The sequence below is a fragment of the Haemaphysalis longicornis genome, unplaced genomic scaffold, assembly GCF_048455015.1.
Source record: "Haemaphysalis longicornis isolate Haplotype H1 unplaced genomic scaffold, Haemaphysalis longicornis Haplotype H1 scaffold_7, whole genome shotgun sequence".
Classification (NCBI taxonomy): domain Eukaryota; kingdom Metazoa; phylum Arthropoda; class Arachnida; order Ixodida; family Ixodidae; genus Haemaphysalis; species Haemaphysalis longicornis.
In genome coordinates, this window is record NW_027526422.1 from 31,589,383 (window position 1) to 31,711,278 (window position 121,896).

Sequence of the window (121,896 nt, forward strand, 5' to 3'; positions counted from 1 at the left end):
GGGATGGCCAATTATTCCATTCTATCGTGGTTTGAGGTAGAATGATTGAGCAAATGCGAAGGAACTACACGTGATGCGGTTGACTTTGTGTGGATGATCACAACGCGGGAAGATGGCTGAAGGTTCATACATGAAATCATTATGAAGAGATGCATGATAGTAAAGTTTGTAAAATAGTGTTAAATGAGATACGCAGTGACGATGAGATACGGCTTCAAACACGGTGCAATTTTTTAATTCTTTTACACTGGTGTGGCGTGAATAATTCGAATAGATGAAGCATGCAGCGCGGTTTTGTAGGGCTTCCAAATCAGTTATTAGGTATGCTTGATGAGGATCCCATCTGGATGAAGCGCACTCTATTTTAGGACGTATTAGTGTTGTGTATGCCAATTTGCGTAAGTGTGCAGAAGCATGTTTGAGGTTGTTTCAGAAAGCCAAGAGAACGGTTTGCAGATGCGAGAATATGGTTAATGGGATCATTCCGTCAAGTTAGTGGTTAGGTGAACGCCAAGTTATTTGTAGGAAGAAACCTGTTCCACACATTTGTCAAGATGTAAGATGCTGATGGGCGGGGTGCCTGATTAGTAAAAGACTTTAATTTTGTTTTAGCAAGGTTTAGAGGCATTAGCCGGGTGAAACACCACGCATTTACAGTGTTTAGGTTAGATTGAAGAATGTCATGATCACAGTTAGCATGAATATTACGATATATTACACATTTGTCTGCAAATAGTCTGATATTAGATTAGTTAACTGATGTAAATTGCATCCTGTTAGAAATTATTTCTTTTATCCATTCGACAACAGTCGGGCAAATGTTCAGTTTAGTAAGCTTGTGAATGAGCCAATGATGAGGGACACGGTCAAATGCTTTTGAAAAATCTAAGAAGATGGCATCAACTTGGACTCCGGCGTCAATAGATGAATGTATGTCATGAATGAAGCCAGCGAGTTGTGTGCCACAAGAATAGTTTCTGTGAAAACCATGCTGACGCTTAAATATGAGGTTATGTTCTTCGAGGTACTTAATGACTTGTGAATGTATAACATGCTTGAACAATTTACAAATGGTACTTGTTAATGAAATGGGTTGATAGTTATTAAGGGGTGAGGAACGATCACCTGACTACTTGAAGAATGGTACCCCCTTGGCCACTTTCCAATATCGGGGTCTTACGAGTGTTGATAGTGACTGCGAAAACAAGGCCGACAATAGCTGGAAAATGCTTGGTGACAAACTTTTTAGAATTGTTTTATTTAGGCCAGTTTTGTCCGCTGAGGATGAAATCTTGAGATTAGTAAGGAGAGAATAAATTCCAGAATCAGTAATTATTATTTCCGACATAGAAGAGACAATGCGAGTGGTGATGGTGGCCAATGGTTCTAAACATTCACGCGTGAATACCGACGAAAATGTTTCGTTGAGTAGTTTGGAACAATCTGCTTCAGTTATTGCTGTGCCATTTTGATCAGTAAGAATGATGTCAGGAATATGTTTGGGATTAATGACACGCCAAAAGCGCCGTCAGTTTGTTGTTAACATCGATGATAGGTCATGTTCATAGAATTGTCTGCGGGTGGCTTTGATTAACCTTTGGTATTCGTTGTCGCAAGCTTTGTAGCGTTGCCAGGATTCAGATTATTTATTTTTGTTAGCTTGCCTGAACAATCCTTTTTTCTTGTTATTTGGGTGATGGAAGTTTCTGTGAGTACCAGGGAGCAGTGCTATCGGATTTTATGGAGATGACCGGGCGTATTTATCTATGAGGTTAATAAGTGCGCGTTTAAGTAACAACCAGTTTTCATCTACTGTGCGCAATAAGTTTCCACTCAGAAATTCTACTCCGAAAAGCGATAGTTCATTGCTAAAGCGATCGAAGTTAGCCCTTTTGTAGCAGCTAATCTATTTGTTGATAATTTGCCTTTTTATAGGTGACGGAATGAAGTGACCAGTTAGAACGTCATGATCTGAGAAACCATCGGTATGACTTATTTTGGAGCATATATCTGGATTGTTAGTTTGGATAAAATCAAGAATATTTGAACAATGAGTAGACGTTCCGGTTGGGCATGACACTAATTGGGTTTGGCTGAAATCATGACAACAATGGAGAAACACGTGTGACTCAGATTGCACACTGCGGGTTGATAGTGTTGCCCATGTTATGTCTGGAAAATTCCCAAAATTCCCCCACTAAGATGAGGAAAGTTATGCGCAAGTTCCGAAAAAATGCGGTGGAATTCTGCAGTCAAGTCAGGTGGGCAATAAAAGACACCAACAATGACGCTACGCGAGTGTAACTGGATACAAGTTACTACGCATTCAAGAAAGGTGTTGATAACCACTGGTACTACAAGATACTGTTTATTGTTTGAAAGGAGAACACCGCCACCCTGACGGTTTTGCCTATCACAACGAAGAATGTTGAAACCTGTTTCACAAAAAAAATGTTTTCATAAGGAATAGTTTTGATTAACCAAGTTTCAGTTGGTGCTGTCATTGTTGCAGGTGTTGAGTCGATTATAGTAACACTTCTAATATTGGTGTATAAAAAGTGACAACCTTTCTTAGTACCAAATCGACCAGTTGTTAATGCGTGTGGTGTGTAGGACAAGATGAAATGCGGGTGTCATGTCAGACTGGAGAAACAGAGGGAACAGGTTTGGCACAGTTTGCGTGAGTGTCCCATACGTACACTTCCTTATTAATTCTTAGCTTGTTAAAGGCAAGGCTTGCACAGTCTTTACCTCTTCTTATGGCTTTCGAAAACTGCCAAAGTTTATGCCTTTTATCGCGAACAGCTTCAGAGTAATTGCAAGAAATGCCAAAATCCGTACCTTTTAACTTGTGTCCATTACTGAGCCCTATTATGACTTCTTTTTTGTTCAAGAACTTCACAATAATTGGTCGAGAGCGTTCATTTGAAAATCGTTCGAGGCGATGTGCATGTGCGATTTAAGGCTGTTGATACTCCTAGTTTGTCTTGGCAAAACTTTGTCACTATTTGCTCGGACGTTTCCAAGTCTTCCGATACACCCGTATCCTCAATACCATAAAACAGAAGGTTAGATCGCCTTGAGCGGTTTTCTAAATAGTCAATCTTATTGTGCATCACCGACATGTCATGCTCGTTGCTACTGCTTCTAGTGTGAGGCGAAGCGAAAATAACCAGCTTTAGTGCATTTAGCTGCTGTTGTGTGCAACTTGTGGGAAATGTTTGAAAAATTCATACTAGGGGCACGAGCCTCCCGGGTGCTCGCTTGATGGAAGACACACTTGCTTCAGCCTTCCGCACTTTTGGGCACTTCACCTTCCAGCAAGGCTCACCGCTGTGTGTCACTGCCTGTCTATTTTCAGCATTCTCATTGTAGTGCAAGGCAGCCAGCACAGTCCTGTAGTCCATAAAGATGGCACAGTTATGTACATTACATATTCATGGGTTAGCACAAATGCGCACAGTAAGGCAACTGACGTCGTTATAATGGCCACAAATCCAGAGTGCAGATTCTGTTTGGTGTGCTTAACGGGAGACACTAGTCTTGCAATAACTTATTTTAACCTTCAAGTAAACTCTGTGAAACTTAACGTTCTTGCTGCTTTTCCCCCACCGATTTCAAATACAGTCGAGTCCACTTATAACGATACCGTTTATAACAATATATCGGATATAACGATGAACAGCTATGGCACCGTCAACTTTTGTATTCTTTCTATGGTAAAATAAACCGCTTATTACAATGCTCCAGTGCAACAATATCAGATATAACGATTGAATCCGGTTATATTGTGCACCAAAAGTGCAACAGTGACGACTCTAATGATGCGGTTGCGCAGCCACTCAGGTAGTGTCTTCTTAGGAGGCCCAATGCGTGACACAGTCCCCCAGGGACTTTGTTTCCGCCAAGGACATTTACCTCAGCTAGGTGAAGCACCTATAGGTGTTCTTGGAATGGAAGATTTGCGCTGGCTTCACACGCGGCAATCAAAGGTGACCGACTGTGGCTTCTCTTCCGCATATTAGTAGTAGTACGACCTTGCTGGCATGCGAATATAATGTTTTGAGCTCTGTTCTGTCTTTTTTATTACCGGTTATAACGATAGGATTTCCTTGGCACTTGGATATTGTTATAAGTGGACTAGACTGTATGTCATTATATTTTGAGTCAGTCAATTCGTTCCCAAGATAATTGAGTGTATAAGTGAGCGGTTTGGTCTGCATTTTCACACCACTGAAGTTTTTTTATTGTATAGCCTGATGTACCGTATTCACACGACTGTAGGTCGACCCTTTTTTTCAAACTTTACAATCCTGGGGGTTGACTTAGAATCGAAATCGCACCATGTACTGGTACTAACAGCAAGAGAAACGAGAAATCGGAGTTCTTCGAGGTGGGGTCAACTTTGCACCCTTGTTTCCATGCTTATGGTCGAAGCGAAGCGTATTACTTTACCATTGCATACATTCTGGCATCAATAAAGGTGATGCTGACTTTGAAAGTTGGTTTTCCTGATCTGTGCCCTTTGTCCACCGTACTCAGAGCGACTAACTTCACCATTGCGTTCCGAAGTGTACTGAACAATGTGATGTGATTGTGGCAACGTTAGAGCCATGCAATGAATCAAGGGATTCGCTAATACTCATTTTGTTTATTAGAGACGAACAAAACAAGAAAACGAACAAGAGACACGTGCTTATACAAAAGCTTTTCTTTTTTAACATCTACTGTGCGCACCACGATTGCACGGCTCTTGTGGGGGCATCGATCATTGATGGAAGAGCCGTTGTACGAGAGAGTATTGGTATTTGACGGAAGAGCTTCTCTTTTTGACACGATTTTCTAGGCAGTGCTCACATTTCTCTTTTTTTTACAGATGCAATTTGGGGAGGGGGTTGACCTACATTCGTGTCGACTTACAATCGTGTAAATATGGCATGTTTAGTATATTGTATCATGAGAGCACAATAATGCTAAGTACAGGAAGTACAGGCTGTATTTTGCCACTCTCGAGGAACATTTAGCTAGCACTTTTATTTCCCTTTGGCAACACTTACTTGTGCACTTGTGGATGTCAGTGTGTCACCGCTTCGGTGACCTGTACACCACTTTCTTCAAGGGTGGTAAGAGTCCTTTCAGAGCCTCAAGTTCCATATGGCCGCCTGAAGCCACCTTGTTGCTCTAGAAATGAACGAAAATGCATAACGTGAATTGGTTAAATGTGCCCACTACACGAATCAAAAACCCAAAAAGAGATGGCTGGCCGCCAGAAAATAGGAGGGCCTGCCGCGTGCACCATAATTACAGGTACAACGCAGATGGCTGACATGAATCTGAGAAGAATAAGCAAGAAAGCAAGCAGCAGTAAATGAGATCAAATTGTGGCCCTACAAATAAAATAGCACAAGTGCAGTACGTGTTGTAACCAAACGAGATTCTGTGCTTAATAATCATCAGTGCAAGGGCTATTTGTTACAAGAGTTCTAATATCCAACCAACAATATTACATGATAAAAAGCGATGAAGCCGTGCCGCAAGGAATTTCCAGTCACTTGCAGCCATGTTGAATGCAAGACATTTCTCCATAAAAGGATAGAGTGGCATTATCATAGAAAAATACCGACCAAAAGTATCTCTCTAGTGATAGATGTAAGTGCACTACTCACCTGCGCAGGATGAATGTTTGTTATTCAGTTTATGTTGGTCTCAAGGAGCGAGTAGATGCCATACTTTGCACTATAACTTGGAGAGTCAGCACAACTGTTGCCTGCTGCTCTTCCTGTGCCTCCTTTGGCTGCCAGACTTTGCAAGAGTTCGCCTTTTACACCGTCCCGGACCTGAAACGAGCACATAAGATATTTATTGAAAGCATTTCTTTGAACATGCAAAGTAGGCCATGTATCATGTCATGGGATGTGTACTGCCACTATCACCTAACAGTGGAGCAAATAGGTTATACCAGAGTCCTTCAATGCTTTACTGGTCACGAAACTGCTCCGTAACTCAATGGGATAGCTTCATATGCTGCGTTTGGCCGCCGCGCGGTGGCGCCACCCTCTCAATGAGGTCACTCCTCGGGCGGCGTTGCGCTGGCCCGAACGGCGGAGCCGCGGCGAGTTGTGTTTGTTTTGTGCGGGAAAACAAATGTAACGTGCATCTCGCGCTCTTGTGATGCGACTTAATTAAGTAGTGCAACGACGATGCCTAACTTGTGTTGCGTCCCGGGAGGTCGTTCCTTGTACAACGATACCACAGAAAATGTTTCCTTGTTCTGCTGACCGAGCGACGGGGAGCTGCGAGAGAAATGGAGGCGCGCCATCCCAAGGCAAGAAACGGGAGATTTCAGCTTCGATTATAAGTGTGTGACAGTGCGTGGAAATGCACTGTGTGTGAGAATGGAAAAAACAATGTACCCTTTTGAGAGCATCGTGGACCTAGAATTGTACAAGGCTAACTTAAAGCCGGTTTTTTGTCATATCAGTCAGGTTGTAGCGGTGCTTCATTACCTGTTTGCAAACTTGTATTACCTTGCGCTCAGGCTCGCGTGTAAAAAAAGCTTTGGGACGTCCTTGTGCTTTTACTTTTCATATTTCCGCGAATTATCCCATAGTGTTCGTCTTGTTTGTTTTGTAACCGCGCGTGGCCGATTCCGGTTTCTTATCTGGCGTTTCAACCGGAGCGCCCGTTTGCTCTTTTTGTCGTACGTCCCGTCGGGCAATATTTTATATGAAAAGGGTGCCACCTTGTCGCCAACTTGATTTTTTTGTTTCTTCGACAATGTTCTCGATCCCATTTCCATGGATCTGAAATTAATTACGTTCCGAGAGTAATGCATGCATAGCAAACGCCGCGCAACTCACTTTATTGACGTTCATCTGTGCACGTCACACTGCGGACTGCTTCTTCGATGTTTGTGTTTCATTCTAGTCTTCTGTAGAACAGGAGCTCGCTAGCTCGCTGCGTTCAGAAAAGCTTTGCGTCGTTCTTGGCTACGTGGCAATATTCTGTTTCCTCCGTGTGCTCCACATCGCACCGCGAAAAAATAAATTTTTGTACGCTGAACCACGCTCTTTTGTCTCCCTTCGTCACATCGAATTTTTGTTGCGCGTGATAAAATCAGTTTTATTGTTCTTTTTTCGCTTCCTGTTTTTGCAAATTGCAAAGCGTGGAAGCGGAAAGACACATGGTGCATCCTTCGCGTTTCTGCAGGGTTTTAGATGTTCTCAAGTATGTACCCACTCATTGAAACGACAATACTATTGGGCTATCTCTTTTAGGGTTCTGTGCATTCCAGAGCAATCAACGGATTCATTAAGCGTAGTCTGAACGACGCGTACTTGGTTTCTTTCAGTTTTTTTTATTGTATTATCGATAGGCCCGCAGCAGTCCATGACTACGCAGCTACCGTATGTGTGGTATTTACAACATTTGCTTTAAGAAAAGAAGAAATAGAGATTTAAAAATCCGAAAACACAATGGCGCAGCGCTTGTGCCAGAACACGCAGAAGCCGTTGCCGTTCGCGGCCGAAGTCTACGGTAATTTACTACGAAAAATAAAACCCCATTGAAGGCAGGTGATGACTTGACTATTCATTGCTAACTACTACGAAAAAAACACACTTAATCAGCGCACAGACACCAAAAGCAGCGAGCGTTTGCACGCCAAGAGCAGGTCAATACGCCGCGAAAGCGGTGGCTGGATGACCTTCGTGCGGCGGTGGCGCCTGTAGTGGCGCGCGCGGTCCCTATATGAAACTAGCGCCGAAGTTTCGTGACCAGTAAAGCATTGAAGGACTCTGGTTATACCCATGCCACACGTACACAAAAAATGACATTAAGTGCTGAATGCCTTAAAGGAGCACTGACACCAATTTTCTGTGTTAATATTATTGCACATTTCGCTTCCTTCACTCAACAGAATACCCTGGCTGAAATATGAGTGGCCTGCGACGCGAAGAACATAGTTCAATTGGATCTCATTTATCGCGCCGACGGAGCAGCGCACGGAGCGGCACTCAGCAAATGGACATCAACGTGACATCATCCAGTGAAAGCCAAAAGAAGTGATGCGGCAGCGCTCGTCAAAAACTTGTGACGTCACTTAATGCGCGCGGCCCCACGAGCGGCGAGCAGCCCCACGAGCGGGCGCAACACCCTCTCAAGCAGGCGCCAGTGACATCTGCACAAAGCAGTGAGGTCAGTCAGGGATTCTGTCATATGCGCCGTTTGGGATGAAAGCGCGGGAATTTGAAACAAACGATTTTCAGGCCGTTCAGTGTAATTAACTATCGTACGCTGAAGTATTTGAAGTGCTGTTCCAGGTTCGCCAGGCCATTAATAATCGATAAAAGCAATAAAAGTGTAACATAAAATTTTCATGTCAGTGCTCCTTTAAGTTTGAATGCCATTAATTCAATGCTACATGCAAAAAAATCTAATGCCATTCGCTCTAATGCCATTTTCGGTTTAAGGAGTTCCACACAACTCATTCACCATCACGAACACCCGAAATACAGTAAAACCTTATTACAAGAGACACTCAAGGGACCCAGGAAACACATCTCTTCTAACCAAGGTCTCTTGTATGCAGTGTTGCTTACATGGTGAACATAGGAAAACCGGCTGTGGCCTCGTAGGTGTTGTGAAATCCCCCCCCCCCCACCGGATAATGACCGCCGCGAGAGCAGTCTGTCTTGATTTTACCTAACCGGCCGAACCGCTTCTGCTCACTGACTAGTCAAAGTCACTGTTAATTATTGATAGTGACGCTGGGTAGTCAGTGAGCGGAAGCGGTTTGGCCGGTTAGGTAAAATCAAGAGACACTAACACTCGCAGTTGTGAAGCGACACCAGCTGTACTGGACGGGAGCAGTCTGTCTTGATTTTACCTAACCGGCCGAACCACTTCCGCTCACTGACAAGCCAGCGTCACTATCAATAATTAACAGTGACTCTGGCTAGTCAGTGAGCGGAAGCGGTTTGGCCGGTTAGGTAAAATCAAGACAGACTGCTCTCGCAGCGGCCATTATCCGGTGGGGGGGGGGGGATTTCACAACACCTACGAGGCCACAGCCGGAAAACCAACCAAACCGCTTTCATTCAAATGTCTCTTATAGCCAAGTGTCTCTTGTAATGAGGTTTTACACCACGAGGCCGGCCACTGGGATTCCGTCTAGTCTAAGTAGTTCGTTCTATTCTTCTTTCGTTCCATCCAGCTTAGCTAATTTATGGCACGCTGGCATGGAAACAACACGTCATACAGCCAAACACCGGCTGGGCTACGGCCCATCGTGTTGTGCTAGTGACACGTGTCAGGTTTTTAGGCCCACACACTCCGGCTTTGGCGGGGCAATTAACGTATTTATGCCTACTCTTGAACGAGATGAGCACCAAATGAAGCCAACGAAACTCTCAGCATGAAAGTTTTGACGCGGAAACGTATCTGAACTTCGAAATAAGGTGATTGTTTGTGCACTCTTGGAGCCGAAGTTTTGAAGAAGACGAAGTTCACTGAAACAACGGCAAAAGGCAAAACATAGCGATACTCGTCGTGTTAAATTTTTCGGATTCGGCTACCGCTGCCAGGCGACGGCAGCTGCTGAAGCCACTTTTTGAAACGGCTCACACCATTTTTAAGAAAACACTATTTCTGATAGCGTTTTCTTTCACAAAAACACATTTGTAACTCTTGCAAGACGGTTTTCCCTACGTTAAAGACTTCTAAAATATGAGTGCATTTCTTTTTTTGGTTATGATCACCATCATGCCGAACACATTTTTTGCCTTTACGTTTTGGCATGCAGCACAACCCACCCAATTAATGTCATTCGGTATCTTAAGGCCTTAAACACTTAATGTCATTTTTTGTGTACGTGTGGAATGGGTGCTAGTCGATATAGGGAGCATGTGACATCTAAAGAGGGCACGCTGCTCCACTGTGTCAGCGTCATTATCGGCCCGGCCGGCGTCCCGTGGTGGGATAGGCACCCCACAGTCACCTACTAGACAGGCATTTGCGAAGGCAAACAATGTAATCAAGTGAGTTGAATTCCATGCATTGACAGCTCCGAATTTTTTACTGGAAAAAATGGGGAAAGAACACGACATTTCCCAAAAGTAAAAACGTTCTCGACAAGTCTACGTAACGCGGCGGCGCACAGAACTGCACTGTCAGACGTCGTTGCACCCGTCAAGCTAACGCAAACCCTGCAAACAAGGAGTCTTACGCCGCTGCAGTTCAGGTTTTTGACCATCTTTATAACACGTATTGCACAAGGTAACGTTTCTGCAACTGCAAGCCACAATGCACATTTTCCAAGCACATATTGAAAGCGTACAATGTGTCTCTTGTTGATGATTTCCTACACTGTTACTCAAAAAAAGAGGCACCCCGACAATAAAATTTTAACCAATTTCCAACTCTTTATGTGCCGAAGAGACAATTTCATTATGAGGCACTGTGTACAGGGAGACCCACATTACGCTTGATAAGCTAAGGTTATTGGACGTGATACAAAATGGCAGCATACAAGCATTATCTCAATTCATTACCATCAAAAATCAACCGCCACAGACCGGATCCTGTTCTGCAATATCATACACGGCAGCACAGGACCATATACTTAGGAGTCATCACACTGGGTGCATGCCCATGATGGTCAAAGTTGTAAATTGTCTGACTGCCACTGTCTGTGTGTTTTTAGGAGTTTTTTCAGGCAAGATGTGTGGTGACAAGGAGTAATGAATCTTTGCTTTCTTGTGCCCATTTATCGACCTTGAATAAAGCAACTTTTTGGATTGCTCTGGGATAGCAAAAGCCTATTATGTCGCGATTTACTCCAATGCCATGGCCTTAAGGTTTCAAATACACATTCAAGCAAGAAAATCAAACATTATGCCACTTATGCATACAGTAAAGCCTCGTTACAAGAGACACTCAAGGGACCCAAGAAACATGTCTCTTGTGTCCAAGGTCTCTTTGTACGCAATGTTGCTAACATGGCAAACACAGGAAAATCAACCAAACTGTCTTTATTCAAATGTCTCTTACAACCGAGTGTCTCTTCTAACGAGGTTTTACTGTATGTGGTGTTCAATGTGGGTTCATATGTTTTGTCCCGAGCATTATCCATGTGAAAGAAAGATGGCTCAAAGCATAAAGGTATTGAGCACTGCTGCTGCATTTCCTCCATCAATAGCATATCAGTCTGGCATGCTGCAAGTGCAGTAGGGTGCTAATATGCTTAGGAAGCCACACTGAGACCTAAAGAAACATAAAATGTTCCCTAACGGGGTTGTGATTCTAGGGCCATTGCTATAATTACATATCACAATATCACAAAAGGCACTCACCCATTTTATTCACTGTTTGGGTTGTTTGAACCCTGGCAACTTTTGTGTAAGCCGTCAGCGCCGCTTGAGTTCCCTTGGAAGAAACATAGACAACGCACTGGCTCTGCGCATCCACCTTTGCTTGTCCTGTGAAAACAAGTATTGACCTGTTTGTCTTCAAATCAAGATTTTACATGCCGTCAGTGAATTATCCTTATAACTGCATATTATATTTTGTTTTTGCCACATGTACTGAATTTAAAAATTTGATGTTTCCAGTAACCTAGTGTTTACTTAGTAATGGCCCACTTACCCATTTATACTCATTCGATGGTGTTAGCTTATTCTGATTCACAACACATCGCCGTACACTGTGGTTCAGATATCGTGAAATGCATAGAAATATGTCTTTAAATGCAGAAACCCTGCGTTTGTGGGGTAATTTTTGCATACCTCAGCATACTCTCACCCGTTCCCATCGCAACGCTCGTTTACTCACGCAGTGCGACTCAAATAAATTGACACTTCAAAACATCACTTGATGATGTACCATTTTGCCGGAACCACTGCCATTTTTGATCGCGATACAGCCTGGGACTTCTCAAACATGATCGGCAGTACGTCGCAGTCTGTTACAGCCAAACGTGTACAGCCTCCCAAATTTCAGCGACAACCAACCGGCATGTCAGCGCCTTATCACGGTGTTCAGCAGCGAAATAGACGAGAGTAGGGTTATCTGCTGTATGAGTGTGGTCTGCTAGGCTGTTTCCTTGAGAGTGGTACACCCCCAGCCGCTGCATCTGAATGGCTTTGTGCCCCACGCTGCTTAGCTACCTTTGGCGGTAGCGAAACGGCCTTCAAAGATAAGAAAAACATGGGGTGTGTTGCCCTTAGAAGAACAGCGGAGCAGACGACGCTCCCACAACAGATAGTTCTATGCGCGTGCGCGTACCCTCGCCTATTTTGCCGGTGAACACCATGATAAGGCGCTGACATGCCGATCGGTCGTCGCTCCCGCTATGTTATTAAAAATTTTGGAGGCTGTACATGGCGTTCTGTAACCAATACCGCAATCGCAAGCGCGTCATGCGATGTCCTAGCTCAGTACTTCACGGCCGAAACGGACTCGTTGCACGCACCACGATCAAAATAATACCCACCTGCTGCTTTCTCGACCTTCAGCCCCCAGTCAGCGCTGGGGTAAGTCCAAACGGTAGGGGGTGCAGCTTCGCCATGGTGCATGTCTGAGAGAGCCTGCGCGATATCGGGCGTCATTACATACGTGCGGAAGTGTGAACGCACGTAAGCTTCTAGAACCGCAAGGTATACGAACCTTTTGCCCACGTCGTCGCGAAGAATGCTCCGAATGAAAGCCCACGACGTAAATAGATGGCACGGCATCAGGCTCAAGAAGGCAACGCTCGCGGGGTGGCAGCGTGTTCAGCAGGAACTGTTTGTAGCAGGCAGGCTCGAAATGGAGAGAGCAGATCCGACTGCTCTTCTGTGGGGTCCACTCTGTACGTCCCGCAGCACCGCGCACGAACTCTATCCACTTTTGGCGGCGAGGGCCATCGCCGGGCGGAAATCTGTGCATGCTTGCACCCGAGCCTGTATGCGACGGACAGAAGTCTACGGAGCAACGTACTCCCGACATAGTGCTGCAAAGTAAACACGGGCGGTGCGTAAACTGTCAACTGTCAACCCACACGAATATTATGCAGACGCGGACATGACGCGGACGCAGCAAACAGGGTTGCCACTGAGTTTGGCGTTAATTTCGCCAAACGATGAGCAAAAAGTCGCCAAAAGTAGCCATCTTTTTATTTTGCTAAAAAAGTCGGCACATCAGATATCTGTTACAATAAAAAGCTTCCATTCTAATTTTGTGAAATCCCATAGAATACAGTACCAGTGGGCGCACGAGCACTGCAAAGGCGGGAAATTTGAAATTCAGCAGTGAGCGGATAACGGCGTTGCAGCCCATTATGGCGAATCATTGCTCTGCGAATCATTTTCCCGTAATTGGTCGCTGGCTTTGTACGCACAGGCGGAAACCGTTTTTGGATCGCCGGAAAACCCTTAAGTGGCACACCCTGCAACAACGACGTGACGTATCTCGAGTCCGCCTACTCTGCAGGGTGCTTGATGGCTCCCTCGGTGACATCATCCTCTGTCCGGCTGAGCAAGCGGACTGGGCAGCCAGAGCTGCTACGCGCCCGTACAATCCATCACCGACACTCGGTGCTCATATCCGGCATTGAGAGTTTCCTGTCTGCACCCCTGACCCTCCGGACTCCACTTCCTAAAGAGTCAGACAGGTCCTAGTCCACACTCCTTGCGCGTGCCATCTCGCGCCACTGGTCCCACTAGTGCTGCCCATGGACACCACAACCCGGTTATCCCCCCCCCGTGCCATTGTTGTGTGTGTGTGTGTGCGTGCGTGCGTGCGTGTGTGTGTGCGCGCGCGTGTGTGTGTGTGAGAGAGAGAGAGAGAGAGAGAGAGAGAGAGAGAGAGAGAGAGAGAGAGAGAGAGAGAGAGAGGAGAGAGAGAGAGACATTTGCTTCGGCATCACCTGCCCTGGGTGGCAGGCTAGCAGACGCACTAGCGTACGGGCCTCAGCCTTTCTGTCTAGCCTTGCGTGTCACCCAGGGCCAAGTTTTCCGCAAATAAAGATTATTATTATTATTATTATTATTATTATTATTATTATTATTATTATTATTATTATTATTATTATTATTATTATTATTATTATTATCCGATTTTTAAACAACCAGGTAAATTCCTTCGCCGATCTTTGCGTAAAACGAAATAGACAAGAAAATGCGATTATCCTCTAAAGTTTTCGCGTAAAGAACGGCTTGGTCAAGAAAAAAAAAAAGCTTTAAAGATGCAATTGTTTCAACGCCCTGTACACAAAGAGTATACAACCTATTCTAGTCGAGCGATTGTCTGTCCCCTTTGTGCTCCCATTTTCTTTTTTTTTATTACGCTATTTTGACACACGGCATAATAAACAGGAAGAGACTATGATTGTATACAAAACAGTGGATATGTATGTGCCTCGCTGAAAGCTGCCTTCTCCGACGATTTCTTCTCCAGAACGGCTCTCTTGCTCCTACCTACCCAGCGTTGCGGGCGTGCTTTCGTGATGGTGACGATATATATTCGAGCAAGATCAATGATAAGCGCGCTAATGGGGCAGAGCAGGCTGCGTTGGGCAGGCAAACAAAGCACAGGCGAGGCCACAGGCGATCCCCTAGAGATAGCGTTTCGCCTTGGTCTGAGGCGTCTCACCTTCAAATGCTCGCTGCGTTCGAGTTAAGACCCCCTTCCTGCCTGCAGTCAGTCCCTGCGCTCGATGCACCAACGGAAATAAAACGACATATTGAGAAAGAAACACGCTGACAAAATGTGTGCCATCATGGGAAGCTACATGTCAGTCTTGGCCCCCTGCAATTCAGTGATCTCTGACCTTCGCAGCGCGGCCATTTATCTTTTGTCGTCTTCACCAGGGTCCGGTATCGAACCCGCGATCTCGTGTCCCACAGCACACCGAAGGCCATGGGTTATCGTAGCTTATTCGGAGGACACTCAGGCCGTTCTTCGGATAAATGGGAAGCTTTCCTCAGCCACTATTCACTGTTTCCAAAACCTGCTTATCTGACTTTCTGGCCTCGGGACCCAAAGTGCGCTCGAATATGTCATAACAGCTGCTACAATGAAGTATGAAGCGCAGCACGCACACGGGCTCCCACGCACGTGCCCGCCCGAGCGCGCTACTCGCTCCATGCACACGTGCTACCCGCATTACTCGTGCTTAACTGTGGAGAGAGAAAGATAGAGGGAAAGGGAAATTTTGATGAGCTCGAAATTGAGAGCGGAGCCTACAGTCCGGGAATGCATGTGTTGCCCTAGCCGTCTTCGCCCGTGCCGCCAGGAGAGTAGACTCGGGGACCAGCTCGAGGCTACAGCTGGTCCTCGAGCTCCAGGACAACAGTGTCTCTTCCAGCTCAGGAAAGGAACGGGTGGTAGGTCTGGCTTGTTAACGCATTCCAGAATGATATGTTGAAGGGCACCTAGCTGTGGACAAAATTTGCAAAATTAATGCGTTCGCAAGTACGTGCCTGTTTGTAATTTTCAGGGTGCGATTTCCCGATTTCTACTGAGGGTTGGATGAGGGCAGGGGAATTTTCATATAGTGGGCAGGTAAAATTTAGTAACGTCCTGATAGATGAAAAGTGGCGCGGGAGGTGCAGTGACTTCGGGGGCTCAGTGAGCCAGTTCGCGAGCCTGTTGATGGGCGAAGTTGTCCATTACACAGGTATGTACAGGTAGGTGTCCACAGGGTCGCCACTCGGTGAGTTGTTGAAGTCACCGGTGGTACCCTCCCTGACAGAAAAGTGAGGCAGGCTGCTCGAGAACCAGTATACTGATGACACTGATGACTTTTCTGGAGGATTGAGTGAGGACTAAAGTAATGGATAGTTCGGCGTCTCGAGGGGAGGTCGTCCGGATGTACGCGCACGCATCGAAATGGCCTCCGGATGCTGTCCCTGCAAACATAGTCTTAATTGTCAGTGTAGCTCGCCACATCGGTGTAGGACACGTCAGAGCGATCGCCGCATAAACTTTCGTTGGCTTGCGAGCGGTCCTGCGCTCGGGATGGCGGTCGGGGGTTCATTTCTTCGGGAAGGGTCTGACCGAAATATGTCTACGCCACTCGACTGACATAGGGGCTAGGTGGGTTTATACCTGCGAAATAAGAGTGAGTTATCCTCCGAAGGCAAGGATTACTTCACATTTAAAAACGATAACCGCAGATGAAGTGTACCTATCGTGTGCTTTTTATTCTTCTGTAAAAATTGAGGTGCCTTTGAATGCAAACGAAAGAGGGGAGAAGGGCTGTTGCGGCTGGCAAAGCATATCGGAAAAGCACACTGAGGACTCCAGTCTTCACCCCACGAGACCCCGCTCTCATCTTGTCAACAGTGAGGATGTTCATTTCGCCTTTCCCTCCCCCTGTCGTTTCCAATCGTTTCAAAGTTTTATTCTATTGGCCGCCTGCTGCGTCTGCCGATGGCGCCGACTTTAACCTCGCTCTTTCTCAATCTATCTTTGAATAGGCTCCTCTTAGAGGCTGAGTGCCTCGTTGTTCACAAACTGCGTCTGTCTATAATATCCCCTAGGTCGTTTATTTAATCGGTATTCACAAAAGTTATCAGCCAGATGAGTGTACGCATGCTACATCATGAAGTAGCGTCCTGGGGACGTTAGTTTACCACTCTTGGAAACAAATTTAGTCGCTGATGTTCGTTGTATGTAGTGCCACACATGGGCGGCCTGGCGCCCATTTAGCATCCACAGCTTCGTTCTGCAACAGCGTAACGAAACAATCACCCAATGAATTCGATGAGGAATGCAAACTACGGATAGAATTGTGTACTTCGTATTAAGTGCCCGCGACGCGCTGGCTGTTTCCACCAAGAGTAAATTGGTCGGTAAGGTTTTGTTACCGCCAAAATAAGCAGCCCAATTCGTCAACAATAAGAAATACTCCCTTCCGCACCCCCCCCCCCCCCTTCTGTTCTCATGCTATTGTGCGCGATAAATAGAGGATTGATTTCAGAATTGATTTCATTTAAGATGGTTCAATACATTTTTTAGTTCAAGTCGGAGAAAGAATAGAGAGCATAGGGCTCTGAAAGGGGGGGGACTAAAGACATTCGATGACGACGACGCCAGCTATGATGATGATGATGATGATGATGATGATACCTTGTGGTTATAGAAACCACAGTGCGTTTTTTTTTTCGGCGCCTGGCAGCATTTTTTTCCCACAGAGGTCGGCTACGGCTCTTCAGCTGAACCTTGAATCAAGCACCATTTGTTTTGAGTAACAGTTCATCCAATTCGACCATCCTAGATGATGTAGCAATAATTGTTTATTATATTACGTGCATGGCTCTCGAACTGCACTTGGAAGTGCCTTTACGAGTGATACAATCGACATCGAGAATAAAACTATGGGATGGAAATCACGTACTCCTCTTTACCGGGATCCTTACCGCGACAGCTAACCTCCTTTTCATCGTGCGGCCGCGGCGAAACTCTAATGATGGTAATGCGTCGATAACAAGCAAGCCGAACCATTATCTTTAGCTGGGGTCGTTCATTCTGGGAAAATGAATCAATCGCGGTGAGCCTCGCGCTTTGGACCACTCCAGCCACTTATTTTTGTATCAGAAACGCGCCAAGATAAGGGGGGAGGAGGATGGGGGGCTGCGACTCTTTTTGTAGCGTAGCTACACTGGCCGAGGTTGGGCGGTTTCGCGTGTGCCTTGAAGGGCCGTTTTGCGCTAGTGCGAGAAGCATTGGATTGGTTTGGATCGGATCGGATTGGCTTGGATTGAATTAGATTGGCTTGGATTGCATTTGGTTTGCATTGGATTGGATTGGAATAAATTGGATTGTGTTAGCTCGAAATTCAATCCAATTGGAGTACGGGTGCTGAACCTTAGCTAAGGTGGCTTACCTTAGCTCACGCTACGTATATCCTGGCATAGCCGAGCTAAGCCACTGCTATTTTTTTTTTGACAACAGGGGTTTCCAGCCCCACCCATGACCTCCCCCCCTCCCTCCCGAAGCGTCGGCTCAGGGTCATGTAAGGAAACACAATCGCTGATCTCCAGGAGCGCAGACGTGGGCAACCCGACCGATGCCCGAGTAAACTTCGAATGTACTTCGACTTCATCACACGAACTTTGGGGCGACGTAAGATGCTGGGTACACTGAGCCCGTGAGGACACAGATGTAGACTTCACTTTCAGTCTATGGGGATAAGGACAAACGAGTCTGAGGCTATAACTGATGTCGAGCTTAGGTCATAGGTCGGGGGCTCACTTTAAAGTTGGAAACTGTTCCGCCTTTTTACAAGTTTGAATGTCCATAACGAAATGAAACCCATTCTACTTCTAAATTGACCGCGACATCCAGCGCTAATTTCAATTATATTTTCATTCGAATAGTATACGTATCCTCGCGAGCGCAGCATATACTTTCTTTAACCTATAGTTCTTAATCGCCTTAGATGTCATTCGACGAAGACTTACCAAGTCTTTCTGTCCGCCATTTTCAAATATCGCGGGATGGCGCAAATGTTTAAATAAGGAAGAATTCTTCAAAATTTAATTTTACTTCACTCATGTTTTAGCAAAACAAAAAAGTTCTAATCATTTCGCTGGTTAGACCAACAAATCTGCTTTGCTAAAATATTTCACTGAATACCCCGAAGGAAGGGTCCCTGATACGAATAGTCCCTGCAGAAAAAGCGACATTGGCATAGACGCCATATCGAAAGCGGAAGAGCGCAGCAAACGGTAAGCGCAGTCGCCCGAGCCGACACTTCTAGAATGATCAGTGAGACGCACGGCAAGGACGGCCGCCTCAAATTTTCATGGCAATAAATATAAAAATAGGCTACTTTAATTGTGCCTTGAATATGTTAGCATCCATTGGTATAAGTTGTGGGATATATGAGGGGTTCCTCGGGGGCCTTAGCCAGTCCTGGCGTAAGCCACCACGCTAGCTCCCGGCGTGTCAACCACGCGGGCTCCCATGGCTACGGCAGCCCAGCGAGGTTCGCCGATACGAGAACACAGTAGACAGTAGTGCCGAAGCACAGCCGTTTATTTGGGGAATCCCAAAGCATGCGAGCACAGGGCTCGACGGCGTTCACGAATCACGCCGTCCGGGTCGTGACCGCGAACGGGAGGCAGGCCCTCACGGCGCGCGACAAACAAAGCTCCCACCTGAGACACAAGTATCCATCACCGCCGCGTTCCGCCGATCTCGCCCCGACCGGGTCTCCGACGAGACTTTCCTTCTCCCGGGCGCGCACGCTCGCGCCGCCCGCGCCCGCGCGCCTATCCCCGCACACATCGGTGGCGCCATCTCTCGGGGGACGCCGACGAACCAGCGGAGCGCCGGACCGGTTCCAGCGCACAAGCGTCTCTCCCGAAGCGCGCGCTGGCTCGGGATCGCAGGTCGCGGTTCTCCACGATTCCCACACTCCTCCCCCCTAAAACTGGACGCCACTTGAGCTCGAGTGACGCCACGGTGCACCACACTCGTCACGTCTCAAGTCAGCAAAACAGCCACCGAACGCCACTCCACACCAAAGTTCGCCACACGATGCCGCCGTCGCGATGCTCGCCTCACAAACCCGCAAACACATTGCAATGGTTCCAAGTCTCTCGCGGTTGGGCAGCACAGCAGGTTGGCAGGCCCGGGGGTAGCTGCAGCCGCAGCCGACGAACGCAGGGGTCGCGCCATGATGCGACCCCCACTCCCAGCTCGAGGCGGCAACAGGAACGGCCGCGCCCACTGCGGCTGCCCGAAGGCTCGCGCCGCTCGCGTAGGCGCCAGATACCGCCGCCTCCTGGGTTCCGTGGCCGCTTCGGCCGCAGGTCCTCCCGAACGGTTGGCTGCCGCCCGGCAGGCCGGAGCAGCAACTGGAGTAGCAGCTCCACGAACCGCGCTCGGCCCCGCCGGTGGTTCAGCAGGCCATCCTCGCTGTCCGTGGCAGTGGTGACTGGCGTGGCTCCCGGTGGTATCGGTATGCTGCAGGTCTCGCTCTCACCGTCCAGTTTAAACGATTCCCGAACTTGAAGTGGGGAGCAGCGGGACTCCGCAATCTCCTGTGACTGGCCGGAAACCTTTATCGACGATCTCGCCAAATAGGGTAACAAAGATGCCCGAGGGGACTCCCCCTTGCACGTTCGCTTGCTCGCGGAATCACGAGTCCGGCAACTGTGCTCCAGCCGCCACCCCCGCCTGGAGGCAGCTCGCCTGACTATTACGGGTTGTCGGCATCGAAACGCCCGTCCGAGCTATTTCGGCCTGGTGCGTTGGTCGGCAAAGCAGCGTCAGCATCAAGCAGGCGGGCTCCTGCAACTCACTCGCAGCAATACAAGCTGCCGTAGAGCCAGCGCCAACCGCAATACCAGCGGCTTACGGGCGCACATCACCGGTATAGGTCGCCTGAGAGTCCGTCTCTTACTAAGACTGGCGATCTCTCGCGACCAACGAGCCCGCTGCCGAGCCGCGCGAAGCTCTTACTGCCTAAACGCAATCTCAAGCGGAGACTTCACGGCATCGAGACGCACGCACTCCGGAAGCGCGGAGACAACGGTCCCATTGCTCCCGCTTCCCCCCACAGCGAGAGGAGACTGATTCTTCAGCGATCCCCCTCGCTCTTTGTCAGGCGTCAAATCGGCAAACACTCCGCCTCGGACTCGAAGCGCAGTAGCGGCGGGCTCATCGTGCGGCTTGCGAACTCCCAAACACCGCACCCTCGCTCGGTAGTGTCCGCCGCGCCTGGGGGAAACTTCAACCGGCGCCGCCGGCGCGACTGCGCGGGGACGGCGCTACGAGGAAGGCGACCCGCCGCCATGTTGGAACAAGGCCTACGCACCTCCCGTCTCGCAAGCGGGCCGCGACTGCGGTGCTCGGAGGTATCCTACTGACTCACCGCCTGGTGCGTGTAGGAAGGTTTACGCATTTGCCGTCACGGCTGTATCGGGCATCATAACTGTCTGCCTGCAACCGACTGGCGCGAGGCGTTTCGTCCGAAGTCTTCCGGACAAAGGGTAGCGGGCTACGACTGCAGCAACGCATTTCTCGGAGAGCTAGCAACCTCGAATTCGTCCGAATACGAGCCCCACGTTGGGCGCCATGTGGGATATATGAGGGGTTCCTCGGGGGCCTTAGCCAGTCCTGGCGTAAGCCACCACGCTAGCTCCCGGCGTGTCAACCACGCGGGCTCCCATGGCTACGGCAGCCCAGCGAGGTTCGCCGATACGAGAACACAGTAGACAGTAGTGCCGAAGCACAGCCGTTTATTTGGGGAATCCCAAAGCATGCGAGCACAGGGCTCGACGGCGTTCACGAATCACGCCGTCCGGGTCGTGACCGCGAACGGGAGGCAGGCCCTCACGGCGCGCGACAAACAAAGCTCCCACCTGAGACACAAGTATCCATCACCGCCGCGTTCCGCCGATCTCGCCCCGACCGGGTCTCCGACGAGACTTTCCTTCTCCCGGGCGCGCACGCTCGCGCCGCCCGCGCCCGCGCCCGCGCGCCTATCCCCGCACACATCGGTGGCGCCATCTCTCGGGGGACGCCGACGAACCAGCGGAGCGCCGGACCGGTTCCAGCGCACAAGCGTCTCTCCCGAAGCGCGCGCTGGCTCGGGATCGCAGGTCGCGGTTCTCCACGATTCCCACAAAGTGTAGGTTTCACATGAGCGGAGTGTATAATGCATCTCAGAGGGTAGCTTCGGATTAAACTTGAGGTTCTGATCGACATGCTTACGGTTGGTGTTAAGTCGGTTTGAGGTGAGGTTGTAGGTATAAGGTTCATTGAACGCTCCGACGCAGCGCAGGCGATGAGGCGCGCTGTAGTGGAGGGATCCGGATTAATTTTGACCACCTGGGGATCTTTAACGTGCGCCGAAATCCAGTACACACGGGCGTTTTTGCTTTTCGCCTCCATCAGAAAAGCGGCCGCCGCGGTCGGGAATTGAACCCGCGATCTCGTGCACAGCAGCGGCAACGCCTTAGCCACTGAGCCACCGCGGTGGGTTTGTAGGTATAAGGCCTAGTGAGGCAGGAAAATTGGGGTTTAGGCGACTTGGTACGAAGAGGCAATCCACAAGAGACAAAGAGACAGATCAAACGCTTGTTTGTGCCCATTTTATTTCTTACGGCATATCTTAGTGCTGTTAAAGGAGCACTGACACCAATTTTCGGCGTTAATATTATTGCACAGTTGCTTCCTTCACTCAACAGAATACCCTGCCTGAAATATGAGCGGCCTGAGACGCGAAGAACATAGTTCAATTGGATATCATTTATCGCGCCGACGGAGCAGCACGCGGAGCGGCACTCAGCAAATGGAGATCAGCGTGACATCACCCCGTGAAGCCAAAAAAAAGTGACGCGACAGCGCTCGTCAAAAACTCGTGACGTCACTTCACGCGCGCGGCCCCACGAGCGGCGAGCGGGTGCACCACCCTCTCAAGCGGGCGCCGGTGACGTCCGCACAAAGCGGTGAGGTCAGGCCGGGATTCTGTCATATGCGCCGTTCGGGATGAAAGCGCGGGAATTTGAAACAAACGATTTTCAGGCCGTTCAGTATAATTAACTATCGCGCGCTGAAGTTTTTGAAGTGCTGTTTCAGGTTTGCCAGGCCATTAAGCATCGATAAAAGCAATAAAAGTGTAACATAAAATTTTCGTGTCAGGGCTTCTTTAAAGGGGCACTGACACAAAAATTTTGCATCTTGTTTTTTTTTTTTTTTGCGATAAGTGGCTAGTGACCTACTTATAACCTGTAGAAACCTCATTTGCTTCAGCGTGCGACGGTTGTTTAATTAGAGGCATTTTCAATGCGGCCAGTCGCAGTTTCGGTTTCAGCGAGTGCCGCGAAACGATGGATTTAGTGGATTTTGTGTGAACAAAGCTGACCACGTGACCATCGGAGGGATATCACAGTTACAGAGCAGAGCCGCCGTAGCACTGTCGAATCCGCATCGACGGCAGTTTCTGCGAATGCCCCCCCGTACTGATCTCGTAAGGCGCCTAATTAAAAAGCGACCGTGGATGTGACGCAGGCGCTGCGAGTGCAAATGCTACCGCGGCTAACGCGCGACGCGCGACGCTCGAGACGGTGGGTGGCAAGACGCGCGCTGGGAGCAGCCGGCCGGTCTGCCTACAGGTCCGCCTACAGATGTGTTCGGCTTAGCACTGCGGCGGATATTCGAGTGCCGCTCTCGTAAGCGGTGCAGATGACAATTTTTAATGCAACCCGCCATGGCATCATTAACTCCTTTCTCATGTAAGCCACTATGGTCGGGACTTGGGGACAATTTCGTGCAGCGGTAACAAGCTATCACTCGAGCTACCTGCGCCGGCGTGGGCCACTTCGCGGCCGTGGCCGCCGCCTACACAGCGACCGTGCGGCTTGCTCAGTGGGCTTTTCGTGCCTCCGGCGCGTTTCCGCATCCAATGGTAATAAACAGTAATAGAAACAGAGTGCCTGGAATCGCTGTAGAACTTCGGTCGCGGCCAGCTGCCCGATGAGCTGACGAAATCACGGCGCCTCCGCCGCCAACGACCGGGTCGTTCGTTCTCGAGAGCAGAAGCTCCGCCCTCCGGCCCTCCGATTGGAGCGGCGAGCCGGCAGTGCGGAAGCGGCAAACACAAACTCGTGACGTGTTTGGATGTTGTTTATTTACACTTGCGCGTGGTCCGCTGCTGGCAGCTCGGTTGCGTTTCGCACACTTCAAAATTGATTTTAAATATGTTCTAGGCTGTATTCACCGCTGATATTTTGCAGATGATGTATATGTGTTCCCACCAATCTATCTCCGAAGTTATCTCGCCTTCAAAATTTTGTGTCAGTGCCCCTTTAAGGTTAAGGTGGGTTGTGGTTCCCAATAGAAAATTAGAAATGACGTCAATGATGGGCGGGATGACCAACGCTAGGATTTACCGACTAAAAAATGGCAATTCTGTAATCAAACGTTGTTGTGCGATTTGTTTAATACAAGAGCATGCCCTCGGACATAAATCAACGAGGGTTCCATAAGTCCCTGGTGCAGGGGCACCCCCGTGTCTGTGAGTAATCAAAGAAAGAGTAACTGGTGAATTACACAGAGCCGCCGCCTGACTCAAAGAATGGTGGGGTTTATTTCAGGGCGCAGCCCTTTGTCGCCCGTTCGTGGGCTGAGCCGCGTCGCCGTCGTCGTGACCGAGCGAACGATGGCTGGACCGACGAGTGAAAGAAAAAGCGAGCGATGAAAGAAAGCAAAAAAAGGAGAGTGTCGCGAAATTGGGAGGGGAGGGCGGTTCGCCGTGCCGGCGAGAGCAGGTCTTTGCGCGAGCGCTCTCCGAAAGTGTGCGGTGAAGGATGGTGGGAGGCGGAGGAGGGGGGGGGTCAGTATGTTGTGCTCATGCGAGCTCGTCTGCGCGACGCTGGCGAAAACGTGAGGGGAGCGCGCGTGACGATGGTAAGTCGCGGGGCGCGGTCCCTTCCTGAGACCCACCTCGCGCCGCCGACGCAGAGGCTCCTCATCGCTGCCGTCGAGAGAATCCACGAGTGAGTGCTGCCTCAGCGCACTGCTGCTGCACCCAAATATCACATTGGGAGTATTGTGATCTCCAGCTAATTTTTTCGTGTGCCGTGCTGAAGATGCAAGCATACGCGCGCACGTACGCATACGTAACAGTTTGGATATGCATGGTTTGGGCACTGCAAAGGGTCTTTCATGCCTAATACCGCAGCTAAATATGAGAAATTGTGACGCAAATTTAGACGACATTTGCATGAAGGGCGTTTTTTTTTTCAGCGTGATACGCAGTAACAGTCGCATAGTGTTACCCCCATGAACACTCCGCGTACTGATCTTAGACATAGTAAGGTTGAAGTTTGGGTTGGTTGGTTTAACATGACTCAGGTTACTGTGCAGAAAAACACACACAAGGGGAAGGACAGCGCTGTCACCCAGCTGTGTATGTCCATTTCTTGTCCACGTGTGTGTTTTTCTGCGCTGTAGTCTGGGTCGTGGTTTTAGACGCCACTTTAATGTAAAATCCAATTTCAACCCAACTCAACCTCTAACTCGTCGGCTGAAGTTGAGGGCAGAATTTCTCACGTCAAGGAGCCTCTACGCTCACCTCAACCTTACCAGATATGGCGAGGTTTATTGAGGCCTATGTATGGATGACTTCGACCTCATCGGGTCCAAAGATCACGAGGTTGCCAATCTCCGATAGGATCTGCTGCAAGGTCCCAGAAGCGACTCCGAAAGCGCCATTCCGAGTCGTGTCCGTTTCAAAAGTGTCCACTTCGCGTCCATTTCAATCGTGACGTAGTTGCACTGGCGGGGCCTATGACCAATGGCATGCGCAGAAACCGACGAGGCGCCTTGTTATTCTGCGTCCCATCAAGGTGGTCTGCTTTCAGCCAATCAGGGCTCGCTCGCAATGGACGCTTTTAAACGGGCATGAAATGGGCAAAGCTGACAGTTCCGCCTCAGGAGAATTTTGCGGAATATCGTCTGTACGAGGAACAAAAAAGAAACACACAAGCGGTAGAGAAACATGAATGTAAGCTCTCTTATCAGGAAACTTTAGACGACGTTTATGGAAGCGGCAAGAACAGCCTCAGAAAAAATCAAAGCCCCCTTTCTTAAAAGAAAGAAGGTTAAGACACGAAGCTTTCTCGCATGCAACCTGAGTCAAAGTCGAAGTCCAAAACCCAAACTGCTTCGACCGTTTCGGATTGGCGCAATCAGATAGACGTCGTGGGTGCCAGGCACCCAGGTTTGACTCACACCACGGGAAGCGTTTTTTTTTTTTTTTTTCTTGAGGCGCTTCATGTGCCTTCACTTATCATCACCATCATTTTGTGAAACACATTGTGTAAAGTTGGCTTCCCTGCAGAGCGTTTTGCTCGCGGCTACGTTCAGCTTACCGACAGACGAGTCTTTTTCGCGCTGAGTTTGCATGAAGAAGGCCCCCGTGAAGGCCAACACCGTTGCTACGAGCAGGGTGGGCCAGGTGAGGAGGCAGCACAACATGGCTCTCCGGGTAGCGGCTCACGTCTGCATGGGCAAAAAGCTCGTGCGCTGCGATCGAAGCATGCAGTCCCCCGCAGCTGTCGCAGTGCGCAAAGATAAAAAAAAGCAACGTGATTCTCTGAGCGCCTGTTTGGAAACACATGTGTGGCTGAACTTGCCACAGCTGCGTGGTTTGTCCAATTTGCGCTATCCGCCCGTGGGCATGAGTGCTGGACAAGAACAAAAATGTCGTTGTATGTACGCAGGGGCCGTAGAGCTGCCTGCACAAATTCTGCTGTTGGTTATTAACCTCTGTTTGTAGAGACGTACGATTGATTCGTTGGTTTGTTTGTGTGTGTGTGCCTATATATGCGTGCCGGCAGCGTTGTTTTCGGGGGGAGTCTTTACGGCGCAGTGTTGAAGTGAAGGCAGCCGAAAATACGGAGCACGAAAGGGATAAGATGCTCAATACCTAAAATAAATACAAGGATCTCTACAGCTGCAAAGTTGTGGAGCAGCAACCCCAAGGTAATCAAAGCGAAGTGCTGAAAACGCCCGTGCACAGACACACAAAGACACGCACAGACACTCAGCCAGCGTAGTTTCGGCAACTCCGGGTGAAGTGGACCTTCTTTTCACGCCCCGCAACCTTCACCCGAGCGCGTGAGACCTGCCTGGAATCCTCTTGTACTACTCGTGGTACCAGGACTGCCAGAATTAGAGCCGCTCATGAAGCATGCAACTTTCTTATTGTTTATCCTATTACTGTTAACAGCGCACTCCAACAAACGCGATACCACCCGGCATGCCGCGATAAGAAACCGTAAAAGCTTGGACTAACCATTATATATGCTTCCAGGAACGGGCTAGCGATGTTGTAGATGTTAGGAAACAGTAAATCTGAATGGATCTCTAGAAACTCCAAAATAGTTTTCATGTAAAACACTTTTCGCCGAGCATGGCATTGTGCACAGAAGCTGCGATGGCATCGGGCGATGGCGCATACATACGAATGCAGTGGATAGAGGGGGCCTAAACTCCTCAGTTACTAGCGTGTACGTACGGACATCGAACACCACGAACAAGAGACGTACCCAAAGCTAATGTACCTATCTCTTAAAGAAGTACCTCCGGCTTTAAGGGGATCAGTCGGTATCTGTACGCAGCGAGCCATAAAAATAACTGCGAAAAAAACACAGGAAGGAACAACAAGGTTACGCAGGCGATAGCAGACTAGCACCCGGTGTTATTAGAGAACACGGAGGCCATACACTGTAAGCGCACTCGAGCGGGCAGCGCATGCATACATATCAGTGATAAGAGAACACGTGGCGGCTAAACAAAGCAAGCACGAACCAAGAACCCTACTGCCTAGGACAACGACTCCGGAGGCATTTTTGAGTGTGCGAGTGGGGAGGGGAGATGTCACCCCCTCCACCTCCCTTCTCAACACTTTCTGTCGAAGATTGACGTTATCTTGCGCCCACTGCGCATATATCGCCACCATCCTCATTTACATCTATCTCGCTTCACGTAGAACTGCAGGTCTGTCGATCTACCGCCACCACTGCCCACCTCAACACCCACCCATCCCTCTTCCTTCCTCCACCTCTGAGCGGTGGGAATTGGCGTTGACCAGCTCGGACCTGCAGGAGCAGCGCTGATCCAGCGGGCCACACAAGCCTGTAGCGGCGGCGCGCAGCTTTCTGAACACAGGAGGTCGCCGCCTTTAAGGGCGCAGACCTTTAGCGCCCGTCTCTGGGCTGAGCCGCGTCGCCGTCGTAACCGAGTGAACGATGGCAAGAGCGAACACTGAAAGAAAGCAAAGGAGGAGAGTGTCGCGAAATTGTGAGGGGAGGGCGGTTCACCGTGGCGGCGCGATAGCTCCCCGAAAGTGCGTAAGTGTGCGGTGGGAGAGGGGGGGCAGTATGCTGTAAGGAGGAAAGTGGTTCGCCGTGGCGGCGCTAGCGCTCTCTTAAAGTGTGCGGTGGGGTAGGTAGGGGGTGTATGCTGTGCCCGCACGAGGCGCTCGATGGCGCGACGCTTGGAGAAAACGTGAGGGGTACGTGCGTGCGCGTGACGATGGTGTGCGTTCCCTGCCTAAGAAGCGGGTCGCGGTCCCTTCCTGAGACATCATCGCTGCCGTCGAGAGAATCCACGAGTGAGCATCATACACGCAGGGATCTTTTTGAGGGAAGCCCGGCATGGCCTGGGGCTAGCACGGGAGACGGCCAGATTCCGAGATGAATAAGTGCACGGCGGAGCAAAGATCTGCGCGGCTAAAACCCAGTGTCTTCGCCCCGAACGATAAGATTAGAGGAACAGGCAGAGGGAAGGCCAATCGGTTAAAGCTGTTTTCTAAGTATCTTTTTCGTATGGAGGAGTACCGTCGGCAGGTGAGGAAAAAATGTTCAGCTGTTTCTAATTCGTTACAAAATGCACAGAGTGGTGAAGGGGCCAGATTGCAGCGATACAAGTAATAATTTAAATTTGGGACACCACACCGAAAGCTGGTGAGGGTAACTTCACAAGCTCGTGATTGACTAATCCGGCACTTCCATGAGTGCCGGAGGTGCTCGAGGCCAGAACTTGCGTACGCAGACTCAGCCATGCTTTGTAGCTGGTCTAATCTCCGAAAGCGTGCCGAGGTGACAAAATTTATTGTCGTTAGAACCTCCATCACCGGGCCATCCAATGCAATGCCCGCCAGAGTGTCGGCCGCTTCGTTGAGCCAGATGCCTGCGTGTCCAGGCACCCACACCAAACTCGCAGCTTTGTCTTCTTCTCCTTCTTCGTCTTCAGCGGTTCACCTACGGGAAGATGACGGTGGTTGAACGCGAAGCTATCTCGTGATGGATTCTTTGGTTGGCCAATCCCTAGGGGCATCCTGCCACAATCATCATGAGATGCACTGCGGACGGGGCACGGACAAGTGACATCCCCCCGAGCAAGAGATGCTCCGCATCTAATAATCAATGATACTGAAACTTGACTATGCGATGCGTCCGGCAATGCCCCCCTACAACAGCTTCGCCATTCTAGTCATGCGCGTGAGTGCAAGCTTCCCTGAATATTTTCTTTTGTTTCTACATCCATTTTTACTTTTCTCTGATTTATTATTTTTCTATTCTCTTTCTTATACCACCCGTTTCTGCGCAGCTTGCGCTCGTATTTTAGCGCCCCCCCCCTCCCCCCTGATCCTCCCATCTCCCTATACTGTCGTCCTCTGTAAATTCTGGGCGGGTATACCGCGCTATCCATTGGAACATACAGCAGCCGTTGTGCATAGCGTGCCTGCAGAACGCACCTGAAGGACAACGCGTTGCCCGGAATTACGCGATTTCTTGTTCGGGCGGCATTCCTTCGCTGTGACCTTGAATGACAGGCTTTTCACCCCGACAGAACGACAAACGCGATTTCACGAGGTGGGGCACATAGCTCTGTCGCGCTATAGAACGAAAAGGTCCGTGCGTCGATATCTGGGCGCACGTTCTGGGTGCCCAGGTGAGCTAACTAAATCCGTTGTCCTCCACTCCGGCGCGATTCACAGGTGTAGCTTCGTGAAACCCATCAATTTTCAATTTAAAACAGCTGAGTGGTTCGTAACATTCCACCCGTTGGATGGCACTTTTTACAGCGTCATAAACATGGCTGCAAACTGCAATACATACCAAGTGCGTCCAGGACGTATTCGCAGGAGCTGCAACCTCCAGCCTTTCATTTAACTCACCATTCAAACGGACACGGTACATCTCATCCAAGGTCATCCTGGACTAGGGACGGCCCCCACGGGCCGGATAAAATAAACATTTATTCCCACATCCAAGACCTGGCCCGCTTGGCCGTCGGCACCGGACCCCTGTCCAAAAGGGGCCCTGCTGTCCGACGGACGACGGCGAAGACATCGCTGGCCTAATCGCCCCAGCTGCGGCCAAATAAAGTTGCTGTATGTCTGCAGGCCTCCTCCTCATGTCTTCACTAACCTCCTCAGTAGTTCTCCCCCGTTAACCTGCGGAATACTGCTCCGTCCTCGTGAGTAAAATGCGTGAAATTGCGACCCGTATATCGACAAGGAGAGATTGGCCAGGGCCAAAGCGTGGCTGTGCCCCGGTTGGAGATTATAGGATTACTTTAATTCATTATACGATCGCCATCACCATCGTCACCTTGGTGGGCGCGTGATGTACGTGCGTGCCAGCTGAAAGCCGCCAGCCCGAAGACCAGAACGGACAAACAGGACGCTGCGCGCACAGGTGCCCGTGGTTTCGCTGTGTTGGCGCACACCGTGACCGCCTCCTCATGAACAAGGACACAGTCGTCAGCCTGTGCTACGGGTGTGCAGTGAGTACCGACGGCTTCCTGGTCAGAGGTGAAACCAATAATATTGCCGTTTGTGCACAGCAACGGGAGCCATAGCTAATTTCTAGAGCTGGCTGCGTGCCCTAGCTCTGTGGTGTCAAGTTCTTGGTGTTCAGTATATACAGAAGCTGAGGCTGCAGGTGAGAGGCTTCCTTGATCATCCACCTTCGTGTCTGCCGGCGCCTATATCCTCTTGCAGCAGCGATGGCCGAAACGCCGTATTTGTCTAAAGCCTGAAACTACTTTGGAGTTACTAAAACGTGGTCGGTTTTACTACGACCTACACCATCGCTTGTCTTGTCTTGCAAACGTAATGATTCTGGGATCCTTGGTAGGTCTACAAAACAGTGATGGCTGCCCGAGTGGCAAGGGCCACACCATTAAAACTGAGAACGCACTTAAAGGCGCCCTAAACAGGGTTCCAAAGGTTGCGATTTTACGTACGCAATCGTTGGAGTACTATTCAAAGAACGTCCTGCCTCAAAAACGGTTTAAAAGAGTTCAGTATTAGCCGAGTTATCGCTCATTAAAAAGGGTCCGCAACAAGGCCTGGCGCCTTTCCTCTATCACCGCGCCTCCAAAGCACTGTGGAAGCGGTGACGTCACCGACCAGGCGCAAGACCACCTAGAGAAACAGGGTTGGTTCGAGATGCGCGCAGCCATTGGCTCCACTCGGCGGTACGTCACGCTTCTTTTTTTAGCAGACGACGGCCAAGCTCCGCCTACTACATCCGCTACCGATCAGCGGGGTCGGTCGGTGGCCGGCCCGCATCGAACGGCTGCTCGCGCCGGCCGTGCCCGCGTCGGCACGTCAGTTTTATAGTAGCAGAAGCGAGCGTTTGAAGGCCGGACAGGGGTCTTCGAAACAACATGCTCGCTAACGACAATAATTTAACATTGCCACCGACGACTATAGCGGCTCGCTAGCGTTTCGGCATGCGACGTTGTCGCGGTGAACTGGTCCCACCGAGGTCTGGGAAAAGGCTTAGCATCGCCGCAGTTATCCAGACACTGCTTTGCGTGGCCGCGACGACGACGATCCCCCGCGCAATATTTCACTGCACTATCACCCCCTTTCACGTATTAGCAAACTGATTTTCAGCAGTAGTCCCGCTCTGGCGGGCGGAGCTGCTGCGGTGTATGCCGTATCGTGCATACACCACACAGTGGGCTGCTTGTCGACCGTGCAGGCAGATGCTTGCCGCGGTCGCGCATGTAGCGGGCGTTTGTGCCCGCAGAGGCGCTCCGTGTTTTTCAGCGTTATTCATACCTGGTAAACGACGCGCTATATCTACAAACTCAGCTAAGCTCGTGTAAGGGATGGCGACGATCTACATTCGTCCGTACCACCGGTGCAGGACGAATACGCCGTGCCGCCAGTGCAGAAGCGCCGCGCGCAACCGTGTTTCCCCCAGAGCCGCGAACGCTGATTGGCTACAGCAATAGCGCAGCCGTACTGTTCAGAGCTTCGTGCGTCACAGGGTGCGTCACAAGCAGTCTGTCGCACGTCAGAGCGCGGCAATGTGGCGGCAAGGAAGCGGTAGGTGAGCAAGGAAAGAAAGAATAAATGGCGACCTTCAGAAGCTTATTTAGGGCCCCTTCATAAATGCAACAGGAAATGGAGCGGAATACAGCCGCCAATCTCATGTGGCTAAATTGTAAGCGCATCGGATGTTTTCAGGAGGTTGTGGGCTTCTATACTCAGTTACAACTCAAGAACGGCACCGTGCACCTCATGTAGTGTATCACTCCGCCAAAGCGCCAGACCCGTGACGTCAGTGCGCGCGCGTTTTGAAAGGGGTTTGCTATGAATGCGTAATATCGTCTGCCTTGTCTCACGCAGTGTGTTTGTCAACACTGGAGTCGTTTATAAGCATATTAAGTCCAAAAAATCACGGTAACGGCTCACGCCATGTTCAAAATATTCCCAGTAACACCCTACTTGCGTCGCGCGGAGAAACATCCGGCTACGGTGATAAGGCACAGCAGCAACTTCCGGTGCCGTTCTTAAGTTGAGGGCGCCACTGTCATGTTGTATTCCACCGGGCGACGTCGACATAGCCTCGGCCTCAGCCCACTGGTGGCAGATAACCCAAAACACTCGTATCGGGAAAACCCGGATACTGGGGGGCTCGTATCTCAATCGTCCGACGCACATTTCCCTCCATTTTCCTTTTATTGCGTGAGCAATAGACGGCACATGTCGGCAAAAAATTTGCACCATCGATCCGTCAGAAGAGCAGAGGAACAGAGAACCTCAGGGCACGTACGCAGAGAGGTCGAGCTTAGCTGACAGCGGGGGCGCCGACTTCGCGCAGCTGCCAGCCTAGTTTTTCGGCCGGATAGCGGATGCTCTTCGCCGCTCGCACCGTTGCTATGGTGCTTCAACTTGACGTTTCCCTACGAAACGTCAAGTTGAAGCGCTGGTGGCTCACTCCGAGAGTGGTGGACAACAAAAGGAGCGGCAGGCAGGCAGCCATTGCTGCTGCTGAAGTCAGAGAACATGACCTAATCATTTCCGTAAGAAAATGCCTCCCACTTCTCTCCACAGGCGCTGAATACTTTCAACGTGTTGAAGTACTTGTACGGCTTCTACAGGCGAAGCGTCTGTAAGTTTTAAGCTACCTCTTCGCGCGTCTCAGCGACACAGAAGATTCGCTCGAGCGACACGCCCTTTGTTTCTTTGCAGCCTATGGCTGGGCTTTCGACACCGCGTTCGGGTTCGAGTGCTTCGTCAACCTGCTGTCAGACTATGTCCTCCTCGCCAGCATAAAGGTGAAGCTCCCTGAAGAGGGAAGTAATCAACGGCATGGCCATGGGGAGCTAACGCTTCTGTGGTCAAGTGAACGCGCAACTGTTGATGTATACATGTGGCTTCATTGCGGCGGTTAGAAATAACTTTTGTTTTTAAAACGCTAGCTTTTTTTTTAAGAGCGATATCATAACAGATATAAACTGTCCATGTAAACCCGTCCATCCGTATTCGTGCGCTGCTGAATCACTCAGTTTGCATTGGACCCCTTTTGAGTCGTAAAGGCAAGACAAAATTGGAATTCCTTCTCCTCCGCCCTTTTCGCCTAACCCACGGTGCAACTATCCCTGAATGCTATCACTCTTGGAGGTACAATTAGACTTCCGAAGAGTTGGGCCAATATGTCTAATCTGCATCACTTGCCACTCAAATTTTGTGTTGCATAACTAAAAAAAAAAATGGTTGTAACCTTAACGAATTTTCATGATCTTAAGAAAGCAGTAAACAAATAATCGTTTTCGTTCAACAAATCTCTCTCTCTCTCTCTCTCTCTCTCCCTGTTTTACGGGCCATGGTGCCGACAACCCAGGGTTTCCCACTACCTTCGTTCCTGCTGGGGCGGGACGTACTCGTCCTGTTCGCCTTCATCGTCTGGAACGCGACAAGCGTCGGCATCTGCTACATATCCAGCGCCGTTCTCGCTGTGCACTTCGCCAACACGGTGCGTTCTTCTTCTGCCACTACACTTTTAGCTAGAGCCAAAGCTCAATTGCTCCAGGTACAAACCCAGAAAACAGCTCCTTCCGTCAATCTTACCTTAAAGCTCAGCCAAGGTAAAGCCACTGCCTCGTACGGTTGCGCAATGAAAGCCTCTGAGCGCTCCTTCGTTCCAAGGGGAGGGATGCGAGGTGCGGGAAAGAGTAAGGGCGCGTGCCGTGAGAAAATGACACCAGGAGGCGCTGGCGGCATCCAAGTTCACTGCCCGTTCGCGCCTAGACCGGCGGCTGCGCCGAGCAGCGTCTGTGTTTTGTCTTACGGTGCGATTGTGTGCGCATTACCAAGGCACGAACAAAGAATTACTGAAAGCCCTGAAAGACAAATTCCTGGGCACACAGAAGACGGCACCCTGCAAGCTACCATACGAGGGAAACAGGAATGAAACCCTGGACGCAGAAATAACTAAGGAAGAAGTTAGGGCAGCAATCAGAGCGGCACAGAAAAACACCGCCGTGGGTGCGGAACGCATAACAAATGCAATGATTAGAAATTTAAGCGAAGATCATATAGAAGAAGAGCAGAGTACATAAATGAAGAACTCTGGACAAAATGAGAAGTCCCACAGGAATGGAAACATGCCGAAATAATAGCGATCCCCAAGCCAGGGAAGAAACCAGGAATCGAAGCGCTTAGACCAATCTCACTGACATCATGCTTGGGGAGGGTCTACGAACGAATAATATTCAGAAGGCTACATAACTACCTGGAAGACAATGACCACTTACCGTACACCGTGGTAGGCTTCAGAGAAGGCCTATCGACGCAAGACGCCTTCTTGCTCCTGAAAGAAGAGGTGCTCACCAACATTCCCAAGAGAAGTGAACACATAATCATGGCCCTGGACTTAAAAGGGGCTTTTGATAATGTGTCACACTACGCAATTCTAAAAGAGCTCAATAACCTCCATTGCGGAAAAAGAATTTCCAACTATGTAAAAGCTTTTCTTTCAGACAGAACTGCAAGCATAGGAATAGGGGAAGTCAGATTCAAAAGGCTCAAAATGTCAAACAAAGGCACACCTCAAGGATCTATAATATCACCCTTACTCTTCAATGTAGCAATGATAAAGCTAGCACAAAAATTCCAGGAAATAACAAAGATCAACCATACGCTATATGCGGATGATATAACCATATGGACAACTAAAGGTTCATTGGCCCAAAAGGAAGAAGCACTTCAAGAGGCGGCGAACTGCGTAGAATCTCTCGCCAAGGACAGCGGCCTCCGGTGTGCCCCAGAGAAGTCAGAAATATTCAGGATCTATAACAGCAGATACAAAAGCCCGGGAGACCTAGGTAAATGTCATTCTGGAAGGACGAAAAATCAAAGAAGTCTCATTAATCAGGATACTCGGACTCTGGATACAGAGCAACCTAAAGGCCACACAGCAAATAACACGAATAGTCAGAAGAATAACAAGGAACAAAACAGGAATGATAGAAGAAGACACTCTCCGTCTGGTACAAGCCCTGGTGGTCAGCAGAGTGGCGTACAGCCTACCATATCACCGGCTAAACAAAGAGAACGATCAAATAGAAACGATATTAAGGGGAGCTTATAAAACCGCAATCGGACTTCCTCAGTGCACGGCCACGAGTAAGCTGCAAAAACTGGGCATAAAAAACACCTTTGAGGAGATCAAAGAAGCCACACTGGTCGCTCAAAAACAAAGGCTGCAACTCACTAAAACAGGCCGAGCCATACTCGAAAGAGTAGGCACGCCCGCTGATAAAATCAACATCGCAAGTAAAGTCTACCTTCACAAAGACATACGCAGAAAATTATTTGTATCATCAATACCAAGACACAAGGGCAAGACAACCCATCAAGGAAGAAGAAACGCAAGTATAGCATATCTAGAAAAAAAAAAATCTTCATGGAGACCCTAACACAGTCTACACCGACGCAGCAATGTACAAAAACAACAGAGATGCGGTGGCGGCTGTCATAGATTCTGACCATTAAGAACACAAATCCCGAGGAAGCGAAGGCCAGAGCAATAGCCCTTGGTTTCGCCCACGGAGAAAGACAACAGAAGAGCCTGCACATAATTACTGACTCCAAACAAGCATGCTACGACTTCGTTAAAGGAAGAATACCACGAGTGGCCGCAAAGACACTGACCAAGGTCAAGGGAGGACCCCATGGCACGCACAGATTGATTGACCTGGACCCCCGGTCACGAGGGATTGGCGGGGAACGAAGCGGCTAACAGCACTGCCCGAGAATTGACGAACCGGGCGGGTGACAGCACACCGCTTTTCACCCCACTTCTCAACGGCTATGGGGAAAGACTGGAAGCACCCAGGGCAGCCAGGCCACTCTACCCGCCCCCTCACAAAAAGCTAAACGCAATGGGAGCCACCTCCTGGAGACAGATTCAAACGAATACTTATCCAAACCTCCACAGGCAAGCCTCATTTACCCAGGAAAATACCGACCCGAATGTCCAACCTGCAGCAGCACTCCCACACTATACCACATCACCTGGGAGTGCAGACACAACACCAGAGAAAAAACTTGAGCTATGGGAGACAGCCCTGGCCAGCTCGAGCCTGGAAGACCAGCTCCATCTGGTCAACCTGGCCCGGGAGAAGGCCAGACTCAGTGGAGTCCTGGACTAGGGACCCCACCCATCAGCGACACCAAAAGTCTTGTTTTTCAATAAGTTCGTGTCTTCTCCTCTTCCTGCTCGCTTTTGGCGCAAAACACGACCTTTCGCTTGACAAACTTGGCTTAAAGGGGCCCTAAATAGGCTTCCAAATGTTACGATTTTGCGTGCGCAGTCACTGGAGTACTATCCAAGGAAGGTCATCCCGCAAAAATGGTTTAAATGCGTTAAGTATTAGCCGAGTTATCGCTCATTAAAAGGGGCCACCCATAAGGCCTGGGGCTCTCCTCCTCTAGTAGCTCCTCCGAAGCATTGTGGAAGCCGCGACGTCATCGACCCGGCGCAAGACCACCGAGAGAAACAGGGCAATCCATCACCCTCCTTGATGTACGTGCAGTCATTGGCTGTGCCAAGCCCTGCGCGCGCTTTTTTTTTTTTTAGCACTCGACGCGCATGCTCCGCCCACCAGATTCCGGTTGCACGGTGAGCGCGGTTGCTGTGGTTCGCGTTCGCGGCGCCGCACTGGGCAGTGTCTCGTGCGTCATAGAGGCGCGTCAGAGCCGGAAAGAACTGCGTCAGAGCGCACAAGTGTGGCGGCAAGGTATGGTTGGTGAGCCAGGAAAGAAAGTGAAATCTTTTTTAAGAGCGAATGCTCTTTATAAGCGACCCCAAACCATCCACCGCCGGCGGCGGCGGCGGCGGCGGCGTCGGCGGCGTCCGCAGTGCTCCTCTACATTTAAAAAAGAAACAGCATCCGGCGCCAGGTTTCGATCCGAGGACTTTGCGGCCGCAGCGCAACGCGCTACCGACTAAGCCACGGAAGCCACGCTGATATCAGTGTGAAAAACGCGCCTTATATCTTTAACGCATTCAAACTACGTCGTCAGCGGCGTGCGTTGGCGACTCAGCGGCGTTATAGCGGCTTGATAACTGCGTGGTGTACACGTGATACTACAAACCCGATGGAAGAGATGGAAGAGAAGGCGGCGAGGCGGTGGGCTGCGGGGGCCGAGCGCAAGCGCCGCAAGCGGGCCGACAACCGTGCATTCGCACTTTCACATTCTCCCCCTCGGGGAAATGCGGGGGAATTTTTTTCGTGTTTGTGCGGCCCCTGCTTTACGCAGAGGTGTAATATTTGGTACACGTTGTCGTGAAGGGGTACTCTAGCGATTGCGCGATTGAAATGGCGACCTTCGGAAGCCTATTTAGGGCCCCTTTAACTGCGCTCAAACACGGCAAACTTTTTTCTCGCTATCTTTGCGCGCTCATCTGCTGAGATTTTACGTGTACGCGTGCGCGAGTGCTTCCGCCCCGTTACATATACAGGACGTGAATATTTAAGGTTTCAATTAATACAAAGTTTTCAACCAGTTTTCAACCACGACGAAAGTGATGCGTCATCACGGTTATTAAAGACGATAGTCTTTCTTGGGCTCCATGAACGGGAAAATTTTCGCCCGTCTGTCTGTCTGTCTGTCGACCACTCGACTCAGCCAGCCGGCCAAAGTGAAACATGCTGCGCAATAGTCGTATATACTTACAGCCAAATCTAAACGTTTAAGTCCGGTGTTAATGTTCATACTTGTCAACATTGTTGAACAAGAACAAGACATTACACAAATATAAGGAAGAAAATCAATACAATAGTCATATTTGTAGTGTTCCTTTATTAAAAAATCTACCCATGCTTGCTTTTTGCGATAGCAAATAAAATACATCAACTGCACACGACTGTCGCCTGCTGTTGCCCGCGCTACCAGGCGGAATTCGAAAAAATCAAACGGCAACAACAACGAAAGGATCCACTAGATAGGTTCCGCGCTCCGCTTGGAACGCTCGTGGAGTAAAGCAACGTGGTTCTATAAACGTTGTAGTGGGGTGCCTCGATTCATGCGCGTCTCCGCCGTACGGCAGCACGCGCTGGCGCCGAGGCATCCGACTTGGAGCAGTGGAACGCGGTAAATTTAAATTGATTTGAGCAAACCTCTAGCGTGTTATCTTGGAAGAAACGAGACGGGAAAGGAACAGCATGAGAGGTGAGCGGGAAAGAAAAGGGATGCGTTTACTCGCTACGGGCGCCAGTCGACTATCGTCTTGCATCGACATGTGCAACGAGAGGAGCAGATACGCGGCCAATTTTTTTTTCTTTTTGCATGCAGTTTTAAGCCAGAGGGCATTTCTTCTTCATGCACTGCGTTACTACCAGACACCCAGTTGCTTTGGAGATTCCTACAACGCCGTACCATGAGTGCGAGAATATATTTTTCAACTGCCGCAGGTGGACCTGAAAGAAGCTGCTCAGGAATTGAAGGAACAGAACGTGGACGAAGCGAATTTCCGCGTAAGTGGTATAGTGCCCAGATTATACGTAACGCGTTAGAATAACGGGTTCCTTGTACTATTCAAGTGCACCGAAGTAACGAGTCCGGAATACCGCGAGGAAATGACTAACAGATCTTCGTTACTTATAAAACCGACGAAGCGGTAGCGGTGTTCAGTTACTTTCGTTTTCTATTTTTTGGGGGGAGGAAAGCGTACAACACATGACGTAACCTCGTCCAATTCGCTCTCACTCCCCGACTGTAGGGATGTAAGCTACAACCTGAGCCTCCGACGTCCATGTATACCCAAGAACGTGGGTGGAGAGGGGGCATGCAAAAACACAAGACATAGAGCAGTTACGCCGTTCTCAATCTTCTTCCTGAATCCTGGTACAGCATATGCGCAAGTAGTATAGCATCAAATAGACTGCAAATTGCACGTATTTTGTTTGTTACATTATATTGTAGTAGCCTCGGATCGCAACAGCCCTGACTCCCCGCAGCGCCGAATGCTCATAGCTTCCAACAGCAGAAAAGACCCACTCAAGAAAATAAATGTCCGGTGGAAGCACAAAGAAAGAAAAAGCAGGGTTCTCATTTCGTCTTTCTTGAAATGAAATGTTGCCTCGTTCTCGGTGCATGTATATCCCCCTTTCAATGCTGCATCACTTTCTACGCCTTCAGCCAAGACAAGACATATCTAACGCATTTGCTAGGCCCAGAAGAGCTGTCACTCTAAAGCAGGCCGTTTTATGTGGGGCACTGCGCCTATTAGTATAGCCTTACTGTATAAGGGAGACCTGTACAACGCGAAATCGGCTTCTACTTGTGAAACAGAATTTGCCAATACTTTAGGCAGCAGTGTAAATAAAGCATGTGCTTTCTTTTCCCTTTACAGAAGCAGATGATGATGACAACCCTGACCGTGTTCACGTTGATGGCCGTTATCAAGGTTCGTATGCATGACTCGTTATCGTTGAAGTGACGCCGTCTGTGACGGGTGTCCTTCGTTATTAAGAGTGGCGTCCCTCAGAGAGAGAGAGAGAGAGAGAGAGAGAGAGAGAGAGAGAGAGAGAGAGAGAGAGAGAGAGAGAGAGAGAGAGAGAGAGAGAGAGAGAGAGAGAGAGAGAGAGAGAGAGAGAGAACTTTATTGATCCATAACGAAATGCAGCGCGTTAGGTGCCCTATCGGGTGGCTCCCTCTTCACGGGTCCCATTTGATTCCACAGTCACGGCCGCTCGATCTCCCCCTTTGGGAGATGGGAGATGGAGCGGCCGTGCCAGGGTCGTCTGGCCCCTGTGGGTCAGTCGGAGCTGGTTTTCCAGAGCGGGGCTGGATAACAAGACCTCCCATCGCTCGTAAAGAGGGGGGAGTCGTCAGAGAAATTGCGCTCTCTCATGACGTGCCGGAAGGTGCCCAGTGCATTGCATGCAGTGAGGGCATGTGCAGCGTTTATAGACGTTGGGCATCACGTGTTTATCCAGAATTTCGATTTCTAAGGTGTCGAAACCCTCCTCGGGGGTTTTGGGGGACTGCGGGGTGTGTGTGTGTATAAATCCCTGGGCCCAGTATTTGTGGTTGTGGAATCTTCTTTGGGGGGTGTCGAATTCTTTCTGGGGAGTGTTGGGGTGTGTTAGAGGGGGGGGGGGGGGGGGTATAAATCCCTGTTGGACATGTGTTACAGTATCTTTCTGGGTATATTCTGTTCTGGAGGCAGCGGTGGGGAAAGGAGCCTGCCTGGGTTTGCCTGTATATCGTTGGTTCGGCTCTCTTGAAGGAGTCGAGAAAAAATTGGGCCCATCTCCCCGCGAGGGGGACTCGAGTAAATGCGTCGCATAGGGGGTGCGTGTATTGCGTTAACGTTTAGTGTTTGGGGAGTTGGTGGTAGTGAATGCGTTGTATCAGCAGCTTCTTGACGTAGTTTGAATGAGTCAAGGATATAAGGCGCGTTCGTAGCCTCCAATTCTGTGTCGGCTTTGTGGCGCAGTGGGTAGAGCACCATGTACATTGCGTTCCGCCCGCAGGGTCGAGGGATCGAAACCAGGCGCCGGATAATATTTTTTTATATATAGTGTAGGGGGAGGGGTGCGGACTACGACTACGGACGTCAACGCGGGTGACATCGTGAGTTACTGAAATGCTCCGCATTTAAAATGGTCCAAGTCCGACTCGCAAGATGGAAGATGTTCGCAGCGCACTAGAAAGTTTCCGCCACGAGTTTCGATAGTTGCTGCTGCAGTGCACAGTCGTTGGGTTAAGTTCCAGCAGTCTTTTAAAGTTGTACACGCCTAGTCCGCACCTTTGTTGCGTTCCTGCACACCGCGCCGCCCGACAAAACAAGTGCAACCACCAGCGCACGAAGCCAGAAAAGCAGCGCTGCCTAGCTCCGGGGTCTCGCGTACAGGCCAGACAGAGGTTTGCGGCTGGGAAGAGGTTCAGGTCGAATAGCGAGATACCGTCACTAGCGTTAGTTAGATAAGATAAGATAACCTTTATTTTCTGCAGAAGAAACTGGAAGATCCTGCGGGCTAAAAGATGCTGAAGACAGCTTGACAGTGGCCCGGAAACTCTCACTTGGCTGGGATCAAGAAAAAAAATCCCTCATAACGAAAGCAAATAAAATAGTACACCCTTGGTACGTAATTATACAACACAATAAGCTGAATTCGGAAAATTATGCAAGAATTGTGGTTTTAAAATTCACAATTGCTACAAGTGAACACAGAAAGACAGTTATACACACTGGAAGACATGAAACAACAGCAATATCACATAAATACAAAAATTAAACATCAGGAATGATTGTAACAGTGATTTAAACCACAACTTTACGAAGTATTGCCGCAACTGTTTGCGGGAAAAGTGACCCGTATGCATGGCTGTGTTCATTTAGAGTGGTGGGAATGTTGAAGTATAGAGCCTGATGTTTATAATTAGTGCGAAATCGCGGCACTACCCATTGTTCTGTGCTGCGCGTGCGTGGGGCCCGCAACGTGAGAACCACAATTAAGGAGGTAATTTCAGTGCTTCCGCGAGTCGGTCGTTTGGACGGGTAGGACGTTCCTTTTTCAGAAAAACCATTATGCGGATTTAAATGCGGCACTCGGCGATGACCGGTTGTCATAGCCTTTGCGGGGTTCAGTTAGCGATTTTATTTATTGTAGCACAGCGACACGTGGCTTCAGCAGCGAGTCCTCTAAGAGTAGCCGCTCAGCACGTTGGCTGTGATGGCGGCCGCTCATGTTCTGTTCGTTAGTGTGGGCGTGGCCCTTCAGATGCGCGGTCGCGCGGGCGGGGTCGCCGAATGTGGCTGCTGATGACGTTTTCTTGCGTGGGTCGTGCTCGTGTGAGAGCGGATCGATGAAGAAGCTGGGTAGCGCTCTGGGAAGTGGTAGCCAGCAACTCCCCACCCCTCTTCAAAACTGAAAGCTAATTGGGCGAGTTGGTACACCATCTTGGGCCCAAGAAGGGCGTCTTTTCAGCTTTAGCATTAGCGCTGGAGTTTTTCTTTTGTACATACGCGGTAGCGCTAGACGACAGCGCTGGAGCTTTTTTTTTTTTTTTCGCCAAAGCTACGGCGCGTGCCGGGGACGCTCGGCGGTCGCCGCGGGGGACGCGCTCACGAGCGCTTGGCGTTTTGTTGGTATTTTTTCCTGCAATGGCCAACTTACGGCTTGCAATGTACAACAGCTCCGCTGTCAAACGATTTATTCTGGAAGCGGTCAGTTTCGGCCGATGTAGCGAGTCTCCCGAGGGAAGCCGCTCGGCGCGTCGACGATGGCGGCGGCGCCCTTTTCGTCGAGCGTAGCCGGCTGTTCACCGCGGACGAAAATTATTCGCGTAGTCCAGGCGCGTGTCAGGCTAGCCAGGCCCAGCTTACGCGGCCGGTGCTAATGGAAGGGCTCGGACAAAAAGAAAACTCAATTCGCTTTGCCCAATATAGTAGTGCCCAAGAAGGGGTCTGTACCCGTCGTGGACTGAACACGACTATGGACCTTTTTTCAGGGCTCGATCGTGTACAACCTGTACATGTACTACAAGAGGGTGGAGCAGGGCGGCGACGTGGAGTCTCCGACGGCCTTCTACTTTCCGGCAGACCCGAACGCCCCGGTGCCCTTCATGCCACCAGAGACAAAGGTGTGAGCACAGCGTCACTCATTTTTTATTCGGCAGTTTGATTCGGGTTTTATAGCATGTGATGCGTTTTTGGTACCACCCAACCCATTTAAAGGCTCAGTGGCGTAGCCAGAAATATTTTCCGGGGGTGTTATACCCCTTCGGTAAAAAAAAAAATTAAAAAGATAGCCGGTGTCCAATATCGTATTTTCATTCTCTTATCCTATTTTTGTTTTCACACCTACATTTATAGATGAAGTGTGAAAAAGCATGAGCGGATAAAGGGCCGAAAGGAGGGGGGAGGGGTATGCATCGCCACAGAAAATACCGGGAGGAGTGGCACTTGCGAGTGCCACTCGCCGCGAGCCCCGCTCACCAGTCGCGAGTGCACTCGCGCTACTTGCGCCATTTGGGTGGCTTCGCTTGTACTCGCTGTTGCAGGAACCGCCCGCTGTGATTTGGATGGCCTTCTGACGCCGTAATGCACTGATATGCTGACCACACTAGCGCGCGTGGGGAGACAACGAGTGGTGTGCGCGAGCGCGTGCGAGTGGTGACGGCGAATTGTGAGCGTGAGTGAGTGCGAGTGGTGAGCGTGAGCGCGAGTGTTGCGAATGGTGACGGCGAGCGGTGAGAATGACCCCAAGCGAGTCCCAGTGGTCACGGCGAGTGGTGAGCATGAGTGCGAGTGGTGGAGGGCGCGTAGTGAGCGTGAGTGCAAGTGGTGAGGGCGACGGGTGAGTGCGAGTGAGTGGCGACAAGTTTTGCCGAGGTATCAAAATTAAGACGACAGGTCTTTTTAAAATTAGGAGCTTAGATTAAATTGACGTGAATAGCACCTCTACAGTGAAGTTATGCGCCCAGAGGGACACAATTAGGTGGTAATTATCGATGTCAGTGGCTTAATTAACTAAAATTGAATAATTACCTTTTCAGTGCCTGCAGTAAGCAGTCATACGTTTGTATTGAAAAGTTGGACGCAATCGTGTTTCTACGCAGTTTTATTTGGCAGAGTTCTTCTATCGCATCTATACCCCGAGATATCAAACTGCGAAGTTTAATTGCCGTTCACATGATTACGCATGCTAGACAGCCAATACCGGCGCAAAGCTCCTTCCTGTTCTGTGTTTCGATAGCGCTTCCGAGTACTGCAGATTGTGATAACGCCAGCCAAGACTGAAAGGGGGCCAGTTATCACTTTTGCCTATGCCTCCACCCCGCCGTCAAACTAAACACCGTACACAGCAGACACGTCACAAAAGGGAGGAGCCTTGCGCCGGTCTTCGCTGTCTAGCATGCGTGATCATGCAACGGCAAAATTGAACTTCGCAGTTCGATATCTCGGAGCACGGATGCGCTAGAATAATTCTGCCAAATGAAACTGCATAGAAACACGATTGCGTCCATCTTTTCAGTACAAACATGCCTGCTTACTGCAGCCACTAAAAAGTAATTATTCAATTTTAGTAAAGCCATACCTGCCAACTCTTCCGAATTTTCCGTAAAATGTACGAATTTTGACCCGTCTTACGATTTTACGAATCGTGCCTGAAATTATACGAATTTTTGGAAAAAATGGAACCATCTATTTAAATGACACTGTGGTACCTGCTCCGCCACGAGAAAGCAATACGTAGTGTTGTTATCACCATCTGCGAAGCTGCGATTTCTGTCGCCTTCTCGGGGTGGGCTACGCATCCATATCCAGAACTCACTGCTACCTCGGCAAGCCTGCTTGTAGCATGTTGTTCACGTGCCGGTTACAAATCCAGTGTTCATGGCGCTCTTTGTAGGACTCCTGCGTCCTGTGCAGTAAGACCCGTGGTACGACCGCGGTAGTTGCTTTGCTGTGCCGCGAGAGCACTACCAAGTGTTCTCAAAATCGTACATATCCGAATTTGCTGCCCTTCCCAATGGAGTTGCTGCTCATTACTCTTCAACACTGACGGTTTTCACGTATGGTTTGGAAAACGTAAGAACGCGTGTCAGAAAACGTGAATCCTTTTAGACTTAAAAATTAGTGTGCTGCCCGCCACTTCCGCCAGTCCGCAGATATTCCGAATTTCCATGTCACCAGGTTGGCAGGTATGGTACTAAAGCCATTGATATCAATAATTACCACCTTATTATGTGTCCGCCTGGGCGCATAACCTCACTGTAGAGGTGGTCTTCACGTAAATCTAAACGCCTAGCTTAAAAAAAACCTCTCGACTTAACTTTGATCACTCTGTACATATTAGCATGAAACTCTATGCTTCCCGGGAGTTGCATCTGTCGTGGCTTCCTTCAGCGTAACGACAGTGCCACTGCTCTTCCACATCTTTGGTGGGCATGCGGTCATTACGGTGGCTCTGACGAGGAGTTCTTGCTCTGCAGTGACTACAACGTACTGTCTCTGCCCTTCCATCATAAAGTGCGGTTACATCCGCGGCGGAGATCATCGAGAGCCGTTTGTTTTGTTTCCGAATCTAGCTTCACGCCCTCTGGGATGGTGGACTCACTTCGTGCATGCTTATGGTAATGGGTGAGGTATCTTGCAGACGTGCGGAAACTTTAACGACCATCACCGGCTGCTCTCGGCAGTAGGGAGGAGCTATACGCCTCGAGCTTTGCGATCACTGCGCCGCCTGCCGCCGCTTCTCCGCGGCGTTGACGGGATTAGCGCTGCGCGCGTTGTTTTGGTTCTCTTTCGCTTCTTTTTGCCCTTCCGCGCTTTAAAAAAACTGTTATGGTGACGTCTGTGAGTAAATTGTACGCTTAGGGCGCTTCAAAAGCCGCTGCGTCTTGGTAGGGTGCTTACTCGCCAACAATAGCTATCCGGGAACGCGGTTCTGCGCCCTTCTTGGCCGCTGTTACGGGCGTCGGCGGTGGTCGCAGAATACCACCGCTGTCACCTTTGAATACGTGCGGCACAAGTGAATTTTATTGCAGCCTCCTTTAGACCTGATGCTGGCACAGTGAAAGGTGTGTTTCGTTTTGCAGCGCGGACAACGAATGCGGCCACGTTTCGAATATATGCGTCGTAGAAAAATATATTTCAGGGATATGATTACTAAATACCTGATAATAACTCGTGCCTTTTATATGAATATAAGCCACGCGAAAATATTAAGTATATTCCAAGGCTGTCCGTCGTGAAAGATGTGCACTCGTGCATGCCTTATAGCAAGGACCAAGAAAAGTTAAACCACGGTACAAGAAAAGTTAAACCACGGTACCGTGGTTTAACTTTTCTTGGTCCTTGCTATAAGGCATGCACGAGTGCACATCTTTCACGAAAAGTAAATGGTCTGCAAGTCCGGAAAAAACAGAACAGCTTATACGGAAATGAAAAAAAAAAATGAAAAAAAACTCAGGGAAGCTTCTGAAATGCTAAAGACGTTCGTTTAAACTTCAGCCGTGTAGGACTCACGAGACCAACTAGTGTGCGAAATGCACTGCTATTTCGCGGACGTCGCCGCCCGTGAGCTCGCACACCGAGTGGCGACACCCCCCGATCTTCAAGTACGGGACGGGCACCTCTCCCCCAATGACGAGGAAGATGCAGAAGAAGACCAAGACCCTGTGCTCAGCTACGGTGAACTATTGCGGTGGCACCGGGAACAGAGGAGGACCTTCCCCCCTCCGCACCCGAAGCTCACCAAGCAAGAAGAAGTGACGTTACGCCGGCTACAGACGGACTCCGTCGTTACCCCGGCCCTTGCGAGACACGTCGCTCCCGGGCTCTACAAGAGTGATCTGTGCAGTGTATGCAAGACGGTTCCCGCGACTCTCGGACATCTACTGAGTGAGTGTAGTGATAGTGACACTAGCAACAGCAGTGATGGCGTGAGGCCATGTGTGCCGGATGAAATCCCGGTGGACTTCATGGGCTTGCTCCGTTCGGGTAACCACGAACTGCAACGTGCAGCCATCCAGCGGCTCGAGAGGGCCTTGGCTAGGCAAGAGCGAACGGAGGAAACTCCTAGTAGTTCGAGCCCGGCCGGCATCTCCTGAGGTCTAGCAAGACAGGGACCCCCTGCCCTGCGCGGTTTTGGGGTGCTCCCGCACGCAGGAATTATGAATAAAGTCTTTTCTCTCTCTCTCTCTCGCGAGACAAGGAGAGGGGGGGGGGGGACGATTAATACGTATACGCGCTCGAGGCGTATACGCCTCGAGCGCTGCCTGTAGGGGCGCCACTGAAATCCCCCTAGCGGCCCGTTTCGAAAGCAGTCGCGGGAGTCGCCGGCCCACTCACTACCGTCGCCGTTGCTTTTGAGACACGTTCGCGACTGATATTTTCCGTTTGTACGCGTTGGAAATACATATTTATGTGGAGCAGTCACTCCGTTCCCAAATGTGGCGTATTTACGAGAGTGTAAATGCTTCTGACGCGATCTTACTCTGGTACATTCGGTCCGCATAAGCGCCAGGTGTGTGTCACAAGCCAGCGTCACGAAACCGGCATATATGCATGGAGCTGATTGTTATTCCACTGCCCTGAAATTTACTAACAGTACCTCCGTAAGCAGCGTTCGTTCAGATGCTCATGCTACGGCTATACACTAGCTGCGATGTAAATCGATTTCGTGTGCTTTCATGAGGACTCATACCCGACAGCCCGCTAGTTACGTTTCATATCTCGGATATTGATCACTACCCTAAACAAGCATATGCATTGTGGCATTAATTTTACGAATATTCTGCAATAAGAACGATGGATAATGCAAAATTACATGCGGGAGTCAGCACAAGGAATTTACGGCTGGGTCGTCTTGTCGCGAGGTGAGCTTTCCCAAACAGTCATCGGTTACATATATCCTCCGCTTGTATCCGCGGCCGTGACTAAACGTTCTTCGACACATCATCATATGACACAGGGAGCCTGCAGAATTTAGCACGAAAGTGAAATCAGAGGCCCTCATCAAATGCCACACTCTTCCAACGACACCTGTTATCGCATGTGAACTTCCTTACCATTTACTTCAAAAATGGGTCCGCAGAGTGATCAGCTGTTCGTTAAAGTCGAAAAACAAAATAAAGGGGAACGCGCAGTTTGTGTGTGATTACTAAAACGGTCATTCCTTGATTTCGCTTCGCATTTGTACACGATAGTTAAGCGCCCCCCTCTTCCCCCTTCCTGTCTTGGAAAATATCAGTGCATTTCGCATCTATAGTTGGTCTAGTAAGTCCTATCTTGCCTGAGACGAACGACTTTAGGATTTCCGAAGCTGCACTGGGTTTTCGGACTTGGCAGTTCCGGACTTGGCAGACCATTTATTTTTCCGTGGTTTCATTAACTCCCCTAGGTCCGTTCTATCAGGCGGGAGTGGGCACATATTTAACGACCCACAGACTTGGAATATACTGAACATGTTCGCGTGGCCTCTATTTCTATACGCCTCGAGCTTCGCGATCGCTGCGCCGCCTGCCGCCGCTTCTCCGCGGCGTTGACGGGATTTGCGCTGCGTGACTGATAGGGGCTCGTGCAGTGTTTTGGTTCTATTTCGCTTCTTTTCGCCTTTCCGCGCCCTAAAAAAACTTGTTATGGTGACGACTATAGGCAAAGAGTACGTTTAGGTCACTTAAAAAGCAGTTGCGTCTTCGTAGAGTACGCGATCGCCTGCAAGAGCTACCCGGGGACACGGTTCTGCGCGCTTCGTCGCCGCTCTTCCGGGCGTCGGCGACGGCAGCAACATATCACCCATGTCACCTCCAAAACATCAGGCACAAATGAATTCTTCTGACGCCTCGTTTAGACCTGATACTGGCACAATGAGAGGTTGGCTTCATTTTGCAGCGTAGACAACGAATGCGGCTTCGTTTCGCATATATACGCCGCAGAAAAATATGTTTCGGGGATGTGATTACCAAATCCCGGACAATAACTTATGCCTTTTATAAGAATATAAACCATGCGAAAATGTAAAGTATATTCCAAGCCTGTGCGTCGTTAAATATGTGCCCACACACGCCATATAGCAAGAACCAAGGAAATGAAACCACAGAAAAATAAATGCTGTGCCAATGCGGAATTTAGAAACATAATAGTTCTAACGGAAATGAAAAAAAAAAAAAAAAAACAGCGAAACAGTGCAGCTTCTCGCATGATAAAGACGTTCGTCTAAACTTAAGCCAGGTAGGTTTCACTAGACCAACTATACGCGAAATGCACTGCTATTTCGCGAGAAATCGGTGGGGGGGGGGGGGGGGGGGGGAGGGGGACGCCGTGTACAAATGGGGAGCGGAATCAAGCAATGAACGTTTTAGTAATCCCACACATAAATCTCGCGTTCACTTTCCTTTTGTTTTTCTACTTCAACGAAGAGCTGATCGTACGGCGGACGCATTTTTGGAAGTATACAGGGTAGGCTGTTCAAAAAGCGATGAAATGTGTCGTTGGAAGAGTGTGGTATGTGATAAGGCCCTCTGATTTCAGTTTCTGGTTTATTCTGCAGGCTCCCTGTGCCATATGACGATATTTCGAAGAAGCATTTAGTCGCGGACGCGGATTATATTGCAAGCCCGTCTCCGCGCTGCTCGCAGAGGATATATGTAGCAGATGAATGTCTGCGGGCGCGCACCTCACGACAAGACGACTCTGTCGTGTGCTGATCCCCGAGTATAATTATGCATTGTCCATCGTACTTTTGTTGAATATTTCCGAAATTAACACAGACTGGCTTGTAAATGGTGGTGATCAATATCTGAGGTATAATATTGGCAAACGTAACTGGTGTGCTGCCAGGTATGAGTGCTCCGCTGATTATGTAAGCGCACAAAACCGATTTAAATCCTAGTGTATAGCCGTAGCATGAACATCTGAGGAACCGGTGGTTACGGAGACACGGCTAGTAAATTCAGGTCAGTGTAACTACAATCGGCTCCATCATACGCCGGTTCCGCGACGCTGGCCTGTGACACACACCTGGCGCTTATACAGACCGAAAATACCACACTAAGATCGCGTCGGAAACATTTACACTCTCGTAAACACACCCCATTTGCGAACAGAGTGACTGCTCCACACAAACATGGATTTCAAACGCCCACAAACGGTAAATCTCAGTCGTGAACGTGCCGCAAAAGCAGCGGCGGCACAGGGGAGCGGGGCGCGGACTTTCGAAACGGGCCGCTAGGGGGATTTCAGTGGCGCCCCTACAGGCGGCAGGCCGCGCTCGAGGCGTATAAAAGGCACAAGTTATTGTCAGGTATTAGGTAATCACCTCCCTGAATATTTTTCTACGACGTATACATTCAAAACAAGGCCGAGTTCGTTGTCCGCGCTGAAAAAGGAAACCAACCTCTCACTGTGCCAATATCAGGTCTAAACGAGGCGTCAATAAAATTCACTAGCGCCTGAGATATTCGGAGGTGACAGTGGTGATATGCCGCTGCCGACGCCCGCAAGAGCGGCGAAGGAGCGCGCAGTACCGCGTCCCCGGTTAGCTCTTGTTCGCGTTTGAGCACTCTAATCAGGACGCAGATGTTTTTTGAAGTGCCCTAAACGTACTATTTGCTTACAGACATCACCATAACATGAACCGCTATCAGCTGCGCAGCGGACATCCCGTAAGCACCGCGGAGAAGCGGCGGCAGGCGGCGCAGCGATCGCGAAGCTCAAAAGCAGTAACTAAGTGCGCTAAGACGAAGAAAGCTTAAAACCTTGAGGGTTACAGAGAAATAAATTAGCCTTTGTTTTTACACCTCCTTTGCAGACGTCCGCATTTCGCACAGCCATTAAAGCACGTCTTGCACATCATTCAGAGATGCTTCGAAAGCCTCACTTGAACCTTGCTTACCACTTGCTACGAATTATTTTTTTGTTCCTTTACTTGTTAATGTGCTATCTCATCGTCTGCTCTCCCACCCACAGAAGAAATTGGCGGCGGCGGGCGGTGCCGGCAAGACTGGTGGCACCTCCGGCACCGCAGCACCGGCCCACCGGCCGCTCCGACCAGTGCCCCTGCAGTTCCCTCCATCGGCAGGGTTCCCACCAGCTGCAGCGATGGCGTCGGCCAGGAGGGCATCGGTGGTGCACCCTTACGAAGTGGCGGTTCTGCGGACCCCGTTCATGGTGCTGCACATGCCGCCAGAGGCTGGTCCGGCCGGTGGACAGCCTTCCTCCACGCAACCCGGGCCACCCACGTCCGCCAACTAGCGCTGCATTCCGTAATGCCTCAACCACATCGCCTCTCCCGCATGACCCCGTAGCAGGACGCAGCGCTGATGTCCTGCACGGATCTCTTTTCGGCACTTGCTTGGACTAGCGCAAGCGTTATTACGTTTCGTTGAAAATTTGTCTCGCCAACTACGACCTCTGCTCAGTGTGTTCTTGTGACGTTATTCCGAAAAAGAAAATTACCGAAATGGTCGTGAACGGGTAATACATGAACACCGCAGGCCCGTTATAGTAATTAGTTGCACTAATTACAGGACACTCAGCACTAATTGCTTTATCATAACGGCGATACCAGCTTATCGAATCAAAGCCATCATGCGCCCTTATCTGTTTGTTTATGATAATTGAGTTGCGAAGAAAGACGCTCAGAAAAGTCATTGAACGGATAAAAAATGAAACCAGGTACAATTTCACTAGGCAGCCCCACCAATCCATAACTGGTGAGGAGGCAAGGTGTATTTCATTAGACTAGCGCACACAAATTGAAGACGTATACGCATTTGCAATTGACTAATGCCTTGACCCTCGGTCCAGTGTCTTTGCAATGTTACAGAACACAATTGTAGACTGTTTTATAAATTTTATTAAACTAGTGGCAAAAAAGCATAGCAATGCTTCCCCATACACATGGTGCTTTTTTGTACACCATGACGAAGTTTCGCATTAAAAACAAAATGTGCAGACTTTTTGCTCTAAGTGTGCTAAGAAGTTGTTTTAATTGCATCATGCTTTGTACAAGTAAGGCGGAAGGCCAAATGACTAGAGTACCGCCTAGTCATGAATGTGACCAAACAGCACACGGCGCTAAATTATGCTTGTAAAGGGCAATTAAGCATACACATAAGTTCACTTGGCCCAGAGTAGACACTTGTAAAATTAGTAACATTTAACGGTGCCCTTGATGGAAGTGGGGTTATGTGACACGCATGACCATGTGGATGACAGATGCACTGACAGCGAGGTGTACATTACGTTGTTATTTGCCTGAATTACCTACAAAACGTCTTTCAGCTACCGCAAGCAATCGTAATCCATTAATCCAGTTCACCGGACATACCCAGTAATCCAGACACATTAATCCAGTTCACCGCAAGCAAGCACTTGCATGAGCTTTTGCACCTTTGACTGCTATTCAATGCAGCCGGCTTGCTTGGCCATTTACAAAGACAGCGACCGTCTTGTTACATTAGCGTGCAGTAAGCTACTTGGACAATCCCTCAGGGCAATGAAGACGATTACAACAATCACAAGAGGTTTGTAAAGGAGACCTTCACACCATCTACTGGAATATATGCGCTTTATTAAGTGCGTTATTAAGAACAAATTTCAGATGGGCGCTTTCCTGGCATTTTACAGTAATGCTACTATCTAACAATACGCCAGGAGTGCCACACAGACAGCTGGTGCTGTAAGATGCGCAAGAGTGTATGTTGTCAGCAAAGTTTAGAAAAATACAGATTTTGCATATCACAAGATACTACCACAAGGCAAATTTGCTGTGAAAGACTATTTTAAATGCTTAGATCTAAAATTGTAAAAATAGAGTAATAAACAGTGCAGAAAACAACACTTAAATTTAACACTTGCTTTCTTCGACTAAAATGTCCCTAAAAATATTATTTGAAAGCACAACAAGGGCACCGCCATGCTATTTAAAACTAGGAAAAACTATTCACAATGCATAATTTGTAAATTATCAGCGTGTAAAAGGCAGCATAATAGTATTTTAATTTAATTCTAAAAAGGGGTAGAAAATTACTATCATAGTAAAAACTACAGCAGTAGTCAAAGCTTGATCTAGCAATGTCAAGAGTTTCAAAGTTAAGATGCCAAAGAGGCTACTAGAAACACATGCACATGCTTAAGTCTAAATCAAAAAGCACTTTCAAAGCATGCCTTCATTTGCTTTGGTCATTGCGACACTACAAGATAAGTCATGCATGTGTGTAGCAATGATACTTGGAGAAAAATGCGCACCTACTTCATGCTGCAGTCCTACACTCAACTCCAACGCATGTTTTCTTTGGCCATCTCATCTCGCACAGGCTTCTGTCCACAAATGCAGCAACGTTTTTCTCTTGTTGGTTGACACAAGCAGCTTTTTCGCTGAGTCAGGAACCTTAATGTGCACATGGAAAATCAGAACCCATCTGGAAGCTGACCGGTGCGAATGCATTCATCTATCCAGTCACTGTCCACTTCAAGCACTCTATTCCAACTGCCTTGTTTGCGTGCATCAGTTGACCTCCCTTCCCCAATGCTGGGCTCGACTTCCCCTCCACGAAGCTGAACAATGAACTTATCGAGCTTCCTGTCCTCAGCCATCCTAAACTTGTGGTTCCTAAACAAACCCCACTCTGGAGGGGAAGAGAAATTTTCCCGCTCAAATTTTGAGATAAAATCGGGCAGATTACGAACAGCGCTCCACTTCTCTTCTGGAATGGTTTCGAACAGTTCTCGCAAGGAACTTGGAGTCACAGGAGTGGTGTAGCTGTCACCGTACTCATCGTACAATTTCTTTAGCCGCTCTTCAGTTTCTGCGCTTGCACTCCACAAATCTGCTGGTGCCCACGGCCTGAGCTGTGCAGCATCAAGCTGTGAAAGAAACTTTTCTGCCTTAACAACATCCCACTTTTTGGTGCCCACTACACTGCGCACCCTAAAGTTTAGCTTGTCAGCAACAACGCAGTATGTGTCTTTGCTTGGGTTCTGCACGACAGTGCCTCCAAGTTCCACTACCTTCACCTCCATCTGGTGCTTTGTGAGATCTTTCCCGCACGGTGTCAAGATGCACAACTCTTTCCCCTGTAAAATGTCGCACTTTTTTACGGCGCCAGACAAGTCGGCCGGCTGAAAGTGTGCTCCTATGGAGCTCTTGACGTATCCTCCGACACGTCTCTTTTTCGAAGGTGAACCGCCGTCCTCGTCGTCAAGGCTTACGGTGGATGTAGCCAGTTTTCCACCTGCAGCTTTTTCCAGTTCACAAAGCTCAGCATAGGACAGCACGTCTTGCCACGGCTTGTCATAACGAATGTCAACCACCCGCGGAAAACGCAGCGTTATCCCCGTCCGAAAATTACTGCTCTTCACCAGCTCGGAGGCCTTAATTTGAAGCACAACAGAGTCGGAAGGCTCAAGGTACAAGTCAGGTTTTTCTTTGTGTCCCTGGGCTAATACTAGCTTTCCGGGAGGCTTCTTGGGGTCATAAACCTTCCACTTTGAAGTCAACTGACGCAGAAGTTTGTCCAGTTCTTCTTTGCTGTATCCCGAGCCTACCTTTGCGACGGACCAAAATGATGACGGAACGCCGCTGTCATCACAGTCCCCGCTCGCAACACCCAGAAGGAAGTGGGACACGACGCCACTCCGGTGTCCTTCTCCAAAATACCCTCCGAGAATGAGCATGTCCAGATCTGAAACCAAATTGTCCACATACTCAGGTTTGAGCTTCAACCAGCCACCTCTTCTTTCGTTCGGTTTGTAGATGGATGTGATCTTTTTCAGGACAATACCTTCCTCTTGGTTCTCGATCGCTTGGTTCAGAAACCTAATGGCATCTTCTCGTGTGGACCCAGTCTGCCTACGCGAAATCTGTATTCTGCCGGGCTTCTCATTGAGAGTCTCCTCTAAAAGTTTAACGCGTTCTTGAAGGGGCTTGTTTGTAACAACTTGCCCGTTTATCAAGAGGATGTCAAAAGCAACGAAACAGGGCTGTAGTGACGAGTGTTCATTCAGGCTTCTCACATCAGCGTGAGATCCTTTGGAGACAAAACGATCGTTCCGGGGGTCAAAGCTTATCACCTCTCCATCCAGGATGCAGCTCTGGACGTGACTCCGAAAAGAGCCAGTAATGTACTGCGTCAATGAGCCTTCGTCAGCGGTGTTTCCAAAACCTGAACTGCAGTCGTGGCTGCGCCGTGTGAAGTATCTGCAATGATATAAAAACAAACATACTTTGTTACTAAAGTGTACTCAGGAAGTTAGTGAAGAAATCTACACCCGAATTTCATCCAAGAGTACACGAATGGGCAAGGAAAATCAGCTTTGTCACTAGGAGTTCAGGTTAAGACAATGATTGGACTGGGTGAGACAGGCAGTCAAGGAAAGACGAAAATTAGGTCGAGCTACGACATAGCAGCAGTTTGGTGCAGACTATGACCAAAGGCCATGTGGGTACAAGCCCTGCAAAGTTTCTCTTGCAATGAATAATGACATGCTGCTGATGATGATGAACCCAATTGTTTTCAGGTGTTGTTTTCAAGTTGCTGTAGGCAGTTTGTGCTCTTGACATTAAACACTAGTACCAAGACACCAACAGCCTGTGATGCATACCGTATTTTCGCGCGTATAACCCGCACCTAGAATGCGAAAATTTCACTGGGAAAGCAGGGGTGCGGATAATACGCGGGGTTTTTCCTTTAGTGCAGCCTCATGGCAATGTGTGTGGTGCCGTGAAGCTCGTACGCAGTAACACTGACGAAGCCTTCTATGGCAGCGATCGCGCAAAACATACAAGATGACCCTGTGTACAACAGTGAGGACTGCGGCTCAAGTGATAGCTCTAGATAGAGCAGTGCCGCTGAGTGAACTGTGACTTTTGCCTTGAAGTCAGTGTATTCTAATTGCTCTAATTGTATTCTAATTTTAATACCCTTTTTCTGACTGCATAGTATGTGATGTGTTGCTTGAGCACTAGCTTTGGTGCAGCCTTTCCTGCATCAAATGTGTGAGCAATACGCGAGGATTTTTTTTTCTTTTCAGGCGGGCTGAAAGTGGGGGTGCGGATTATATGCAGGGGCGGGTTATACGCGCGAAAATACGGTACAATGCCATAGGCAAATATTTCCCGAGCAGAACTCAAGGACAACTCTTCAAGTGTGACAAAATGTTGCACCACTGCCTGCTGTTCTATCTTTATATTGCTGCAGGGAAGATCTTCAAATAAAACAGTAGATGCTGATGCAGTTGAACTTCTAACAACAAGCACTGGTATTGTGAACTACCAAACATGGTGGAGTGAGTGCAATGCTAGGCTGGTCATGCTGCGGTTTGATAAAAAGCCCAAGGTTCAGTAAATTTCAGTTAATGCATGTTGTGCGTTGGGTGAAACTCTAAACCAAACCAAGCCCTTAAACCTCAGTGACAAAACAACTGGTAATGACTGGAGCCTCTTGTTTGTACAGTCTATTGCTGTTCCTCGTCGCATCGCCCGGAACTCAGCTGGCTAAAATAACTTCACTTGCCACCTGGCCGTCGCGCTGCTGTTACGGGTCACACAATGTTTTGTGTGGTTATGGCTTAAACCCATTCATAAATGATTCGGAAATACAAAAACACGTACAGCGAATATGTCACTAAAGGACCCATCTGGAGAAGGTAAGGTGCAGAACCAAAAAAATAGGAAAGGCTAAGATGGCCACAGCAGTGCAGAGTGTCACGCGAGTCGATCGCCTTCACTGACTGCGGCGTATAAAATTGGTACTTTTTTATTGGCAGTGTCTAGCATTCTGTACGGAGGGGACAGCAGATGTCACTCAAGTTCCATCCAGATGGAACAAAAAGCGGGAAACGTCTGAAGTTAAGTCCCTACCAAATGAAAACTGCCAACAACTGCTAACGCATCAAAAACTCTGCCACAGTGGGCTTCAGTGCAGTGATTACGCCCCCACTTCTGAACGCTATAATACAGGGTTCGAATCTCCTTACGTTCTTTTGCTTTATTTTTATTTATTTATTTTTATTTGTGCCCGTGGCCAGCATTTTGTAATTGCTATACCTCACGTCCACTTTACAGTTCACACAGTGAGGGCTACCTGTCTTGAATTTTACCCAACTGGCCAAACCACTACAGCTCGCTTAAGCCACACTGAATACAGCCACCATTTTTTATTCATTTAGCCCACAGGCCCTTACGGGCATTACATAGGGATGGGGGTGAAAGAAAAAACAAATAGCGTAAAAAACAGCAACACTCATGGAAATACAAATACAAACACATTCATGTTGAAATGCACAGTTGCACAATGAGGGTACACAGAAAGGGAGGCAATAGTTACCCAATTCCAATAAGCCCATGTACAGGTTCGAAAATGACACAGACATAGAAAAATGATTTACACACTGAGGAATAATTGTAACTCTGATGAATAAGTTGGGTGACAATATTACCTGGGAGCTGATTTCAGTGACAAACAGCATGTAAGATTCATCCGTAATTATTAATAGAAATTCAAAATTAACAGTGACTCTGGCTAGTCAACAAGCGGTAGCAGTAGGTCTGGTTAGGTCAAAATCAAGACGGACTTTTATTGTGAGTTGTGAAGTAGGTCTGAGGTAGCTATTTGGAGTTCCGCCTGGACAAAGCTAGAGTTTCATCTGATCATCTTTTATTAACAGTACGATTGACAGTGAAACTCGCTAGTTGGTGAGCAAAAGCAAATTCACCGGTTGACTAAAAATCAAGACAGGCCACTCTCATGCAAGTTGATAAGTAGGCATGAGGTTGGCGTTCCATCTGCACATAACTTAAGCATTTCTTATTGTTCTGTCTGGACGGAACAGTAGATACGGCCATTTTTAGTTGGGTACCTGTTCGCCCATTACATGTTGCAGCTTTGGATCGTGTGAGGGCCCTATACAAATTTGTGTTATTCGAAAGATTTTTTGTTTTATAGTATCCCCAGCACTTGTCCAAATTCAAACGATGCTTTATTCATAAAGAAATAAATTAATTTAAGTTAGAATTTTGATTTTCCCGCTAACTCGTGCGTTTTCGTGGTCTGCAATGACATCACAGGAACCGACTGCTCTGCTATGGTCCCTAGAAAGATATTTCTAGGGACCATAGCTCTGCAGCGATTCGGAGACCTTGTTTGCCGTTAGTGAACCTACATGGCGTCACCATACTGTAGCAAGCCATTTTCTGCCTTTGGCACGGAGCAAGAATTTCTTTCTCCATGGCCTTTGGTTTGTTTTTGACTGTATTTAAAGGGACCCAGAAAAGCCTTCTGTAAAAGTTAAAAAAGGCCTGTATTGTCACGTAGCACCAATATAGCGATGCGATGCCATTGGAATTATTGATCTACATTCAGTATTAGCTGCACCAGAAGCAATTAAATGCACCTCTCCCCACTTGCCGATCGACTCCTCCTCCCTCTCTGCTTCCTTCAAAGCAGCTGGAAACACTGGAAATAGCCATGTGACATCGCGACGCTGGACTTCCGTTCTGCGCTAGCTACATTCCTGCGCCTAGGCACGCGTCAATCGCTGCGGACCCGCCTTTGCCTCGGGATCGCGCAGGAAGGAGGAAGAGCAGCCGGAAGCCAATGGCAGTGACGCCGCCGCCGGCCGACCTCGCCGGCGATTGGGCAAATCAGGGGGCGCCTTCGCCATTTCGTCAGCCGCGATCGCCGTTGCGTCAGCCGCGGTCGCCTCGCTGCGGCGTCGCACTCATCGGTTGAGAAAGGCGATCTTCAAAAATTGTTTACAAATTATCCGTACAACGTATGGGGCTCACACTTGGCTCAAAAATCCCCCGTTATGTGTTCTACCACCTGAATGCATTTGATTGCCACCTTCGCAAAGCTTTTAGGGGTCCCTTTAAGCCTGTCTTGTTTTTGTTCACGCAGAAAATAACCGTTTCGTAAAACATAGTGCTCGCTTGACAAATATGGTCACGTCAGACACCGTTCCTTGCGTCAATCAGCAAGTGTAGTCTGTGACAACCCCAAAGCCCCGCAGTCCTGTGCAGCTAAACCAAGCATAGTGCACGCAGTACCAACAGCAGTATGCATCGGCACTTCTGTTTACAAATGCTTTTGTAACTTCCACTGTTTGTCCCACCATTCTTACGGCTTTGAAAAGAATGTGCCCTAAATTCAAGTGCAAATGGCTCGTTTGGCAAGCTTATAAGCTCTGCCTAATTTGCGTTTGCTTTTGTCGCCCTCCACCAATCCCAGAGCTGTCACATGTGACATCATAGGTTCTGTTGCGGGAAATGAGCTAGTGGGATGCATGGCCATTCCCTTTTTTCCTAATTATGTAGCTTATTTGAGCGAAGTTTACGTTAAAAGTGGTGTTAGTATGATTCTAATGAGGCAAACTTTTGAATGAACCAAATTTGTGTTTTCCCTTCATGGCTCCTTTAAAGATTAGTTATAAGGATATGATAGTTTCTGAAAAAAAAAGGCTGGGGCTGTTTTGATTAGAGGGAAACGAACATGCCTGAAGTCAGTGCCGTCCTTGTGCACTTGCAGCCGCTCCCCGTCAAACTTAGTTTCAGCATAGAAGGTCTCGTGGTTGAACCGGCGCTCTACGACGCGAGGCTCTGCCCTTTCAGCCAGCATCGGTCGCACGGCGCTGAAGAGCGAAACCTGAATCTCGTGCTGGCGGAGCCTGGGGTCCTTGAGCTCCCGACAAACCCTGGACAGGCTGCTGGTGACGTCGAAAACGTCCTGCGCGTCCGGGTGGTAGCTAGAAAGGACGCTCTTTTCGCTCAAGCCCATCTTCATCTCCTTCAGGATCATTCGAACCAGCCATTTCTGCTCGGAGGCAGTGGTTTGGCGCAGAAGCGTGCACAGTGCTTCCCGCGTACGACGACTGCCTTCCGCACCCCCGAGTGCGTGGGCGTCGGATACTTCGTCTAGATGCCGATTGACGTCGGCGATCGTAAGAGTACCCTTGTTCGGACACCGATTTCGCAAAACCAAGTATGCGACGCTGGCAAAGTCGCCGGCCTCCGTTTTGGCAACGTGCGGGGTTCGGTAGCGGAGAAGCTTTTGGCCATCCGGACTGTCTTTGCCCAGTGCGAGCACGTCGATGTACAGTTTAGCCAGTGTGGCCTCCTTGATGCCATACGCTGGCCGTTCCCGGTCCAGATGCGGTAGAAGAAGGCGCATGGCGGGAAAGAAGGAGTCCTCTGCTGCGACTTGGGTACCACTCCCGGCGTGCAGTTTGTTGTGAAATTCGCGCCAGTGTGCGACGAACTTGCCGAGCAAGCCCTGTTTGTCGCTTTTGTCCTGCTTGGCGGATATTCGGTCACAGAGCTTGCATAGATCGCCGAACGGCACCTTGTGAGCTACTGTAACGTGGGAAGTTGTTGGATCCATTTTATCACAGGAGCAACACGGTGGTTTTGTATGGAAACCGTTAGTTGCGGTTCGTAGGACTCAGAACATGGTCGTTAAAATGCTACACAAACACCGCGGACAGCCACTGGATAGTTTCTTGTCCGCGATCCCGATTCCGAACATGTTTTCTTCGCCAGTGTTAAGCACGATTCACCACTTTTTAATGAGCAATCTCTCGAAGACTGAGGGAGGTGTCGATTGCAACAACACAACAACACGATCAAGCATTGCATGTTGTCAGAGCCAATCCAATCCAGTAGAAGCCAAAAAGCGGCCACCTAGGGAGGCGCCAAATTTGTAGCTACCGCAGCTAGCTACCACACAGCTTAGAACAGAGTTTGGGCGGTTGGAGCTTTCCTTTAGTGCCATCATAAGTACTTAGTATTCGCATAAAAGATAAGCAACACGTAGTACCCTACCATAGGTGTAGATAGCGGAAGCAGCATGGTCTAGGCAGTAAACAAGGAATGGGGAACATGAGGGGTACAGTGAACTAGCCCCTCGAAATGATCGACCCCTCGAAATGATCCTTTCATTGAAGCGCAGGGTCAAACACTGATGTAGGGGAGGGAATTGGGAGGGAAGTTGCAATATTCACAGTATGGGCGTAGGCCACCTCCCTCATGTTTGATGCAATGAAGGTTTGTCGCTTGAGGTGTAACCTACGCCCGACAGCAGTGGGGTCCGAGTGCGGCTTTGAGGAGCAGCGCGACGAGCCGAGTTCCCGCTCTTTTATGTTCTCTGGGTGAGTGTGCAGCGGCCGCACGGGAATCTCGGTGAGAGCGCAAACACCCCGCCCTTACTTCCTCCTGCAAGTCTGGCGCTTTCTCACTTAACCCCACCGCCCGGATCTTTTCCTTCCTGCTTACACCAAGAAAGCACCTGCGCGGAAGTACACGGTGGACATATTGTTCATTTAATTAGGATTATGCTCCATGGTTGCGCCTTGGTCAGCTGCTTGCTACTGGCAGTTTAAGCCAAGGATGTGGTGATCATGTATGCGTTACTTGTGATACGATGTTATTTTGGTACGTTGTGTGAGCCCGTCATTGAAGCAATAGAGAGTAAAGAATTGCGTGTCAAGGAAATATAATAAAACTGACCTTTTAGCTTCCTGTTCAGCAGTAACTCACAATGGTTTTACTTCGGCGTTTCCCCATATATAGCGATCGACACAATTATGGTGAAATATTTCACCTGTTCTTTGGTTATGTAACAGAATTCCCACTTCAAACTGTGCCACATCGAAAAAACATGAGGAACATTTTCCTTGTCATTTAATTGCGAACTGCTTGCAACATCTACAGCAAGCATGTGAAATTGGGAATTGTCTTCACACGTGCCACGAATCGTTTAAAAGGACAGCGCTATGAAATATGCCAGAAAATCCATTGGAAGTTGCCAAAGTGAAGTTCCTTTCTGGCCTGACACATTCATAAAATAGTCTGTTTGATGCAAGGTAGTACGTGACAGAAACCCTGCTCATGTGATTGCGCAGTATGATTGTAAACATAGTTTCTCTTGGTGCTTGTGCAGTAACAAATGACCCGTTTAATGCTAGAAGCTTTACTAGGCTTCTTATCAATGGCGACATGTGGTACTGCCAAGGCAGCACCACGTCCCATTGGACATGAACTGCACTGCAAACACGTCGCATGTCGCCTGTGCGAATTAGACTTCAGTGAGGGGCATACGACACCCCTCATGGTCTTGCGATGAAATACGACTCCTGGAAGCCAAAGGACTTCCTTGCACACTTATTAAAACACTTGTTTTTGACAAGTGGCAGAGAATCCAATGTGAAAGCTAATGCTCAGCTTCAGTGCGGTCAGCACATACCTAAGCCAGAGTCCTTTAATGACTAAGCTGTGCTTTGAGCGGCATTTGATTAAAGACGCTACGATAGACAAAAAAAAAAAAACGTCTAATTTGAAAAAACTAGCCTTTGGAAACTCAGTATAAAATATTGCAAAACTTCCAAATGAAGTAGTAGTGATGTAATGTGGGTCAATACTAAAGACAAAGTCATCAGCGTGGTAACTGTGCTCATTAGCACTCAGGTGGTACAATCAAGCATACCTGGAGGTGTTGATTGATTGATTATGAGGTTCAACGCACCGACGCTACACAGGCGATGAGGCGCACCGTAGCGGAGAGCTCCAGATTTTGACCACCTGCGGATCTTTAACGCGCGTTGAAATCTCGAACACACGGGTGTTTTTACTTTCCGCCTCCATCAGAAAAGCAGCCCTGGTGGCCAGGAATCGAACCCACGTCCTTGAGTTCAGCAGCACAATGCCTTAGCCACTGAGGGAACTAGAGGTGTCACTACAATCGCACGTGCACTGCCTCTTGCTGGCAGCCGCTAATCGCACAAACAAATCCCTGCAACATAAGCTGCTAGCAAGAAAGTGGCTGGTCGGGGTCGGGGTCAAAACTGGCATCAATGTTGTTGGGAGAAAGCAGACTTTTTAATGAAGCAAACTTCTATCTTCCCTTCATGGCCTCTTTAATAATCTGCGAAGTTTTCTTTTAGTCTGTATGCTTTCTGTAAGGCCTTAGGCGTAAAAAAGTCCTTTAAAGGCTTACCCCATTACCTGCACCACAGTGCCAAGGGCAGGTCAGGAACATGTGTTAATGGTGTTCACTGTAAATGTTTTTAGCGTAATACATGGGTCAACGAGTCTGTAAACACTTCAATAACTTACTATTTTTCTCCTAGTCTTTCCCAAAAACCTATAATGCTGAAGAAGTTGAAAGAAAAGGACCCCTAACCACCCATCCAATCCAATAAAGCTGTATTGAAATCGACTGTGTTTCATTTTGCAGCATTATCATGGAAATCTCACAGACAGTATCACAACAGCAGGTCAGCGGGTAATAATACATTTATTTTGAATTTATGTACAATGCAGGGGGCAGGAATGCTGTGCATCCTACAGGACTCACAAAGGCAGCTTCTTTCGCTCCTTCTGGACATTTTTCTTGCGTTTTTTCTCCAAGTACTTGTCCAACTTGCCAGCCTTCTTTAGTTCCTTGAATCTCTCAGCAAGCTCAATTTTCTTCTTTGCAGCTGTGAAAGAAAAACAACCGTGCGTCCATGGAAATCAGGCATCCCCAGTACATCAAGCAAGCGCTTTCAAAACCAAATAGCTGCACAAAGATGCTTTTTTGTATGTAGCATTGTTTTTGTGCACCGAAATTAAGCTTTTTCAACTAGTTGTCTGTTCAGCTGCAAATACAGCACTGCTTTTCAAAAATTTGTAAAACGATTCCGTTACTCCGACAGTATTATCTCTGTTGAAAAGAAGGTGCACAAAACGCCTGAAAGACTCGGAATTTAGATCACACCTTAAAAGAACACTAAAGGCTCAATTAAATTTTGTTTCAACCGAAATATCATACGTATCGCAACACTCTCGGCTTTTGTTTGATGAGCAACAATGTGTTATTTGCTGAGAAATAAGCAAACAGAGCTGGCCTTTCTCTCACCCACTTCCCTTTCATTTTTTCGTGACGTAGCCATACAGTCACACACGAACTCTCACGCTGGCCGCAATAGGTTTTAGGTCTACAAGCCATGGCCGACGCCGACCATGACGCTGACAACGTTTGTCTGGCTGAGGAGGCTGGCTTGGGGTGTTATTACTCCTCCCCGCCGGAACCGGCCGGTATGCCTGCCTACACCAGACACCATCACGCCGACCGCGAGCGAGCGAAGAAGCGACAAGCGCTGTTTCAAATATCGTACTGGCACGACTCCCCCGCTATGCGTCGCTCAAGTGGGAGCCTCCATCTCATCTCGTCTGGCGATCACGTCCATCTCGTATTCTCTTCTCCCACACAATGCGCCAACCTGGCATGAAATACACACTCGCTTCCCGGACCCCCCTCAGTAGTTTTCGTGACTGAGGCTCCGCCCAGCCCAAACATTATTCATCAACAGCGGCTTGCAGTGAACGGAAAAGCACAAGTTTAGATCGTTCGGATAACCCCCCGCAGTAAGTACCCTAACCTTTCGTGGGCAATAATGTTTGAACTGGGTGCGGGCACGCTTTATAGCACCCGATAGCAACATCTGCGCATGGAGAATGAATCAGAAGCTCAGGCGGACCACTTAATCACCCGCAGTGCATCTTGTTCCTTTTGCCGCTTCCTGCTGGGGATATTGCTTGCAGACACTCGGGCGATCACCATGGTACTAGATTATTGAATTCGCTAATGGCGCACCAATGCTTACCCAAAACGAAACTGAAAGCATGATGGCCGACCCTTAAAGGCCAACTGCACTCAAATTTCACCTCGGCCAAATTTGTTTTTAATGCGTAGTAAGTACCCCCAAATAAGCTGAGACACAAGTGGTAGCCCCGCGAAACGCCTCGTTAATCAGTCAGAAGCGTTTAAAAAGGCTCCGCCGCAGACCACTCTGCACCTGCCGGCGGATCGCGTAAACAGCCATGACGCGCCTGTGACGTTCCAGCCGACGGTGGCTTTTTCCTCTGGCCAGCCACGCAGCGGGAGAACCGGTCGAGCTCTGCTGCCCCGTGCGCGCGTAGAGCTTGCGCGCAGAGCTTGCGCGCAGACATTCTCCCGAACTGGTGACCGTCCGGCCGCTCGCTGGACGGCTGCAACGTCACTGCAATGGCCGCGCTCTCCTCGGTTTCGGTTTCAAAATCGCCGATTTTTGCTGGCCGCTTGCGGCGTCCACGTGCGTATTTCAGCTGTTGTATTTTGCATGTTGCTTTCTTTTTAAGCAGACTATACGGAAATAGGGTTTTCAAGAAGTCGAAATTTTGAGTGCAGTTGGCCTTTAAGTGTGAGGAAGGCAGCCTGTCTTGCAATGTATAAAAGCTGTAGTCTGTGTTTTTAAAATTAGATCAGCTCATGGAAAGTTTTGATTTACGTTTATTTCACGTGCTCAAATACTTAAAAACTCTTTATTCGAGGAAAACGTCTATAGATGCTTCCCCAATGAGCCCCGCCATTCACAACTTCTGTGACGTCGCAAACCGTAGAACACGAAAGCGTACGAAGCGTTGTCGCCTGTTTTTACATTTCTGGCGTTTTCTGCCTTATCAAACCACTAAATGGCGTATTTAGATTCCCGGCACCTTGATCTATTGATGCAGGCCAGCTTGTTTCTGCCCTTTAGTGCGCCTTTAACAGCATTCCCAGAATGCACCGCATAACGTACCAATGATATTGTCTCTATTAAATCTGTTAACAGGCTCAATGTAAAGCCACTTGACAACTGCAGTGGCACATAAGATACGCCCGTAGTTTGCAATAAAATCTCCATTTGAAAATTTACGACCCCTGTGTATTAATTACAATTAAGCCTTTTGCTCTGAACAGAAGCACTTTCTTTTGAATGAGCCAGGTGTTTACAACTTTTATTTATTTTGACCCTTAACATTTTTCCTACGCTCAATGTTGGCCAATGCTCAATGTGGGGGACAGGGCTTGAGCCAAGGCTTACCCTGCATGAGCCAGGGTAATGTCTAATTTCCTACAGGGTGCACGATAGTTATGAGCCCCCAAAGTGCACACACCACAGCTGATGTTCAGTAATCAGGAACCTACAGTCTTCTGTAAGTTCCTGATGATTGAAATTCTTACAAAAATCTCCCAATCCGTTTTACAGGGCCAACTCGCAACTTCCGTAACCGGTGGCAGAATGCCTTGGCAAATTAATTATCATGAGAAAGCTATAGAGAACTTTACTGAGCAGTGGCTTCCTCATGCCAACCAAAGTCTGTCTATGCTTTACCCTTACACACAGTTTTTAACATTGAAATTTGTGACACCAGGCCAGTGATGAAGACCAACACACTCTTGCATATATATGAACCTAGCAACTTCTTTAATGGTTTCTGCGATGAGCTATGGTAAACCTCTGTATTAAAGCAAAGACTTGCTCAAGCTTAAAGGGGCACTGACACAAAAATTTTGCATCTTGTTTTTTTTGTTGCGATAAGTAGCTAGTGACCTACTTATAACCTGTAGAAACCTCATTTGCTTCAGCGTGCGACGGTTGTTTAATTAGAGGCATTTTCAATGCGGCCAGTCGCAGTTTCGGTTTCAGCGAGTGCCGCGAAACGATGGATTTTGTGTGAACAAAGCTGACCACGTGACCGTCGGAGGGATATCACAGAGCAGAGCCGCGGTAGCACTGTCGAATCTGCATCGACGGCAGTTTCTGCGAATGCCCCCACGTACTGATCTCGTGAGGCGCTTAATTAAAAAGCGACCGTGGATGTGACGTAGGCGCTGCGAGTGCAAATGCTACCGCGGCTAAAGAACGACGCGCGACGCTCGAGACGGTGGGTGGCAAAACGCGCGCTGGGAGCAGCCGGCCGGTCTGCCTACAGGTCCGCCTACAGATGTGTTCCGCTCAGCACTGCGGCGGATATTCAAGTGCCGCTCTCGTAAGCGGTGCAGATGACAATTTTTAATGTAACCCGCCATCGCATCATTAACTTCTTTCTCATGTAAGCCACCATGGTCGGGACTTGGGGACAATTTCATGCAGCGGTAACAAGCTATCACCCGCTATCACTCGAGCTACCTGCGCCGGCCTGGGCCACTTCGCGGCCGTGGCCGCCGCCTGCACAGCGACCGTGCGGCTAGCTCAGTGAGCTTTTCGTGCCTCCGGCGCGTTTTCGCATCCAATGGTAATAAACAGTAATAGAAATAGAGAGCCTGGAATCGCTGTAGAACTTTGGTCGCGGCCAGCTGCCCGATTAGCTGACGAAATCACGGCGCCTCCGCCGCCAACGATCGGGTCGTTCCTTCTCGAGAGCAGAAGCTCCGCCCTCCGGCCCTCCGATTGGAGCGGCGGGCCGGGCGAACCGGCAAAAAACGCCGGTAGTGCGGAAGCGGCAAACACAAACTCGTGACGTGTTTGGATGTTGTTTATTTACAATTGCGCATGGTCCTCTGCTGGCTGCTCGGTTGCGTTTCGCACACTTCAAAATTGATTTTAAATATGTTCTAGGCTCTATTCGCCGCTAATATTTTGCAGATGATATATATGTGTTCCCACCAATCTATCTCCGAAGTTATCTCGCCTTCAAAATTTTGTGTCAGTGCTCCTTTAAGCGTCTCCTTCGCATCACATACTTAGTAGGTCTCAGCAGAATTTTGTGTTCATATTCATTGCTGTGCATTTCTTTTTACACAGGTTTCTGGTACCAGAGCCTACCCACTAACCTGTGCCAACCCTTTTCTACTGACGAGAACTAGACTGGTAGACATTAATAGGAGCTGAGAAAAAGTATTGTTACATACATATAAGTGTAAGCTGTAACCCACATAATTAGGGCAAACGATGACGTGCCAATGAAGCAAGACCACCACCAAAAAAGAAAAGAAAAATACCGAAGAGTTCGTAGAAAAAAAAATTTGAGCAACTAGCTATTCAAGCATGCTTCTTGTACTTATCTTCAGTCACAGTTTTTCATAATCTAAATCTCTATGCAAGCCAGCTGGCACCTCAACAGTTAAAGACGTTGCCATGAAAATTTTGGGCTATCCAGAATGCATTTCAAATGAAGCATTCTGAGGCGAGTGGTGAAAATAAACAAAGCAGACAGTGGTTCAAGTAACGGCACAGAAATTTTGATGTAACTGAATTCCTTCTAACAATGTACAACTTTATATTTTGTGGTGCCAACGACACAGCCTGCAGTTGCGTGCCTTGACTGCCATTTCCTGCACAAAATGCGAGAATATGGCACACGCACTAAAACACACTACACTTTTTTTTAACACCTTTCCGCTCAATTGCCTCCTCCATTTTTTTTTAAACTTTAAAGCTACACCTTACAAGACAATTGAAGAAATAAAGTGTGAGAACAAACAGTTGCACTGTGCAGTATGCAAGATGTGGCCTTACAGGTTGAACCACTGCCCGCGGTAACCAATCTACTATGGAGAATTCAATTTTGGTGAAACTGATATGAACGAAAACAAATGGAAGTTACGCTAGCTGCAGCTCTTGTACATGCGTAACTGTCAAAAATGTCACATGGAAATAATATGACGTATGCCTTACTCTTGTTCAAGTAGATTGGCTTCCTGTCCCGATTGCTAGCAAGGAACTCGCTGTACTGGTCATCCAGACGTGCCTTCAAGTCTTTCATCTTTTCAGTGGCTTCCTGGTTTTTCTGAAAACGAAAAACAGTAGGAAGCAGTCAATAACCACGAAGGAGAGATGCTGGATAAAACGCATTAGCGAGAAATTGAAGTTTCCACAAGTGTATAAATCGCGACAGCTCATGATCCAGAGCTACATTTTGCAAGAGTGGAAACTGCAAGCATAGCAAAGAACACCAACCATCTTCAGCAAAAGTCCCTTCAGTGTCTTCCGTTTCACGGGGTCTTTCTCTTGTCGCACCATCCCGGCTAACTCTTCCCGCTCTTTTGCACGAATGTCCTTCACAAACGAGTAGCTCTCCCTGAAAGCTCTTTCGTTGTACTCCCCACACCTGGCGTTAAACCGTGGATCCTCCTGAACCTGAAAGGAGATGAACAAAGGAAGATGAGGAAATCAGGATGCTACTTAGCCACTGCGATTGTCCTACACACAAGCAATATTTTATCGCTCATCTGGTGAACCCCGAAGTGAAACCGTGCTAACAACTGTAACCAGGGCACGATGCTACTGAATAATTCATTTCAAATGTCCCACGCTTTGCGTTTAACCATAACCGAAACTTTTTAAAGAATCACAGAACACCTGAACACATTTTCTTATTTTTTTTATTTCAGTGATCTATAATGATTGGGCTTTGACTAGAGGCAGCAATGGGAATAAATTTGTCTAAAAATATTTTATATATTTTTTTCATTAACCAAAACCTTACAAGACCGGGATTTTTTTTTAATAAAAAAATGCCTGCATATCTGCTCCTTCCGTTGCAAATGTCGACAAAAGAAGATAGTCGACTAAAGCCCCTGCAAAACCAATGCCTCCCTTCTCTTTCCCGCTCACCCCTCATCCTGTTCCTCTTCCGTGTCATTCCTCCCAAAACACGCTTGAGGTTTTCTCAAATTAATTTAAATTTACCGCGTTCCACTTCTCCAATTTGGGTGCCTCAATGCCAGCGCTGCCGTACGGCGGAGATGCGCGTGAATTGAGGCACCCTACTGCAACGTTTATAGAACCACGTTGCCCTACTCCACGAGCGTTCGAAGCGGAACAAGGAACCTATCCAGTGGAACCTTTCGTTGCTGTTGCCGTTTGATTTCCTAAATGCCACCAGGAGCTATAGAAGCGCAGGCAACAGCAGGCGACAGTGTTCTGCAGTTGATGTAGTATTTCATATGCTATTGCAAAAACCAAGCATCCAGGAATTTTTAGGGCGCAGCTCTTTGCTTTTTGCCCATTGGTGGGCTGAGCCACGTCACTGAGGTGGCGTGAGTCAGCTCTCTCCGAAAGGGTGCAGTGGGGGAGAGGAGGGGGCAGTATGCTGTGCCTGCACGAGGCGCTCAACGGCGCGACGCTTGGCGGAAACATGAGAGGGGCGTGAGCGTGACTATGATGTGCATTCGCTTAAGACGCAGTTCACGGTCCCTTCCTGAGCCGCCGCAGAGGCTCACCATAGCTGCCGTCGAGAGAACCCACCACTGAGTGCTGCCTCAGCGCACTGCTGCTATGCCCAAATATCGCATTAGAGTGTATTGTAATCGCCAGTCAATTTTTTAATAAAGGAACACTGCAAATATCACTTACGCATTGATTTTCTGCCTTATATTTGCGTAATGTCCTGTTCTTGTTTAACAATGTTGACAAGTATGAACATTGACACTGGACTTAGACTTTCATACTACTGGGTGGCTGAATCGAGTCACAGACAGACAGACAGACCAAAATTTCTGCGTTTGAGTAGCCCAAGAAATACTATAGTCTCTAAAAGACTAGTTTTTGCGGACATTCCTAGTATTCAGGATGCTCCTTGAGAGACATGCTTCCAATTTAAAATGCATGGCAACCACATCACCTCAAATCATGGTCCAAAATAAACGCTAGACCCATGCAGAAAATTGTTTACCCCTATGTTTGACTCTCAACTGTGCACTGAAGCAACCGTAGCAACTATAAAAATATTTCATTTCATCGCCACGTTTACTTTAAATGAGAGATATATTTTTGAGATAAGGCAGTTGAAGTGCAGGCAGTTCTAGTTGCGAGTGCAGCGCTGTCCTGTCTACTTCTCGTTCCTTTTTTGCGCTGTTTTTTCTGCGCTGATTTTCAATCATGAACGTTCACCAACTCGCCCAAATCAAAGTCCTCTTGAACTACATAAGCACAGTTGGCACGCCTTACCCTTTTCTTCACCTGGAAGACCTCCCTGTAGACTGGGACTTGCCTCTTGGCAGACATTTCACGTGGTCTGTGAATAGTACACACACACATGCTGTAGAAGGGACAACTCACTAGTCATAAAGCAGCTTTGGAAATCAGCACAAACACGGCCACCTTTGCTTTGAAGCTGGAGCGTTAGCAGTCACTATTTTACCCGGCACAACATTCTTGGCTTAAACCTTTCACTGATTTAAACAAAAGTGCAAACACAGGTGAAATAGACGACAGCACAACAGAGGATAGATAGACGAGGAATAGAAGAGATGTCACTAAGCGTACTGCTACAACGAACGTGTAACAGCAAGCCATTTGCGACATGTGGCTTGAAAAACACCATTAAAACCACTAAAACATGCTATGCACACAAAAAATGTCCTGTAGGCATCATAGTTTCAATACTAAAATAACATTGCCACAACAGAAAAATCCTCATATTCAAGGGGCACTGGGGATTACACGGTTTCACCGAAAACGTGCAAAACAATGAAGCAATTTAAGCTAAATCTTGTCAAGGAGTCTGCCCAGATACCTTAGCTTTGTTCCTTTTAACAAACGGCATTTGACAAGTCAGCGGCACAGTTATTGCATGCATGTATAAGCCATGCTTTTGCTTCCTTCACTTCTAACCAAAGCCTTTGCTCACAGCACTATTCCACCACCCTCAAAGTAGATACCGTTTCTGTGCGTAACCAAACGAAAGTTGCGTTATTTACCTGTTCTTGTTGTCCCGCGTAAAGTTCTGCTTTGACTTCTTGCGGTCCTCGCCAAAAACAGCTTCTTTGTACCTGCAAATAAACGCACATAAAATGGACGTGTACCAGTATGTCGTGTGAAACCATGCCCCCGAATACTGCTGCGTAGTTTACGAACTGACGGAACACGAAAAGGAAGCATGGCTGAAGGGTCCACAAAACATTTTGGATGCCGACAGGTGCAACTTCTACCATCACAAGCAGCGCAACTTGGTGAAACTCTCGGCTTCCTAAGCTGCCTGCGAAGTGCATGCTGCGCGTTGAATAACTACAGCCTTGAAACAGACATTGTAACGATGGCAAACTCATGACAAGCCCACAGTCTTGTATAAATGAATACTAAAACTGCGCGAAAGAGGCCTTAATACAGAAGAAAAAGCAAACTTGCATTTTTAGGCCGATTTTCTCCTTCAAGGCTTGAAGCTCCTCGAAAGACAGAGTTGACAGGTCTGGAAAAGTTCAACCGATTTGCGTGCGGCCAGCACACTTTTGCGCAACTTACCATTTCGAATTTCCGTCTAGAAAGTAAGAAAACGAAGGATATTGTCAATCGATATTTTGCTGGCAAAGGTAGATAACGAAATGATTATCTTACCTCACTCTTTTCTTCGAGTTCAAACTCTTCGTCCGACGACGTACCCACGTCAACACGCTAGAAGAGAAAAAAACGTGAGGTCTATTTCATCTTTTATCTTACTGGGGAGACAAATAACAAAGTACTTATTTCACCTCTGCTTTTTGATCTTCCTCAAGTTCATCTTCAGAGGAAGAACTCATTTTAATGCTGCGCTGTAAACAATCGTTCACGATATCGAATCCACGTGAATCAGCCAGAGCGCTTTGTCTCGGCTTGATACGGCTTCTGTTTTAGAATCCAATCTTACGGACGTAATGAAAATGTTACCGATGTTACTTCAAGCCAATCCAGGCCAACTTAAATCCATAATAGACTTTTAAAGATGGCGCCGTCCTCAAAGCACGGGAAGCCACCTCCGTATGGACACCGCTTTGCTGTCTCAAGTATAGAAGATATTTTGTGAGTCACCTAGTATTTTTGTTTCAGGTTTATTACCGTGGCCGCAAGGTTAACAATTACTGGGTATTCCTTCCTACTGGGAGAACATAGCACGTCGTTAAGGAAAGTCGAAAGTGCGCAGCTCCGTTCGATATTTATCACGATCTTTCGTTTTCTTTCTTTGCTTCAGGCCCGAACTCACATCGGCGCTAAAAGAGAAAGTGTGCATCGTGTCTTTCGTAGGAAAAACTACTCTCAAAGGAGGCAGTGTCAAGCCAAGCCTCATTGATGATACCTTGGGCAATAATGTTCTCGAGGTGAGATGGAAACTTGCAAATCGAAACTTGTGTCAAACGGCTTGAAGTGGTCGTTTTTGCGTCGTAATCAATTTCGCTATGCGTTTTATTCTTCGCATAAACAACCTGCAGCCTGAGTTGGGAGTTGAAGAAGTTATTAATGACGACGTAAGTATTTGTCAGCGGATCCGTCGTTCACTAGGTATCTTAGGCGCTGATAGTATTGATTCTGTGCCCATCACCCTCTCTCCTTTCGTAGTTCAAGATTGAAGGATTTTATCATCGCGAAACGCGAGTGATTTTCCTCCACTGCTTTGGAATGTTCGACACGGCGTGCTTGGTGCAAGCATGTCGAAGAATGGAGCAAGATCTCAAAGAAAAAGTAAGTTCACGAATTTGCTCGTCTCGTTATTAGTCATTGGAGGTCGTAAGTAATATTTAGAGCTGAAAAACACGTGGTTAACGAGAACTTTTTTTGTTTATTTTGCTTTGACTGCGTCTAATCTCACGGCAGGCGTGAGAATTACCTCCAGGAAATTCCTACGGCAGTTTCCACAAAAGCCGGCTGGCCTAAAACTTGTTGAATAACATTACCTCTCAACATAATCTAACATAACCTTACCTCAGTGAACCTAACCTAATGTGACCTAACCTATTCAACACCCTACCGAATGTATCATAACCTACCTAATTCAGCCCAATGGCACACAACACAATCCAGCATATGCAGAAGTCCTGTGCGTCGATTGCTTGATATAGTAATAACCAGAATTGAAAAAAAAAAGCATTAACAAAATGATGATGAGCAAAATCTTCAAAAATTGTGAGAGCTAGAAAAAAATTCACACTCCTCCCCTGTCAGACTCGATCTTGAGCCTTCTCATTTCATGGCAGGTGTTTTACCATGGCGCCACAAGAGCAGCTCTAAGAGCGAGTTTTTGGGGAACGTTTGTTCCAGAGAATCTCTAAGTGGCGTGTGTCCTAGCCAATCAAAGGCAACTGCCGTGAGAAATTTATGATGGTAATTCTCGAGGTTGATGTGATAATACATACTACCCTTGTTTTTTTAGGGTAAAGCATTGGAATTTAGCTCCTAGATATGGCCCTCAAGCTGGAATACTCAAGCACTGCACAGAACATATATTCATAACAACCAATTCTGAGCGTATGGGGCCACATTGATAAGACTTGTGTTTTCTCACCTTGCTGGTCATCGGAGCTCTGGAAGTTGCTTTTGCCGTGAAAAAATCTGCTGGTGGTACCGAGTTTTGAAGCAAAACTGGAGCTTGCACAGTTAGTCATGCTGCATAAATTTCTTCTGAAATCCACCGTGGTGGCTCAGTGGCTAAGGCGTTGTGCTGCTGAGCCCAAGAATGTAGGTTCGATCCCAGCCATGGTGTTCGCTTTTCAGGTGGCAGCAAAAAGCAAAAACGCCTGTGCGTCGAGATGTCAGTGCGCATTAAAAATCTCCAGGTGGGCATAATTAATCTGGAGCCCTCCACTGTGGCGCGACTCATAGCCCAAGTGTAGCTTCGGCACATTGAACCCCAGAATTTCATTTTTAATTTTTCTCGTACAGAAACTTTGACACCAAGTGGCAGGTTGCATTGTCGTTCTGTTAAGTGATTTCATGTGCATGGCACTGCACATTGCAGTGCAAGCCTTGGTAGTGTGTCACCGTCAGTGACACGAGAATCCGCAGAACTCTCTTTCGTTTTTTCAAAAGGTCGTGTATTAAGGTAATAGGCCTGCTGAACTGCATGGGCAGAGGAGTTGAGTGTAATTATCTTTGTTTTCACACACACGGGAAAAAAAGGTACCAGAATATCTTAAATTGAGGTTGCGCTGTCTGAGATAAGCTGACGTAAATGCTCTAAACATGCTGATAAAAAAGTTTACCATAACTCCAACTAGGAAATATAACCTCTATTATGAAGCACACAGAAGGAGGACAAATTGATTTCAAACACTCAAATCAAGGTGACTGGGCTCATTGTGGTCTAAATGCGAAAAATTCATACTCATTGCAGTGCCATTGGGGAATTGAAGATGCTTGCCTGCATAAATACTTTGGCCTTTCAAAGAACTCCAATAGACTTGTTAATTATTTCAGCACTCTTGGGGCATTAGTCAGACATGCAGTGTACTACAGTGGCAAAAATCGCTTTGCCTTAAGAGTTCAAGAATAAAGTTGGTTTTGTGTGGGGTGCGCTTCATGCATATGTAGCAAGTCAGTGGAATGATGGTGCAACTGACTGCACGATGGGAAGTTTCTGCAAGTGAAACATTTGTGCTGTGTATGCTGGGCTGTCAAAGCTGGCAAAAGCAGCTGTCCAAATTGCAGCAGGTGGAAAGGGGGAAGGAAGACCAGATGATCAAATCAATGGAGCCCCGCATCTTCAGGCTGCTACCTCAAATTCGATGTCACCAATGAATATCACCTATGTGGTCCAGAGTGCACTACCTGAGTGTCCTAGATGTGTTTTATACTCCATACGAACATGCTTGATAAAGTAGCTTGCAGTTCCAAAATACGTTGTAAATAACTCGTGCAGGTGCTATCATCAAGAAACCAAATGTGAACTCCTAAATTTTAACATTTAACATGATATAAATCAAGCACTCCAAGTTTTAAATTCAGACACCAAGTTGGCTGGCCATGTCTAATTGCATTCTCACAAAAACTGCAGACTAGCACTTAATTGTTGTGATTAGTTATGAAACTCAGGTGGGCTTTAAATTGAGGGCAAGAGCAAGAATGTTGTTCACTGCTCACTTATGAGCTTGTATCGTGCACGGAGATCTCAATTTGTAGTCTTTCCTTTTCAACCGTTAGTTTGAATAGAGTGATGATAAAAGAAAAAAGAAAGACGCAATAGAAAAATACTCTAAACTGTGTATTACTTCATGAATGCAAACGTATCTCGGCTTGAAAGGACTTTAATACAACGAGGTCATTCATCTGAGTAAACAAAGTAAGCAGGTTTTGTGTTAAAACTTGAAAAAAAAATGTAGTCCACAAAATTGAATTCATGTGCAATGATTCAGTGTAAACAAGGAGAAAAAATTCTGGCATGGGAGCGTTGCAACACTGTGCAGTGCAGCACAATACATTGGTTACATAAACTGTGCATAAGTATGAAATAATGCTGCAATACATGGTGCAGATAAAGTCGGTGTAAGTGTTGCATAACACCAAATAAATCTGTGCACACATGCTGAGCCAGAAAATACAAAGTCGATAAAGGTTTGCAAAAAGGCTGAAAATAAAATTTAGGATTTTGCATGTCGAAGCAATACCCAAAGGCTCACCATAGCAAAGGGCTGTATAATAAGGCTGTCTCGAGGTCATTTTAAATGTGTTGAAATCTTGCAAGACATCTGCACCTCAACTCACTGGTTTAGCTTGAACGTGATGATTGCACGCTTTGCATTTAAATTACAGAGCTTCCTGGAAGTGTGGAATGACCTGCACTGCACAGTCGCCCAGACGATGTTGTATCTCTTCCACTTGTCGCATCTTGTTGTGGTAGGTGACTTTTGGTGAAACTATTGTGTACGCTCCTGAATGACTAGTGTACGTGTTTGATTTTTTAGTTATCCTCAAAGGGGCCATGCGGGCAAAATATGTTTGTTTTATTCCAAAGGTTTCGTGTTTTATAGTGCCCCTAGCTCTTGTCCGGCAACAAATTATACCGTATTCACTGAGAAAGTAATCAATTTAGGTTAAAATTTTGATTCTCCTGCCTAATTGTGTGTTTTCGGGACATCAGCATTGAAGTCATGAGTGCCCGTATTCAAACAAACTTCCAGTCCGTCATTAGGCTCTGCAACCTGGCGTACCGTCAGTCCTCCCAGATGGTGCTACCGTAGTCAGCCGTGGACTGTTGTCCGCCGTTGCTTTGTTTTTGACTGTATTTGCACTTGGCTTGTTTTTGTTACTGTAGAAAGTAATCTTTTCGTGAAACATGGGGTATCCTCGACAAACAGGGTCACGTAAGGCAACGCTGCTTTTGCCAATGGGCCAGTGTCGTGTAAGACAACTACAAAGCGGCGCACTGCTATGCAGCTTAAACAAGCATAGTGTGCCCAGTACCAACAGCAGTGCGCATCAGTACTTATATGCTTACGTGTATTTTCGTAACTTTCATTGTTTACCGCACCATTCTTACTGCCGTAAAATGAATGTGCATTACATTTAAGCGCAAATATCTCGTTCAGCAAGCTTATAATCCCTGCCCAATTTGTGTTTGCTTTTGCTGGCCTCAGCCAATCGCACAGCTCGGTGCATATGACATTATAGGTTCTATTGTAGGAAATGAGCTAGAGGGTGGCATGGCCATTCCCTTTTTCCCTAATTATGTAGCTTAGTTGAGCGAAGTGTGCGTTAAAAGTTGTGCCAGTATGATTCTAACGAGCAATCTTTCGAATGAACCAAGCGTGTGTTTTGTCTGCATGGCTCCTTAAAGGACTGGTCATGCATGGCAACTTTTGTGTGTCATTTTACTCAAAAAAGGATATTTGCGTGCAACCATCTATAGGCTTGTTCTTTTTCCACAAGCCGGCCAAAAGTGAATTAAGTGGTCTAATAAAGCTTTGTTTACACAAGTAAAAGGGGAAGTGAGGGTTTTAACTTTGTGAAGCAGTTGTGAAGAATTTTTGAAGTATAACCGTATTTTGTTCAGGGATAGCTTAGACACAGCTGAACATCTGGGGACTTTGGGACCCATATTTGTATATTTAATGAATAGTAACTTTTCTTCTATGACAAATAAACTGCTCCTCCACCTTCTTCTTATTATTCCCCTACATAATAATTTTTTTGCATCAGTACATAGATCATAGTGCTAGTGTGGAACTGCTGTTTGGTTAGCCCTCTTTCCACAGGTGGTGTATATTTAATTGCCTACTGGCAATACCCCTGCTTGTGGAACTTCTTGTGCAGGTAGTGCACCCTACCGCAACCCTTGACGTGAGCTACGTGCACCTGTTCCGGACACTGGACAACATCAGGTGAGCATGTCTCAGTACCAAAGGCAACAGAAAATTTCCCACCTGTTCCTACTCTTATAAAGTAACCATTTTGGTATTTTAACACAAAAAAAGTTTTGTGAACAGACGCTGTTTGTGGAGGGATGAAGGTTGTATTTTTACAATGCAGAGGCTGTATTTGTGCTTTACTTGATAGATTTATGACAAATATTTTTCATGTCTGGTTGTAACTTAACGCCCATTGTAGACTTTCGCAAAAAAATGTGTTTCCCAGCTTTGACGATACATTATAATTAATGGCTTATAGTGGAGGAACATAAAGGACTTCTTTTTCAGGCTTTTTTTTCTGTAAACGCCCGTGCAACATAGTTCCAGAAGCGTCTTAAAACATTCGCTGTAGCCTCTGCTGCATATGCTGCGTGCAGTTTGACTGTTGATCTTTAACATGTTTGGCCATCACCTCACAGGGTGAACTGCCAGCAAAACGTCACGGATGCCCTAAAGAATTGCCCGGTGTCGGCCGAATGGATCCAGAATGGGCGCCCGTGTTCGCCGAGGGTTCTCTTTGTGTTCCTGACTTGTCCCCTAGAAGGGAGCAGCTCTGAGCTGCTGGATGTGCGGGTCAAGTCCAAATCATCGGTAAGCCAACCGCTGCCTGCAATGCATTGCCGCTTGCGCTAAATGATTTCCACAGTCATCCTCAGAGGATAAACAAATGAAAGGTGGTTAAGCTGTGACTGCCAGTGAGAAAGAAAAGTCACCCGCCGCGGTGGCTCAGTGGCTAAGGCGTGCTGCTAAGCACAAGGACGCGGGTTCGATTCTTGGCCGCGGCGGCTGCTTTTCTGATCGAGGCGAAAAGCACAAATGCCCGTGTGTACAAGATTTCGGCGCACGTTAAAGATCCCCAGGTGGTAAAAATTAATACACAGCCCTCCACTACGGCACACCTCATCACCTGTGCTGCATCGGTGCGTTAAACCCCACTATCAATCGAGAACGAAAAGTCATCATTTGTCACTTACAAGCTTACTTCTGATTGTGTTCTGCAAACAGCATAGTTAGTGCTAAAGCGGGAGAACTGTTCTTGGGATATCAGTTTCTAGTGGCACCAGCTGTTCGCCCCGAGATCGAACACAGTCGGCCCCTGGCGGTGGAGGGATGAACTGTTCCTAGTGTGGATGCCGCTCTCACGTCAGCTGCTCATTCAAATTGTGCACGACGCAACACGCATGTTGAAAAGGAAAAAAAAAAACAAAAAAAAACAATATGTGTTCTTGTTTGGCAGTAAACAATGACATAGTTGCCTCTGCTTGAAAATTTAATCTAGGAACGCAATAATCAGCGGTAGTTGCGGGATAACGCGCTTCGTTAGTTCCACGAAACATCATCGCCGTGGCCATCGCTTGAGCATGAGACGTTTTAAAAGCATTGTTCCAAAAGTTTGCACTTTTCTTACCCATGAGTGCAGTCGTCTGCTGTCTTAGGAACATCAAAAGGTGCTTTGTGGAAGTTGGCATGGTGGTTATTTAACGGACATAAGTTAGCTACATGAATCGGGCAAGAGACGTTGAGACCCGTGCATTTGCCACACCACTGTGAAATTACGCTGTGTCTTTTTAGTAATTAGAAGCAAACAAAAACAATTTTTCTGTGCACGACCTGGGTTCTATCGCTCATACATTAGCGGGGATGTATTTTGCGCATGCTAAAGAGCCTATGTCAGGGAATTCTCCACATTCCTTTTCTAAAATGAATGGTATTTTTGGACTGTCATTGCTGATACTATGCAACAATGTTTTTGGTAATCTTTATGTATAATTTAAAATATATTCTTTTGGATGTGCCAGAGTATTTCATCCGGATGTTTTGGTGGAATTAGACAGTTGTAAGATTGCATCTGTGCTGTTTTTTTTATTCTCTCATTTTATGTATCCCATTTTTAAACCACGACACGAATTACCTTGTCCAAAAACGCATTTTGCTAAGCATAACTGTATGCCTAATAAAGTCGTATCTTAAGTCTAGACCTAGGCTTGTGGGGGCCTTAAACTGTGGACCTGAGTCTAAGAAGGAGCGATTTTAAAAAACATTTTTAAAAAGGCGAGCCATAATTCCTGGACTCTAGTCAGGGCACTCTACAAATATTATGATTCATGTTACCAATGAAAGCCTCTGCTGTTGTCAACTTAATTCCCAAAATTGGGGCTTCCTGATTTGTCTTTATTTTCTGTTTTCATTCAATGTTCACCATCATAGGTGGGAACAAGCTTGCTACAAATCACGGCATACAGGTTCCGTGTAATTATTTCAGCCGTTCAGAGATTCCAGACGTATTGCCTCTTCCTTGCCTATTGCCTTCTTCCTTGCCTCTTCCTATTGCCTCTTCCTTGCAATAGATCGAATGTTGAGTAAGCGAACTAGAGCATACCACCCGTATCTACGCATTTCATGTACACATACGATGCAAAAGAGACACGACGCACGCCCACAATGTGCATTCACCCGCTACTGCTCAGCGAAGCATTCACACTAGCTCTGCGGCGCTGTCGCCACCTATAGGCCGATCTCGTGGCGAATTGTATGCGTGGCTCTAGCCTGCGGAGGACTAGACAGAAATAGGACGCTGGATCATGTACACAGCTTGTCAAATCACTACAGCTGTTGTCCCCACATTGCTTAAAATTTCCCCACAAAATCGGGTTGGACGTTAAGCAGCTGAAAGCAGTTTGCCTGTGACATTCCTTGCTGCTGCTGTCATTTTTCGCCCTGCACGGCAAATGACAAGTTCTTTTATGATGGGGAGTTCTCACGTTGCTTTTAAGTCATATTGTAGAATAACGCAACGATGCGTGCTTGGCTCAAAGTGGCCGCTTGTCCTAATCCTTACTAATGCTACGAGAGAAGATCGAGTTTACGACCTCACCGAATCTAAGGTGCAGTGCCAGCTTGGGTCGACAGTAAAGTGTAATGGCACGTCATTGTCACATCTCCAGGAGCTGCATCCGTGCTCATTTGCTGTTACAGAAGCTGTCTCCTATTAAGAAGCTGGAGCATTCCTTGGAAGACCAAGTGTACAGAATCCTGAGGAAAAGTCGGGTCATCACAAACATCAGGTGGGACCAGCTTGTGATCCTCATGCATGTGCCACACATTGTGGGCCTCGTAATAATTGGAAACTGCATCAAGCTGCAGTATCAAAGCTGCTATTGAATGGTATGATCTAGCATGCGAATTTTCTCTCTATAGCTCTCTTATTTTTATGAGAGCATGTATTACCTCCACTGGCTACACCATTGCTTGCGGGGCCATGTCCTGGGTCATATCACGCAATTTTGGGATGTGAATGCTTACTAACTGCAGCACAACAAGGTGGTATCTCTAGCAATAGCAGCTTATTCTGGAAGATGAAAGCATAGAAGCACCATTTTGTGTTGGCAGTGCTTTCAGCCAGAAATGGTGTACTTTTTCCAGCCACACAGCTTCATTAGCTACTGTATCAACACGTTCAAGATCCCCATGTGGTTGAAATCAGTCCGTACCTATCCACGACAGAGCAATCTTCAGAAACCAAGGGTAGTTTTGGGGCATGAAACTCAAATTTGAACTTTTGTTGAGCTTCTGGGCATTTGTAGACTTAACATTGTTGATTCAAGCTGTGGAAAAAGTTGGTGGTATACAGTCAAACCCCGCGATAATTAATTCCCACAAGTGCGAAATTCCCGTGGCAACGAAATATTTTTGGGTCCCCAGCGAGTGCCCATAGAAGCCCATGTATTTCAAATCTTGTGGCAACGAAATGTTTTTAGAAAGGGATCCCACATTAGCGAAATTTGCTCCAAGTCCAGTCGGCATTTTATCTACCCATTTAGGCTCACAGTGTCCAAAAAGTGTTCAAATGCATTTTTTTTTTGGACTCAAAGTGTGTAAACTGGCACAGCACAGCCACTGTAATATTTGTTTACAAAAAAAAAATAAAAAGCGCGCCGCCGGTGGCCGTGGAGGCAGCCTTGCAGCGACACCTTCACAGGGCAACACATGGTGACTTACGGCACAGCTTTGGATCGGGCTACGCTAGCCGGCTGCCGCTGAACAGCGCGCGTGCATTTGTTGTGTGTGTGGTGACAGGCACATGTTTGCTTTCATAATATGCTGGCCTCCGCCAGCCCAAAAGCGGAAATCTTTATCGCTACAAGATAAGACAGCCATTATTGCCCAAGTCAGTGGCCCGAGCGAAAGAAGGTAAGGTAGGGCCAATGCGTTTGGAACCGCCTGCAGCTTGCTCTATCATTTTGAAAAGCAAGGACGCCACTCATTAACACACGTGTGCAAAACAAAACAGACACGGCTGTGGCCTTTCTGGACGTCAACGGTGCTTACTTAGTTTTGGGAACAGCATTAGAACAACAAGATTCCACTCTTTCGAAAAGTTCGTCAACAGAAGAAGCTGGACTTTGCTTGCATGCTTGGACATGCTCGGTGCTGAAGATCAAGGAGAAAAACGTGCAGAGAAGTGAAGCCGCGGGATGTTTTGGATACATTTGACATGATTGGGTGTTCTTGGACGTGCACGCGGCACAACGACTAGCAATGAACCGCTTCCTGTAGTGTGAGAGCTGAGCTCTGAAGTTGGTGCAAGCTAAAGCTCGCAAAGTGATGTAACCAACTTTCTGAGATAAATTTTCGGTTTGCAGGCGATTTTCATGTTGTTTTATGCTTCATTCTGAAGGCAACGAAATTCCCGCAAAGGCTAATTTTTCGTCTTTCCCTAGCAGTTTCATTATTGCGAGGTTCGACTGTAGTGCAAGAATCATGCCACCCCGGCAGAAGTCCAGTTGATTGTTGCTTTGGATTGTATTTGGGTTGAATCGTTGCTTTGGGGTATTATAATGTCAGAAATGTTTATGCTTGGGCAGCTTCATCTGTTGCTTTTGTGTTTTGGCCGTATTTCTGATGTTGGTTTTTGTATAACAGGATGAACTGTTTAACACCCATTGCCAATGTATTTTATCCTACTGCATTATATAGATCACAAGCACCACTGTACACGTAGCTGTCATATTTGTTTCACTGCCCCTATATCTTGTAGTGCTGTCCCGCACATAAGCAGGAGCACTATAATTGCTCCCAAAAGCAGACAGGCTGGCGAAATATAAAAATGCTTGACCTCATCGTTGTGTTGTTAAGCGCTGTTTAGGATGGACGGATACCAACTGGCCCAGCTGTCGATTCTGTTGCACATGTGAGAGCAGTTTTCAGCTGTGGCCTCAAACACCGTTAGGTGTTTTCAGTTAAAGTGTGTGATTCGTTGTTCCTCATGACGAGCCAATGGGGCTGCATCCTTTTCCAGTAACAACTCCCTCTTTGCTGTGCCTGCCAACCAAGAATTTGTCTACGTCCGAACGACATCCTCTGTCCGCGAGGATATGGTTGACTTCTTTCTGCAGAAGCTGAAGGATTTCTGCTCTCCTGACTATGAAGATGGGCTCTCAGGTTTGCCAAATTTTTCTTGGGACTAAATGTGTAATATGTTGTAGAAGTTCCAAGGGTGCGTTGGATTGTTTTAAAAAGATAATAAATTGTGGCAACAGGTACTGATCATTGTAGTGCACACATTTTTTTCTACTACAAGGCTGTATAATTGATCACTTGAGATTCTGACCTAAATGAAACAAAAATACACTATGGGTAAAATTAACAGGGTTAAAAATACAAAATAAGATTTGTGTTCCTATGCATGATTCTTTAAAACTTGTAACTTCTAGCTTACAGCTTGTGTGGTGGCCATTTTTAATTTTGACCAATTCATGGAGCCAAAGAAATTGCAGCTGGTCACACTAATGCACAGTAAAAAAAAAAGCATTGAACTTTTTGCATGTATGTTCCTTTTCTGGGATCCAGCATTATCTATGAAGGCAACTTTTTTATTGTCTTTGGATAAGCTCAATCTATGCACTGAACAGATTTCTTGTTCGGTGTGAAAATGTGTGCTAAATATTAACTGTCGTCTGTACTTCTATTGTGTACGTTGCAATTTTCAGTTTTTTAATTTTTCTTCTGTGATGGACTTAAATAACCCCCTGTCCTCCCTCCACTAAGTGACCAAATTAGTTTAACCTTCAAAATGTTCCCAAGGAAAAATCATAAGAGGACCACTTTGCATGCAACCAAGGTGCTGCAATTAGAATGCGATAAACACCAAAGCTTCAGGTACTGTATTGCCCTGTGATTAAGCACTGCAAGAGAGCAAGTGGGGCCCACAGGTGCCTGTGACCTACATTAATGCAGTTATGCAGCGAAAAGAAGGGTCAAAAATGAGTGTTTAACAATTTACTTTGTTATGTAATTGTCACAGCAGGTACACACGTAAACATGGCATTTGGGTATCAGATCCTTTTGCTGATTACACGCTTTGTAGCCTTGCTTGTTCTAAGAGCTGACAGATGTCAAATTTCTGAGGTATCAATGCTTGTCCACATTCTAATGCCAATGACCTGGTCACGTGCAAAGTGGTCCTGTTGGAATTTTCCTTATGAGAATTTCGGAGGCTAAACCATGCTGTTTATTGAACTAATTGTGTTACTTAGTAAGTGGTTATTCGTAATAAAAGAAGTCATGCAAACAGCTTCAGGTTTCATTGACCTTACTGGTAGCCAACCAGTGTGCCCCATGGTAGTGCTTGCCTTCCAGATGATTTCCTGTCACTCTCACTGGGCGGTGCTGAGGATGTCTGCTCCCAAGAACACTCCTTCCCATCCTTCCTGTGGCAGCATATCGAGTTGGCCCTGTCCAAGGGCTTTGACGACAATGTCGGCAGGCACCCGGTACCAGCTGACTTTGAGGTTTGTGGCTTCTTTCAAATACACTGGCATCTCTTAGGGGCTGGCCAATGTCGGCAGAGTGCAGGTAGATGAAACTGCAGCCAACATAACAGCTGCACTTTTGGTAGCACTAGGCCCTTTCCCTCAAGTTTAAAATGTCATGGGACGTTTCGCTCTTTCCTGGTAGAAAGTGCAGAGCAGTATTGTGGAAAAATGCAATGAAAAATGAGAGTTCAGCGGGAATGGCATCAATGTGCTTCCACTGCTATGCACAGTAGTATGACAAATTTGGTGGGTGACCGATGGGGCAGCTGAACAAAGCATTAGAAATGCAAAGCAGACGTACATGTTGGTTAAAAGAATGAAGAAATTTATTGTCTATCATGTGCATTTTCAGCAGTGTTTCAGCAGCTTCTACCAGCATTGCTTGGCCAAATCGCCAAGGAAGGTACAAGGTGTTGGTAGTTTTTTGCTTTACCTTGCCCAACTTGTTACACAAACGCCTGCCCTCGCAATGTCCAAAAACACCAAGAATATTGTTTGGCTTAAGTAATGTTTGAAAAGTGCGCTACGCGGCTGTAACAACCATGAGTAATTGCCAACTTCTCCCCAGCTCCCCACCGTGTCAACTTGGTTCAAGGTGGCTGTCAAGCTTCGGGACCTCTTCTTGTCAACAACCACGATGGCGGGAGCCTCGATGGCATCGTCCATCAAGGCGGCACTTGACATCGATGTGCGGTTTTCAGAAGGGTAAGTATTGTTAATGTGCCAAATGTGGCACTTTTTATGGCTGTATTGAGGGGATGATGATCAACATCTCTGAACAAGTTAATGATGTGTCACGTGCACCCATGTTCTCAGTGTTGTATTGAGCATCTTTTGAGAGGCTAATCGGAACCCCAATGCTTCAGTGGAAGTTCTAGTAAGTTCTTTTGTTAGAAAATATCATTAGCACATGCTATTTCTTTATATGTAGTAATCTTTTTACTCTGGTATATTCAGGTGGCAAATAGCATTAACACATGCTATTTCTTTATAGTAATCTTATTAGTATATTCAGGTGAACAGTGACTGTCAACGCTACACCAAGTGATTACAAAAAGAAAAAAAAAAGAAAATAGAGCTCGTAGAAGTGCAGACCATCTCTTAAATTAATTCCTTTTATTTATCTTTACCTGAACACGTACTGTGCCACACGCTGTATTAATGGTTTTTTTTTTGTGTGTTTTCGTTGCTTATGAAAAAACCAGAAATGTAAGCAGGTTGCTGACTGCAAAAGGGCAGTGAAAGATGTAATCAATCCTCGCACAGCATTAGCAGACATCACAGTTCCAGCCAGGATGTGTGATTCTCATGACTGCTGCGTTGTTTCCCTTCTCTTACCCTCAGGCGATGTGGAAAGGTTCTTCCCCTGGCGTCTTCAGCATACCAGGAGGGGCTGCCATCTCACTACACGGCTGAGTACCACGAAAGAAAGGTGGGTAGACTGTAACTGATCGATTGACGAGGGATTGCTTATTTTGAAATTTCCAACATGCCGCGTGATGCCTCGCTCAACTCACTCAATATGAGTGAGGATCTTTCTCGAAGTGTCAGCAGTCCTTGCATGCCCGGTTGTGTTTCCACAGTAATCTCAAATTGGCACGTTCAAATCTGGTGCCGTTTTTGGACTGCCAAAGAGTCATTTCTTGTCCGGACGCTAGCCGATCTCTTATCTATCTCTCTCTCCCTTCTCTCGTCCAGCTGGCACGTGCGTACCAGATGTTCAGCACGCACGCCCGGGGCCCGGCCTTCCAGCGGTATGCGCAGCAGCTCCAGGAGGACTGCAACCTCATCTGGAAGTCGGGCCGGCAGATGTGCGAGGTGCTCAGCCTCACGGGCAACCACTGCATCAACCCCGTGGGTGCACTCACTGTTACACTAGTGCTGGGGTGGGGGATTGCTTGCGGGGTCGCTCATCGTTCCCCTTTTATTAATACCCAGCTGCATAGGACACCAGAGAATGCAGATGAGGTGAGCATGGAGGAGTGTCCCCTGCTGATGCCCCACCGCAGCCAGGTGATGCACATCTCCACCTGCAACTGCGGACGGCAGCAGTGCACCCGCGAGGACCCCTTCATCCTCAAGGTTAGTGGGCGGGGGGGTGCTCCTTTCCATTTCTTTGTTGCCATATGCGTGGGTTCCAGCAGAAAGAAAGCCATTCTCGCTGGAAACGGGGCTTGAAGAGGGAGCTAGATGATGCAGTATTTATGAAGGATGCAGTCACGTCATTACCACTTTGCGGTTAAGGGAAACTAGCCACCAGTGAAGGTATTCCTGTTCAAGAGGAGATGAAACTGCGTTAGAACGGTGGTTTGGGCTAGTTGGTGCATACTAACTTGAATTCAAAACAGCGCAAAAAAGACGGGACAAGAAACGACGACACACGGAGCCGCCATTTGAGCGCTGTGTGTCGTCTTTTCTTGTCCTGTCTTTTTTGCGCTGTTTTGAGTTCAAGGCAATGCAACGTTTGGGGCAATATTCTTCAAGAGGGTTGCCCACCCATAATCTTCCTAAAGAATATTCTTTCAATGAGCTTAAAACTGGAAGCTGCTAACTGCCAACCAGTTACCCAGTCAAGAGGAGTTTTAGTTGGGGATAGTACTCTCTTCCCTCTTAGCCAAGTGCTCACAAGGGCACTTTCCTTCCTTGCTGGTCCCCCTCAACCCCTCTTGACTTGTGCCAGGGCTGTGGAAAAAATAAGAAAAAGAAGGCAACTCCTCTTTCAGCTTATCACTGTTGTTAAATGTGAGCTTTCTGCCGTAAAATACTGATCAAGAACCCCCCCCCCCCTTTCCCAACCACCCGTTGATGGCCCAAACCAGTGAAACCAAAACCGCCTAGGAACACTTGTGACTGGGCTCTTGTCTAAACCAGAATCCAATCCAAGAACACAGGGAAGCTATTAATTCCGTGCACGCTCGCCATTTTGTTATTGTCATATGGCATAGCCGAATGTGCTTGTGACTTTGTGACAACGGTGGTTCATGACATGCATCCGTACGAAAGCCAGAAGACACTGGAAGATTTCTGAAAGGCACCAAAGCTCTTTTGCACCGCCGTGAATGCCCTCCAATCTTGTCACGAGCACACCTTGTTCAACACATTCTGTTCAACCTTGTTCAGCATTTCAAAAGTGGACCAGGTGATGGCAAGAATGGATTCCCTGGCTAACAGTACCAACAACGCAGTTGACAAGAAGACTGTATGAATTGCTAACACTGGTTGTGCCAAGAAGGGCTTCACAGTCTCCTTTATCTTTGCTGAAAATGTGTTTCTCTCCAATGAACTGCATGATTTTTTTTTTTCACGAAAAGTGGGGGGGAGGGGGGGGATTAAATGTTTGTTAACATTTACACGCCACCATTTTAAATCACGGGGCAGTTCCGAACAAGGGCCCCCTCCCCAAAGTTGCCTGAACTATCCGCACTTCGAGGGGGGGGGGGCACTTGCTCGGTATTTTGCGGTAGTACTGTACAGTTAAAGTTGTGCAAACATCTGTGTCCTTAATTCTTTCTGATGTGCTCAGTCTTCTAGTTTCTTTGCAGTGTGGTCAATTCTGAACAGCAATATATTTCTTAAAGCATATCTCTCTTTGACAGTGGGTCTCTTGAAGTTTTGGTACGTCTCTGTGAGTGCTTAGTATAAGACTCCCCTTATTTATTGATTGATTGACCGTAAGGTCAAACGCGTTGACGCCACGCAGGCGATGTGGCACACCATAGTGAAGGGCTCCCGATTAATTTTGACCTCCTGGGGATCTTTAACGTGCGCCAAAATCTCGTACGCGTGGGCGTCCTTGCTTTTCGCCTCCATCAGAAAAGCGGCCGCCGCGGTCAGGAATCGCACCCTCATCCTCGTGCTCAGCAGCACACCTTAGCCACTGAGCTCCCCTTATTCATGTTTGCCCAGTGTTGTGTCCTGGTGTCATATGAATTGAATCAGAACACTGCAAATTTGTCACCCTCACTTTAGTAGTAAAGACTCACAATATATTCAATAAAACTGGCTCAATTCAAGAGCAAAACAAGTGGAGTTTAATTAAGGTAGAAATTTACTCTTAGGTGTGTTTGCCGATAGCTCGTTGGTGACTAGTATGCTCAAGGACTGATCCACAAACATGCCATTTTCAGGCTGCCAACTATGACTTTTATCTGCGGGTCAGTGCTGACTGCTGCGGCGTGTTGGAGAGAATCAACTTCCCAGCCTTCGAGCCGAGCGCTGCTGAACGAGACGAGGGGTCGGCTGAGGAAGCTCACGAGCCACCTTTGGAGCCCGAGCCACGGGCGCGCAGCAGGGCCAAGAGCCTGTCTCACAGCGACTCTAGCTCAAGAAGTGCCACGCCCCTTTCGGAGTCAGACTTCAGCTCACAGTCACCGGTCAGCAGCAACGAATCAGGTCTGTATGTCGTGGGAGTGCGTACGTTGTGAAAGTACCCACTACAGTGCCTTCTGATTGTCTTTTTGTCGGAAGCGATATTAGGCAGAATGCAAGCCTAGTAAGATTGCATGGGACGCCGCTGAGACGAGAGCGCTCAAACTATTCTCACTCCCTTCTCCTCTGGCAGATTCCGAGTCGTCGAGTGATGACAGTGAAAAGAGCATAACATTGTCAGATGCTCGGACGACGCAGCGGACAGAAGATCCAGATGATGATGGTCTGTTTCATTTGTTCATAGTTTGTATTTGCGTACATGGTGTTGATTTTTAATGCCCTTATACTCCAATAAATGAAGGGATATTTTGTATCAGACATCTTTTTGTGGAGTTTTTTTTTCTTTCCAGTTTATCAGTTGATTCTGTGCATAGCTTTCAAGTTATTGTCTCCCTACTGTGTTCAAGTTTTGGCATGTAAGCTTGATTTTAAAATAGTGGAAAGTTGTGCCACATAGGATTGTCACTGTGAATTTTCTCAGGCATTCCCTGGCTGTTTGGCCCTTTATGGGTACATGGCTCTTAAAACAATTTCTTTTAATTGTCAAGTTAACCCTGTGAAACTTGTCAGTCTTGCCGCTTTTTTCCCACTAATTTCAAATATTCCACTGTTTTTCTAGTAAGTCAATTAGTTATGAAGATAATTAGAGACAATTAGTAATTTTTGGAGGAACAATAGACAAAGCAGTGTCAGCCATAAAACTGTAATCTTTATATTTTGCAATACTATGAACCTTGGTGAGTGCAATAAGAGAATTGGTTTTTTGATGCACTGCTTGTAACTAATTTTACAGCTCATTAAACTTTCGTGTTTGAAATGGGCATTCGAAATGGTTCCTTGCCACTGGTGCCATCAAATTTTAATGAGCTGTAAAATTAGTTCCAATTGGTGCATCAGAAAACCAATTCTCTTATTGCACTCACCAAGGTTTATAGTATTGAAAAATATAAAGATTACAGTTTTATGGCTGACACTGTTCTGTCTAGTGTTCCTCCAAAAATGACTAATCTCTAATTATCTTGGTAACTAATTGACTTACTCAAAAAATAATGTCATATTTTAAATCTGAAGAAAAGCAGCAGGACTGACAAGTTTCACAGAGTTTACATAACAATTAAAGGAAGCTGTTTTAAGAGCAGTGACCCCCCTTAACTGTGGAGTTCTTCCCAGACACTCGGCTTACCGTTTCACAAAAGGTGTCCAGGTAGCTGGAGCATTGATATGAAGGAATAACATCTAGCGATTTGCGAGAGTCCAAACTCCGAAGATTGTGCACAGATTTTTATGAGAGAGACTGCTTTGATGACATGAGGATGAAAGAAAGAAGAAAAAAAAAGAGGGGGCAAAGGCTCCTGAAATTTACGAGGTGTCGTAGAAAGGTATTTGCCCAGGACACCGCATTGATACCGACGCCTCTTACAGATGCAGGCAAGGCGTCTTACGTCCCTCCTGGCACCGAGTACCTTCCGGGGATGCTGCATTCGCTGAGTCCTCCCGGGCTTCTTCCCAGCTACAGTTCCTGGTCACTAGTCTGCTTGGGACCATCGAGTCTCTACTCGCACAACATCGGTCAGTTGCACACAAGCTTCCTGGATGCTTTGAGACTTTTTCCTCATCTTTAAGGGGGTCATGGAGACAAAATACAGCTCCGCTTTTAATTTGAAAGAGCTAGCTTTTGGTAACGGGCTCACCTTCATTCTAGCCCCAAACGGTGCCTTTTTTTTTTTAACTGAATAAAGTTAAGGAATGCTGAAAAGCTAAAATTTTGCGCTAAACAGTGTCAGAAGTGACATAATAAGAGGAATACTAAAAACAGAGTTATAACCCTGTCACATGGCAGATCCAATGACATTTAGAGCAAATGTCATTAATTCGGTGCTACACGAGAATACCGAATGACATTTCAGGCGAATGACATGCGGCTAACTGAAGTTTGGGAGCTCATTCAGAAGCCAAGTGAGTAGTCTCGACAGCAGTGGCAAGTCATTAGAGAGGAAAGTTCAGTAATAAACCAAAGAATGCTGTTTTTAAATGCTGTTAGTAAACTTATATTTGCCCCTTCATGTTGTTTTTAAAATAAATAAAGACAAACAAGTGCTAACAAAAAAGAAAATCTCATCCCTGGTGCGTGCACTACCCTAATGCATATTTTTTGCCAACGCCGCCTGTATTAACATTGCCTGACGCGTCGCGCGCTTTTCAATGGGAAGGGTAGGGACGCTTAGTTCAGGCACTGATCCGCTATGTGGCGCGTGCCGGCGGACATTTCGCCTTACGTCACTGCTCGTGAGTCGCGAACGCTGCACCCACTTCTACAACGTGTGTCTGTCAGCTTGCCTGTTGGGCTTCAAGGGCCGTTTCGCTTACATCTTAGCCGTGACGGGGCGCTAGTTCTGTGGCGCACTGGGGATCTCGTCCAACGTGTCGCTCGCTTCATACTTGCTGCATTTTTCCAAAGATAAAGACGGAGGCGGACTGAAATAGTCTAAGAACGTACTGATTGTCGGGTAGACATATAGCTAACAGAAAAATGATATTTTCGGATGGGGCAGCCTTTATTTTACTGATATTTTTCTTTCTGGAGTATTTAGAGAAGAAAAAATTGCGTGCACGTTTTTTGTTCAGGCGCTTACTTCTACGATTACTTTCCAATAATATCACGTGCTTGTAAATTAAAGAAAATTATAGGAAACAAAAGGATAAGCAGCTGCGATCCCGCCACGCTGTCCGGGCGCTGCTACAGTATAGTCCTCAATTTTAGAAGTGCATACCGATGCGGAGTGCGAACAGGGGGGTCAAAACAATACCTAAATGCGGAGGGGATAGAGGGGGGATGCCCCACTCAGAAAATTTCAGGGCCTGTGATCCGAGTAGATAAGCGCGCAAAGCCAGCATCAGCCTGCGGCAGCGCAAGGGATTTTGCTTCGTGACAAAGGAAGTTTTATCAGTGACAGACCAAGACAGACAGGCATGATGAAAAACAAGAAGGCGTAGGAGCGCCGCCTCGGGAACGCTAAACAAACTTTCCACTATTTTGCATAGTTTCCGAGAAGCGGCGCTGGCTGGCGGACATGAAAGCACGCTGGAAGGCTACGGAGCGGGGAAGGGTAGGAGAGAGCAACAGGAGAGTGGCTGTTTGGCCATTTTTCGCTCACGCGTTAGGCACTGTTTATACAGGCGGCGTTGTTTTTGCGGACTTGTCTCGGCTTGTGCTGTCTACTGATGTCACCTAAACCGGTGATTTCCTTATTCTTATTTTAAAAAAAGATCTCTTGTTATGTTTTTAAAAAAGTTTTATGTATGAAAACATTCTAGATGCACTTGAAATATAATTTTGCGGTTTTGCGAGCTCGCTAATTATCACCGCCATCACTATCAAATAGCATTTATTTCACCTTGTAGACCCGCATTGCCAAGCCGGATGTTATTAACAGTTAATGTCATTCACTTTGAATGACATTAGATTTGCTGTGTGACAGGGGTATCACATTGTATTGAATGCCCGTTAGCATTCAAGTGGCATGATCGAAGAAAACTAGAGCTACCACAACAAACGCACAGTTACACTTCTTGCTGGTCGTTTTGTTAACACAAAACTGTTTTATTCCCGGATACACAAAGATTTCACTGACGTCATATCCGTCACGGAAATGACGCCAGTACAACGGAGCAAGCGGCCTGTAAAGAGTGCACCCCTGCACACATGGTCTTATTGCAGGGAAGCGACCTTAAGTACTACGTTATACTTGAAATTGTTCATTTTCGGGTTTTATATGTTAGCACAAAAGTGTTTTACGCTGGAATACACCAAGATTTCACTGACGTCATATCCGTCACGGAAATGACGTCATTATACCTTTGCCGAAGTGACCCGCCAGCAGTACGCCACTCGCCAAGCACACCCACAAGACAGCCGCCAACCCGCAAATCATGCTCAGCTGCAGATTTCTCTGCACATTTCGCTTTCAGGTTTTACCAATTCCTATGACAGAAGAATCAACCACAGTATTTTTTTTTACCATGTATCTCACCCATCATTGTCCTCTCTGTTTCTTCCCTCTTCCTGTGTGGTGTTGACGACAGCTTAGAGCAGTTGTGTGCAGGTACGTTTTGTAGAGATATTGGCCGCACTGTGATGCGTTGTCTCTGACCATGTGAGCGGGCCCTATTGTGCAGGCATCCAGGACCAGCCGGGTTTTGTGGCGGGCACCAACTTCCTCCTGCCCTGGGACGTGGCTGTCAAGGTGGACAAGGAGCGATGGCCATCCCTCTGGGAGGGCAAGAGGGCTCAGACCTGGAAGGGCAAGAAGAACGGAAAAGGTGGGGGGCCATTCACAATCGTTGTGCCCTCTTTCCGTGGGTTCAACTGAAATAGGCGCTGAAAACCCTGGGCGGGTTTCGCTGTCGTCCAACTTAAACGTGGGACAGGTGCTCATCGTTACCTCTAATCTTATCCTTCTTTTTTTTTTTACATTAGCAACTGAATGTTAGACGCTTAACGTAAGTAGGGTTCTTCATTTTTGGTGAAAAACTGCAGAAAGCAGGCAAATTTGTTCTTAAAAAATCAGGTTTCAGAGGGAGAGGTCGATGTCAAAAGGTGCGGCAGTGGGAATTAACTGCGTGAACAATGCCTTAACGGCACGCTTAGTGCCCAGGTAACGTGTCCCCCTTCCAGATGAGGTAACGAACTAGCAACTGAACAGACAGTTTTAGTTGGGTCCCTTTGATAAATGGCAACGCTTGGCCACTCCAAAGTTTCTGAGGACGTCCGTGGCTACAAGGTTACAGGGAAAGAAAAGGTTGGTTTGCGCATGGTTGCATGGATTGTCTGGTTTCATTGCTGTGAGCACTGTGTCAAACTTGAGGCAAAGTTCGTTGTTCGCTGTGCAAAATAGACATAACACATGGAAGAACGCAACATTGGCGCTACTTGAGACAAAAGCAGGAAAGTCGCTCTTGAAATCCAATAAATACCACTTTTTCTTTATGGCAAAGCATTTAACCTATCTACACCGTGAAACTGACAGGCACCCTGTCAGTAATTTGATGTCTATGCATCTGAACAACTGTTTATAACTCCAGAAGCTGAGTAAATACGGTGTCATGTCCGAGTGGCTCACATAACAGTGTGGCAATTTCTCTTGTAATGTGCCTCATTGTTTTTGAACGATGCCCAAACTCTGGTTGCCTGTTACTTCAGAAGCAGCGGGTAAAAGGTTGAGTTGAAAGAGCTTTATCCTTAAGGCAAGGGCAGAACCCATGATTACATGGGTGATGTGTCCCACTAGGTTTCACTTCACTAAGAATGGCTTTAATTCATGTTCCTGTTTGATGGAGTTTTTCACTACTCCCTTAGATACATCACTAATTGTGGTGGAAAAAGCAAGTGATTTGAAATCAGTCCTTTTAATGGCAAATTGCCGAGTGGCGGCAACATTGTCTCCTGTCGAACAAAAAATTAAAGCCATTCCGCTCAATGTGAAAGCTGTCGGAAGTGCAGAGCAGCGATTCGCCTTAATGGGCTGTAGCACCGTTATCCGCTCACTGCTACCACCCCTTGCAATTCAAATTTCCCGCCTTCATAGTGCTCGCACACCCCCTGCCTGAAACTGCGCCAACGGGAGTTCTGTTCTTTTTGTGCTTGCTTTTCCTCCTGCACATGCCAGCGTTGCGCTGCCACTCTTTTTCGCTTACTATCGCCAAAACCAACCCAACGAGCGTTCCTAACCAAATGAATGCGGGCACTACCGGTTAGTCTTGTATGTATGTTTTGCCTCAAATGTACCCGCAGTTTTCTTTGTGCTAAACAACGGGGAGATGTATGACAAGCACCAGCGGTTCCCGAGTTTCAAATGCTTATCACTATAAATATTGCTTGGCTTTCAAAGCCTCTGGGTTACGCCGCGATGATCGAATGCCGTGTGGCTCTACTTGGGTCCAGCAAGCTACGACGACGAGGCGAGCCCCTAAAGTGCTCTGCACTTAAAATCTGGTGTGGCATGAATGGTGCAGTCTTTCAAATGAAGCAAAGTTGCGTGTTGTCGTTGTGGCCCCTTTAATTAAAATAGTTTGAAAGGAATGCGTTCACCAATAAGGGGTTTGGGGTACTAGAATACGACCCTTGCACAAGCAGACTGCTGTGTGTCCAACCCAGGGGACGGCATGCAGTTCACGGTGAAGGTGTTCATCGGGGTGGAATACGAGTGCCCGCACGGCCACCGCTTCATGTGCTCCTCGCCCGACAGGATGCTGCGCACCACAAGCACCGGCCTTGTCAAGGTGGGCTGTGGGGAAGGAGGGGGGCATACAGTGAACAGCAAGCCAAGGCTTTCTAAAAATTCTGTTGCATTCTTAGAAAGTCTGGGCTTTTTGTTCATTGGTTTACCATCTGTTGGCCCTAAAAATGCTATCCCATTTTTAGGGCCATGCTTCCAAGATTTTCTGTTTGTCCCGCTTGTTTATTTTTGAACTCTCCTAGGAGCTCACCTCCTCAGTTCGCCTCATAGTAGTTATAGGAATTCTTCACCCCTATTGACTCCCCTGCATTCCCCCAGTGGGAATCTAGTGGAATTGCGTGGCAGTAAAGGCTATCCCATTTAGAACTTCACACTGAGGTTGCCAAAGAGTACTTCAAATTGTTTTGATGTGATAGCTATACAGTGCTATCCACTTTGAGATTGCTAGTCATCAACTTTTTGTGTATGTGTAGCCACTAATAGCTTATTTTTCCTCAGTATCATCATGTTCACCTTATATTCATTCATCTTCAAATGACAGGGTATATGGTTGCAGCAACATAAGTTTGCTGCCTGGTTTGGACGTCAGCAAGCTAAGCAGGTTCTTTGATATTCCATTCCAGGACAACGCCAACAAGATTGCCAACAGCCACATGCCACTCTACTTTCCCTGTCTGTGTCGGTGAGTTGAAAAGCTGAGCCAGTTCAAGTAGAGCACTAGGGTTCGTGTCTTGTGCAGTACTACTGCGTTACAAAGTTGTCATGTGCTTGCAGCGTTTTACAGCAACAAATATCGCAGTGTGTCTGGATCACAGCTCCGCGAAAGCTAGAATATTTACAACTAACGTGCTAAGTGCCACTCCTATGGTTCAAGTCGGTGACAACCTACTGGCACCCCTGGGAGAATTTTACAATATGCTTACACACTATCGCAAACATGGGATTGGAACGGCAGATTTACTTTGGCATTAGTAGAGCACCTTAACACCAAAAGGCACATTACATTCAAAATGTGGTAGTCTTGGGGCATCTTTCTTGCTAATGTGTTGGCTGGAGACACTTGTTTTTATGTTTGTCTCCATTATTTTTTGAGGGTGCAATACATTTCAAATGAGCAATACCTATGACTTTTGTAATACAGTCATAGGTACGGCGAGTTTTGTAAAACAGTCATTCATATTGTTACGTGGCAACAGGACTAATCAGACGGGCGATGGTTTGTGGTGAAGCGATCTATTTACAAAGAGAACGAATCTATATACAATGCAGCCATGACAGCTCGAGCTGAGTGCATGCCACCCAGTGCTTCGTCGTCGTTGGCACGGGTGCCCGTGAGCTATGTGTGAGCATCCACTTCAGCTTCCCGTAACAATATGTATAACTGTTTTCCCAAGGCTAGTATAATGTGTCTCTGACTGAAACACCCATGATCATTATTGAAGAATGAGATAAGGAGGCTTTACGCAGGCACTTCTTTAGCAACCGGGATGCTTTTCTTGGTGGCCTAGCAATAATAGACCTGGTAAGGTATTTTCATTGGGTGTGCTCTGAGCACTGTCAGCGATGGTTACAGACGCCCCTATCAGGCGTCATTTATGCCTCCTTTCTGTACCTTTCCTGGACAAATGCCAACAATAAGAGGCTAACCCCCCTGGGAACGTGGAACGTGTACCTTGCAGTGCGGCCAAGCCCCAGGTGGCTCAGCTGATGCGGGTGCATGTGGTGACACCCAAGGCGCCCGTGCACGTCACCCTCAACCCACGCGTGCAGCCGGGACACGCAGCACCCATCTTCTTTCCCGGAAACAAGGAGCCCGTTCGACTGTCCCAGTCGGCATACTGGGTACTGCGGCTGCCGTATCCTTTGCTGACTCGTCATTTTTTCGCGGCCTAATGAGTTCCGTGGCTTGATAAAGGGGCGCACTCCAGGGGAGGGGGAGAGTGCATGAGTGTGTTCATATTTCAGCAACCCCTATGGACCTACTCCATGTTTGTAAACAAAGTCCGGGAAGCTTTAGGTGTGTTCAAAGCCAGGATACCTAATTATGGTATTTGCTACTGCCACCAATGCTGGATTGTCTGAAGTTTTTCTGTTGTCATTTGAAAGCCAGGAGTGACCTACACCCTGTGCCAGTGAATGTCTGCAATGCCTTGCTATGGGGTATGTCTACAGCTGTTATCGCTGCGTTAACCTCACGCCACGTGCACATTGCCTGCAAAGAAATCTCATTAGGTTATCTCGATCTAAAAAAAGGGTATGATCCCCTCTCCCCAGTTGTTAAAGCGATGTTTTGCATGCCTCACTGATGGCGCCCGTCCTGTCACCAGAACAAAATGCAGTAAAACCAACTTTACAGTGTGTTTCACAAAACAATGGTGATGATAAGTGGAGGCACATCAAGCGCCTCAAGAAAAAAAACACTTCCCGTGGTGGGAGCCGAACTCGGGTGCCTTGCATTATGTCCATCCGATTGCACCATTCTGACACGGTTGAAGAAGTTTGGATTTTGGGCTTTGACTTTGGCTCAGGTTGTATGGGAGAAAGCTTCGCGTTTTAACCATCTTTCTCTTCAGAAAGGGGTCTCTGATTTTTTGAAGAACTCCCTTCCAAGTTAGCATCCTGACTTTACAGGTAATACAACAACCTATCATTTGTCTCTGTCGCATGGCAAATAAACTTTACTTGATAGGTCTGTCTAGATTTAATCGTACAAGAAGAAATACCCCACATCAGTATTGCAAGGCACGCTAGAAATTTATGTCCAACTTTGTGAAATGCTCTGTTCTTATGTGTTTGCTGTTATGTACTGTACTTGTTAGTCCTTGACACGTACCGCCCAGGTTTGTATATGAAGGGGATGCGGGACCATTCCTGCCACCCAAGGACGGTGTCCCCATCGAAGGCGCCCGACTGCTGAGCGGTATCTATGGCATAGTTGAGCAGGCCCCCGTTCGATGAATAGGAGAAGACCGACGCGCAACACACGTTCTTCATTCGAGGGTTTCCGGCATCACTCTTCACGGTCCAAGGCTGACAGCAGCAGCAGCAGTGTTATTGAATGTTGGACACAAGTCTTTTTGCTGTGGGCTGTCAGCAGGTGGACTGTGTCTGTACAGTGTATATATAAAATAAAATTATTGTGCAAGATTATTGTGCTTGCCACCTTGGAGCGACGACGGACGTGTTTCCCCAGCGCAGTGACGACGGCCCAGACGGCGAAAGTCTTTGATTTTTTCTTTTTCTCTTAGGGAGGCCATGCTGTAGAGCAAATAGAAGTAAGGTTTAGTTAGTGTTAGTAGTGAGTTTAAGCACCTTTTTGAACGCGCACCAACAAAGGAAGATGCTGTAGGCAAGCATCGTTGTTTGTCCTTTTTTTTTCGAGCGTAGCACGTGCGGGAGAAAGCGGCAGTACTAACTTTGTGGACGGCAGTCAGTTAGCTCCGAAACATACCGCTGAAGAAGATGCCGGGAGTTGCGTGCTTGAGGTGCAAGCAGGAGTACCCACTCGAGGATACAAGGTTTAATACAGTTGAGGATGCGGGAGGGCAGGACTTCATACTTGAGCAGGAGGGATTAGGCCAGGACTTTATACAGCTGTTGCAGGGAATTTGCAATGAGAGCGAGGTGCAAATTATCTAGGAGTACCTGAAGTGCACGGAACCGGTAGTCACAAATAGAAGTTTAAGGCAGGGTTGTCCTCTGTCACCATTGCTGTTCATGCTGTACATGGCAAGACTAGAAAAAAAGCTTGAAGGCGGTAAAATAGGTTTCAATCTGTGTTATAGCCGCACAGGACAGGAAGTGGAACAACATATCCCGGGACTGATACATGCAGATGACATTAGTACTACTAGCAGATAGCGAACAGTGTCTGCAACAGCTCACAGATATATGCGGGGAGGAAGCCACTGAACTGGTGTTAGAGTTTAGCACAGCAAAGTCGGGAGTTCTGGTTTTTAATGACGACGCCCGTAACGAATCGGTATTCGTTCAACAAGCAACAATACCATGGGTAACGAAATACAAATATCTGGGCATATGGATAAACGAAGGTCCGACGTATCTAAAAACTCATGAGGAGCATTTAAAAATGAAAGGCAAAAGAAACGCCTCTATCATGAATCACAGAGCACTGTGGGGATATAACAGATATGAAGTAGTGAGAGGAATCTGGAAGTGTTTAATGGTGCCAGCACTCACCTTATGAAATGCAGTAGTGTGTGTCAAATCAGAGATTCAATCGGGGCTAGAAGTAAATCAGAGGGTGGTGGGTCGATTGGCATTGGGAGCACACAGTAAAACAACAAATGAGGCAGTGCAGGGAAACATGGGATGGCAGAGCAAAATATGCTTTGAAGAACGACTTAGAAATATTGATGTCCAGAGATGGACGGCCAAAGTGTTACGGTATCTTTACATGAAAAGTGTGGACACACAGTGGAGGAAAAGAACCAGAAGGCTCAGGACAAAGTATATGACACCTGGAAGTGCAGGGGAAATGACCAAGGCAGAGACCACGACCTGGAGAAAGAGGATGGACGCAGAAGCTTCCTTAGATATCTACAGGATCGGGAAGCAGGAGATCACAAGGGAAAAGTTTTTTTGATAATACCAAAGGTAGTGCATTGCTTTTTGAAGCCCAGGCGGATTGCTTGCGGACAAAAACGCTTATCCGCGAGCCAGTACAGGAAGAACTGTGTGCAGGCTGCGGCAGGGAGCCAGAAACCATGCGACATATTGTAAAGGAGTGCAAGGGTATATCTGTCCAGTCCTCAGTGAGGAAGCCATCCAGCTTCCGGAAGCCCTTGGCTTTAAGGTAAACGGAAAAGTGAATTGGACCGCACTAGAGGTTAGTAAAAGAAGGTTAGAATGTTGGTGGGAAAAGAGCGGGGAACATTCTTGGAAGACATGCGAACAAAGGTCACACAAGCACAAAAGTTTCATGAAGTTCCTTTTTTTTTTTTTTTTTGGCGAGGTGATTGTACAGTGGCGTTAAGACTAAGGTTGCTGTGCAACGCCACCCCGTTACAAAGGGGAGGCCGATAAGCATCATCATCATCATTGCCGGCCGTGAAGTCGGCGTCTCCCTTCTCTCGTCTCCCGAGCTCTTTGTTCTCGAACGTCAGTAAGTAGGTATTGCATGTTCGTAAACTGCGATTGAGTTTACTAAGGACACACTTTCTTAAAGGAAAACAAATGAACGACGTGGACAGCACGAGCGCGAACCAACAACTGATTTATTAAAGTAAAAAATTTTTTTTTTGCTTGGGCATCGAAACATTTATAAAGCTGGCAGAGCGGCGACAGTTCGATTTTTCATCATCTGCTATGTAACAAAGACACCGTCCAGTCGCCGCTCAGCAGCGGATGCTCCACGCTCGCTCGTGCCATGGCAGGTCACGCGCTGTCAGCGTTCGAGTGTTCCGTGGACAGAACTGTTTCGCGATTTCCCATATGACTCTGCGGTTGGTCACCCCTTCCGCGTGATTTTTCACACGCATCTACAACTCGAAATCGACGTGTTCCAGCGTTATGAAGTGTGCTAACCGCAACGGCAAAGTAGGTACTTTTGCAGCTAACCGCAACGGCAAAGTACGCACCTTCGCAGCTTTCTGCCTGGTCACCTGCGCCGCTATCGTGTGCTTCTACTACTACTCGAAGAAGGCGCAGGAGTCGGCCGAGCTTCACCTGCGCCAAAAATTGTACGGCTATGCTCGGCGGCAGCGCAATTCGTCTAAGGTGTTGCACCACAAGGCGTCGAAGTCTACTTTTGCGTGGTCTGCAGCCGGCGACTGCAGTGCTGTGAAAATGCGACGCGATGTGGATATTTACACGCCCGACGTGTACCCTACACTTAACTTCAAGCCGCAATCGAGGACCTATTGGAACCAGACCTTCGAAGACCGCTATTACGCGATGAGGAGCCAGTGGGCTAAGCTACCGTTAGAGGTGAGAAACCAAACTCTTCAGTTGGATTTTTATCTTGCAGCGGTGCGTCAAATTGCTGCACGATCAAGCAGCCGGGTCTTTCCCGCCGCGCTGTCCCGCTAGCGGAAGATGCAGCTGCTCGCCTGCTCCGCGATAAGGCGACGGATGGACGACGGTGCATTGGAGGAACACCAGTTGGTACTAGCAGTGTGCGCTGTATCTGCGAGGGTTTGTAACGCACAATCAATCAACCTTTTTCTGTTTTCTGCACTGGGAATTACGTTCAGAATACACGTTACGGTGAAATTCCCGCGTACTGATATGGGGATGAGTTAATTGATAATGCGCAGAACGCAGAAGTAATACTATAGCTTTTGCGAGCTCGTATGTAGAGTGCCGTAAAAAAAAAAAAAAAGGGAATGTAGACCCGTTCAAGCCGCCTGCTGTCTTGGAGCGGACTTCATGAAGTACGCTCGCTGCTTAAGTTTAAGATAGGTCTATGAATTCGGGGGTAAGTACCACTTAACAGATCTTGACGCCATCGAGTGTGTTATCCTTACGTTTTTCCGTGTAAACGATGCTCTTTCAGGCCAACGTTTTTAGATTAGGTCAGTTTGAAAACACCGCCGCCGGAGGACCCCAACTCGTAACCCGGCGGCAGCGTCGCTGGCATCAGGCGTCGCGTAGAGTTACTTTATATAGCTCCCTTTCTCTTGTCTTTCTCTTTCACGCCTTTTCTATTCCACCCCTAGCCTCCTCCCAAGTCTTTTATCCCCTCTTCCCCTCCCCACCGCACTGGGTTGTATGCAGGTGAGCTCCCTACTGAGCTCAATAATATCCCCAGTGCACTTTCCTTTCCTTTCTTCCATCCAATCACCTCTCTCTCTCTATAGATAGCGTCGCGTTGAGATCGGCGGAGCAAGCAGCCGCTGCAGCAGCCGCAGCAGCAGCATGAAAAAAATTTTCCTCACTCAGTGACTAAATTTGGCGAAAGAAGTGTTTTGCTCGCTGTGCGTTTCTTCGTTGTTAATCGTCGGTGCTTGTCTAGCTTTAAATTTATTTGTAGCACTGTTACACATTACGCGTCGCTGGGTTTTAAGAACTTTTTAGAATCGCAACACCTCATCACTTGGTACGAGCCATGTACGAGGCTGAGCGGAACTACGAGCACGTCATAACGCAGCACTGCAGTCGAACTTCGTTTTAATGAAGTGGTATCGCGGAAATTAGCTCGTATCCGATACTCGTTTTAACAGTAGGGGTAAAAATCGTTTCTAGCAAATCGGCAGTCTGGCTCGCGCGAAAACTCTTCTTTCCTCCATGCTAGATACAAAAACGCGTTATTCCAGGGTTCGAACCTACGTACGATGTAATCCTTGCCTGCCTCCGTGCGGCATTTCAAACTAAATGAATGCGACAGTTACATGAGAACGTGGCATTAACAAACTTTTTTTTGACAAAACAGGCCTGCATTATTTGAAGAAAGATGTGATGTGAAAAATGGTTGTGTTACTTTTATTCTATAACTTTGGAGCTTTGAGTCTTGCGCGGCAGCGCGGACCAAACATCGTTACGGCTGTTATCGCGCACGGCTGCCGCGGTTCCGGCCGGCTTCGTTATGAAAATTGGCGCAGCTCCCACTATAGTGGTGCAAGGCTGGAGGCTGGCAGTCCCGGGTTGTTTTTTCCGCAGGCTTCACATGTCTCCCAAAGTGGACCGCGTTAGCACGTGCGCACAAGAACCCGCGGCAACCGTGAAAATGCATTTTCAAGGTTGCCGCGGGTTCTAGCGCCGGAAATTATTTCTTGCTAAAAATGCTCTTTCCATGGAAAGAGCATTTGTATAGTTCATATCACAAGCTAGCTGCAGCACACATGGAGGCTACATTGTTGTCCCCCTCAGGGCGCCTAACTCACCGCGAAGGAAGCGACAAAAGGCGGCGGGGCCTTGCGGTGCCACTTGCCGAGAGGGGAGAAGGGAATGTACTTTCAGGACCCCCTTCACGGCGGATTAGGCGCCCTCAGTGGGCGCACTATTGATAACAATGTAGCCTCCACAGTGCTGCAGCTAGCTTGTGATATGAACTATAGGAAGAAATCATAATTTCCGGCTTCATTTATGACTATAGATTATTAGATTCTAGCTGGAATCGACAGCTTCTAACTAGAAAAATTCTTCGTCTAGCTAGAAACGATTATTTCCAGCTTGCGGGTTTTTCTTTTCCCTTCTAGCTGGACTGACCAATGCTAGCTGGAAGTAAATCTCAATCTAGCTATAAATGAACTAGAAACTGAATTTCTAGATAGAAATTCTGCCTATTAATAGCTAGAATATTTCGATAATCCAGCTAGAAAGAAAACATTTTTTTCACCGGGGTCGCTAACCCTGCGTTTATAGCGTGTACTCGGCGTCTGTGCTCCCCACTTCAGGCGCGAACTTATGTGAACTGGCGAGAACAGCTCGCGAGAGATAGCGCCACGAACGCTGGGCAGATCTCGAAGGTCGAGCTGGCCGACGCCGCGCGCTCTCCACGAGGCGCACACTCACGTGCGCCTGGCCGGTATTTTTCTTTTTTATTTTTTAGCAGCGGATCTGCTGTAGCTGGCCGTAATGTGTGGCGCGTGAAGGCCAGAACACATGGAGCGAATATACGACGAGAAGACGACGAACAACGCCCGGCGGCGGAAAAAACGGGTGAGAAAAGTTCGTCGGCGGCGGAGCGGCGGCGAGCGGCAAACCGAAGGAATCAATCATGTGACAGGTCTTCCGATATCCGATAGGCGTTTACGATAGACGTACGCTTGTCCCGCGCCGTGCTCGAGCTAAAAAGCGGATTACGTACATCTGAGATCGACTGAGTAAAATGGTGTTGCAAGAAGTGAAGTCCACGCTTTTCTGATAGCTCAAGCCGCAAGCTCGTGGCTCGTGTCGCCGAGATAAGCATGTACGATAGCTGTAATTAGGCTACATCTGGCTACAGGGGGCCCGTTTGGAAGATCGGCGTGTGAGGAACAGGCGGTGTCACTGCGAGAGCCTCTCAACTACAGCAAAATACTAGGAGCAGCCAGCTGCATGTATGCAGTAGAGTGAACTAGAATACTTGGGTATTCTAGTTCACTCTAGTATGCAGAGCCGGGCTTGATAAGCTGATGATGATGATGTGGCTAACCCCTTTGTATCGGGTGGGCACAACTTTGGCACCCTAGCCGTTGATTCAAACTATATCTACAGGAAGGACAGGCATATGGCATAGGGCAAGCAGTGTCTGCACGAATCACGGGGTTCCCTATGGGTCAGTGTTACAGTGAATGAACGAATGAAATCACGTTTATTCCACATTATAATGTGTCGAGGGCACTGCGGTGGAAAGGACTACAGTGTTATAGAAGAGGGAAAGGGTTGGGCTGCCTCCGTTTTTTTAACGGACGTATTGGAGTCAGCTAAGTGGGGGCCGCTTGAATCTTGTGGCTGTCGAGGAGCCGATAACCAACCGGTGGCGCCGCCGGGTCTTGAAGAAACAGGAGGAGTGCTCGCCAGAGCTCGGTGGCTCGATCCGGAGGCTTGGGTAAGGTGGCTAGAATGGGATCCGGACAGGCGTGTGCAGCACCTTTGTCTCTGGGCCCTGATGATGATGATGATGATGATCATTAGTGGCTTTCCCTTTGAATCGGGGCGTCGGTTTTCAGCAACCGACTTGCCTGTTTTATTACGTTTACTTGCCCTACTCCCAGCTAACCTATAGATTTGCTTCCTCTCTCCCATCTCTCCCTCTTTTCTGTTTTAAACTCATCGCCCCAACCCCCCTTTTTTCTCCACTCGCTGTTCTAAATTCTCATCCGCATGATTACTCCGCCTGCGTACCCATCCCTTCCCTACTTTTCCTCCACCACCACTCCAGTCGCCCCTTCGTCACCTCTATGGCCTTGAAGTTGAGGTTCCCCCTCGCCCCAAATCCCAAAGCCTCCGCCAGCGTCGTTTCCCCCTCACCGCGCGGTGGCCGTATCTCTGTGCAGCTCCTGACAATATGGTCTATAGTTTCCCGATCACTGCCGCAGCCTGCACACGTTTCATCCTGCTGCCTGTAGTTACCCGTGTATGCCCGGGTTCTCAGGCACCCTGCCCGTGCCTCGAAGGGTAGCATTTCGGTAGCTTGTCCCCATCTATCTCCAGACATTCCGGCCTAGCCGCAGCGACATCTCTGTGTCGCTGCGGGGCCTCTTCATCCACCTTACCGAACTTCTCCGTGATGATTTTGTGTAGGTATGCCAATGCTTCCTCTCCCTTGAGTATCTGCCCCTGCGCGTTTTCTATAGTACCGCCTTCTGTGGGACTCGTACGTTTCCTTAATGCCTGCACATGGTTCCAAAACCTTTTCGGCGCGTCTCTACCCCTTCCTCGTATTTGCGCTACCCATCGCTCGCTGTCCCCCTTTATTTTCACCTGCACTAACTGCTGCACTTCATGTTTCATTTGCTTATACTGCTCCAATTTTAGGTCCACCTCCTCCTGATGTCTCCCCATCCTCTTGGCCTGCCTGTGCTCTCCAGACGCCTGTTTACGCCTCTCTATCGCCGCCTTTATTTCTTTGTTCCACCAGCTTTTGGGTGTTTTTTTCCTCTCCATCGATTGGCCCCCTCTGCCTTGACTATTTTTTCCTGCATAGTCTTGATGAGCCTGTCATATTCCCACTCTTCTCCAGGATTTCTTTCTATGTCAGCCTCTATGCTTTCGGCTATATCCGCAATTTGTTTGCTGTTTAACTTTGTGCGCTGCCCCGGTCGACCCGTTTTTTCGCCCCCCAGTTTCCCAAAACTCAGGTTTATGCGCTTGTGGTCACTGCCCAGACTGTGGCCCCCTTCTGCACCACAGCGCCATCTGTCGAGATGGAGTGGAGGTAGAATGCCGGTTCCATGTTCTGAGAGTCGCTGGTTCGGATCTCTCCGGAGACGCTCGTACTTCTTTTTTCATTAACTGCCTTTAATGCTTATGCGAACTTAAAACGCATATTTCAGCAGAGGGAACGCCCTCGAGTCACGCAGAATCGTCAAATGACATACAACCCAAACGGGAAGCTTCTTCACTGGGTCTGTTTACTGAACGCCGCCGTTCATTCTGGGCATGGAGGTTCAGTTAGCCACGCTGAGATCAACCCAGCGATGACGTGGCGGCGGACGCCGTGTTTTCGCTTATGTAGTTCAGCCCGACGAACATATGATACGGCGTCCTGCCGCGGCGGATTTTCCGCCGCGCGAACTTCATTCTGGCCTTAAAAAATGTTGAACGCTCGCGAGCGCGTGCCTTGTGGACCGCCGAGCGTCCCTGGCACGTGCAGTGGCTTTTGCAAAAAAAAAAAAAAAAAAATCGAAAACTTTGAAGAGCGAGAAAATGCCGAGCGCTCGTAGGCACGTCCCTCTATGCATTTGTCGATGACTACAACTAGCACAGTGCAAAGCGAAGACGTAACATGTCAATAAATAATTTTAAACTGCTACATTTGTGTGGTGATGTGTCCTTTGCTCACGTAGAAAGAATTCCTGCAGCTTCGCTACAGTTCAAGCTTTGCCCAACTTGTTGCAAGCTTCCCCAGTTTTTTTTTTTTTTGTTTTTCGGCGATTATTTGAGATGTTTGTGTGGCAGTGGCGTATCGTCGTGTGGACCACCGAAAAACAAACCGCAGCCCTCGAGACAATGGTGGTGGAAGCATCGCTGAAGGCGCTTGTAAAGACGGTACGTGTGCCCTGAACTGTACGTTGTCGGTCGAGAGGAGCATGACACGACTCCACGATGGTGGTTCATAACGAAAATCTGAGAAAACATAAGCACTTCACATGAGTTGTGAAAGGGAAATGTCCGATTGAATTCGCGCCACGGAGTGCATGCTCGTGGTTAAATCGGTGCAGGTTAAATTTTTTTCTCTTAGCATGTTGGCTGTAGATCGGAATCGTTTGGGCGATATTTCTGGGAATTCTGCTGCAACCCAGAGCGGCCCGACTCGCTGGTGACTGTTGCACCGCTGGGCGAGGCTAGCGCGAAGGGTGCTTGATGACGTGTCGCTGCCACCGAACGCCGGTCTCTTTTCCACGTGGCTCTGCATATGCCCATGTATTGAATAGCAGCGCAGCCTTTTTGTATTTCAGTAATGCGAAGCACGCGCTATAAAACGCATCGCAGTCACAGGTTTTTAGCAGCCGTTTTGCTGCCACAGACGCGGTCGACGCCGACATTTTGCCTTCCGTTTCGATACTTCCGTCTCGAGACTTGAGCTTGAAACTTCATAATGCATACTTGTATGAAACGTAGTATATACAAGTGCTTTCACGCGATAGATCGGTCCGCTGTGTTGGCAAGCTTTGAGCGCAGCATTGTTTCTATTCTAGTAATCAAATATGGCGGAAGATGGGTGAATCTTTCAAACGGCAGGGTTATTACCGTAGCGTCTTGCAGAAAGCAGGGGAGCTAACAGTTGTCTTGTGAGCGTATGTCCGCTACGCGCTTGACTGTCACTCGCTTTGCACGTCACAGCTGTTACAGCGCATACTTGCAGCCGCAGCTATCATTACCAGCGCGCCCATGCAAGGCCGCAATTTCTTCCCGCCTCTTCGGGGGCTACTCAGTCGGGTGTCGTTTTCGACACGAGCTGCTTTCTTTGTTTCTTCGCGCCAGCCGCAAGCGTTGAACGTCTAATTACCGGCCTGCACTTGGGCCACTTGCTGCTCCCGGGAATGTTACGACAATAACATTTTAACCAAGAGGACGCCGCTTCAGCCTATTTCGAACGAACCTTGTCTGAGGGCCTCACTAAGTTCAGGCGCAGCTGGAGCGAGTCTGTTAGAATGCATTATCGCCGTGCGCAGCTGCTGCTTGACTGGTGGACACTCGGTGGGATATCTGTCGGGGCGGTATACGTGCCTAAGCCATGACACGGTCGATGAGACGGGCTTCAAGCAAGTGGCAAGGGATTAGCTTTCCGCACATTTCTGATTTCCTGCGCTCCTGTCTGCTTCGTAGAGAATGGAAAAAAACTGGGGCTGGTTGATAGAAATGGACACTAATTTGTTGCCTGGCCAGGTGGGAACTGTCTGCCTTGCACCCGCCACAGTAATCACCTACGCCGTCGGATCCAAGCTGGACTCAGCCGCCGACCCTCTGAGGAACTATCGGGCCACTGAATAAAGTTTCATCTCTCTCTCAATCCCCTACGAACGTGTGCCGCAAAACACACGTGGCGCCAGAAAGCCCGGACACAACGCAGCCACTACGCGTGTGCTCGTTGGGTTGTGTCCAGCTGTGAACGTTCACTGTAGAGGAATGGTTTCGGAGCGAAACCAATCGGCGGCATCTTAGCCTTCAGGGCAGCGTCCCGGCTAATTGTGGTCGTAGCGCCGAATCCTCCCCTGGCGAGCCTGGGCGGGCAAAAGTGAACAGCAGCGTCACCGCCATCTTGAGCTTGGAGGCGTACTAATTGTCATGGCAACACCGCGAGGAGGCGCACAATGGGGGGAGGGCCTGATGCTTTCCTCCCCTCGCTTCTTCCCGCCGCTCTCGTGCTGGACCCGCACCCTTTGCCCTTTGCGCCCCGCTAGGCCTCGCCGAGACCGGCGCCCAGCCATGCAGACGTACGTACGCTGCTGGGACAGTGGAGCCCGTTCTACATGGTGCGATTTTACCTGCGAATTCGCAGATGCGGCGCCGCGCGTGCGGCAAAACGACCTTTTTTCGTTGCTGCGGCACAGTGCCAAATGTTTAGAACGATCGAGCATGCCCCGCGAACGCCGCTGGTGTGGCGTAGAGGGTCTGGACCTGCGGCCAATAAGAACACAGCTAGGTGAACGTCACGGTCATGGCCTCCGTGATCGGCTGCCGCCGATCACGGAGGCCATGGCGCGCTGCCAGAAGCCGATCGCGGAGGCCGTGTCACGCCGTGGCCTCCGCGATTTGCTGCCGGCGGAACGGCGCGCCGCCGGTAGCCGATCGCGGAGGCCACGGGCACGGTCACGCATTTCTGGTTGCACGCTTAGCAACCAGATGGCGTTGCTTGTCTAAGCGCGGCATAAGCGCGGGCGTACCAATCGTCCATGTGTCGAGACATGGACGACTGGTGAACGCGATTCGCATGCGACTGATCGTTACGACTGATCGTTAGGACCTGTTTTGGCGTCGTTCGCTGGTCGGAGGAGGCGACGTGCGACTGGCAAGCCAGATGCAGTCGTGCCCTCGTTGCGAACCTCGTGAGGCCACAGCCAATGAGAGCCCGCAACCGGCTTGCGTTTCTCAGGTCAGGGGGGTAAAGCGAGCTCCAAGACCGTACGAATCGTGGGCGCTGACATGATACAATTCCCAAGGTTGCCAGATTAATTGTATTAGGCTTAGCATCCTTAGCAACTTCAGGCTTAGCATCCTGGCGGGCATTTGGTCGCCCCTATCTGTGCAACTGTGAATGACAATCCGTAACACAAATTTTCACCAGACTGTTATCCACTTTCTCGCATGTGGAACTTTATTTCAGCTATAATTGCCGTTTGAGGGATCGGCGACCAAGACGTCTGCGCAGCTTGTTTCGATGCTTCCGCGCAGGTGTCGCCATCTCTCGGCCGCTCGGCGCACCGCGCGCCGCGGCGACCGCTCCGACCGCCGAACCTCCACGGTCGGTCAGCGTAGGCTTAGCATCGCGGCAGATATCTGATCGCTGCTTTTAAAATAAGCCCTGACAACAATCCCTAGCACAATTTTTCACCACACTAACACCTACTTTCTCGCATGTGGAACTTCTTTTTAGCGATCAGATTGATTCGGAAGAGCAGCGACAGCTGCTGAGTGTGCCGAGCTGGCAGGCGCGGCCGGCGTGTGCGCGGGCTGTTTCCGAATTCAGAAAACGCTTCACGATTGCCTGCTTTATACATTTCTTGCGAACGACGCGCGGAATCTACAAATTCAGCTCAGCGATCGCCGTAGTTGATCATGGAGCAAAAACGGTGGGCGGAGCGGCGCCGCGGTACGACGCATCGCACGCGCGCATCGGGCCATGTGTCTCAGATTCACGCGTACGACTAGTCTATAAATATAGTTCATTCCACAAGCTACGTGCAGCACTGCGGAGGCTACATTGTTGTCAGCAGTCCGCCCACTGAGGGCGCCTAACTCACCGTGAAGGAAGCAACAAAAGGCGCCGGGGACTTGCGGTTCCACCTGCCGAGAGGGGAGAAGGAAATGTCCTTTCAAGGCCCCCTTCACGGTGAGTTAGGCGCCCTCAGTGGGCGGACTGCTGACAACAATGTAGCCCCCGCAGTGCTGCACGTAGCTTGTGGAATGAACAGTAGTCGTGGCGACAGTCGTAACGATCAGTCGCATGCGATTCGCATGCACCAATCGGCCATGTGTCTCGCGCTACACAACGGAAATGCAACCGGTTCCTTGGTGTTGAAGTTTCTGTGCATAAAATGAAAAAGTGTGTGTGTGTGTGTGCGTGTGTGAGAGAGAGAGAGAGAGAGAGAGAGAGAGAGAGAGAGAGAGAGAGAGAGAGAGAGAGAGAGAGAGAGAGAGAGAGAGAGAGAGAGAGAGAGAGAGCAAGGGTGTTTAATGCGCCGAAGCTATACCTGGGATATGAGGCGTCACGCGTGCCGTAGTAGAGGGCTCCGGATTAATTTGGACCACCTGAGGATTTCTACCATGCGCCGAAATGTCGACACACGGGCGTCCTCGCTTTTCGCCTTCATCAGAAAAGCAGCCTTCACTGCCGGGATCGAACTCCCGTCCTTGGGCTCAGCAGCACAACGCCACAGCCACTGCAGCCGCCGCGGCGGGTATAGTTGGAAGCTAATGCAAATGTGTTCCCCGAACTCATTCGCTCCCCGAATACCATAATTCGCGTGGGGCATTCTCGTGCAGCGCCCAAGTAATATCATTTGCTCTAAATGTCATCAGAAGGTGATTTGTTTCAGAAATTAAAGCGCATGAAACATAGACGCATTTACATTTTTATGTTGCGGTTATGCGGGTTTTCTAATCGTCGCTGTTGTCATTATGTGATGAAATTTCTCTCGCCCTGCAAGGTCGCACAGCCATAGTGAATTTCATTAAAAGGTCTTTCGCTTTTTTTCCGTATGACAGGGGTATTCGCCGTGCAAACCCATACTGCCATACTGATCGATTGCCATTAAAATCTGATTTCATTCGCTTTGAATGACACTTTTTTCACCGTGCAGTTCTCTCGCAGGGTCAAAGCAAATGTCAGCGTCGTGTACTCCTCCTCCTGCCTCTCCACAGCTGTCTCTTTCCCTGTGAACCTTTTTGAGCAGACCAGGGAATAGTTTCTATCCTGCTTGGGTTATGCCGCATGTCTTAGTGCCTGTGCGCATGCTTCTATAGTTCAGATAAAAAAATGAAAGCAGTGTTTATTCGGCAGCGTTTAAAAACCCCCAAAACGCATTTCCTTGATGCACTAATCTTCTTGACAATGCTGCGATCGATTTTTCTTTACAATGCTGCGAATGACAAACAGTACTGCCATTGTATCAAAATCGCTTAATTAAGCGGCATTTTCGTAGAAGGTCAGCTTAATTAAAAGTGCGTGTGTCGCTATTTTAAACGGACTAAACGCCCGCTTCCTTCCCGGCCGGAGACGATGCGGCGTGGAATGCCATTTTAGTGGAATGAGCAAGCGGCGAAAGCGATTTTCAAATAAAGTGCCAAGTTTGTGTCCTGGTGTAGCTGAGACACCCATTTTTAAGAGACTTGCATTCATTTCTTGCGCACGTGCGCAGGTGATCGTGATTCCGCACTCGCACAATGATCCGGGCTGGCTGAAGACGTTCGAGGACTACTTCGTCGAGAACACTGCGCCGATCTTGAACAACATGGTGGACTTCCTGCAGAAGCACAAGGACTTCTCCTTCGTCTGGGCCGAGATGTGCTTCTTTTCGCGCTGGTGGCGAGAGTGAGTGGCTTGCAGGCACGCGCGCGCCTCGTGTGTGTTGCTCTTGCTTGTATTTCGGGCTTTCCCGCGCAACTGGCGTGCAGTGCGGGAAAGTTCTCCATTTCCACGATTGACCTCCCTGAATTTCGGGTTGCTGGAGACCCATGGTGGTTTTGTCTTTTACAGCTGCCTGTCTTCCCCTCGAAAGCTTACTTGTAGTACTTTTTTTAATCTCGAAAAAAATGTTTGTCCTAGAAAGCATTCGTAAGCGCTGAGAAATATCGGCAAAAAGTCCAGATAACCGTTTTAACATGATATCAATCTGATCTATGCTGGCGTAGTGGGACACTACCCATAGGCCGTTGTATACTAAGTTTTCGTTTTTTCATTGGGTATATTGTGCGGCTGATAGCTGCAAGCTTCACGGTATCATGATGTACGCGTCAGCCACGTTCCGCAAGCTGAGCTCACTTTGGCATATGCTACCCTTGAAATTTTCAGGTAGGCTTTGAAGAGAAAATGTTGGCCAGAACACCTTAAAGGAACACTGGAGCGCACTTTGAGCATTGCAACAAGTGCAAACAGCGTGACTTTTATATACTTCAAGTTCCAGGAATACCCGAACCAAATATTACGTGTGCACGTGAAGCGGTAAGCTCGCAAATCTCTAAAAGATGCGCGAAAACCAACTGTGTCCTACTCGATTTCCGTCATAGTGCAGCGCTTTAAACGTCTTTTTGGTTTTCATAAACATTTATGATTCGTGTCAGTTTTTAATTGTAGTCACGCTTTAATTGTGGCATTATTGCTGGGAATTTCCTATTGACTGTTGCTGGTCAACGCTACGCTTTATTTCTCGCGTTCCTCCACTCATAATCAGCCTATCTACGCCTACTGCAGGTCAAAGGCCTCTCCCATAGATCTCCAATTATCCTGGTGCGGTGCTGAGGCTGAAAACTTCTTGATCTCATCTGCCAATCTAACTTTCTGCCGCTCCCTGCCATGCTTGCATTCTCCAGGGATCCACTCTGTTACCCTTAATTACCAACGGCTATCTTCCCTTCATGTGAATGCCCTGCCCATGCCCATTTCTTCTTAATTTCTGCTAATATGTCCTTCAAACACGTTTGTCCCCTGATCCACTCCGCTCTATTCTTGTCCCTTAACGTTACACCTATCATCTTGCGTTCCATTGCTCACTGAGTAGTCCTCAATCTAAGTTGAACCCTTTTAGTGAGCCTCCAAGTTTCTGCCTCATAGGTGAGTACCGGTAAGATGCAGCTGTTATACACTTCCCTCTTCAGGGACAATGGTAGGCTGCCAGTCATTATCTGAGAATGCCTGCCGAACAATACGTGTCAGAGGTTACGTTCTTTCAAACAAAACAAGATGTGCCTTTCTTTATGGTTGTTCTAATTATGACTATGGGACCTCCTTCTGTGTACAAAAATTTTGTAATTTAGCTCTTGCCTCATAAAATCCTTCCTGACTCTCACTCTGAATTAATTGTCGAGCTATGTTCACTACCCTCGCAGACTTGTTATTGCCTTTGCTATGCTGGGGCTCTTTGATTTCCAGTTTCAGACTCGCTGTGTACTTGCCAATATGCAATCCGGTATTCGTTTTTCACATAAATTTCTATGCCGTGGGGGATTCTCACGCCACCTGCGGGCCGTCCACCGTGAGGCCGGGACCCTAAATTGAAGAGCCCTCTGAACACGGAGCTGGGTCAGTTGGACTATGTTTATCTTTCAAAAGGCACAAAAACGGGCACTGACAAAGGTTGAGGTATGGACAAGCAAGGCGCTAGGATTGGTCATCCCCACGGAGAAATTCTTGCTCCGTGGTCAACCCTCAACCTTCGTCCGGGTCTTCTTTTTGCATCTTTTCCAAGATGAATGAAGAGACCCGGTATGCAGCGTTACGGAATGTGGACAAATTCGTTCCGCCTTGTCCCGCTTGGCAACACTATTAGTACTTGGTTCACAAGAGAACATGACGGAAAAAACAACACTGGACTAGTTTCTGTGCTGTGTTCTTCTTCCTTCCTGTTCTCTTGTGTGGTAGGTACTAATAATGTCTCGCAACTGTAATCAATTGCTAGCCCGCACCGACGCTCTGACGAGGCGCCCTCTTTGAACGTGCAGCCTGGAGAACCGACCACACCTGCGCGACGCCGTGCGGCACCTGGTGCGGCGGGGCCAGCTGGAGATGCTGACCGGCGGCTGGGTAATGAGCGACGAGGCGGCCGTCCACTACCACGCCATGGTGGACCAGCTGGTGGAGGGCCACCAGTGGCTGCGCTCGACGCTGGGCGTGGTGCCCCGGACGGGCTGGTCCATCGACCCCTTCGGTCACGGGGCCGCCATGCCCTACCTGCTCCAGGCGGCCGGCATCCGCAGCACCTTTGTCCAGCGCACGCACTTCGCCTGGAAGGCGTACCTGGCTGCCAGGCGGTACGTTTTGTCGACCCCCAAGTCCGTGCTGTTTGAGATCTCGGTGTTCTGGCGACCAGGGGTGGAATGCTTGGTTTTGTCCATCCCCTGCCTGTTTCAGTGTTCATTTTGAGCGACCCTTGATTGGCTGAACGAAGGCAACCCGGATGTGACACATGTGCATGCCACCGGTCATAGTCCTTGTCGGGATTAGAATGAACATTTTCAAAGCGTACAGAACTCAAAATTTTGCCCCAGCTCGATCTTGCTTTAGAAGTGTCTAGAAACTGATAGTTTAGGTGAGTAAAGGGAAGGCTCTGTTACAGATGGCACGACGCTAGTTTGTTTCGCCTGCAGAAGAGATTGCGATGGTTTACAGCCGAGGTGACAACAAAAAGGAGTGATGAATTGCAAAACAAAATGCGGAATTCATTCTGTTTTCAAGGCGTTGGTAAAGGTAGGTGATATGATGACAGGTGATGTGTGTACCCAGCATGCACGAATGCTACGGGTGTGGGAATATCAAATTTTGGACTGCGAATTGAATTTTTTTTATTTTATATATTGATACTGCAATCCGACATTGGGATTTTGGCAGGAGGGTACAAATTATGAGAAGATCATAAAAGGGCAAGCAACAAATACATAGGTACATATATAAAAAATAAATGGCATAATGTCAGCACTGATAAACACGCTGTGAACAAGGTAAGTGAAGGCTGTTGTACTTGGGTGTTAGTAAGTTGTTTCCATTCAGTATTGGCCCGCCGAAAGAAGGAATATTTAAGGGTATTGTTGCGTACATGATAATATGAATAGCGAAATATGAATAGCGATACGTAATGTAAATAGTGAAAACTGATTGCGAACCGAACGAAATATTTTTGAATACAAATAGTAAAAACTGACTGTTCGTCGAATACGAATATTTTTGCTTTGTGTCTATAGAGCGTCTATATCATAGCTAAAAAAGGAAGATAACGTAAGGAGTCCGGACATAGCTCATCCTAGTGTTCCCGTACTAGAGTGTGATCGGAGAAATGGTAGAAAAGCATTACAAATATTAAGTTAAAGCAACATGGCAAAGTAGTGGAACAATAATTTAAATACGTTTCCATGAAGAAATCTGAGTTTCTCAGTGTGCTATGAAAATATTAAGCGCGTATGTTTGACTAGTGCCTCCAGTCATTGAAAAGAGGCTGCTATATGGTAGCAGCAGGTATGGGCTTACTGCAAACCAAGTAATAATTCATGATTCCTCATTCGTGCTACAATACTGACAGAAACGTTTTCTCGGCTTATAAATTTTTCAGAAGTAGCGTTCCACTTTAGCTAACATAGAGCAGTATACGCCCGTTTTGCCCAAGGCTTACACTTGTTAGGCTTTCTTGCATGGCGTTGATGTCGTGCAAAAAAGCCAACTCAACAGGCTATGCCGTGCTGTGAAACTAGAATAGTTGGCATGCCGTTTGGCAGAGCGAACTCTAGTAGCATTATTTGCGAATTTCGAACTATTTGAGATGTTCAGATATTCGAAAACTTCCAATGCTACGAAAAATAATACTGTGATGTGAATCCAATCGAATAGCAAACACTTAGATCATGAAGCATTCGAAGTTCAAAATATTTTTACACCCATAACAACTGCACAGTCACCAGCTATACAATATATATAATTTAAATAACTTAACGGTTATGATGATGTGTGGAAGTGAGAGCATCGAAAACTATCAAATAGGAGGCGCCGTAGCACTGTCTACTTGCAGGTGCTGCCTCTAAATAATCAGTGCATCAGATTTGCTTTCTGTATGGCAAGAGAAAAGGGAAAAACTTCTATAACCCTGGAAACTCGGCGCAGCACAAATACAGTGTGTGCATGTGCTTGTGTGTGTGCGTGTGTGTCCTAGCTCTACTGAATAACATGCCGCTGTGAAAGGAATAAGGTATTATGGCGAAATTGGTGATGCGGAGGACTTACTAGCGGACAACCTTTTGCTTGAAACGCGGCATTATGGGGGACCATGTAAAACATGGCAGTCTCCATTGTCGCATGATTGGGACCAAAAGATTGGCTAGTCCCAATGGTTATGAGTGGACCCGTTGGAAGAGATAAGGTTTTCACTTTAAGTGACCGCAGGAAATGTCCTCAACCTTGAGACAAAAAGAAGGGATAAGATCAAGGCAACAAGTTTTATATGCAAATTCCATGTATACATTGCTCAGCATGAGCACCTCTTGCACGTTTGCTTATTTGAAAGAGCGTGACAATGCCATAACTTCATTTTTTGACGGAAAGTTATTTGCACAGCTGCTTCCAAACCTGATCTGAACGTTCCAAGCAGCACACTGTGCACGTACTGCGATAATTAGCTCCTGCACAGTTTGGCATTACATTAAAGGAAAGGTTGCTGAATGAACAAAAAAGGAGATAGAAAAACTTTTGGGGCCTGTTTCTCTCAAGTACTTAACTCTTCTATGCTGCAGAGATCTTGAGTTCCTGTGGAAGACTCCGTTCCCGACGACGTACTTCAATGACTCCGGCGTGCTGACCCACATGGCGCCATTCGAATTATACAGAATCGAGCACACTTGCGGACCCGACCCGGAAATTTGCCTCAAGTTTGACTTCCGACGGCTCGCTGGCGAGTACACCGAGAGCCGGTCCACCCAGGTGGCCGAGCACAACGTGGCCACCCTGGCCGAACTGTTGCTCGGCCAGTATGGCCGCATCGGATCGCTCTTCCCACACAATGTGGCCCTGATACCTTTGGGGGACGACTTCCGCTTCGACCACGAGATCGAGTGGGAGCAGCAGTATGTCAACTACCGCAAGCTGTTCGACTACATCAACAAGAGCAAGCGGCTGCACGCGCACGTTCGCTTCGGTACGCTGAGTGACTACTTCGAAGAGGTCTACACGCGCATGGAGAAGGGTGTGGCCCGCGAGCACCAGTTCGCCAAGCTCACGGGAGACTTTCATTCGTACGGTGACATGTACGCCGAAGGGAGGCTGTCCTACTGGACGGGCTACTTCACTACACGGCCGTACATGAAGCACTTCTGCCGCGAGCTCGAGCACTGGCTCCGTGCAGCCGAAATCCTCTTCAGCATCGCGCGGGCCTACCTTATTGAGAGCGGCCAAGAGGACCTCGCGCGGAGGCTGGACGCCGACTACGTCTTTCTCGTGCAGACCAGGGACACTCTGGGGCTCTTTCAGCACCATGACGCCATCACGGGCACCTCCAAGGAAGGCGTCATGGCCGACTACGGTTCCCAAATGTACGACGGCATGAAGGAGGCGATGGGCGTCATTGCGCACGCGGCCCAGTACCTCATGCTCATCAAGCAACCAAAAGTGAACGACTCCGTCCACTCGCCCCGGCCGGTGGCGTCGTGCCTGTTCCCGGATGTGCAGAGGCCCTCATACGATGTCCTCCCCATCAAGCTGCCGCTCACCGTGCCCCCTCTGCATGGCCGCAAGGTCGTTCTCTACAACTCGCACGCACAGGCACGCCAGGAGGTAGTCCGTTTGCATGTCTACGAGGCAGTTGCCAGAGTGCTTGGTCCGAGCGGCGAAGATGTCTTGTTCCAGCTCAATCCCGTCTGGACGGAAACGGCGGTTGTCTCCACTGATGTGTTCGAATTGGTCCTCGTGGTGAAGCTCGCTGCGTTGTCACTCAGCACGTACACACTACTCCTGGAGCCCGGACGACTGAAGACTCCCAAGACAAGGGTATCAATGTTTATTGCCGACACGTGGTCCGATGCCAGTGCGCAGTCCGTCTTCAACTTTGAAAATCCGCACACAAAGCCCATTGTCCTGTTGACACCGTACCTGGAGGCAACCTTCTCGCACGACACAGGCCTGCTACGTTCTGTCAAAGTTCTCCGGAACGGCCTCGAGAGTAAAGTGAATGTATCCTTTTCTGCGTACCGCTCACTCGAGTTTCACAGTGGTGCGTACCTCTTCGAGCCAGACGCCAGCGACCCATTTGTGAATGTGACCGGACGCCTCCCTAACGTGCGCGTGGTACAGGGGCCGATCACTTCGGAGCTCGTCACTGCCTACGCAGACGGTCTGACGAACACATTTCGCGTCTACAACGTCGAAGGTCTACTCGGAGGTGGACTTGAGATGACCACCGTGTTTGACTTGTCCAGGCGCTCCGATTACAACGTTGAGATGTTCATGAAACTGGACACAGACGTGAATAACGAGGACCGCACTTTCTACACGGACTCGTCGGGCCTCCAGATGATGAAGCGGGTCACCGACGTGCGGCTCCCCGTGGAGGCCAACTACTACCCGGTCACGACTGCCGCCTACATTGAGGATGAACTATCAAGGTTCACGTTGCTCGTGTCGCACGCCCACGGCGCCGCAAGCGTCAGGCCTGGATCGCTGGAGGTCATGCTTGACCGCAAGCTGCGCTACGACGACAGCCGCGGACTGGGTGAGGGTGTCCTTGACGTGCGAGAAACGCAGGCCAATTTTTGGCTGCTGCTGGAGTCGAGGGTTCCCGCACGAACCGGTAAAAAGGGGAAGGGCACCAACGAGGTGCCCAACCTGTCCGCGCTGGCGCACTCGCTGTCGGAGCGTCTCCTCTACCCGGTCGTTGTGCTGGCCACCAAGGGGAAACAGAACTGCGCGCTTCGCCCGGGCCTGTCCTTCCTTCAGGGCAGCTACCCTTGCGCCACGTGGATGATGAATCTCCGCACGGCGCCTCTAGAGGACGACTTCGACCAACCGTCCAAGAACAGTCTGTTGCTGCTTCACCACAAGGCAGGCTCGTGCCGTGTTTCAGGTGTCGGTCCAGCTACCTGCCTGCTCGAGAAGGCACCTTCCCTGGGCCGTGCCAGTCGTTCCACCAAGGCACCACCTTCCCCACTTGCATCGGGGCGACTGCAGAACTTTAGGCTTGTCAAGGTCCAGCAGGTGCACAGGACTACACTGACGGGCACCAGGAATGGAGCCAGGCTGCGCAGTGTGCACATGGTTGACGTACCTCCCATGGAGATTGTGACGCTGAATGTTACCTTTGGGCCGTGATGAGTGTGCCATGTGCAGGCACTGTTGGGACAGGTACATTAGTGCAGACGTATTTATCTATAAATGTGCACGCTTATTTATGCGCGTACGAATTTTAACTTGGCGGCCACCTTTTATTGATCTTAACTGGCATATTTATGGACTGTCACGATTTTAACACGGAAGTGTTTTATTCCGGGATACACAAACATATTAGTTGCGTCATATCCATCACGGAAGTGATGCCAGTACAGTGAAGCAAGGTTCCTGTAGATGGTGCACCCCTGCGCACAGGGTTTTCTTGCGGGGAAGCAACCTTTAGTACTAAAGAGTGTGTTATACGTCGGGTTGTTCGTTTGCGGGTTTTATATTTTAACTGGAAAGTGTTTTATGCCGGGATACACCAAGATTTCACTGATGCCATTTCCGTCACCGAAATGACGCCAGTACACCTTTGCCGAAGCGACCCGCGAGCAGGACGTCGCTCGCCAAGCACACCCACAAGACAGCCGACGACCCGCAAATAATGCTCAGCTGCAGATTTTGCTGCACATTTCACTTTCGTGTTTTACTAATTCCTATGACAGAGGAAGCAACCACATTTTTTCCCTGGTGTATATTATACGGAATGTGGAAGTCTAGGAACAGGCATTTTTCAGTGTCCCTTGGACAAATATTTGTGGGAATGTTTAGATAAAACTCGCAATAAGAGGCGGCAGCCTCAAGGAAGCTAGCTTGGGTTTTGTTTGGGACTACGGGCATTGCGTAAGCATAAGCAGACGTGTTTCCTGGTTGGTACAAGTGTGATGGCTTGCACATTCGGAAATTTGCAGTGTGTATGTTGGTTTATATTAGAGTACATCAGCTCTAGCTACGTCTACAACATACGAGGGCTGATTCTGCCCCCTCGTGCACGGCGTTGCAGGGCACTGTGTGTTGGTGCAACACGTGTGTTGGCGCCAAGCAGTCCAGAGTGCCAGGCTGGAACATAAATGAAGGATAGCACAGATTCCGTGACCCAACAATCTTTATACGTAGTAACAATAAAACAACACATAAGAAAAATGTAGACCACATGAGGCTTGTGAGTTGTTTCGGGCTGTTGAAGATATCGATCGAGTGTGTCTGTCAGTGGATTCACAAGTACTTGAATCAGCGCTACATATGTGTTCTGATTCGTATACGAGCGCTAGTATACTGTGTTCGTGGTGATGAGATTTGGTTAACTTTATTAATTTGATTTCACGGGTGATGCCACAAGGAATAGTTACATGCCGTCCAGCCGCCAATGTGCTTGCTTTCTTTGCTTTTTTTAAATCGCTACAGACAGTTTATTTTTTGTTCATTGTTTACCCACCAGGAAAAAAATGCTCAGTATTGATCTTAGAAATGTAAGGGAAGAGTGGTTTAGCCACTGGTTGAAGCCCTGCTGGTTTGTTCATTGGTACTGCCTTCCTAATTTTGGGCTAGTCAACTGCAGAAAACAGAACGGGTTACTTTCCGTGGTAATTTGTGTGATTAATCTGATACATTATCTAATCTAGAATATCGTGACTTGAAACTAGGGGGTAAGTGAGGTGAATAATGAAAGAAAGGATGCCCTCATCACAGCCAACGTTGCTTTTTCAGATTTTATCGTACCATACAGCATTATCTCGATAGCTTTTTCGAACCCTAGCGTGACCATGTTCATTGTTACAGATCTGATTACCTGAAATCGCTGGCGATAGTTTCATGAATAATTTACACCTGTGCCAGTTCTCAGTGTATTTAGGTGAGGTACACTACTAGTTTTTAGGACTTATGTTGGTCCTTGACAGTTTATAGAGAGTTGAAATATTAATGGTATCTTGATGACTTACGCAAAGGATTTCGTATAACGCAGAACGTGACTCAACGTTGTTTTGTTAAAAACATTTTTGCGCACGTATGCGCTAATCGGCGTGCAATGTCGATTTTGTAGTAGCAAGAGCACTTTAGCTAAAAGGAAAATAGATGTCCTGCCTTTTTTGAAAGTCTTAAATTCTGCTGAAGTGTTGAGATGTAGGCCACTGTGATGCAAGATGACAGAGACAGCAAGAGTTTTCTGTTAGCTGCTTCATGACAAAAAGAATGCGCCAAGGAAGCCCAATGTTGTTCTACAGTGGCTGAACTTTTTTATCTGAGAGGCAAGAGGGTGTTTGTGGCTTTCCCGTTAAGTGTGAAAGCACAACAAAACACTCCCTCTTTCAGCTCCTTCCCTCTTTTTTTATTTTGTCTGGACGTTTGTGCCGCAAACGCAAAACTCATTTGTAAAAATGGTATTTTTAGTGCTTAAACTTCGTCACCAGGGGCACAAAAGTGCAATGATAGAGCTACTAACAGTGCAAGATTTATTTTCCCCCAAAATGAGACCCCTCCTCGCAGTGTACTGATTGCTTTGGTTGACAGGTATATGTTGAAGTGTCTCCGTAGTTTGTGTTC

General features: G+C 48.0%; 7 protein-coding genes across 7 annotated transcripts in view; 3 read left to right on the forward strand and 4 right to left on the reverse strand.

Annotated features, from left to right (window-relative positions):
• LOC144145095 (dehydrogenase/reductase SDR family member 7-like) overlaps positions 1–26,020 on the reverse strand; it is a 54,082-nt gene extending 28,062 nt beyond the window's left edge. The window contains exon 1 of the mRNA XM_077676587.1: positions 25,869–26,020. The gene's annotated coding sequence lies outside the window, so the exon portion shown is untranslated. The remainder of the gene's footprint in view (positions 1–25,868) is intronic.
• On the reverse strand, positions 3,060–13,461 carry LOC144145094 (THAP domain-containing protein 10-like). Its single transcript, XM_077676586.1, has 6 exons — positions 12,664–13,461; positions 12,491–12,584; positions 11,352–11,477; positions 5,667–5,837; positions 5,058–5,181; positions 3,060–3,396 (listed from the first exon to the last, which is right to left on the reverse strand). Exons 1-4 carry the CDS (start codon positions 12,982–12,984, stop codon positions 5,752–5,754), a joined length of 627 nt encoding a protein of 208 aa, XP_077532712.1. The 5' UTR covers positions 12,985–13,461; the 3' UTR covers positions 3,060–3,396; positions 5,058–5,181; positions 5,667–5,751.
• On the forward strand, positions 25,901–51,783 carry LOC144146232 (uncharacterized). The gene is made up of 8 exons (XM_077678197.1): positions 25,901–25,954; positions 32,864–32,921; positions 33,002–33,087; positions 33,654–33,785; positions 38,731–38,793; positions 39,672–39,725; positions 42,779–42,910; positions 50,745–51,783. The coding sequence occupies exons 1-8, from the start codon at positions 25,901–25,903 to the stop codon at positions 51,027–51,029; spliced, it is 864 nt and encodes a 287-aa protein (XP_077534323.1). The 3' UTR covers positions 51,030–51,783.
• Positions 51,784–52,780: 997 nt separating this feature from the next.
• On the reverse strand, positions 52,781–60,419 carry Dnalig4 (DNA ligase 4). Its single transcript, XM_077676592.1, has 2 exons — positions 59,274–60,419; positions 52,781–54,978 (listed from the first exon to the last, which is right to left on the reverse strand). The coding sequence occupies exons 1-2, from the start codon at positions 60,155–60,157 to the stop codon at positions 53,190–53,192; spliced, it is 2,673 nt and encodes an 890-aa protein (XP_077532718.1). The 5' UTR covers positions 60,158–60,419; the 3' UTR covers positions 52,781–53,189.
• A 2,629-nt stretch (positions 60,420–63,048) lies between these two features.
• LOC144145100 (ribosomal RNA processing protein 36 homolog) lies at positions 63,049–72,194 on the reverse strand. Its single transcript, XM_077676593.1, has 9 exons — positions 72,029–72,194; positions 71,895–71,951; positions 71,802–71,817; positions 71,688–71,748; positions 71,261–71,332; positions 70,509–70,575; positions 68,517–68,696; positions 68,235–68,346; positions 63,049–63,251 (listed from the first exon to the last, which is right to left on the reverse strand). Exons 1-9 carry the CDS (start codon positions 72,074–72,076, stop codon positions 63,124–63,126), a joined length of 741 nt encoding a protein of 246 aa, XP_077532719.1. The 5' UTR covers positions 72,077–72,194; the 3' UTR covers positions 63,049–63,123.
• LOC144145098 (nonsense-mediated mRNA decay factor SMG8) lies at positions 72,188–98,279 on the forward strand. Its single transcript, XM_077676591.1, has 22 exons — positions 72,188–72,335; positions 72,505–72,631; positions 72,743–72,778; positions 72,870–72,992; positions 76,056–76,139; positions 77,556–77,623; positions 78,070–78,241; positions 80,627–80,715; positions 82,950–83,092; positions 84,290–84,441; positions 85,034–85,170; positions 85,810–85,897; positions 86,164–86,319; positions 86,404–86,547; positions 88,593–88,857; positions 89,027–89,116; positions 90,316–90,462; positions 93,070–93,213; positions 95,048–95,172; positions 95,753–95,811; positions 96,809–96,985; positions 97,970–98,279. The coding sequence occupies exons 1-22, from the start codon at positions 72,259–72,261 to the stop codon at positions 98,085–98,087; spliced, it is 2,721 nt and encodes a 906-aa protein (XP_077532717.1). The 5' UTR covers positions 72,188–72,258; the 3' UTR covers positions 98,088–98,279.
• A 2,262-nt stretch (positions 98,280–100,541) lies between these two features.
• On the forward strand, positions 100,542–121,102 carry LOC144145097 (alpha-mannosidase 2-like). The gene is made up of 4 exons (XM_077676589.1): positions 100,542–101,078; positions 111,818–111,990; positions 114,117–114,425; positions 116,889–121,102. Exons 1-4 carry the CDS (start codon positions 100,662–100,664, stop codon positions 119,452–119,454), a joined length of 3,465 nt encoding a protein of 1,154 aa, XP_077532715.1. The 5' UTR covers positions 100,542–100,661; the 3' UTR covers positions 119,455–121,102.
• Positions 121,103–121,896: the final 794 nt, after the last annotated feature.

Coding starts and splice junctions, on each gene's coding strand:
- LOC144145097 (XM_077676589.1), top strand. CDS start 100,662: ATGAAGTGTGCTAACCGCAACGGCAAAGTAGGTACTTTTGCAGCTAAC. Junction 101,079..111,817: donor GGGCTAAGCTACCGTTAGAG/GTGAGAAACCAA, acceptor GCACGTGCGCAG/GTGATCGTGATTCCGCACTC. Junction 114,426..116,888: donor GCGTACCTGGCTGCCAGGCG/GTACGTTTTGTC, acceptor TCTATGCTGCAG/AGATCTTGAGTTCCTGTGGA.
- LOC144145100 (XM_077676593.1), bottom strand. CDS start 72,076: ATGAGTTCTTCCTCTGAAGATGAACTTGAGGAAGATCAAAAAGCAGAG. Junction 71,333..71,687: donor GAGAAAATCGGCCTAAAAAT/GCAAGTTTGCTT, acceptor GTTTATTTGCAG/GTACAAAGAAGCTGTTTTTG. Junction 68,697..70,508: donor TCTTCCAGGTGAAGAAAAGG/GTAAGGCGTGCC, acceptor ATCTCCTTTCAG/GTTCAGGAGGATCCACGGTT.
- LOC144146232 (XM_077678197.1), top strand. CDS start 25,901: ATGAAGAAGGCCCCCGTGAAGGCCAACACCGTTGCTACGAGCAGGGTG. Junction 25,955..32,863: donor CTACGAGCAGGGTGGGCCAG/GTGAGGAGGCAG, acceptor TTCTCTCCACAG/GCGCTGAATACTTTCAACGT. Junction 42,911..50,744: donor TCATGCCACCAGAGACAAAG/GTGTGAGCACAG, acceptor TCCCACCCACAG/AAGAAATTGGCGGCGGCGGG.
- LOC144145094 (XM_077676586.1), bottom strand. CDS start 12,984: ATGTCGGGAGTACGTTGCTCCGTAGACTTCTGTCCGTCGCATACAGGC. Junction 12,585..12,663: donor CGCGACGACGTGGGCAAAAG/GTTCGTATACCT, acceptor GATATCGCGCAG/GCTCTCTCAGACATGCACCA. Junction 5,838..11,351: donor CCAAACAGTGAATAAAATGG/GTGAGTGCCTTT, acceptor TGCTCGTTTCAG/GTCCGGGACGGTGTAAAAGG.
- Dnalig4 (XM_077676592.1), bottom strand. CDS start 60,157: ATGGATCCAACAACTTCCCACGTTACAGTAGCTCACAAGGTGCCGTTC. Junction 54,979..59,273: donor AAGGACGGCACTGACTTCAG/GCATGTTCGTTT, acceptor ATATCATTGCAG/ATACTTCACACGGCGCAGCC.
- LOC144145098 (XM_077676591.1), top strand. CDS start 72,259: ATGGCGCCGTCCTCAAAGCACGGGAAGCCACCTCCGTATGGACACCGC. Junction 72,336..72,504: donor TCAAGTATAGAAGATATTTT/GTGAGTCACCTA, acceptor TCTTTGCTTCAG/GCCCGAACTCACATCGGCGC. Junction 80,716..82,949: donor CGGGTCATCACAAACATCAG/GTGGGACCAGCT, acceptor ATCCTTTTCCAG/TAACAACTCCCTCTTTGCTG.